Raw genomic sequence first — 144179 nt, 5'->3', positions numbered from 1 at the left:
TTTGAAAAGATAATAAAATTGAAGCTCAGGATTTACTGACAAATACAGAAGCAAAACATGTTTTTTGACCTAAATTGTTAAATCGTACTGCAGAGTGTAAACACTCAGGTTTTGTTCTGAATGAGAAACTAAATAATCTTACTGATTTAATAAAGCAGACATCTTAACCACAGAGACGAGAAGATGGGAGTTTTTGTTTATTTGAATTAGAGATTTTTTTATAGTGTATGTTTTAATCACACATTGAGACTCCTTTCGTGGCCAGTGAATAATTCATGGGCTAAGACTCCAGGCTGATGACTGATTACAGAAAGAAAACAATTTAATAGTCAATGGATAATTCTTCACTGTTCCGTTTTCTTACTTTTGTCATGCTCATAGCCTTTCTCAATTGTATGTGTGCCTTGAGATTTCTCTGACTCTTTAATTGGCATTAAGAGCAAATTGCTTACCAATGAATTAAATCTGATAAAAGAATATTTCTTCTAAAGCTTAGTTATTAATACTTTCCATTATTTGTGGTGCCAACATAAGTGACATCTGTCTTCAGAGCCAAAACATGGTCTCAATATCAGGTTAACTGAGAGGTTGGTGTTGTAGACTCTGAACCATCAGTAACCATGAAGATCCATTGAGAGCATACCTCCAGCCGGGGAGTCAAGGGCAGGTTTTCATAAAAACCAGGGATGTCAAGACATTCAGTGCTTTTATCTCTGCTCATTTTGATAGAGTTGATATCAACAAATGACCCAGGACCCCCTTCCAAGTGCATATCTGCCAAAAACCCAGGTTGCCCGGGGAAGGGAAGTTAGAGGCTCATATTACTATAAACTTTATGTGGCCACAATATTGATGTTTAGCTTATTTTTTTCTACTAGAGTTTCAGACGGATGTGCTATATTTTAAATTTTACTTAGTAAAATATTCCTTTTACAATCTACTGTTGCTTGTGAGGAAGGTCCAAATAAGAGTGGCCCTCAAATCTCATCAGCATCCTCGGAAGCTATGAACTAAAAACGAAACCCATGCAGTGACCCAAAGAGGCTGCTTCACAGTAGGGAGGAACTGAGATGTGGTCAGATGGGTTAGGAGAGAATCTGCCTTTGAAAGGTAATTACAACATTCATTTGTGGGATAAAAACTCATGAAAAAGGAATTCTTTGGAGTAGAAGGGACCATGAAAATCTAAATAGCAAAATAAACACACATTTACACCCAAATTCTCGTAAATTATCAACCCATAAGTGGCTGATCTCTGGGTCATAGGCAGTGACCATAAATACTGTCATCAGCGGAAGACAATATATTGTATTGTCTTCGTGAACAGTTGGGCCATAAAACAAATGCATAATAATTTTGGGCCCTTTTTTATGGTGTCAGGAATTTCATAAGGAAGTCTTTATAAAGCTAAGGAAGTGTGGATTCAGTGCCACGTTTACTCCTTCATTTGCTGAGATACTGTAAAACAAAAATTATGGGTAAAAGTAAGTCGCAGATCAGCGAGACGGCGTATTAGGACATATATTTGGAGCCCCAGGACCTAGTTCTTGGTCTGTTGGAGCTCTCTCTTAGTTTCCTCCTGTATGAAATGAGGATTTAAGGCTAGATGATCTCTTGGGTCCTGACAAGTTCTAAAATTCTATGGCTTTTAAAATTAAAAATAATATGCCATTTAATATTTATTTCTATTTAAAAAGTGTTACTTATATTTTTCAGTTGATTGATACTATATTAATTTACTGTTTTAGGTGCCCAGCTTTGTGAAAGGAATTAAAAAATGCATTTTGGCATGCACAAAGGAATCAATTAAAGGTCACATAGAAAATGAAAAGTAAAAGGACTGTTGAGAGCAATGAGATTTCTGGAAAGAAATTTTTAGGTATTACCATAAAAACAGAGGAATGCTGAGAAGCCATCTCTCACTGATAAACAGATGATTTCAAAGTTAGTAAAACATTTCTCTTCTCTCCACTACCAAAAAAAAAAAAAAAAAAAAAGCCAAAGAAATAAGAAGAGAAAGGAGAGAGAGAGGGAGAGAAAGTGAGAGAAAGAAAAGTGGGTTCTCTATCGTTATATGGGAGAGTTACTATAGGTGTTCCATTTACAGTCAAGGGGGTTTTCATCTCGAATGCTATATTTTTGTATCCACTAAAAATATGTATGCACATTAAAAAAATTGCAAGGCAATGAGTTTGAAAATTCTTTTAATTACAAAAATTAAAATGACTCAAAATGAGTTTGAGCAGGTGTGTATAGGTCACAGGTCATTAGGTCAGGGAAATGTCAGAGAGACTGAGTGGCTAAGTTAGAACGTGGGGGTAGGTCTTCCCTGGTGGTCTTGTGGGTAAGACTCCCTGCTCCCAATGCAGGGCACTGGAGTTCTATCCTGGGTTGGGGAACTAAGATCCCATGTGCTGCACAGTGCAGCCTAAAAACAAACAAAACAAAACAACAACAACAAAAGAATGTGAGGAGGAGGTTGAATGGTAAGGAACAGAAAAGGGTAGGTGGAGCAAAGGGCTCCATGATAGAAATAATCATACTTGATGAATAATTCACTGCCTTCACCTTTTTTAGCGTTAACCTTAACACTCTTTGCCTTTAGTCCTTTTTAAAATAAAAAAACAGCCACAGCCACTAAAAAACCTCTTTCAATCTCACAGTTGAGGTCCTGCTGTGAAGACACTAGTTGCTTAGGAAAATCCCAAATGACTGCTGTTCCTGTTACTTTAAACTCAAGTCCTGCAGTGTTACATCATTGTCTAGAGGTGTCTGGCATGCGGCTAGACATCAGTAGATCCACACCATCAGTTTTCATTATTATCTTCATTTACCAGGAAACGACTGGCTGTCAACCGAGTGCTTTGGTGAATTATTTTAGCTGTAGTTATGATGGAATTGGTTTAAACCTTTCTACAGGGGAAGATTTCTTACAACGAGGCTGTCAGCTTGGACTAAATTCTTGATGTCCTGTTTGTACTTCACTGACTCTCCAGTAAGAGATGCTCTAAATAAAGGGCTTACTTCCACTGTCTGATAAAGATGCCATGAAGAGGTAATACCCCCAAAATTAGCAATCAGGAAGAAAGGAACTCTGACCATTAAGACTGATGGCCTTGAACTATGCCCACATCTGGTACTCTAGACTATGTCATGGGCTCCAGCAGTATGGGCTAGTTGCCAGCATCAAGATATATGTCTACAGGATGTTATCAGATCAGGGAAGTGAAGTGAAGTGAAGTCGCTCAGTTGTGTCTGACTCTTTTGCAACCCCATGGACTGTAGCCTACCAGGCTCCTCCATCCCTGGGATTCTCCAGGCAGGAATACTGGAGTGGGTTGCCAAGACTCCTTTAATTTTAGGAACAGTTACTATTGTTATTTTTACTGTTATTTAGGTTAGTATTTTTTTTTTTTTGCTTTAATATTAGACTCAGTTCTTATGAGTGTTAAGAAGCAAAATTTAACTGAATAAATTTTAAAGATCTCTTTAGCTTAATTCAGTAGTCTGAGAATTGGGCAACATCCAATCAAGCAGATAGAAAAGACCTCTGAAGAGCTATAAAGGCAAGATATTTTATAGACAGAAGGGAGTGGAAAAGGGGAGTTGCATAGGCAAACAAGCTAACTGGTTGTTGCAAGGTCACTTCCCTTATAGTGGCTGGCAGGGGTCTACCAGGCAGATCACCTCCACTGTGCTAATGGGGTGATTTCTCTTTAAGAATCCATTTCTAGGAGAGCTGAGACTGTAATTCAGTTAAATCTGATGACGTGGAGCTTAGCATAAGCAAATCCATTTTGGGCCTATTGTCCTGTCTTTAACATCAGAAGATATTAGAATTAGGGGTTAATTTCTGAGCTATGTAGAAATATTTCAAATTGTAACTCTTAGTTTTTTTTTTTTTTTCTTAAACTTTATCATGCTTAGAAAAAATTAGGATCAGTGCCACTAACTCTTTCCATCCTTAGGTCAATTTCTATTCTCAGTCCCAAAGTCACTTGCTCATTACTGCCACATATGATGGATCTGTCAATTGGTCAAATGTGTCTGGGGGCTTTTCCTCATCTTTCCAAGATATTCTCCTCAGCTGCCTGTACTTTCATTAGTTTGAAATTCAAAATATATTTTATTCTAATGAATAAAACCTTTTAAAAGCAGGAACATCAGTTGGATTAACTTTATGAAAGGAAAGAAAATAATATTTCTTGGTGGTGATAATTTTTTTGTAAATTAGGTCTCATTTTCCCATTTGTTGGAATTACATGTCAAAAAAATCTTTAGATTCATTTCAAATATTTTTCTATATTGAAAGATCTCTAAACATGAAGCCTTTACATTTTTCTCTCTGCTCTGCCATCCCCCCTCCTCAATTATTGACTTATAAATGAAACCAACACTGAAATCTAAAGCACAGCAACTTTGTCTCATACAGTTGTTTCTTAGACAATTTAATTTTTATCATATGAAATTTCATCATCATGATATAGTGGTTTTATTCAGATTCTCACACATTCTATATTAGTTTAATTTTTTTGTCAAGGAATACTATAAGAACAATTTTGTTCTTTCACATTACCCCAATACTTGTAGAATCATAGCTAGCTTTTTTCTTTGAAACTTTCCAACAATTCATAGCAGATTCCCAAAATAACCTGTTCTCTTACCAGTGGGGAGAGAGAAGGGAAAGGAACATGATAAAGGTAGGGAATTAAGGAGTACAAACTACTATGTATAAAATAAATAAACAACATGGATATATTGTACAGCACAGGAAATATAGCTGATATATTATAATAAACTATAAATGGAGTATAAGCTATATAAATATTGAATCACTGTATTATTCACCTGAAATTAATATGATACTATAAATCAACTATAGCTCAAAAAACCCCCCAAATCTTACCTCTTTCTGTATTGTATGTCAAATTAGCCACAGAAGTGTGGGTTTTGGGGACTGGACACAATGAATTCTTCCCAGATATTAACAGTGTCATTAGAAGAAGAGTGAAATGGTTTTAATAGCATGAACTATTTCCGGTTTTCTTCACTTGGCAAATCTTCTGCTTTAGATTCAGGTTGCTTTGTTTAAGATTGGGATCATCTTTAATGTCACTGAGACGAACTTTTAACAAATCTATAAAAACTTGTTAAAAATAGCAACAACATTTGTGAAATTTAGTTGGGCAGCCTGTGGTATTCATACATACAATCTATGTTTTTATAAATATAGAAGTAAGACACAATCAATATTTCTGATTTTATTCATGATTTGTCATATAATTTCCTCTCATGGATAGAAAAACATGGGGAAGACTTAGTTTAGGAATTTGGGGAGGAGGCATAGAGTGAATAGATCTGGGATCTTGGACACAGGATTATATGAAGATTGTTATTTTTATTTCACTATTTCCTCATGGGTTTATTAAATTTAACATATTCCATTATTTTCTGTGGCATTAAACACTTAGATAAGAAAAACAATGGTTCTTGAAATAAATTGCTAAGTGCAGTTGCCTTGTACTTAAGTGATAGAGCTAATCTCGAAGGAGAAAAGTGGCCCAGAGACCTCTTTGTGTGAAGTATCTCAACATATTGCTGTCTGTTATATTGTACCGAACACATGCACTTCTGTTTAGTAATATTTTGGGGAGCTGAGATTTAAGGCAGAAAAGATTGGAGCATCTTTGCAACTAATTCTAAAATTTTATAGGGTTATTTATTTATTGGTACTGTGATGAACATGCATTATTTGTAATAACATTTTCAGTTTAACATTCCTTTTTTATTTAACTCTGGTTTTTAAGACCTTCGAGTTTTTCTTTGCTTTAGCTTGGGAAAACCAAATAAGTGCAAGTTTCCTCCAAGACACCTCATGAAAACATTTTTTTTAATAAAATCAAGAGTGAAACGAGTCTATATTTATTTGGAAGATCATCTGACTACTGCTAAATGGAGTATCTCAATCTGAAAGTGAAATCTGTTTCACTGCTAAAAATTGCCAAGAGTTTTTTGACTGAGATTTGGGAATCTGCAGAAAATGTAAAAGTTTTTTTTTTTTCTACAATAATCTGTTCAGTGAACAAGCTGTGAAAAATAGTTCTGTATTTTGTCCATGTGATGCAGCAGACGGTAAATTTCCATTTTAAAGAACGATATGAGTAGCTTCTGGCATCCGTCTCTATTGCCTTACTCGAATCTACTTACACTGAGTTACAACAATGCAGTTTATTATTTCTTTAAAGCAAAAAATAAGAAGAGATCTTATATTCTTTCTTTCTTTTTTTCCCCATAGCTCAGCTCTATCCCTTTATCTGGGATCAGTAATATGAGGACATTTAGAGGCCTTATCAAAATGAGACTACAAATGCCACAATTGTATTAAGAAGATATTATTTTCATGCATTTAAAACTTTTGATTTGAAGAGCTTTAGAATTAATTTACTATTTCTTTCTAAATATATTCTTTTGAGGTAGGTGGTTTGATAACAAACATTTATTATAAACTCTTAAAGGATATATGTTTAAAAGAAGTATAATTATGATTCTTATACAAACACAAAATGAACATGTGCTTAAAGATTTTTATCTATTCATTAATTAATGAAAGAAGCAGTAAGATGTTATAACCTGCTCAAAGGAAAATTCAAATTTGCCTTCATATACACATAGGTAAATAAAGAATGCTGGAATGAATTGGCAAGTAGATGCAAAACTGGTGAATATTTACAGGCTAATAATCAATTGTATTCTATAGGTCATAACATTTATATTTCTATGGACCGGAATTATTCATATTATTTTAAATTTTCTGTAGCTCAAAGATTCAAAATATCTCAAAGACAGTGAAAAGCAGAGATAGCCTGTAAGGGTATGCTAGACACGTAATGATCTTTTTGGCTTGTTTCAAACTCTTTCCCAATTTTCAACCTACAGATCCAGTTAAAAAGTACTTTTAATTTTCCACTGAAATTAATCGACTTTGTTTCCTGATTTGCATTTTACCTATTCAACCAAACACCACATGGAACAGTGTCTGACACATAATAAGTGGTCTATTCATATTTGTTGAATGGATAAAATTTTTCTTGTATTATCTACTGAATATTTTATAAGTAACACAGAAGTACAAGTTAGTCTGTTCTTTTGTTCCAAAATCTCCAGCACGTCAGAAATATTCTGAAAGAAACTCGGGATCACCTTCAAGGCTTTGGTACCTACCTTTCTTTTGCTTTTGATCTTTTCACAGTCAATAACACATCATCTGAGAGAGCAGGAGGTACATGAATGGAAACCATGAGTCAAATTGCCCAGTCTTCCCAGTGCCCATGGCTGGCACGAACTCTGGTGGGTGAAGTCAGGATCACACTGGCTCTGGGGTAAGCTGCCTCTGAGAGCAAAGTCTTACCTTTCTGAAGCCCTTAGTGTACCTTTCTGAGGACTTTACCGCAAGTCAGATGCTTGTCACTAGGATTTTGACAATATTAGGTTGTTCCGAGAATTGTTTGTGCAGCCTCCACCAACTTCAGCTAGATGACAGTTTCAGGTTTCTGAGGAGGTCTCTGATGTTCATACAATCTTTTTCTCCCTCACTTGTCTGATGACTGAAATTCTGTGACTTCATTCCTTAGACTTATCAATTGTGATACACCTCTGATGTGTAGATATATCCTCTTGAGAGAGGTAGAGTTATTATTAACATTTTATGTATTGCACACTTCCCTGTGGGAGAAAAGTAGTGACCAGACTGTGATTTATTATCCTATTAAGATTTTGATGTGGGAAATGAGTGTCAGACAATATGTTAGGGACATACTAGTGTCAGGCTCCAAATGTTAGGGACAGGTCAGAGTGAGGCAAAGTCAGGAGTGAGAAAGAGATGCAAAGCAGAGCTCAGCGTCTTCAAAAACTTCATACCCTAACCCTCTTTTGGTTAATGTCTCCAATGTATTTTTGTAAAACTATTCTGATGTTACCAGCAGCATTACAAAATGGAGGGCATTCATTTTACCGTGGAAGACTATTAGCAAAACCAAAAGCTTTTCATAATGGTGGCTATTTTGGATCTTTATTTAATCACTGGATTTCTTTGTTACCTATTTAAAAGTTTGAGAAGTTGTCTTTCAGATATTTTATCATGCTTATGCTCTGCTGCAAATCTGAATATTCTCTTATGGTTGACAAGCATTTTCATATATATTATCTCATTAAATCTTTACCATAATGCCATAGTTCTTATTGTGAGAGACAATCTTTGACTCAAAAGGTGTATTTTCCCCATTCATGGCAAGCTTTTCTGTGCGAAATAAATGACTATCCTATAAGTAGTTTGTCCTCATCAGCTATATGGGTGCTGTATGTTTATGAGACTAATTACTTTTGTTGTGGTAGTCCATATCCTGCATGAAGATAACAAAAAAAGACAACACTCTGGAGCCACAGCCTGATTCATCTGCCATTTATAGGTGTGGTTTAGTTTTTCCTTCCTCTCTGGCTTTGCTGTTACCACTGAAGAAATTAGTTCTATAAACACTTCCAGTCTTGACTCACTGACACTTTGTACTTTGTCATCCAATATTTTCAGATACTGTAAAATTTGAATGAAGAAATCCTGGAACATAGGTTATCCGTTGTTCTCATCTATAACTCTCTATTAAAGCAGTAAATGGATTGGAATGAAAGTTAGACTTTGAAAAATAATGTGACTTTTAAAGATAAGAAAAAATGAACTGGTAATTTCCACTCCAAATAGCTAGTGTGACTTTAGATGAGTGACTTAATTTTCTAAAGTGGAAAGAATAATACTTTTGGTTTAGGGCATAGAGGTATTGTGAGGATTAGGGACAGTGAAATATTCTTAGTTAAAAGATATTATTTAAATGCAAGGCATTATTACTATGAAAAGAAATAGAGGACCTAAGTTACGTTCTGATTAAATTTGCTTTTAAACTCTTGAACCTGAAAGGCCAAAGAAGTCTATTCTTGTATATATCATTTTGTGCACGAGAGCTGTCTACCTATGTGACTTTGGATGAATTTTCATTAAATGAATGAATACGTTTCATTCAAGGATTCCTAACTAGCTTTATTCTTTCTAGGTCAGTAGACAGTTTTTAAAAGTTTGGGTTATTTAGGCTGTAGGGAGAAATAATTTAGGTGTATCCTTAAGAAGCAGTTAAATTCAAATTTTTGTACACTGAATGAAATTCTAGTTTGAAAAATCCTTAATCTTAATGTACTCCAAAGCATTTTTATATTTTTATTATTTCCTTAAACTAAATCTAGACCTTTTCTTATCTACGTATCTTTCAATTTTTGGCTGATCAGAAGCTCCACTATGTTTTTAAGGATTTTCTCTGTGATTTTCTAGAGAATTGCATCTCCACTACCGTAAGTAGTCCTGGGATGATATTGGATTTTCATTCAAGGGACTGGATACTTTCCTTTCTCTTCTCTAGTTCTACCAGGGGGTTATTGAGTATCAACACTGGCCAATTAGATGCCCTCTTCAGGAACATCTAGTTTTGAGGAGATGACAAGGTTTGGGGTGTGCCTAGAGGATTTCCTAGGAGCAGCAGAGGCAGACATGGCAGCTGGAATGATGGTGACATTTTTTTCTATACATAAGCTGGGTGCTGTGCTTTATGTTTCCTTTTTTTTGGTCCTTTGGAGCATCCTTGGATTTTTGCCCAAACCCATAGCTGACCTTTCAGTTTCCTGTTCATTTTGTGAGCTCCACAAAATCTTCCAATAGGTGCTTTTTGCCTAAAGTAGTTACAGTGGGTTTCTGTTGCTAACACCCAAGAATTCAGACTGAAAGAGTGCACCTGTGCTTCTGAGGAATAGCAAGGTGATACAGGGAAAGTACTTGGACATTGCTTGGTTTTAAGTAACACTGACAGGTTGGCCACTATGATTATTATGACTCTTCCTTTAGCACTAACATATGATATTGTCTGGCCTTCCCAGGTGGCACTAGTGATGAAGAATCTGCCTCCCAATGAAGGAGATGTAAGAGATGCAGATTCAATCCCTGGGTCAGGAATACTTGGAGGAGGGCATAGCAAACCACTCCAGTATTCTTGCCTGGAGCATTCCATGGACAGAGGAACTTGGTGGGCTACAGTGCATGGGGTCACAAAGAGTCTGACAGGACTGAAGCAATGCATTCATGATATTGTTTAAACTCCTTTAGATTGTCATTCTTGTAGACGAAAACAGAAATACTTTGTAAAAATCTTGTTCTAGTTCTTTTTGCATGTGGCCCAGTATTTGGAATATAGTTTTAATTCAGCAAATATCTATTGGTTGGACTAAAAAATAAGCTAAATTTGGCATTCTTAAGCACACAAGAGAAGACTCTACACATGGACATCACCAGATGGTCAACACCGAAATCAGATTGACTATATTCTTTGCAGCCAAAGATGGAGAAGCTCTAAACAGTCAGCAAAAACAAACCAGGATCTGACTGTGGCTCAGATTATGAATTCCTTATTGCCAAATTCGACTTAAATTGAAGAAAGTAGGGAAAACCACTAGACCATTCAGGTATGATCTAAATCAAATCCCTTATGATTATACAATGGAAGTGAGAAACAGATTTAAGGGACTAGATCTGATAGACAGAGTGCCTGATGAACTACAGACGGAGGTTCATGACATTGTACAGGAGACAGGAATAAAGACCATCCCCATGGAAAAGAAATGCAAAAAAGCAAAAATGGCTGCCTGGGGAGGCCTTACAAATAGCTGTGAAAAGAAGAGAAGTGAAAAGCAAAGAAGAACAGGAATAATATAAGCATTTGAATGCAGAGTTCCAAAGAATAGCAAGGAGAGATAAGAAAGCCTTCCTCAGTGATCAGTGCAAAGAAATAGAGGAAAACAACAGAATGGGAAAGACTAGAGATCTCTTCAAGAAAATTAGAGATACCAAGGGAATATTTCATGCAAAGATGGGCTCGATAAAGGACAGAAATGGTATGGACCTAACAGAAGCAGAAGATATTAAGAAGACGTGGCAAGAATACACAGAAGAACTGTACAAAAAAGATCTTCACAACCCAGATAATCACGATGGTAGGATCACTCACCTAGAACCAGACATCCTGGAATGTGAAGTCAAGTGGGCCTTAGAAAGCATCACTACGAACAAAGCTAGTGAAGGTGATGGAATTCCAGTTGAGCTATTTCAAATCTTGAAAGATGATGTTGTGAAAGTGCTGCCCTCAATATGTCAGCAAAGTTGGAAAACTCAGCAGCAGCCACAGGACTGGAAAATGTCAGTTTTCATTCCAATCCCAAAGAAAGGCAATGCCAAAGAATGCTCAAACTACCGCACAATTGAACTCATCTCACACTAAAGTAATGCTCAAAATTCTCCAAGCCAGACTTCAGCAATACATCAACCGTGAACTTCCAGATGTTCAAATTGGATTTAGAAAAGGCAGAGGAACTAGAGAGAGATCAAATTGCCAACATCTGCTGGATCATCAAAAAAGCAAGAGAGTTCCAGAAAAACATCTATTTCTGCTTTATTGACTATGCCAAAGCTTTTGACTGTGTGGATCACAAGAAACTGTGGAAAATTCTGACAGAGATGGGCATACCAGACCACCTGACCTGCCTCTTGAGAAACCTATATGCAGGTCAGGAAGCAACAGTTAGAACTGGACAAGGAAGAACAGACTGGTTCCAAATAGGAAAAGGAGTACGTCAAGGCTGTATATTGTCACCCTGCTTATTTAACTTATACGTAGAGTACATCATGAGAAACACTAGGCTGGAAGAACAAGCTGGAATTAAGATTGCCAGGAGAAATCTCAATAACCTCAGATATGCAGATGACACCACCCTTATGGCAGAAAGTGAAGAGGAACTAAAAAGCCTCTTGATGAAAGTGAAAGAGGAGAATGAAAAAGTTGGCTTAAAGCTCAGCATTCAGAAAACTAAGATCATGGCATCTGGTTCCATCACTTCATGGGAAATCGATGGGCAAACAGTGGAAACTGTCAGACTTTAATTTCTGGGCTCCAAAATCACTGCAGATGGTAACTATAGCCATGAAATTAAAAGACACTTACTCCTTGGAAGGAAAGTTGTGACCAACCTAGATAGCATATTGAAAAGCAGAGACATTACTTTGCCAACAAACGTCCGTCTAGTCAAGGCTATGATTTTTCCAGTGGTCATGCATGGATGTGAGAGTCGGACTGTGAAGAAAGCTGAGTGCCAAAGAATTGATGCTTTTGAACTGTGGTGTTGGAGAAGACTGTTGAGAGTCCCTTGGACTGCAAGGAGGTCCAACCAGTCCATCCTAAAGGAGATCAGTCCTGTGTGCTCATTGGAAGGACTGATGGTGAAGCTGAAACTTCAATACTTTTGCCACCTCATGAGAAGAGTTGACTCACTGGAAAAGACCCGGATACCGGGAAGGATTGGGGGCAGGAGGAAAAGGGGACGACAGAGGATGAGATGGCTGGATGGCATCACCGACTTGATAGACATGAGTTTGAGTAGACTCCGGGAGTTGGTGATGGACAGGGAGGCCTGGCATGCTGTGATTCATGGGGTCACAAAGAGTTGGACATGACTGAGCGACTGTACTGAACTGAACTGAACTGAACTGAAGCACGCAATAGGCAACCAATTATTATGTTTGATTAAATTCAACTTAATTCATTGAATCCTACTATGTCCAAATTACTTTGAAGAATATAAGCCATGTCCTTTGTCTCTTTTTTTTTTTTTTTTTTTTTTGGATATTTTAACTATTTTATTTTACTTTTTTTTGGCTGCACAACACAGCATGTGGGATCTTAACTCCCCGACCAGGAGCTGACCCATGCCTCCTGCATCTTAACCACTGGACTGCCAGTGAATATTCCCACTATGAATATTTTCAGTCTCTCTTTCAAATCTTCAATTTGTGAAACCTGTAAATATTTGTGTACATATCATCTTGCTTTTCTGCCTTAATAACATAAACATTTCTCCATAGAATTACAGATTATTCGAAAAGTAAATTAAAAATAAATTGTTTGAAATTTTGAAAATACTCAATATGCAGAAAAGTACAAATAATTTAACAGAAAGACATGTTCCCCAATCAGATTTAGAACATAAGTTAACATTTTACCATATTTGTTTCAACCTTTAAAAAAATAAATTATAAAGATACCATTTAAGACCCACCTCTCTTAACTTTAGCAAGTTTGCAATTTCATAATGAAAAAAGGATGAAATAAGAAACTTTAGAATTTATTCCTCTACATGCACTTTGTGTGTGTGTGGCTTTGAAGCTCTCGTATTGCATAGTAAATTTGAACAGTCTTTAAGATTGACTTCTCTCAACCATGAGTAGTCTAGTGCTAAGTATAGAAAAATTGAATATAAACTCCAAACCTACATATTGTGTGATGCTGACTGGTGATTTGGATTAGAGTTGACCTGTTACCTCTATAACCTAGGATGATTGAAATTTTACTATATTTAATTGACATTCTGATTTTAATTGATTCCACTGAAAGTAGAAATAGTATTTTGTATTTTACACTAGAAGCTTGTTTTATTCAATTAATGACCATGCAGAGTATATTCATTTATAAAGTAATGATAAAATTGAATGAGCCTGAAAATTGGATTGAGTGCCAAGAAAAAAACATTTAAGCCAATGAGTACATGGCCCTTATCAGAATACCCAGAAAGAGTTATAGCTGTATTTCTACACTGTAATATAGGAAACATCAATTAGGACAAGAGTGAACACCATCCTCAGGGTCTCTATTCTCAAGGTTCTGACTATATAGTGACTTATGAGAGGGAGAAAGAGGACTTTATATTACAGGAACTGATAACCCCCCATCTAAGTATCTTTAAGCCAAAGTTTTGCAAGTATGACTCTTCAGTGGAGGACAGGGAAGCCTGGTGTCTGCAGTCCATTGGGTTGCAAAGAGTCAGGCACAATTTAGTGACTGAACAACAAATGGCTCCTCAGACTATAGAATATGTGTGACTGTTCTGGTCTCAGCTTCTGTCTGCTCACGACAAGAAGCTTGCTTTAGAATATAAATCATCTTTATCTCCAAAGACACTGTTATGTTTGACTAAGTTTTTTAATAGCAAGACTGTACTGATGAAGGAAGCTGGCCATTGATTTACAGTCTGACATGAGTTCCTCCTTTGATTGCAGACTGAAAACAAGTACTTTGTAGGCAAATCACCTTGAGCAGGGCTGGTTGGTACAGTGTCACCTGGGCTGCTTGTTCAACTGTGGCTTTATGGCCACAGAGAATGCCTATTGAAAATAGTACTTTGCGGAGGAGACTCCTAGCAATCCTTAAAACATTCTCAAGACGGGGGCAAAATTCATTTTTCCAATTTTCCCAAAATGAGATGATATTTTTTGCACATCTCCATGAAAATAAGAGAGATGGTCAATCTCTTCAAGGTGAACATGAATATCTCTATGGTTTAAGCTACATTTCCCCCCCATGTTTGTGATGTTACACATTCTGAATACTGATAAGCAAGACTATGTGGACAGGTACATTAACTTAGAGAGCTTCCTATATTTTAGGAATCTTTTCCTTGGTTTCCCTTTCACCATCATTAATTCAAAACAAGGCTCTTACTAATTATCCCAGGGGAAGAAATATGATCTTATTGAGATTCATGTAAAATCCTTATTTGAGCAGGATGAGGAACTTTCTATAGTTTTGAGATAATAATTGGGGATGAGATTTTAATAGAAAAACAAAATTGAATCTGTTTGTCTTCTGTGGTAGTTGAGATTTCTTGGCTCCTAAGATTTTGAACTGTGGGTTGGAGAAGTCTTTTGAGAGTCCTTTGGATTGTAAGGAGATCAAACCAGTTAATCATAAAGGTAATCAATCCCAAATATTCTTTGGCAGCACTGATGCTGAAGCTGAAGCTCCAATACTTTGTCCACATGATGCGAAGAGCCAATTCATCAGAAAAGACCCTGATGCTGGGAAAGATTGAAGGTAGGAGGAGAAGGGGGCCACAGAGAATGCGGTGGTTGGATGGCATCACTGACTTAATGGACATGAGTTTGAGCAAGCTCCAGGAGTTGCTGAAGGACAGTGAAGTCTGGAGAGCTGCAGTCCATGGGATCGTGAAGAGTCGGACATGAATGAGCGACTGAACAACAACAGGATGAATAAATATTTGATTAGCATCAGTTGATCATGATTTGTGAAGGTCCTTTAGTTGGGGGACAGCATGGAGACATCTGTGATCTGAGAGCTACAGGTTCAGCTCCTCAGAGTTTCAGGGTGCAGGAAGACTACCTAAGCTGGTATCCCACTGTTGGCCACGTGCAATCTGAAAAAGCCTTGCCACCTGAAAACTGGGAACTTCTCTTTTGTTGTGAAGGATTTGAATTGCAGATTGGAAGGCAAGATGTGAAATAGATGAGGCTGAAATTGGGGTTCTTGAGACACTTGATATAGGAAGTCAGAGCTATAATTTTTAATAACTCATTCTATTTCTTTTGTATGGAGTGGGATTGAGTGATTTTGATTGATATTGTTGTTGCTGAGTTGTGTCCGACTCTTTGTGAACCTATGGAGGCCACGAGGCTCCTCTGTCCCTGGGACTTTCCAGGCAAGAATACTGGAGTGGTTTGTCAGTTCCTTCTCCAAGGGATCTCCCTGACCCAGGGATAGAACCTGTGTGTCCTATATTGCAAGTGGATTTTAGTGACTGTAATTATAGCATTAGGATTCCAAAGAAAACAAAATTTTGTTTTGTTTAGTTGCTAAGTTGTGTTTGTCTGTCTGTAACCCTGTGAACTGTAGCTCATTAGGGTCCAATATCCATGAAATTTCCAGGCTACAATATAGGAGTGGGTTGCCATTTCCTTCTCCATTGATTGATATCAATAGTTCCCATCAGAATCTGAGTCTTTGCTCCTCTCTGGCACATGGAAGACTACAAGTTTTAGGCTTGCAGTTGGAGGAGACACAAGAATAGTTCTGGCCAAAAGGTGTGAATATAGGTGACGTCATCTCTAGGTTGAAGCCTGGAAGAGGGGGATAGGATATCTCCAGGTGTTCTTCTGCTTCAGCAACTACAGGACCTCATATTGAGAAGATGGAGCCACAAAATCAAAGTAGATTCTCCAAGTTACTGCATGGAAGACAGTCACCCTGGGATGTTGCCTTAACTCATAACAGGCTTTATACAAATGAGAAATAAGCCTTGGTAGTGCTGCCCTGCTGAGATTATGGGTTTATTTGTTACCACAGCATAGCCTAGCTTAACAGACCGGTAAAATGATTTAATAACAATTGCCTTGGATAGCTCAATCTTTAGGTTCTAAGATTATGAAAAAGTCTGGTTAAGCAAGAACTATTAACTATTTAGAACCGTAAACTACTTCTTTGTATTCATTTAGTAATTTGTTCAACTCTTCAGCAAGAGACCTAGTGTAGGTGGTATGCCAACCCCTGCGCTGTGCCAAGGGAAGCACAGTATCAGTGAGCAGCATGTGCTCTGAATCAACTGCTTGAATTTGAATCCTGGTTCCACTATATGCAAGCTGTGTGATTACTGCTGAGTCTTTAACCTTCATCTCTTTTACTTTCTTTATCTTTTCACTTGTTAGACAGCAATTGTAACAGTGTATACCTAATGAGTTTGTGAAGATAAAAGGAGATAATATATGTAAAGCACGTGGCATTATGCCCTGTGATGTAAATGATCAGAAATATTAGCTATTATTATTTGATGGCATCCCTGTCTTCTAGCAACTCTTATTCCAAATAACAGTATCATAGTCTAGTAGTGAAAACCATTTATAGTAATAATTCCTATATTATAATTTTATTACTGTCATAACAAATTACCATAAACCTCATACATAAAGTGACACAGATTTACTGTCTCAGTCCTACAGGTAGAAAGTCTGGGTTGACCTGATTGGGTTCTCTGCCCCCACTTTCATGAGGATGGAATCAAGAAGTCCACCAGTTGATTCTTATCTGAGGCTCTGGGGAGAATCTGCTTCCAAGCTCATTCAGGTGTTGGCTAATTTCAGTTTGCAGTTTTAAGACTCAAGTTCTCATAGTCTTGCTGGCTCTCAGCAGGGCACTGCCCTCACTCAGCTCCTAGAAGCCTTACTCTCCAGAGCCCACAAGGGTTGGAATCTCTTTGACTTCCCTTTCACCTCATCACTCTTCTGCCTCCAGCTGGAGAAAGTTCTCTGCTTTTAAGGGCTGATGTGATTAGATTGGTTTATCTAGATAATCCAGGATGTGTGTGTGTGTGTGTGTGTGTGTGAGTGCTCAGCCACTCAGTCATCTTCCATTTGTGGTGACCCCATGGACTGCAGGCCACCAGGCTCCTCCATCCATGGGATTTCCCAGGCAAGAATACTGGAGTGGGTTGCCATTTCCTCCTCCAGGGGATTTTCCCAACTTAAGGATCAAACCTGTGTCTCCTGTATCTCCTGCATTGGCAGGCAGATTCTTTACCACTGAGCCAACTTTACTCCTATTTCAGATAATCCAGGATAATTTCCCATTAAAAAGCATTTTAACCCTAATTACATCTGCAAAGTCTCTTTTTGCTATGCAATGCTAACAACATCTTCACAGGTTCCAGGGACTAAAGCATGTGCATCTTTGGGGAACCATTATTCAAGATCTACCACAATTACCCTGGGTCCACAATTTACTTTTTCCTGTTCTTTATAATGATACTACTACATATTGAGTGCTTTCTGTGTGCCAGGTAATAAACCATACCTCTGTCTCTATATCGCTATCTGCATGTGTGCTAATTCACTTAAGTTGTGTCCAACTCTTTGCGACCCTATGGACTGTAGCCCTCCAGGCTCCTCTGTCCATGAGATTCTCCAGGCAGGAATACTGGAGTGGGTAGCCATGCCCTCCTCCAGGAGACCCTCCCAGCTCAGAGACTGAAATTATGTCTCTTATGTCTCCTGCATTGTCAAGCAGTTTCTTTACACTAGTGCCAACTGGGAAGCTGTTTCTCTGTCTATAACTTTCTAATTTCATACAACTCTGCAAGCAAGTTAATATCATTAATCCATTTTAAAGATAGGGAACTGGTGCTTACAAAGATTCTTGAATTGACCCAAGATAGATTTTCATAGCTGATAAGTATGAGAGAAGGAGTCCCATATCAGATATGACTGCCTCCCTTGGGACTTTAGTGCACTAACAATCCATGATGCTCCTGGGTCTCCTTTCAGCATCATGATTAGCCCATTTACAAGACCAGTGGGCTCCCAAACTGGCAGTGGCTCAATAGTTAAGGTTCTACTCGACTCCCTAGAGCCATCTACATGTTTGTCTGCATCCAGAGTCACAAACTTATTTTGGCCATCTCTTGTTGTTTTGGGTCAACATCAGGAAGAGAGGTGAGATGGTGCTGATGGTCAGGGGGTAGACATTGCTCATATTACAATAATGATAATAATAGCTGATGCTTAGAAAGAACCAATTATGTGCTGGGCCTTGTGCCAAGCACTTCAGATGGAGCCTCAACACTCATTTCATTCTCAAAACAAGTTTACCAAGGAGGTGCTATCACCAGCTGCACTAGAGGGCATGGAATTGAAGTCCAGAAAGCTTATGTAACTTTCTGAATCAAGCCTCAGAGCTCCCTTGTGCTTCCCAGGTGGCACTAGTGGTAAAGAATTTGCCTGCCAATGCAGGAAACGTAAGAGACATGGGTTTGATTCCTGGGTTGGGAAAATCCCTTAGAGAAGGGCATACAACCCATTTCAGTATTCTTGCCTGGAGAATCTGATGGACAGAGGAGCCTGGTGGGCTATGGTCCATAGGATCACACAGGGCTGGACATGACCAAAACGACTTAGCATGCAGAGAGCTATTTGTCATTCCTTCTTCTCCTCTCTGCACTCCAGTAAAGTTGAGGACAAGAGAGTCTGTAGTCAAGACTGGGGTTGGGGCTATTGGCTGGGGTCAGTAAGAAGACAATCTAGAACAGATGTGGTAGCCCAGCCTCTGGATTAGGGTATGGCATCTAGTCTGCCAGCTCCTCTCTCTAAGCACGGGAGTGAGACCCTGTGAGTCGGACATCCCAGGCTGCTATTAATATGTCATAGAACCAGAAAGAGGGACCCTTGTCTGATTCTATGCTGACAATGCATTCAGCAAACACTTCACATAGTTACCCTTCTCCAACCCCAGAACGCATCTGTGTTGATGGGTTTTATATCATTATAAGCAACACTCCTCTTCCTTCCCACATTGCTGTGCTGAGCAGCTAGTTTTCCTGACCTTTATTCCTTTTCCTTTCAAAAGGGATGACATGGTAAAAGAATGCACTAGGAGTCTGCATGCACTTTTATTTATATATTTTTTGTCCTGATTTAGGCTCCTTTCACAAATATCTTGAAAACTCAGTTTTACATATGTGACTGTTCTAAATTACTTTTGAGGAAAGTTGTTAAAAAGTGATAAAGAGGGGTGTGTATGTGCTTGCAACATGAAAAGTTCTTGGCCATAAATGAAAAGAACCGAAAAGGAAATTAAATACGTTTTTGAAATTACTATACTCTAAAGAAAAGGACATGCAGATATTGTAGAAACGCTTTTGTAGCTTCTATACCTTTTGCAAATGTTATTGGATTTGACATTCCACAATTTAGAATGATATAAATTATAAGGACAATGACAAGTTTGGTTATAATGACAGAATTTTTTGGTACCACAGACTAAATCTATAATGATGATATTTAAGCTGAATGAGAATTTCTTGAGATTTTATATGTTAATAGAAGAAGAATTCAGATGACTCGCATTCTTATGTGGACTAATATTCCCTTGAAAACATGTTCTATGTTAACAATTAAAAACAATGACAATTAAAAGCATAGTCTTAATTATTGGGATAGGAATATAAATGTGTTATAATTGTCTTTATTTTCTTTTCTTTAAGTGCCACAGATATCTTGCAAGATACATTTTTTAGGACTGGATTTTACAGCCTTTAATCTGAACTATAGTACTTTACTCTGAAAGTTTTTCATAGCTAGATCCAATATTATTTAACGTTGTGCAGAAAAACAGAAACTTCAAATTGATAGAAGGTTTGTTCACATTCATTAATGTAAAAGGGAACTCTTTGTGATATAAAAATGTTTCTTGAGCTCCTGCCAATTAAAAAACAAACTAGAAAAGTCATCTGAAATATAATCGAAACATAACACTCAACAGCTGAAGGCTGCTATTTGGAAAACTTTGATGAGCCTGTAGAGAGGTGGGATCAATTTCACCTTTTGACAGCAATGGAAATGTGTCTTAGAGGTTTTCAAGTTATAAGGTATGTTCTGGTTCCATTCTAAAATTAAAAACTGTCAACTTATTCTAGAATTTGACTCATATTCAATTTTAAGTTCTCCTTTGTCTAATAACTTTAAACTGTAGCACAGATGGGACTTTTTCTTTTCTAACTTTTATGATAGGTTATTAGATCAACAAGGGCTAGCCTAATAATTGCACAAAACCATAAAGCATGCCTTGAAAGAAGAAAATTTGGGATTTTAATAGGTGTTTGGGTTTTGATGAGCATGTGTTCAATCTTGCTGCATTCTTATAAAATGGAAAGTTTCAGTTTTCTGTTTGTAAAACAACTGCAGGCTGAGAATGCTGTTGCAGTTATCAGCAAAGCTCAATACTGTTTTTGGACTTAGCAACCTTACAAAATGGACTTTGAAGAGTCCCTAAACTGTGTGGGAAACTATTTTGAGACAAAATTCTTCCATCTCACCTTCTTTGTATTATAACTCCATTAATTTAATACAGCACTTAATGATTAACCCTTACTGACTTAATCTTTCATTAACGACCAATGGTTGATAGAAATACCATCAACAGAGAATGAAATCAATCATTCATACATCCCTAAATAATTATTGTATAAAACACTGCCTGAGTCCTGAAGATGCAGCAATGGACAAAACAGAGTTTTGCTGTTCTGGAATTTACAAGCAAAGAAGCTAAACCTCTTCTCTTTGTGGGAAACACTTTCCATTAAGTCTAATGGTACATTATGTCTAAATCTGCAAATAAAATCGCATTGTAACATAACCTCTAGCCAATTTCAGTTTGTCGTATACTTTTAAAATGCCAAATATTGACTGGTAATAGCCACATACTGCTATTTATTTCATTTATTTAAGTGAATGAATAGACAATTACAGCTCTGGTGGCTCAGCTGGTAAAGAACTTCAATGCGGGAGACCTGGGTTCAATCCCTGGTTGGGAAGACACCCTGGAGGAGGGAAAGTCTACCCACTCCAGTATTCTGGCCTGGAGAATTCCATGGACTACAGTCCATGGGGTCGCAGAGTTGGACACAACTGAGCAACTTTCACACACACACACACACACACACACACACATACATTTACTTACTGTTATGTTGCATCTGAGATTAGCTATCTTTGGCAGGAATCTTTTTAGCCTAAGGCTTATCTGTACAACAAACAAAATCAAAGTCATAGGTATTACCCTTAGGAGGAAATGGTGAAATATTTGTAAATTCTTCCTCTCTGGATTCTTCCAGTGTCTTTTACTTGGATCTTGCTCTGATCTTAATGGCCCCATAGTGGTTAGCATAACCACTAATACACGACTAAAATGGTAGGACAATAAGTTACAACTTGTATTACTATGTGCTTGGCATTGTGCTAAGCATTTTACATGCTTTATTATATTTAATTATTACAACAATCCTATGAGGCAATTAGTCTCATACTTTACAGATGAGAAAAAGTGAGAAAACTTAGTACAGAGAAGTAACTTAACCAAGGCCACAGAGCGAGGCAGAAAGACTTGCGTCCCCGAGATGATGCTTGCAGTCACTGAGATTAAATATTTGTTGGGGAAAACCCCATTTTTACAGCTCTAGAACGTCTGAGATGCAGGCAAATAGAGCACATAAAAGAAGAAAAAAAAAATAAATGTCTTTCAGATGCAGAAATGGTGTAGCTGTGGTCGTCCTAGTTGTGGGAGCAAGACTTCAGGAAGGCTCCTCATATCACCTGTTGAACCTATTGCACCATCTCCCCAAAGGCAGTTTACGGTTGTTTTCTTTCTCTTCTTCACTACAGCTCCAATAGGTCATGCGAGGTTAAAATCCCACTCAATAAATTTTGAAATCAGCAATTTCTTTACTAGGAAACCAATACAGTTAAAATAGATAATTTAATAACTATTACAATAAAAGTCTATTAAAATAACAATGGGAGTTACATTATTAGGCTGCCCAGCATAGGCACCCTGAATAGTCCAAGATAAGAATAATAAAAGAACTTTCCATCTTTTTCTCTTCGCTCTTCTCTCCCTCTCCAAGCTTTTTTTAAAATCTCTTTCTTTGGTGAGACTGGGTAGTTCTCTGCACAAATCATGAGCATTTAGTTCCTTGTGCTGTGAAAGTGGAAAGTTAGCTAGGATTTTTTTTATAAGAATTTTACAGTAGTATAAGAATATAACAAACCTTGAAAAGAATGTCTCCTTCTGATTTCAATAAGCCGTATTTGTGAGAAGCATAATAATGTCTTCATTTGCTGGAAAGATCTGTTCAAATATAAATGCCATAACGAGTTGTGAATTTGGTTATAAAGACAGAAAAGTCTGTTACGGTGGTATCATGCCCTGATAATGTGGCTCTGCCTGTAGACACATTCATTACCTGCATCTGTGAGCAAATGATTGGACAGAAGGAAATTATTGGGGGTTTTAACTTGATGCATGGGATAGTGGGTGTCTCCTTGTGAATCTGTGTGTGTGTAAGGCAGTTAATTAATCCAGGGTAAAGCGGGTCCTTAGAGATGGGTACTTTACACCTCTACTGTCGTATACAAGTCTCTTGAGAATTTACAGAGCACGGAGGATGCTTATCTGATCTAAAGACTGTTTTGCTGCAAAGAGAGACCTACTAACCCATGTTGGAAGTGCTGAAGACAATGATTTTAAAGTGCAGGGTGGCATGGGAGTTTCAGAAGCTCTACGGCCAAAGAGGTTTACAAATGCCAAGAATGGGTACTGGTCAATACTGGTACTTTTAAAATGCCAGTCTGTGCTTTCCCTCACAGAGAACAGTTACATTTGATTAGGGATCATCTGGGAGTGGGAGCGGGGACTCAGCTTTAAGACTAGGAGAACTTTACAGATAGAAGCAGAGAGAACTGGGATGAAGTAATTATTAGTATTGCTGAAGACTCAAGGGGAGAGAGTCTTTCTGAACACAGGGAGGTCTCCTGTGGCCTGAGGCTGACATTCTCAGGCTGGTGATGACATTTACTCTCCGGGGTGAGTCTTAAGCTTTAAGAGCAAAACAGAACTGTAGCTTTTTGCCTTGATTTAGACCAAACTTCAGTACATATTAATATCAGCGACTGTTTAAACAAGGTAATAGACAACAGCACACCACTTTAACTAAACCCAGCATGCAGGCTAATTTTAAGGCAGCCCAGTTGGTGGAAGCCCATGCATTAATTTATTCTAATGGCAAGTGGGGGAGGTGGGGAGGGAAAAAAGGTTGAAAGGCATTTTTTTTTAAAGAACCAAAAACCCCAAAGAACTAGTGCTCAATGTCTGTTTTGTGGGGGGTGGTATTTAACACGTACAATTTGGTCAAATTATGGGCAGGATAGCAAGAGAAGCTAGTCAGTTTTAAAAGACCGAGAGTGTGTGAGACAGGACATGATTACTTTCCTGAATCCCCACTTTTTTGTTTTTTTTTTTCTTCCAAAAGAGACAAAGGGAAATACTTAAGAACCAATAGTGACGGCAACAAAGCAATCACTGAGTTGCGGGATACCTTTGTCTCTAGGGGGCACACAGTAATTTTTACATGTCTACCACTGAGTGTCAAACCTTTTCTTTTCTTCTTCTTTCCATTCTGGATGGCCAAACTGATTATCTAAAATAGAAAATTAGCACACAATGGGTTTACTCTGCGATACCCCTTATGCAACTAATGGCAAAGCTTGTTAATTGGTTGTAAATGCCAGCAGGTTGCCAGGATAATACTTCAGAAATAAGCGGGTATTCTGATAATTACAGCAATCTTCATCTATAAAAGCTTAAGTAGATGAAGTAGTGGCTGGCTTAAAACCAAGATTTATCCCGCTGCACTCACATTAAAAGAAAAAATAAGATGAAAACAATAATGTAACAAAACAATTATATAGCAGGAAGCTTTGTAGGTTTTAGAGATTGTGAAAACTCAGAAAGTAAAACAGTGCTGTAATAACCAGTTATGGAAAAATAGGCCATTTACATTTGTGTATAATTAAATAGTAGGCTATGCAATTTCACTTTTTAAAGTAAACTGCCTTTTCCTTTTTTTATAGGGCAACGTAGCCATAATTGCTGCATTAAAGCTTTAATGAAAGAAAAAAGCAGCAGATCAAGATGACATGTAACATCTACATTTGTACCGTGGCGCTGTGCTTGTTTAGTAATGGGAAGCTACTGAGGAGATTAAAATTGCAGAATTCTTCATAGTTTGTTCTAAAATTGCTATAGGAAGATCATTCGGGGTCTAAAATACACACAATTTATTTTTCCACCTTCAATCTTCAAGAATTTAATGGCTTTCGTAACTAGTAGGTGGTTGGAAATATGTTTTATATTAGAGAGAGAACTACTTTGGATCATAAAAATGATCAGAAGTAAGTGGATCAGAATTTAAGCCTTAGGGGCCTTCCTAGTGTATTAGAATATTGGCCAAATGTTATATTATAGTGTTTAACTTAGTGTAGTATGAGCTTTCTTGTTCAAAATATCAACAGGTTGGCTTGTAATATTGTTACTTTATATTTTGCAGTTTTTTTGTCACCCCCACTAACATCAGGAACTGGTGCAAAAGGTAGCCAGCTTATATTATGAGGTAACATTCTGGTAAACAGTTAACAGGCATGTGGGCTTTTGTTTTTAAAAAAAACAGTCTCTCCTGTGAGCTACTCTCTCCTAAGAAATACTCCTCAGATGTTACATTCCACATAGGTTGGCCATGTTTTCTGTAAACCATCTCTGGCAAATAATGTAGGCAGAGATTGGAAACCTTCATTATGTGTTACAGCACTGAGAAGAGGGTATGAAAACATGCTAAAAACACATCACGCAAGAGAGTTACAAGAAAAATACCAAGGACATTAGTGCCAATGGCTAGAGCAATAAAAAGTAGCCTTAAGAAAGTAAAAACAGGAAAACCCAAACATTTGTATAAATTCTACGTGATTGTACTCTTCTATTGTAAAAAGAAAAACGCAAAAGCCATTTCTGGTAAAAGAAAAACCCGAGGAATGAACCCTAGGAAGGCCCAGAATTTTGACTTTTTCGGTTCTCACTTCAAGAAAGTGGTGCAGTTGCTCCGGGGTTTTGTTTTGGTGTTTGTTTCTTGCAGGGTTGATGAAATGCATCTTCATCTATGTGCAGTTCTTCTGGTATGGAAAACTTGAAATACATAGCCTTCTGGAGTGGCTGGCTTCCGCACAGAAGTCAGAATATGGTATTGGCATTGGGGCCGGAAGCGCGGGGGTGCAGAGCTCTCCAAGCATGGAGGCGCACCAGGCAGCCCCGTGTGGGAAACGGAGAAGCCTGAGGCGGGACACGCGCACCACCACCTCATGGAGATGGGGCATCAGCAACAACTTTTTTTTTTTGGTTCAAGTACTACCTGAAGCAGGAGGAAGGGAAGAGGGGGAAAGGAACAAAAAAAATTATATTGAATACTTGTGGAACTAGGAAGGGATCCTGGTCTACCACTAAGTCTGGTAGTTAAAAGAAGTTCGTACCTTCGCGTTCTCTGCTGTTGGCTCCTCATTGCTCACATAAGACGCGGCAGCAATGGCCTCGCGCCCTCCCAACAGTATTTCATGTCTTTTGGAGGCTGGCAGTTGTTGAAGGCATTTAGGATGGCGCCAAGAAGGCACTTGTTTTAGGCGGACTGATTTAAGATGTTCTTTCATCCACCTCTTTAGTGTGTTTTGAAGGAGCAGAGAAAATAGCAGGGGGAGGCTTTCTTTCCCAGGAGGTTGAAACCAGCAGAGTTTTGGGATCTGGGTAGGTAGAGGTTGAGAGGTAAGCGTTTAGGGGAAGAGAAATGAAACAGAACAGACTTCAGAATAGGAAATGTGTGTGTGTGTGTAGGGGGAGCGGGGGACGGGCATCATCCAGTATTGTGTTTTATCAGAAAGCTTAGACACGACCGACTTTCCTTAATATATACTGAAGAAAGCATCTCAAAATAAATCATCTACATTTAGGGGGAGAAAAACTTCCTCAAAAGTAGAAAAATATCGTAAAATATAAAAAAAAAATTTATGGCCAAGGGCACATGAAGTTTTTGCCAACGTAAGAACTTTTGGAAATTATTCATTTAGCCTAGTTTTACCTTTTCTTAGAAAAGAAAATTGTTTAAGTCTGTCTCATGCTTGAGTTAAATAATTTCTTATTCTTAATGATATAACATAGTTTTCCATATGGTAGTGAAGTATTTGTGGTAACTTTTCTAAGGACAAATAAAATGTAAATTGAAGAATTCAGTGCTTGGTGGATTTGTCTTTCACGTATAGAAAGAATATTATCTTTTTCTCTGACTCATGCACTCTATTTTGTTCTTAGTCACTCATCCTTGCAGAACTGTACCTGTCCTTTGGTATCTTTCAGAACTGTTCATTATTTGAGTAATGTATATACTCAGATCGGTTTACATTTTAGCCTCTTTATGCTACTAGCATTTTTGCCCCATCACCTATGCTTTACAGAAGAACACACTCCACAGAGTAAGCCTTTGAGAAATTTGTGAATTAATTATTTTTAACTGAAGAGTAGAACATTTTTGATATTTTTAAGGTATTATTGATGAAATTGATATTAAACTGATAAGAATTTTTAAATAAATATTTCCAAGTCAGTTTGAAGACTAAGTACTTAAAAAGCAAAGTTCTTTGACTAGAATTTTCTCTTAGCAGAGGAACATACTTGCTGTATGTACAGAAAGTATAGTATGCCATCCTGATGGCACTCTTGCATGAATCGTTGTGCTCGTCCTAACAGTGAACATTTTCTCTGTTTCTGTGTCAGTTGTCACTAATCAGTTATACATCTGATGTGCAGATCCATCAGGGCAGAGAATTTAAGTCATTTTGGCTTTAACACATATGATATGCTTGTACAGGAGTTTACCAAAGCCCCTTTTGATACATTTTCAGAAGGGGACGTGCATATGTTATGGTACCTCTACAGCAGCAGTGACTGAACTAGCTGACAAGTGACAGGAGGGTTTTTTTCCCTCTTTGGTATTTCATGGAAGTGTGCACAAATCATAACAAGTTGCTTCACTTTCATAAGACAGGGAACATTTCCCTTAAAGCGCACATGGCTATATGGTGTGTTTGTGTACATGAAAATTCATGCTTCTATCAAGTTTAATTTTGCCATTTTTGTTGTTTTTAAATTACAGGTTTGGGGTTTTTGAAGAGGCATAAATAATGGCTTTCATTTCATCTTGAATGATTAAAAAAAAAAAAACTGTGTCAAAGTCTTAGTGGAAAAGTAAAGTTCCTTACTATTGAGAGAAACTATTGAAATACAGGTGACCCATATCTGCTGGGCTGGTTGTTGTTTTATGTATTTGTCAAGAAGCCTCAAAAAAATAGTAAACACCTACTGTATGCCAAGAAGTCCTATGTCAGATGATATGCAGCAGACCAGGGATCATAATCATCTGTCTGAATTTGGACCCCTGTTTTAAATCAGTATTAACATCAACAATAACAGTAAATATGGGAGCCCTTATGCTGTTATTTCTTCCTTAGGCTCTGTAATGTACAGGTTTATCCCCAACCAAATGCAATTAAGGAAGGATAGTGAAGTGGAGAGGAAGTCACTTCAGTGTCAGCAAGAACTGGGTTCAACCCAGCCTTCAGCGCTTAATGAGCTCTGGTTTTGCCTGGGCCTCAGAATCCCTTTCTTTAAAACAGGGAAACTATTGGGAGAGACCAATGCACAAATCACTTACTATATCACTTGAAGATGGATGCTTAATACATTTTGTTCCTTTGATCTCCTTTCTCCTGTGACCTCAGAACAAGAAGAGAGTCTATATAGTTCTTTCTAGGTAAACTCAGATCTAGCTGCAATTTTTTAGGTCAACTAAGATTTTTAGTGGTGAGTTCCTGAACCTACAAATGCTGACTGCCTGGCTGTGACATCTAAAATAAGTGCCAATAAAATGATCTGCTCCAAATAGCTAATAAATATATACATATATATGTGATTTTCCTTTTTTTCTAGTCAGCAGATGTATTCTTTTTAAATTCTTCAACTTCTTTATAATTAGCTAAGTCATGAGATGTACCCAAAGCACTGAATGGGGCCTTTCAGCTGCCATGGACTTCACCTTGAATCAGGGACAGGAGGAAGGACACGGAGGGGAGAATTTGCCATGACCTCATTTGGAGCCCAATCACATCATGGCCCTGAGGTTAGAAGTTGCACCATTCTTTCTGAAGAAAACCCTGCTTTTAAACCTGCTTCAGGACCACATAGTGTGATTTTTCTATCATATGTAAAATGAGAGCAGTGTTAGCAGGCTTGTTTCAACTTTAGAGTAAAGCCTCTTCTGTGAAATTGTTTGCAGAGTCTGTCCTCATTGTTAATATTTCCTCTCTCCCTCCATAATTTCTCTGTTGCTCACTGCGCTCTCCCCTCAGGCGAGTGTGAATCAGAGCTTCTGAGATCTTGAGGAAGCGCCGTCTCCCTTTTTCTTTACATACGAAGTGGCTTCTCTTTCTGTTTATATCCTCATGTGAACATTCTGGATGGTAAGAATGACAGATTATTGGCTCAGTCACAATTTGCCTTACACATAACCTCACTGCCAATTTTATTAAAAAAAGATGTCTTCCTTTATGGAAGAAATAAGCATATCTTGGTCGTGGTAAAAAAAAAATATATATATATTACACAAAAAACTATTCCGTGAACCAAAATCTTCCATAAAGGCAAATACACCTGATTTCTATTGTGAGCCCCAGACAATGGGGCCTTATTTAACCTGCTTCTTGCCCTGTCTTCTCATGTTGTAATCATTATTTTAGGATGGGCTCTACCCTAATGAAAGAGAACTCTTTTGTGGCAAAATAATGAAAATGATGATGATGAAAATAATAATAGTATCATCTTACAAGGATGCTTTCTATTCCATTTTCTAGGCTGAGCAGTGAACCCATAACAATGTAAAACAAGTAGATAATACTGCATACTTAATGTGTTTGTACATTACTTCAAACTTGTCCAGGCTTCTCTTTTCAGTGACTCTGAATGAGGACAGTGAAGAATCTGCTATAATCCCAGGGGAGAAGGGAATGGAAAAATGTAGAATTTTAATTCAGGTGATTTTGTCTCATGCTTGTGCTTATTTAACGAAACTTGATTGGGAAGCTTGTTTTTTTAAAAACCATGATATACAATTGTAGAAAGAAGACACATTAATTAAATTTCTGTATTATTTAAACAATTTTGTGGAGAACACCAAATAACTAGCTTCTCCATGATTAGGAGTAATGTGAGATGAAGTGAATAATAATTAGTTATTTTGTAGTGTATCTATCTTACTCAGAAGGTTAATTTGATTTAGAAAGAAAGATGATGTTAACATTCTTTAAAAGATTTCAGATTCCCTGGGGTAGCTTTTACTTTATAACCCTATTGTACACTTAATATGACTTTTATCATTGTGTCAATGTGTTATCCTTTAGCAGACTGTGATATTTAAGTAAACTTCTGTGATTCAGTTTCACAGGATGATTTAGGGTCTTATGCTAGTTCTCTTGGATCTATGATGCAAGTTGAACTAAAAATTTTATTCTCCAAGCTTTAAAAACAGCTTTGCCTGCTAAAGAGACAATCCTTTAAAAATGATAATAAAAATTAAAAAAAATATTTAAAAATATTATTCTGGTTTATATTGCATTAAAGAAAACACATTTGCTGTTATAGATCTTGTAGCATTTGTGTTTTCATAGTTTTAGGTCCCACTTTGTTAGATACTTTAGGAATAGTGTCAGAGGATGTGCAGGATAAAAGAGGTGTTTTAGCTTTAGATGGCAGTCATTGTACATACATTGCAAATGATAGTACTTTTCATGTTGGCTATGCTCTGAGAAGTTAATTTGCTGCTGCCACACATATGAATGCTGTTAAAACTATTGTGTCATTAGAGATTTATATGACTTACTTATCAAATGAGTTGGGATATTTTGGAAGACACACCATACAGTATGGACTTGACGGATGCATTAGAATGACAGATAGAGGGTCTATGAGAATATATACTTTCTGCTTGAGGCTATAGAGCATGTCAGGTGTCAAGTACTTGGCTCTGGTGGGTGGTGTGTTTCTTTAAGGCACTAAAACCTTTAAGAGGTTTGAGAGTGATGATGTCATCAATTAATAACGGACCACATGCTAATCAATACATGATAGGTACACACTGTAATGGCTTATAAGCATGATGGCTTTTTAATGGCTCATGTATAATTGTTAATTGATTTAAAACAAAGGGAAATTTCTGTCTATTGGGTCAATAGTTTATGGATTATGACTACCTTTTAGTTTGAGATTGCTAATGAATGCTCCTTCCTTGCCTTCACCTCCTGTCTTGTTCTTCTATCTTTTTTAATCAGGAATGTCTGTAAACAAGATACATTAGACGGATTATTGGGACTGGAATCCAATAACACTTGTAAAGCCCCAAAGGCTTTTACAAGATTTCATATTGGAGCCTCGCAATACATATCCTACAACATGGAATAGATATGAGTCTGTTTAAAGTTCTGTGCTTACTTCTTTTATAATATATTTTACACAAAAGATGTGTGTCATATAAATATGAAGCCCTTGTTACATTATTAAAAATGTTTATATTTGGAATTTCTTAAAGTGTGTAGAGTTAAGAGATTTATACTGGATGTGGTATCTGCCAGAATAAGTGACCTAATAGACAAGGCTGTGATATTACTTCACCATCTAAATTGAGAATCTAATAGATTTACCAAATGTGTATAACTGAGTCGTTTTTCTGTTCGGCACAAACTGACACAACATTGTAAATCAACTATACTTCCATTAAAAAAAAAAACACTAAAAAAAGAATCTAACAGACTTAGAATAGACAATGTCAGAAACAAAATTTGTCAGATGGAATTTTACCTGGGAGATTCCTGTTGGCAAGCACAAGAGCTGCTTAGAGGTGTTAGTAAGACTTAGGAACTGGTTACTATAGTACAGTTTTGTGTTTAATAGAAAAGAGGTGTGTGGTTCTTTATTTTTTCCAGACGGCAGTTATCGCTTCGTCTCCTCCTTCAACTGCCATTCGAGCATTTTTTTTTTTCCTTTTTTATTGCTCCATTCTTGGAGGTCTGCTTTGGAATGGTTCCAGTTATCTTTTTTCATTTAGGCAAATTTTATATCAAAATACTGATTTTATATATACGGAAACTAGTGGTTTGGAATGTTATCCCTATCACCTTTTATATGAATGTGCACGAAGTTTAAAGAGCCAAATGGTATCATAGGAGGTATTGTGAAAAACAGCAGTCCTTTGCCCAAAACACTTCTGACTTCCTGCAGTTCTCACTCTGCAGAGAAACATTTTCAACTCTTCTGGCTGACATTTTCCCCCTGGTGTTTACCTCCATATTTAAAATAACTTAACTGATACTACAGACTCCTCATTTTTCAGTTTGAAATGTTATTTACTGATTTCTTTGTATGGAAGATAGGAATTTAACACCTTTACACCTTCTCCTGTCTAACAATACTTTTGCTGAAACCTTCTTAAAAAGTTTCAGTGTTTACACTTCTCTCATTATTATTATTAATCCACATGCACACTTTAGAGGAGGTGTAAATCGCCCCTTAGTTAAAAAAACAAAAACAAACAAACAAAAACTTCAGATAATCTGCCCAAGAATAGTAGGAAAGGTGAGACAAGAAGTCTTTTTTCACAGGTGGTTCTGTGTGTGTGTATGTGGTTGGAGTAGGGGACTGATCTTAAGGGACAAACAGAGGAAGAAAACTCTAAAAGGAGACTGAGAAGGAAAGGGCAACGATGTAGGAGGAAAACAAGGAGAAAATGGAAATCAAAGAGAGCATGTCGAGAAGTAGGAGGCCGTAAACACATGGCATAGCACAGAGGAGTAAAGAAGAGGAGGACTGAAAGGCATCCTCTGATGGCTGCTAGAATATTGAGATCCAGAGCATCAATACAGTGGGAAATAAGAAGTAACTTTGTAATATTCACTTGAGGAACTTAGTTCTGAAGCAAAGGAGAGAGAAGGTAGTTAAAGTAGCTAGATGCTAGTGAAAGATAGAGGTAAAAAATTATTGTTGCTGTTTTTCTGAATGAAATCCTTTAGCGTGTTTCTAGGGAGATAGTGAAGGACAAGGAAGCCTGGTGAGCTGCAGTCCATGGGGTCGCAAAGAGTCAGACACGACTTAGCAACTGAACCACAACAAGGTGAAAGTGTAAATTGAAACATCTGTGGGTGATCAGCAATCTTTTCCAATCATACTTCTTTGACAACAATAGTTTGATGGTAATATTTTCTTATATTATACCTTAAAATGTTTAGGGGCTTCTCTGGTGACTCAGACAGTAAAGTGTCTGCCTGCAATGTTGGAGACACGGGTTCAATCCCTAGGTTGGGAAGATCCCCTGGAGAAGGAAATGGCAGCCCACTCCAGTACTCTTGTCTGGAAAATCCCATGAACGGAGGAGCCTGGTAGGCTACAATCCATGGGGTCACAGTCAGACACGACTGAGTGACTTGACTTTACGATGTTTAAATGGCTATTAAAAGAATTATCTTCATCTTCACACATTCACACATACACAGACACACGTTGGATGCTGGCGGTTTGGAGGAGATGTGTTCACCTTGCTGATTAGAGCCAAGATAGACAAACTCCTAGTGCAGAGCCGTCACTTCCATTCTGCAGTGGCTCCTTACAGCATCTTTTATCTTCCTCTGCCTCTTGAATGATCTTTGCTGTTAAGAGTTTACTCTACTCTTTTTTTTTTTTGGCCAGACTCATCTGTCCATCTGCTTGTGGATATCATTCCCTTCAAATCCACAGCTACATGGTGTGTTGACTAACTTCATCACACCAGAAAGCTGCTGTTACTATTCAGATGTACATAAATCCAGACATTCTACAAGGAAAAGAGATTCCCTCCAGCCTAGTAACATACATTGAGGACATATTTTTATTATGTCCTCAAAATAGAACACCATTATCATTAATACATGTGGTCCTAGAGCTGTACATCAGGGTAGATAACAAAACCACTTAATGTAATTGAAGTTTAACCTGGATACTAATGGTGTTTCAGTGTCAAACTCTACCAGCAAGTCTCACTAGGAATATATTTGCTTCTCATTTCACTTTTAAAACTGACTTTGGTCAACCAGAGTACACGGGAGGTTGGTTTATTTAATGGGTGGTGAAAGTCAGTATTGATTTTCATTTTTACATTATCAGTGAAAATATTGATGTTTGGCTATGTATCGGTTTCCTGGATGCAGGGTAATGCATTTCTCAATCATTCACTCATTAATTTTGTCAGTCTGCAAGAACTTCTTGGGAGTTTAGTATGTTTCAAGAACTATGCCAGGTGTATTCCTGTCTCAGGCTTAGAAGAGAAACAGAAGAGTGAACATATTATTAGAATATCATATGATAAGGAGGAGATAGCTTCATCCTGAATAATGGGCTGTAGGATTCCTCTAGAATTCCTACACTTAGCCTGAATCTTGGTGGAGAAGCAGTTCAAAGAAAGCTTTCTGGAGAAAGTGACACCTGAGCTTGGAGGATGAGTAAGTAAGCTGAGTGAGACAGGCAGAGAAGGAAGAGAAGGCTTCCAGGCAGAAGGAAGAGTATGTGAAAAGGCATGGGTGCATCCTAAGAAGAGCAATCATGTGATAACGTCTGGAGTTAAGTGTGTGTGTGGAAGGTCTAGCAAGTGGTAAGGCTGGGGAGGTGAACAGAGTTCACACACTCAAAGGCCTTGATTTCAAGGATTTGGATTTTAGGAGAGCAATGGGAATTCACAGAAGAGTTTTGAGTAAGAAAGTCGTGTAATCCAATCAGTCTTTTAGAAATAACAATCAGGAGAATGGACTAGAAGGACCTAATGCTAGGGCCATGAGGCCAGAAAGCCAGGTGAGACTTTCTGGTTTGAGCTAAGATTAAAGGTGTGGCTGAGTATGAAGAAAGATGAGAGACATTAAGAAGACAGTGTTATTTGTGCTTGATGGTGTGCTTCCATTTGGTGTCATAAGGAGGAGAGAGGGGTCCTGTGAGTGGTCACACGGCCTTCTCAGTAATTTCTGGTGTGAATTCCTGGAATTAATGGTGCTGGGGTGTGCTCTGTGGTAATCTGAACAGCTGGTTTATGAACACTGAAGCATTCAAGAATTTCTGTATGACAGTATCTAGTAGGTTGAAGTTTCTTAAATTCAATATGTACAACATTCCCAAATGACTGTAAGTTATTCAGTGGTATCTTTAGCCCTCCTGGGTATCCAAATTAAAAAAATCCCAGGCCTCCATCTATATTCTATGACTAATGATGAACCATATGCAAAGCTAATGTGATTCTAAAATGAACTTTCTTGCTGTACTGTCTGAAGAAACATTACTTTGAATTCTCAAGGAGACTTTTCCCTGTGTTACAGAAAAGTATAAGATGTGTTAATATAAATGTTAGGCATTTTCTTTCTTCTCCAGGTATGACATTTAGTCCTAGAAATATGAATGTTTTCAAAGGTTTTGACAATGACAATACTTCAGACTCACCAAAAAAGCCAAAGAATGTCGCTTTTTGGAATTTAATCAGTTGACCTTGGCATCCTGAAAATGGAACCAGACAGTTACATTTTGCCTTCCCAGGTGGCAAAGAATCCACCTGCCAATATAGGAGACATGAGTTCGATCCCTGGGTCAGGAAGATCTGGAGGAGGAAATGGCAACCTGCTCCAGTGTTCTTGCCTGGAGAATCCCATGGATAGAAGAGCCCAGTGGGCTACAGTCCGTGGGGTCTCAAAAGAGTCAGACATGACTGAGCACGCATGCATACACAGTTAATATTTCAATTTTTGCATTTTTGAGAGTACAAGGACTTTTACATTTTTAAGGGGGATAATATTTTTTTGTGTTTAGAAACAATAAATACTCATTGCAAACAATAATGAAAATAGACATGTATAAAATGTAAAATCAAAAGTGCCATAATTCCATCACTGGAAACAATGGTTAAAGCTTAGGTGGCATCTTCTAGATAGACCCACACAGATTTTTTAATGGTGTCAAATTATACATAGTTTCCCATAAGCTGCCTTTTCAATTATCAATGTTATGGATGTCTTTCCCTTGAAGATATAGACAGTCAGCCTTTAATGATGTTTTAATTTTGTATATGTATAACTTATTCACCCAGTTCCTTATTAATTTTTTCCGCTAAAGTTTCAGCTAACAATGTTGCTTTGGGTATCCTTGTATACATTTATTTATGTATTTTTCCATTCATTCATTTTGATAAATTTCTAAGTGGAACTTTTGGGTCAGAGGTTACATGTGTTTTTAATTTTGATAAGTATTTTCAAATTAACACCTCAAATCATATTGCCAACTAAGTATGAAAATACTTTTCTCCAGGTACTACTACCTATGTTGATGTAATCAACTTTTAATTTTTCTTTCTCTGTGAGATATGGGAAAAAAAGCTTATCCTTCTCTAATTTGAGTATCTTTTATTTTTAATAATGCCATTTATGTTACATTTTTGTTCCTTTCCATATTCTCTCTTACAAATTACTTATTAAAGTTTTTTTTTTTTGCTCAATTTGTGTTATGTTATCATTCATTTATTGATTATGAGAGGTTCCTCATACACTGAAGTCAAACTTTTCCTTACAGTTTATGATTTGCAAGTTTGTTACGAGACACCTCCTCCTCCTCAAGAATGCAAGTAGAATAGTTTTAATAAAGAAAACTAGGGATAAAAGGTCTAGTGAAAAATTCATAAACAGAGAGTTTATTAACAAAAAGTGTAAGAATGACAATTGGAAAGATTGTGAGATGGTCTCTGAAAAAAGGAGAAACTTGTCTAACTTCACCATAAAATGGCAGTAAGGACTAAAGTATAGATGTCATGAGAGTAGTGATCTCTGTCTTGTTTACTACTTTCTCCCCTGTGGCCACATTTAGAACACAGAAATTGCTTGGTTTTATTTTTGGTATTAACGAAGGATTGCATACATCCAAGCATGCGTGAATGAATACATGAAGACTCAAATTAGGAGAGATTAAAAATCAATATTATTTCTACAAATACTGAGAACATAGAGGCCACAGCCATCACAAAAGCAACTTTCACTGTCATGGTGAAAAGGGTAATTTAAGTTTTAAAGTCCTTTTGTTTATTGAGATTTTTTTCTTGACTGAAGTTTCCTTAATTTTCCTAATGTTTGTGAGGACATTAAATTTGTGTCCCTTATAAACTGTAGTGTTTGCCTTGGTGTAATATAAATGCTAAAGAGGATTAGAGAATTTAAAAAGAATAAACACTACATTACAGAGTCAAGGAAAGACTGGGCTGACCATTAGAATTTCCATAACTTAGTGATTTACACCTTGAGCAAGTTGCAAGTTCTGACAAAACGTTAGATATACTGGAAAAAATGTAGGAGATAATCTAAAGAATTAACCTAAATTGAAAGAATTAAAAGGGAAAAGAATGTAGTGTTTTCATTTTAACTGATTATTTGATCATTTTTAAGGTTATTATACTTATGCCTAAATTCTGAGTTCTGTCTTATGGAAAAATATAATAACCTCCCCTTTTTTGTAATTTAGATACTTTCTTAGATGATTAAAACCAGTTTTTTATAAGCTATGTTCTCTAGTGGTTTTTTTTTTTTCCAGAAAGAATGATCTTTTTTTATTAGTATAATAGCTAATTTTAATTCTATGTGACACAAACCCCTTTATATGGTATTTTATATAGTGATGTTTATTTCCTACACAAACTCTCTAGGATGTTTTATCTGTTTTATATCCCATTGAATTCTCCCTGAAACTGCACTAGTTTACAATAATTTTATTACTTTATTAATTAAACGTTTTCCAACAAGCTAGCTATGGCATTTCTTATCATCAAGGGTTCCATTAGTTTTTAATGGTGTGAGACAAAATTACCATTTACCCACATGCAATTTAAGAAGCATCATTAACACAGGAAAAGCACCAGGTGGGATTTCTAATAGTTAACTGTTTCTCATTTTTGTTTTTATTTAAAAGGAATAACTGGTTTTGAGATTTTTTGCAGCTATATTGCCAAATCTTCACTTGGATTTTACGATCGAGATAATTTAAAATAATGTCTTCTATTTCCTTAGGCACTATTCAACAATATTTTACTTATGTGTTCATAGCTCCAGTCTAGCACTTTTTCTCTACAGTCGGGTGACTGTTGTCTGCACAGACAACAGAACAAAGAGAAACCTGCATGGACTTAAGCAGGGATGTGCAGCCAAGAGTGTGGGCAGTGTCAGTGGAGAGGGCACAGAACTGCCTCTGCCAACAGAGAATCAGGGGTATTAAGACTAAAAAGATCCAGAGGTCCCAAAACCCGAACCAAAGGGGGACACTCATTTTTTTTTCCCTGCCGATCATATGAACCCTTGAGACAAAATCATACATCATACCTTAGATGATGATTGCCCTCTTGGAGAGTGGGAAGTGCCCATTTCTGTAACATGAATGTAAAAGACCTAATCAGGAATACCCAGGCATTGAAGTTTGTAACAACATAGATACTCTCAGAAGACTGGGAAAAAATAGCTATCTTGCAATTCAGTATATTGTAAAACATATTGAATATAATTCACACCCCTATTGCCTGCAAACCCTAACTAGAATTGGAGGTTCATTCAAATCTTCAGCAAAATACTCATTAGCTATTATATTAACAAAAGGCAAAATAGAACAAAAACCAGATATATAAAAAGAGGTGTTATAAAGCCAGTTTAGGCCATCACTTGAGATTTTGCAGTTACTGGGCAATTTCTGTTCTGGGATATAAAAGAAGCGGAATAGTAAAGGAAAATCACAGTTTCAAAAGTTAGGGTTTGGGCAAAATCTAAACTCTTTGACACAAAACAGACAAAATTTAGTGAAATTTACCTGTATTTCAAAATTATTTTTTATTAAAGTGTAGGATATACTTAAGAATAGTATATTTACTTGTCTCAGGATAGATAGATGAAAACATCTTTAATCATCCCCTAGAAAATGTATACATTTTATTACCTGGATAATCTGTTAAGAAAATAAAGAAAATTGTTGAGTCATATCTAGCTGGCACGTCCTTTCTTTTCAGTGATTTGTCAATGAATGGATGCATGCTTTGAAGTTTAGCACGTTAAAGGGGGATGCTTTTTATCCATCTTCATATAGAATGGTCTACTCTGGGGTATTTTGGTTTAAAAGTATTAAGTGTAACCCAATCCAATAAATATGTATTGACTGCTTTATTATAGGTTTATCATACTAAAATTATATCTTGGTTAGCACACCACACTCCATGACGAATAGTTGTTGCATTTCAGAAAGAACTGCTGCAATAAAAAAACTTTCAACAACAAAAGGAGAAGAGAAAAAAAAATTGGATAAAGTCTTCTCAATGTGTAAGTTTTGACACATTAGGAGAATTAGTTTACTTCCTCAGATGAAGATACTTTATATTAAGCTCAATCTACACTTCCTTCTTATACCAATCTCCATTTTCAGTTATCTGCCCGATAAATACATGTCTGGATACAGGAAAAAATGTCAGCTTATTCACAGCACTGTTGTATATGTGTCTGTTTTTCTCTTTGTCTGCATGGTGATAATGTGCTACATGGTTCTCCTGTTAGTGCATCAACTCTGTATTTGTGTTACCTACGAAGAAAAATTCATCAAAGTTATTGATGAGCCTATATGTTGCATGTGCTCTGTAATAGTCCTCAATTTTGAATCTGACCTAAATCATTTATTAAATTTTAAACAAGTCACTCTATCACTCTGAATGAGAAAATGTTATTTGGATAGATTGCTTTCAGCATTTATATATACGAAGACTCATTCTATAACTTCTTCTCTGGAACAATTACATTATTACATAGTTTATTGGGTAAGTTGTATTTTATTTGGGCTGACACTTATTAACACTAGATTTCCAGGGATCCGGTAAAATAGTTTTGGTGCTGTTGGATTCCTCACATTTGTTCCATTTCCATTCAATGTGCTTTTATTGTGCTTGAAGCTGACAGAAAATTGCCAGAGCCAATCACCAAAAAGTGCTTATTTTTTTATGATGTTTTATTTTCATTGCTCAACATTAACATAATGAAACTTTAGATTTTTCTATTAAAACAATGCAGTACATGTGAAGTGTCATGATGAATGACAATTTCTTGTGATATACATTTTGGAGATTGTAAAATAAAGATTGACATTAGAGTTTCCCGGATTGGGTAATCTCCAGCTTTATTTAGAGGCTTTATGAAAAGCAGACATATACCATACACTTACATGTACACATGTGTATGGGTGTGTAAGTGATATTCTTAACCAGAAGAAAAGGTAATAAAAATTTATTAGAGCATTGTTATATCTATCAATATTATTATTCAACATCTATTAAGCTTCCCATGCTTTGAAAAAGCCCAGGCCTTATTCCTTTGAATGGACATTTTCCATAGAATGAGATGCCGGGATATGTGATCGTATGTCAATGTAGATTCTCAAAAGCAATACATATGATATGAGAGAGAGTTTATTTGGAAGCAGTCAGACACCAAGAAAATGCTTTCATTTTCTATTATGAGGACAGCATAAAGTTGGTGAACTTAATAAAAGTTCACCATATGACTTTATCCATAATGAGTTTTGTTTTGAATCATTTTGAGTAGAATGATATCGACATTAAGATATTAAGATGGCAAAAGGAGACCTGTAACAAAAGTCTGAAGTTTAACAACCAAAGTTTGTGGAATACAGATGCTACAGCAAATTAGTGCCATGTTTCAGTGGTCCAATTCTCAGTCTATTGGGGGATTGCTATTCTGCATTCCATTCCTTGTTCTCTGTGTGCATGGGCTGGCAACCTGATTGCACACCATCCAGAGCTGGGCACATTCTAGAGAAGGAAAAAAAGCAAAATGGTTTAGATCCAAAGGGTCTAAACCACGGTCAGATACCTTTCATTTCTGGCTTGCCTCCAGGTAATCTCAGAAAAGTCACTTCACTTCTTTCAGACTTGGTTAAGTTTTCTCCTCTGAAAGCAAGAAAACAGGGTTGGATTGTTTTAATGTGAAAATGGTACGAAACAGTAAAGTTCTTAGTGCAATGATTCTCACCGAGTGGTAGTCAATGAGTGGTTTGTGTTGCTCCTATGCCCAGTAAAGATGTAGTGGCTCCTGCTCTACTCATTCTATGGCTTGATTTGTGGCTTAGATTTATATGTTGAATTTAATTAAATAGCCAGGTTAGTGAAAATTAAATATTATCCTTGAAAATAATAGTTGATATTTACTGAGCATTTACTACGTGCTCAGCATAGTTCTGAACATGTATACTTTGATGCAGGTGTTATGCATGTGCACACACTCACACACACACACACACAATCTCATTTTATTCTCTCCAAACATCTATGAAGTAGGTACAACCATTATCACTAAGATGAGGAAACTGAGGCCAGGAAGCTTAAGTCTCTGGTCTAACTTATGTGAAGGCAGTGAGGTTCAAATCCAAGTAGTTCCAGAGCCCACATATTCAACACTAGGAAGAAAGCTGCAGATGAACTGTTCAGTGAGCACAAATTATCCATTGCACTGTTGTATCACAAGCAGCCTTAAGTACTGAGAAAGAAGACAAAAAAGAAAAAGAAAACAGAGAAAATGATAGTTGGTGCTTTAGAATGAATGATCATCTGCAGAAGATACCAGACAGGAGAGATATTCACCATCTAAAAATACATTTTCAAGAGCCATGATTTATGTTTGTCAAAGTTCCTCTTCTCTGGAGCTCAGTTTTCTCAACTGAAATGAGCTTGTTGGACCAAATGAGCTCTTTCCTTCTCTGGCTCTAATCTACATTTGCTTCATGAGTTCTAATCAGCTACACATGATGCGTCCTACTGCTCCATGGATCACTCAAAGGGGTTCCCAACTAACATCTGGTTACCTCTTTCAATACCTCAGAACTGTAAGTTGATGAAAGACTTCACTCCTGTCCATTTGCCAACCTGTCAAGAGAGGTTTGGTGGTGGTACAGAGGGAAAGAAACTGGGAAACGCATGATCCTTACTAATAGTGGAAGCAAATATTGGCATAATGTTAGCAGAATTCTCTGTCACATTCTAACTCTTCCGCGAATATCCAACAAAGGAATTCATGAAAACAGAATCTGGTCGTATTTAATGTTTTGATCCAGCAACTTCTTTTTTCCTTAAAATCTTGTTTTTTTTTTTTTTTTTTTGCAACTGAGAAATGAAAGATGGGCTAAAACAAGGTCTTTTAGCTCCATCTGAACAGTTAGATTAAGGTTCTGTCCAGAAGAAGTACGGTCATCAAAATTTTGTCCCTTGAAACAGTCTGTTAATTTAGCCTTAATAACATTCTCAGAAAAGAGGCATATTGTTTTGTCTGCACTAGTGATGCAGTGTAAGATGGAGATATAGCAATGAACTGTGTGGACTTGGAGGAAGGAGAGCAAAAGGCACCAGCTATGTTCAGTAAGTCATTCTGACTAATAGGTGATGTGGTTGAGTGGACCAAGAATCAGACAACTGGAGTCCTACGTCTGGCCCCAGTTCTCTGTAACATTGCTAAGCTTTAGTTTCCTTCCTCCAACAGGTTAATAATTCCTGACATGTGCTATGAGGTACATCAGGGTATCATGAGGCTGTCCTGAAGAGTGCGATGATGTCATAGATGTGTTTTGTAAGCTGTAAATCACAGATATGAAGTCATTCTGTGATTGGCTTCATTGTGAGAGGGCTGAGTTGAAGGAAGTCTTATACAATGTTAGCAGCATTACCAGAAGAAATCTACATAAAAGCAGGATAGCTTTTCACAGAGATTCATGGGCATAAATAATGAAACAAGTAGTCAGTGTGCTTCAGAAGTTAAGTGCCGGAGAGGTTATATGATATTAAAGAGGAAAGTTAGCAATGAAGTCAGCCAAGGTAAATGTCTGTAGCTGCTGTTATCTTAACATTTTAATAGCTTGGAACTGTGAAGAATGAACTGGTTAATGGAATTTTGGAAAATAGAAACTTAGAAAATGCAATTATGACAGAAAATGTTGGACATTTTAAATACCTGAAATTTTATATGCATGCTTAAAACTATATACTTATCCAAATTGCTATGGATATTATTTTATGATAGAAATAGAAAATTCTAGTGTCCTCTTTGTATCTTGAATGACTGTCTTAACACGCAAATAAAAGTCAGATAAATATACTAACTCTTCTCATCTGTGCACTGTCCTGGTCAAGTATCTTAGATACTATTAAGGAAAGTGCTGATGTAACTTTTTAACAAGGGTTCTTAACCTGGCCAACATTAAACATTTGGGGTCACACAATTCTTTGTTGTGTGTGTGTGTGGAGGGGGTGGGTACTGTCCTGAGCATTGTAGAATGTTTTCTTAGGCATCCCTGGCCTCTGCTCACTAGATGCCAGTATCATCTCTCAGATGTGACAACCGAAAGTGTCCCTAGGTGTTGCCTGATCTTCCCTGGGGAACAAAACTATTGCTGTTTAAGAGTCAGTGCTCCATAGTGATACCTGAGAGGCTTCCGCTTTCCTGGGTCAGAATTCCAAAATTCTGGGATAGAAAAATTAGTTAGAGATATTACATTGTGGAGAATAAATGGATATGTATTTAAATGCTTTTGTGTTACTAATATATTCCTCATGTTAACTCTCTACTTTCTCTTTGTTTTGGTTTTGTCGTGAAGACGCATGGTTGGATAACGTGCTTCCGAGGGCAGGAGCTGGGTTGTGTTTCTAAGGACCTCTGTTTTTATCTCTTCTAGCTCTGCAATTTCACGTTTTCATTTACCTCCTGTACTTCACTATTATGTCTTTCATTATTTTGTTTCATTATTACATCATCTTCATGATTATGACTCTCAAAGCAGGTAGAAACATAACCTGCTTGCCTGTCTCTCCAGCACTTTGATATGACTATTATTCCCGCTGAGTTCATGTTCCCCTTGTCTTCCACACCTCTGTTGGTGTTTTTTTTTTTTTTTTTTTGGCTTGGGTAGGTTTTTTTTTTCCTTCCTAGCTTACCATCTTGCAGGCATTCAGGCTCATCTTGTTGTTTAGTAGTTAAATCCTGTCTGTCTTATGGACTACTGCCTGGCAGCCTCCTCTGTCCTTCACTATCTCCCTGAGTTTGCTTATATTCATGTCCAAAGCACATCGTAGGGTCAATTTTATCCTCTTTCCTCTTTTACCTTCTCTGCCAAACAAGTCATATTATTTCTAAATCTGCAGTCTCTATCCTAATTCTCCTTTTCCACCAACAGCCTCTCTCAAATACTTCTAGCTTCGTCACTTCTTCTAACTGCCCTTCCTGCCTCCAGTCTTTCTCCATGGTGAATATTTTATACTGTCAGATTGTTATTCCTAAAACATCGCCACCACAACAAATCTTTAGTTGAGCCTAACTTACTCCTTCAATCCTATTTCTTATTGCTGAAGCTAAAATAATTTCTCTTTAGCCTGTACTACTTTAAGACTTTATCTCTTGATTTCTTTGAATACTGTTATTTGCTCCAAACCACGTTTTTTTTTTTTATTTTTTGATAAATTGGATTAACATTTGAGAAAGAAATACAAACCGCCCTTAAATTGTGAAATATATATGGGAATCAAAGAATCTACTTCTACTTAAGTACTCTAAAGTTACTTTAAAGATTATTTTAGAAAACTACAATATGCAGATGGTTATAAAATACTTTACATGGAATTCATGCATCCCTGATGTTGATACTGTTTATTTTTCCTCTTGGAATTTAACATACAGCAGGCCTTCTTTACCTCCTCATCTTATGGTGGGACATGAATATGGAAATTTAATTTCCATATTTAAAAAAATTGAATCTTAATCTGCATTCCACTTCAATAGGTATTAAAAATACTTTCTTAAGAGACGCCGACTTTACCAAGTTTAAATATGGAGGTAACATAGAAAATGAGAGAGCCCTGGCTGTTTAGTGCCACTTATTGTTACAGCCACTGGTTCATTTATTGGGAGGGAGTGAACACACGTTGAACTGGATAGTTGTCATCAAGAATGCAAAAGCAGTTCCTTGGAGAAGGTCTTGGCTTGAGCCCAGGTTGGTAGTAAATATAGGCCATTACTTGTTGATGTCTGTTTGATGGCCTGTTTGAAATGAGTTGGTGGTCTCAATCCAGTTATTAGAAGACAGGTGTCTACATCTCAAACATCATGACAATGGGCACTAATTTGCACCCTTGTTGAGAGTCTCAGCAGAGAAGCAGAGGAATCAGTTGGGGAGGGGAGAAATTATTGTTGCCCTGCCCTTCAAGGGTTTCCTTTCCAATAACAGATGATGAAAAATTCCCCTACTTAAATTAAAGAAGCCTTTGGGGATAGAAGCAGAAAAATAACACCTACGGCTGAAAGATCTAGAAGTTTTCAATACTGAAAGGGATTTTAGTTATGTGTCTGTTATCACTCTTATTTCACTTCCTACTCCCACATGTCCTTGCAGTTTAGAACTGGACTGTTGGTCCCATTTTCTCTGTCCTGATCTCAGGGAACATGTTCTGAGACGAAAGAACATCTGCTTGGGTGTCCACTACTTTCTTTTATCAGTTCAACCTTATACTTCACGTTCCCGGTTTTCTCCCTGGATTTATGATTTATTTTTATGTACGTAAAAGCACTGAGCATATTGGTTCTATGGCTACCCATCACTGAATTTTTCTTCCAAAGCATATTTTATTTGATTGTAGTAGGACACATGTCTCTTACACTCTGCTACCTTCCCCGCTCTTCTGAGCTTCTAGAGAAAAGGACCTTTACTTGATTCATTTTATCATCCCCAACACTGGGTACCCTGTGAGGTACATATTAGGTACTCAGTAAATACATAAAATAAAGAAACAGTGAATGAAGACACATACTGATATCCAGGAGTGAGGTGAGGAGTAAATATGAAAGAGACAGATATTTTTAAGAGGCAAAGTAGCAGGAATCTATAATTCTGTTCTACTTGGTGCCTTTGAAATTCTCCCACTTGTATTTTGAATGGTTGCTTAGTGTTCCAATCCATGCAAACCATTTTACACAATTGCTTTGTAATCGGCATAATTTGGTTTCCTAACCGAGCAGCCTGCTCCAATGTGTGTTTATAAGAGGAATTTGTGTTCTCCGTTAGAATTCATAGTTTCACCACTGTAAAATCCAGTGTTCTTTATTTCATGTGAATTAATAATTTAATGAATGTGGTTTTGATTATCCTAACCAATAAAATTATTTAAGGCAAAGGGGAGAATTTCATAAATATGAAAACTGACTGTATTTTGGTATTGCAAATAAATATAGCATTATAATTGTTTTACTAATATGTACTAGAACTGAATAAATGTTTCCAAGTGTTTTGCTTTTGTTAAAATATAACTTATTGTGAAAATTTTTTAAAAAGTATTATTTTAAAATTATAAACCCCAAAATAGCTGTCCAAACTTGTCTGTAAAAGAGCTTAATTTATTATTATTTTGATTATTTACTTAAACAAATGTTTAAAATAGGACTATTAAATGTAGCAAATGGTGAATAAGTTAGTATATGTTAAAAAAATACATAACTAATGTACCTAGTCAATACAGTTCTAAAATCTAAAAATTATTTAAGATTTCTGAGTTCTAAAATGCTTTCCCTTTCTCTGTATATCAATTTGACTTTACTAGTTCCCTAGAGATTTTTGTCACATGAATAATGACTAGAAACAACTTCACCAATATGAGAAATTTCATGTTTCAATTAGAGATATATTTCCTTAGTTCAACATCACGCTTTTTCTTTTGAACATTAGACTATCAGTGAAAGAGATAGTAAAGCTTTACAAATCCTTTTAGTATTAGAAACAAATAACACTTGTATTAGTTGCAGGAGTGTGCTGTATCTTACTAGGAATCCCCATTTTAGCATACTTAACAAGGTGAGGGCAAGTCCAGATGCTAAGGTTTGTGATAGAGGACCATATACATTTGAAACCAAGGGAAATCAGTTCAGATATTGTAATCTTTAACAGCAGAATAAGAAACTTAGAAGTTCCATTGCTCTCACTCGTGCTTTAATTTTACAGGTAATTTAAAATATCTTGAAGTATGAGCTAAATGGTACATGGAAGGCAAACTTCCTATCAAGATTACAGCTTAGTGCGAGTCCACATGTGTATTAATGTTGTGTTAGATAATTCAAACCACTTTCAAGCAGCAGAAGTTTCTGCTAAGCACTTACCAAAAATTATTTTCAGTAAAGCATATGATATTGCAGACCCACCATAGAATTTCTATTAGTAATAATCGATTTGTAAGCTGATCAATATGGGATCCACTATCTTCGACATCTCAATATGTTATGCTTTCATGCTTCTTGATGTCATTACTAAAAAACTCATTGGATTTATTTCCTTGATGCTTATTGCAACAGTCTCTAGAAAGCAAAGCTCAGAGAACGGTTTTAAATTTCATCCCTTAATTCTGTATATGAGACTCACCTCCAAAGTTTTCATGTTCCCTTAAGACATATTTGTGCTCGCTTTTCTTTTAGACAGAGTTGTAACTAGTCCTGGGGAGCAGTTGTTTCCAATTAACCAGGAAGAGAAAATCACAACTGAAGTTTTATAACAAAGAATTAGGCAGTCTGATATCAGACCAATAGACTTCTGTTGAATTTCTGTGATAGAAATCTGTTACATATTTTAAACCAATTTTATCCATTCTTATTTATTTGTGATCATAACATTTTTGTTCTTGTTGACAATTATTGAGAAGACAAATAACCTTTTTTTTTGAAAGCTGCCTAGAGGGGTAGAATTTTTACCATGCACATACACAGCATTTTGCTATAACTCATTTATTTCACACAAACAATTAAATGCACAATACCTATTCTCACACTTGGCTTGCATTTAACAGTTGTGGCATTAATCTATTTTAAGTTAACATATTTTTAAATGAAGGACATCAAACTGCTCTTTTAAAAAGATAAAGAAGGTGACTATGTTAATGAGACAGATATCTGATTTCATCTCACAGTTGATGATTTCATGCTGCACTATATTTTAAAATAGTGGTGTTCTCCACCCCATTTCTTAACTTTTTCAAAATAAATACAATTACAGAAGTTTTGAATCTCAATATTTAGAGTTAAGATATTTAATATTTTTTGCAGGTAGTTTTCTTTCTGTACAACAAATAGTTCATCATAGATACCATTAAATATACTCAAGTAATAAAACCGTGTTGCAATTTATATTTGGTAATCAAAGCTCTTTAAAGAAGAAAACTGTCATATAGTATGAAGTAGCTTTTGGTAAACTTCTGCAGAATATGTAAAGATTGTAGGCTGCTGTTCTTGTACAGTAAAAAATACACCTACACGCACACAGCTACAAACAATATATTTGACGTAAAGCTCATATCAATACTAATAGAATATATAGGGGCATGTTCAGGGCTAAAAGATGGCTTCTGTGGGTGTGATTTTATAAGAATTTTTTTAACATTCTATTAAAGCTGGGGAGGAAAGCTAATGTCTTCCTGACCTTGGAAGTTGGTTTTGAACTTTTACATGCAAAAGGCTAGCATTACATAATAAAATTGTATCTGTACATTTTATCAGTAGACATGTATTTTTCATGTTCAGGCTTCAAGTAACAAATAAACAGCCTTTGATGGAAGAGAATGGATGAATTCTGTACCATTTATAGAATACAGCATGTTAGGTTAAACATCTCCTTTGCTCTTTGGGGAAGCAGATAAAAAAATTGTTGTAGTGTGTGTGTGTGTGTGTGTGTGTGTGTGTGTGTGTGTGTGTGTGGAAGGGGAAGAATTCGAATAGTGGGAGTTGTCAATCAACTGTTTCTATGGCAAGCCTATATGACAAAAACATTTGTGTAGAATGTTACCCTGTTGTTTGTCAGATATATTTTCCCTTCAAATGCAGCAAAAAGTTTGCTTGCTGTCTAATCAAGCAATGCTCTTTCTTCAGATTTGAAGGAGAACTCAGAAAGTTAAGGTTTTTTTTTTATTCTTCTTCATTTAAGTATTATTTTTTAATTGCAGCATATTAAACATAAAATCTGGTACAATCTTTAAAAATAAATAGGACCTAACTATAAATGGGCCCTGTTGTGTTTTTATCTTTGACAAGCAAGTAATTGCTTCTCAAATTTATCAGTTTGTTTATGCAAAAACCATTTACCAAGCCTAGCTCAAAAGCATCAATTTCATCATTATCATCTTATTAATTTAGCCAAGCTATAACACAGCTGATTATTCCTGAGTAATATCCTCTGCAGCACATCATGTGTGGCAAAACCATCTGTACAGTACCTATTTAATAAATAAACCCTCGGCTAAATGTCTCTGTTTATTGAGAACTAATGTTTATAGAAAATATAATGGAACTCAATAAATAACTCAGCTTCATCAACCTGCATATGAATCAGTGTGAAGAACGCTGACATCATCACCTTTCAAGTACCAGAGAAAGCAAAATTACCCAAAAGAGCTATAGAGTCAATATTAAGGCATTAAAACTGCAATGAAGGCATATTAATGCTTAAAACTTCATTGTTGGCAGTGGAATTGGCACAATGGACATATTTTATAACTCTAGGAATACTTAGGCTTTATGGCTGCTTCTTTGTTGACTGCTTTGCACTTAATGTAGTTTTCCACTTTAAATAAAAAAAACCCTCAAGATCTTTAAAAAAAAAAAAAAACAAGAAAATTGCTGATTCTAAGCATTCATTTTTAAAATAATGCAAACTGCTGATTCCAATTGTTCAGATTAAAAAAAAAAAGCCAACTCCTTTAACTCCATGCTTCCTGAATTCATATTAGTAGCAACTAGATATTTTGAGGCAAAGGATTTTTTGAAAAGTCATGAATTTTTAAAAACTGAGATTAATGAGTGATAGCACTGGTACTGAGAGTGTGAGAATGATTAAATCACTCTGCAAAGAAAGGCCAAATTAGCATGTCTGGGGCCATTATTATTAAGAATGCATATTAATAATAATATGCATAATCCAAATTTAAATAAGCACAATTATTTAGTGTATTCCTATTGACATTCATCACTAGAACATTAAAAATTTGATTAATGACTTGAATTTTCATGTTAGGACAAATCCAGTGAAACAAAATGAATTGTTTTGAAATAGATCAAGAAAATGGGTTCATTTCTTACAACTTGTTTTAAAAGTCTGTCCACACTTTGTTTTCTAAAAGTAAAGCTTCATTGACAAGAGAAAACACAGAAACAAGATTGTCTTTACTCCTGTGCAAGTAATAGCCCTCATGGATCTTTGAATGCAGCTCTTTTGAGCATCAGTACACTCTACTTCTATCTTGAAGTTTTTTGTCATGTGGCTTGAAAGCATCCCTTTTCAGTGCCCACAGGCCTTCAGGTTTTCACTAAGGCCCAACCCCAATTGAAAAGCAAGGGAAATAGCAGGTACTGACCTGTTGCTAGGGACATGTTAGCTTATTCTTCAGGTCTTACTTCTGCTTCTACTCATGTAGTCTGAGGTCCTCCTAGCTTAGTCTTTCCAGGTGAAGACTTGTTTGCTCACCCTGAATACTTTTTCCCTGGGCCATAAGATCTTTGGAGAGTTTTGAATGGTAAGGACACAGAGCTGCTTATACACCTTTCACATGTGAATCTAAAAACAGAGTGTTTTTTGTTTTGTTGTTGTTGTTGTTATTCAAAACTTTTATTTTTAAGTCTCCCCAGAGAAGGGGGAAATGTGTAATAACTTAAGAAGGGGTAAGATCCTGTAATCTGCAGACATCAGCTTTTCTTCTTAGATGCTGGTTCCATTATTCTAGATAGACAGTTTTGTTTTCTAGTATTTCAATTTATGCAGTGGGCTCTGTGGTTTGCACAGAGACTACCCATTCCCCAAACCTGGGAGGGCTTGGGGGTAATCCTAACAGAATCCTTGTACCTCCTAAATTAGGCGAATGCCTCAAACAAAATGCACACCACATCAAAAGAGCAGAAAGATAGTGAAATGGTGCCAGTAATTGCCTTGTGAAGCAACTCAGCTTAAACAACTTAAAGCTTGCAAACACTGCACCCACACGACCCAGAAGAATACTTTTGTTCCAGGGTTTAAATTGCAAGCTAGGGAGCCAAAACTCTGAAACCCCTCTGTTTGGAGCCAGAGCACGCAGTGTGCCTCTGACATATGCCTATAAGTAAACCTGGGTCTGCACGTCAGCAGTTTTGAATAGTTTGGGTTTGGTGACCAAAGTCAACTTCCCACATATTCTGTCACAACAGGGCCCAGATCAGCAAAAAGGCTGCTGGAATGACCAACTGATTACACTTACTTTCAGATGACCTGTAGTTTAAAACAGCAAAAGTGGAGAAGTGCTGGCAAATGAACCTCATATGGTCAAGTGGCCCACACCCAGAGGGCTCCTGAGATTAAGCAAAGTAGATGTTTATCTATTTGTTCTGAGTCTCCTTCACTGTCTAGCCTCCCATTGTGTAATCCATAAAGTCACTTTCATTCCATTTTAAGAAATCAATTTTAGATGTTTCTGATGAGAGGTGATGTCAGGCCTCACTGTTTTGAGGCAAGAAGTCAAAATATCAATTCCAATCATCCATTCTGCTATGAGCAACAGTGAAACTGCTGGAGATGGGATAGAGAGAGAGTGGGCTTCCCATAAAATGTGATATATTTTTGAATGCACTGACCCAACATAACTGTTAAACAAATCCACCTTGCGCTAGCCCTGACTACCCATTCTTAAAGGAGTAATCATTTAGCTTATATCTGTTAAGAACCAATAGCAAAGTCCACTGAGCATGGCAGACCATGATTCAAGGTTATAATGCCAAAGCCATGAAGGCAAACACAGAGCTTTCCCCTAGGCAAGGCATACTCTTGGAGAAATCCAGAAGTTGGTAAACCTGGTGTGTGTCTGTGGAAAATTCTGACTTGATAAAGGGTAGGTTTATGAAATAGGTGGCATATCTTTGGCTTTCTTTCATCTCTAGAAGAAATATAAGAATTTACATTTCTCAGTTCTAAAAGCTAAAGTGCAATAAGTACTAATAAGAAGATAGTAGTTTCAGTTGGATGATTTTAGCCATAGTAGAATATAGACAGCTGTTCAATCAATCTTGCAACAGTATTTACCAGGTACCTACTTTGTGCTAGTCTTCCCTGGTGGTTCAGATGGTAAAGCCTCTTCTTGCAATGCAGGAGACCCAGGTTTGATCCCTGGGTTGGGAAGGTCCCCTAGAGAAGGGAATGGCAAGCCACTCCAGTGTTCTTGCCTGGAGAATCCCATGGACAGAGGAGCCTGGGGGGCTACAGTCCACAGGGTTACAAAGCGTCGAACACGACTGAACAACTAACACTTCAGATACACCAGACAGTGCAAGGACGTTCTGTCTCAGTTTCATGGAGCATACAATCTGATGAAAAATTGAAAGGTTGGGGAAGTAAATGCAAAATACAACCTACAGAAGAACTGTGAAAGATAGGCACAAGATGAGGGTTGGGACTGCATTTTGAACAAAGGAAATAGCCCCTTAAACACCCACAGTGATAAAGGAATGCACATTGCATGACAAGAACAAAGAGTGGTGCCATTAGATAGTAGATAGCAAGAGGAATCTGGTGAGAGATGAACATGGGGAAGCTGGTAGGGCTTGATGTTAAGAACTTTGGTCTTTAGAATAATGTTACAGTTAATCCATGTTGTCTGTGGCACTTGTTGTTTGGAGAAATTATTTCAGGGTCCCATGGCAGAAAATATTTGTCATTAGCAAGTACTAAAATTCACTCCTCCAACTTATACTTTGGTAAACACCTATTCCATGCAAGGAATAGGCATTGGAAATATAATAATGATCCACATGGATGTGGTCTTGCTTTCATGAACTTGCAGTCTATCAGAAAAGATAAACTTTGAATAAATAGAGGTGTACCAGGTATTATTAAAGATCAAGTGCAAGGTTTATGTCAGGGGAGCCATTTCAGCAGGGTGAGTTGGCAATACTTCCCTGAGGAAATGATTTAAACTGATGGATGAAGGAAACCAGTTAACTGTAAGATGTCCATTTCTGACAATGAAGAAAGTGGCAGGAGGTGAACTTAAAGACAGAGAGGATGCAGGGCTTGAAGCCTCAGTGACTATTTCTGGCTGATGGTGAAAACCATTATTTTGGTCAAACATGGACAAGTTGGCTGCCCTTTTATATGTTTTCCTCTGAATCTTCAGAAATAAACATATTTCAAGGACTGAAAACCCCTTTGCAAAGTAGCTCACCCTAACACACACAGTTTAACCTGGGTCAGGGCCCCGTGCTCATTCTTGCCCTTCCCAGGGGTCTATGGTTGGTATGGATAAAAAGACTCCTGAACCAGGTCTTTCTCCCTGGGTCATCTTTTGCTCTTGGATCCTAATTAAAGCAGTGGGATCACACTTCTCCTGTCAAGGCCACCTTAAGCTGAGAGTAGAATAGGGCTAGAGATTATGACTATCTCTCCTTTTTTTCCCTTTGTTCTTATTTTTTCTCTCTTTGGGAAACACATAAACTCTCTTTCTCCCATTATCCTTCCCAGGGAAGGAAGGAAAGGAAGAAATTGGAAATCCAAGGCTGAAGCAGAAAGAATGGTGAACTGAGCTGAAATGGGACTCATTGTAGTTTTTAAACTTCCCAAATTTTCTGGTTCTCTGCACCATTCTGACAAGGAATGAATTACTCTTAAGTATTCCACAGTCTCCATCCTCTTTTGGTTGCAGCTCTGTTGTATACATAGGCTCAGGCCAAAACCAATAGCCACAGGTGGAGGTATTAAAATAATTGAAAATCAATCCAATGCTGCATCCTGAGCACCTATGTAAGGCATACAGGACGTAGCTTAGAAACCACTGTCCATAATATAGGAGTTTGCCTTGGGTTTCACATCACTTTTAGAGGGAATGACATTGAATTTCGCACATGGACATGTCTGTGGCCTAAAATACCACACTGTTCTAGGCCTGTGGCTTTTTAAAAAAACTGTAATTTAGGTATAGGGAAACACACTTTATTTTTATTAATTATTTATTTAGTCTTATCTTTTGGTCATGCTATGCAGCATGTGGGATCTTAGTTCCCTGACCAGGGATTGAACCTGCAGCCCTGCACTGGCAGTGCAAAGTCCTGACCATTGGACTGGTCAGGGAAGTCTGTAGGCCTATGTCTTACTACATTGTATTCACTGTTTCAGTTATTTTACTGATTACGTACAAAGGGATGATTCTGTTAAAGCCTATATTAAATAAGCTGTGGCCTAGAAAAATCAAAACTCTTGAGGAATAATTTGTAAAAATCCTATATTTTATACAATTTAGTTTACACTCAAGATCTCTTAGTTTAGTAAATGTTATTTACTATTTTTTAAAAGTGTTCAGTGCTGTACAACTGTTCATAATGCTGAAGTAAGCAATACGGGGGTCACTTTTCTTGCAGAAAGGGAAAAAAAAATAAGATTTACAAATGTTTCTGATAATTTTGGTAAAGTTTATAAGTTAGTTTAAGTCCAAGGGGGTAGTTCCTACTTAATGCATTTTAAATTATTTGTGTTTATTTTAACTTCTTTCCTATAAATCTGTAGTCATTCTGGCAAGCCAAATTATAGGCATCCTGATGGTTACTGCTCATTAAAACTTTGATTGGAGGGGGGATGACTTAGGTGAGAAGGGCCATTCCTTCTATAGTGGTAGTCTTCACACAGCACTAAAAAGCTTGTGATAAAAAGCTTGTTGGAACCATACTGGGCTATCACTTCATTATTATTTGGTGTCATTTTTGTCTCTTCATTTGCTGATAGGGTGTCTCCTGATGTGAAAGACTGATTTCTTCTGCTGTACCTGAATTTGCAAACACAAGAGTTACATTAGGAACATTTCATTACCAATGTAAGTAAAAACAGGACAATTGTTTAAAGATTTTGTCGAGTCATAGTTCTTTTAAAATTTTTTTATTTTACTTTTTTTCACTATTTAATCTAAATTTTATTAAAATTTTTTTAATTTAAATTTATTTATTTCAATTGGAGGCTAATTACTTTACAATATTGTATTGGTCTTGACATACATCAGCGTGAATCTTTTGATAGCACTGGGTCTTTGATGCTGCATGTGGGCTTCCTCTAGTTGTAGGAACGGGGGCTACTCTGTGTTGCAGTGCATGGGCATCTCATTGTGGCGGCTTCTCTTGTTGTGAAGTGTGGGCTCTCAGGGTACATGGTCTTCAGTAGTTGCAGCAAATGAAGCTAAGTAGTTGGAGCATGTGGGCATGTGTGTGAGGGCTCAGTAGTTGTGATACACGGGCTTAGTTGCTCCATGGTATCTTCTCGGCCAGGGATCGAACCCATGTCCCCTGTATTGGCAGGCAGATTCTTATCCTCTGTATCACCAGTTGTTATTCTCTGTACCATTCTTATCTGGTGTACCACCAGAGCTATAATTCTTGCAAACAGGTAAACTTAGTGTACTTGTGATTTAGTATTCCAGTGAATGCTAAATCAGGGTAACAGAGTACGTTCTAATCAGCTATGTTAATATAGATGATATACCTTTAAATTTTTTGGTTACTTACTATCATGTAGACATAGTACTTAACTACAGATCACTAATGTGTGTATCTGAAAGCTACATGAAAATTTTTATCAGCTAAAGGGATGTTTACAGTAGAATCAGGAAGTTGTTGGTGAAACTGTTGTTGTTCAGTCACTCAGTTGTGTCTGACTCTTTGCAACCCCATGGACTACAACACTCCAGGCTCCCCTGTCCTCCACTGTCTCCTGGAGTTTGCTCAAATCCATGTCCATTGAGTTGGTGATGCTATCTAACCATCTCATCCTTTGCTATTCCCTTATCCTTTGATCCTCAATCTTTCCCAGCATCAGGGTCTTTTCCAATGAGGAGGCTCTTCGCATTGGGTGGCCAAAGTATTGGAGATTCAGCTTCAGTCCTTCCAATGAATGTTCAGGTGAAATTATATTCAGGTGAAATCATATTATTTATTTTATTGTTATTTGATTATTAGTCAAATGCCGGGGTCCAGCCCTGGTGGATCCAGGGAATTCGAAGGTGGGGACGGCGTCGGCGTCCTTGGAAAAATACATATTTAATTACAGATATACAGAGAGATTAGAAACGGATAGTGTAGTAGGAAGATTAGTGGAGAAAAAGAGGCTGAATAACTTGGTCTACATGGAATAGCTTCCATGCTCCAGATGGGAACTCAGCCAGAAAAACGGGGAGCAAGAAAGAAACGACATGGGGGAATCAGTCTTTCTGGAAACTGATCCCCTTTCTTTATTTTTGGGTTTTCTTATGTACCTTTTGTTACATATTGGGATGAATACAGAGTCATGCGGGGGTCAGCAGTCCTGACCTTTATCAAAATCAGGTGCTTCACATAAAAAGGTCTTAGGGATTTTATGATCCTTTCTTTCTGATAACCAAAAACTTATTTTTTCCAAGTGTGTTTTTTCTTAAACCAGGCACCACCCTCCAAATAAAGTTACATTCCTATAGGGTGAGGGTGTAGTGAGTTACAATCAAGAAAGGAATTTATTTAACCCAAGGTTAACATGATTAATCTTAAAGGTTAATACTTATTTCTCCTATATACTTAAAGGTTAATGCTTATTTCTCCTATATGCTAGTTATATTCATTATAAGGTCAGGGAATATGGAGATTTAGCAGCAAACATCAGCCCAACAAATGAAAATCCTTTCACTAATGCTCCCCTTAAGATCTATTTAATCTTAAGATAGTGATAAAGTTACATTTTTACATAGCAAGGACACAGTGATTTATAACAAAGTGCAGTGATCTAATACAAAAGAGAAAATTCATTAACTCAAAAGTCTAGTATTGCTAACCTTAAAAACTACTATATTTCCTTTTCTATAGTCCAAATACATTGATTAATATATTCCCAGGTGCCTAAGGATATGGAGGCCTGGTGGCAATCATTGACTCAACAAGAAGAAAAAGCCCTATGCTAATTAAGACTCTCAAAATACTCCAAAACTCTCTGTGCTGTTTAAGGTTGAGAGGTAGTAAACAATCATGTGCTAGTGGCAGGAGTATGGATAATCCTGTCACACAAGCTAGTCTGTCAGCAGAGAGGTTTGACCTAAAGACACACTTGTCCCATCCAGGGCAGGGAATTAGCAGCAATTATTGACACAACAAATGAAAAAACCCTTCACCAATATAATTCCTAACCAACACACTATACTAATAATTTCCAACTCCCCGAGAGAATTTGCCTTTAGTAAGTCTAAAACATCTTGTGCCTCTCAGGTTGGGAGGCTGTAAACAATCACATGTGGCCGGACGAACCTATACAGGCAGGCTAGATAACCTTCAGAGGAGTCTGTAAGCTGAAACACTCTTGTCACGCCCAGGAATTTTTATTGCCTTGGAGCTGCACGTTTACTCCTTCTCCAAGAGAAATGGTTATGGGGGAGAGCCCCCTGTAAAGTCAGAGGTGTAGGTGAGAGCATAAAACAGACTCTGGTTTTGGGGTAGATGCTCGGGAACAGGGGGTTTCCTGAGGCTTGATCACGCCTTTGCGTATGCCAAGCCTCCTTCCTCATGACCTTTGCCATGGGCGGAGTACCTCACGCTGGCCCCCCGCAGTCAAATACTTTGTAAATAGCACTTTGTTTATTCTAAGAGACTCTTCAAGTTATTAATGCTAAAATATTCACTAGGGCAGTGATTTTCAACCATGTTTGACCCAAAGCTCCCTTTTGATAATATATATTTTATGATGCCTAATTTAGTACTCTGAAATTCATAGATAATACCTTCCTACGAACACACATTTGAGAAAATCTGTAATGCTGTAATTATAATACCTAGAAAATACAAAAAGAAAATATATTATAATATGTATGTAATTTGTAAATTCTCTGACACAACCATCCTAAAATAGACAAAAATACCCACCAAAATGTTGAAACTGTTCCCTGTGTAGTGGAGTCATCCTGCTTGAGCATTCTTTCAGGATCACCCCATTCCCAGAGACTTGAGAACACACCTATTTTATTCTTCTCTGTATGTCCAGTTCTAGACATGGTATTTGGCATTGACTAAGTGCTCAATAAATATTTATAGAGTGAATGTTGAATGGATAAAACTTAACCAAATGTTGAATGTTGAACAGGCAAAACTAAACCAAAACTGTGGAACATTATTAAGGAGATGGGAATAGCAGATCACCTTACCTGCCTCCTGAGAAACCTATATTCAGGTCAAAAGCCACCAGTTAGAACCAGACATGGAACACTGGACTGGTTCCAAGTTAGGAAAGGCGTATGTCAAGGGTGTACATTGTCACCCTGCTTATTTAACTAATGTACAGAGTACATCATGAGAAATGCTGGCCTGGATGAAGCACAAGCTGGAATCAAGATTTCAGGGAGAAATATGAATAATTTCAGTTATGCAGATGACACCATCCTTATGGCAGAAAGAGAAGAGGAACTAAAGAGCCTCTTGACGAAGGTGAAAGAGGAGAGTGAAAAAGCTGGCTTAAAACTCAACGTTCAAAAAACTAAGATCATGGCATCCAGTACTATCACTTCATGGCAAATAAATGGGCAGTAATAGACTTTATTTTCTTGGGTTCCAAAATCACTGCAGATGGTGACTGCAGCCATGAAATTAAAAGATGCTTGTTCCTTGGAAGGAAAGCTATTACAAAACTAGACAGCATATTAAAAAGCAGAGGCATTACTTTGCCAACAAAGGGCCAGGTAGTCAAACCATTGGTTTCTCCAGTGGTCATGTATGGATGTAAGAGTTAGACCATAAAGAAGGCTGAGAGCCAAAGAAGTGATGCTTTTGAACTATGAGGTTGGAGAATACTCTTGGGAGTCCCTTGGACTGCAAGGAGATCAAACCAGTTAATCCTGAAGAAAATCATTACTGAATATTCATTGGAAGGACTGATGCTGAAGCTGAAGCTCTAATACTTAGGAGCTGTGACGCATATGATGCAAAGAGCTGACTCATTAGAAAAGACCCTGATGCTGAGCAAGATTGAAGGCAGGGGGAGAAGGGGACGACAAAGGAGAAGATGATTGGATGGCATCACCAACTCAATAGACATGAGTTTGAGAAAGCTCCAAGAGATAGTGAAGGACAGGGATGCCTGGCGTGTTGCAAAGAGTCAGGGGTTACAAAGAGTCAGACATGACTGGGCAACTGAAAGACAACAACAAACCAAGATAAACTCTAAATTCAAACTTTATCCTTCATGAGTTTATCATATAGTTGGGATGGCAGTTCTGTTTAGTAACATACAAAGCAAGGTGTTGGCTTCCCACAAGTTCAAAGGTCAGGATTTGTGGTGTGGGCTGCTGGAGTTTAAGGAAGGGGGATGTGCCCCACCCCTCTGTTATGCATTTCCTCTGCACTCTGCTTCATGTGTTCTGTGCCAGCTGCTGGGCTACATGCAGAGGGCAGACAGTTTGATAAGGCCTTGGGGGCCTGGAGCTGCCATTCTACACAGAATTTATGGTTTCTATGCCACGTCAGAAGCCTTAAATGCATATTCCAAGGCCCAGCCTCAGACCTTGTGATCTGTGTTTTCTGCAAGTTTTAGAGATAAACTCTGATATAGTTCATGAGTCTTGCTTTAAGAAACAATCAGTGGGATGGACAAAGCACGTAAAGTGTTCCTCCTGAGAATTTTCGGTATTTGGAAAATGAATAGTAACTTTCGGGTGAATTTTAAGCATCAACTTGAAAGGAAGCTGATTAAAGATGAGAGTAGCTTTGGGCACAGTTCTGGAAAAGGTCAGCATGCTGATGATACCACTGTAATGGCAGAAGGCAAAAAGGAAGTGAAGTCTCTTGGTGAAGGTGAAAGAGGAGAGGGAAAAAGCTGGCTTCAAACTCAACACGCAAAAAACTAAGATCATGACATCTGGTCCCATCTCTTCATGGCAAATAGAAGAGAAAAACATGGAAACAGTAACAGATATTATTTTCTTGGGCTTCAAAATCACTGTAGATAGTGACTGCAGCCATGAAATTAAAAGATGCTTGCCCCTTGGAAGGAAAGCTGCTGCTGCTGTTAAGTCGCTTCAGTCGTGTCCAACTCTGTGCAACCCCATAGACGGCAGCCTACCAGGCTCCCCCGTCCCTGGGATTCTCCAGGCAAGAACACTGGAGTGGGTTGCCATTTCCTTCTCCAATGCATGAAAGTGAAAAGGGAAAGTGAAGTCGCTCAGTCATGTCTGACTCTTCGCGACCCTATGGACTGCAGCCCACCAGGCTCCTCTGTCCATGGGATTTTCCAGGCAAGAGTACTGGAGTGGGGTGCCATTGCCTATGACTGTAATAAAAAGCAGAGACATCACTTGGCTGACAAAGTCCGTATAGTCAAAGCTATGGTTTTTCCAGTAGTCATGTATGGATGTGAGAGTTGGACCATGAAAAAGGCTGAGCGCCAAAGAATTGATTTTCAATTGCTTTCAACTGCTTCAAAAGCTTTTCAATTGTGGTGCTGGAGAAGACACTTGAGAGTCTCTTGGACAGCAAGGGGATGAAACCAGTCAATTTTAAAGGAAATCAACCCTGAATATTCATTGGAAGAACTCTTGCTGAAGCTGCAGCTCCAATAGTTTGTGAAGTGCTACTATGAAGTGCTTACTCACTGGAAAAGACCTTGATGCTAGGAAAGACTGGAGGCTAAAAGAGAAGGGGGCAGCAGAGGATGAGATGGTAGGATAGCATCATCCACTCAATGGGCATAAATTTGGGCACACCCCAGGAGACAGTAGAAGACAGAGGAGCCTGGCATGCTGCAGTCCATGAGGTCACAAAGAGTTGGATATGACTTAGCGACTGAACAACAGCAACAACAAAATGAGAGAGTATTTTGAAGGCCTCACTTCTAAGACTGATGCTGTTTGTTAAATACTATTGTTTTAACATTCTTGTGACAGTAAAAAGTTTTGATTATAGGTGGTGCAATTGTTTTGCTTTCTTTTGCTAGTATTGCAAATGAAAATGTATGCAGGATGGAAAAATGTTGAACAGAAAAAAAAATGTTCTGTTTTGCAAGATGAATTTTTTTGGGGGAAGATATTCAAATATTTAAAATCAAGTTTTGTTTTGTTTTCTTTGTTTCCTGCCATCTTTATAAAGGCTTCATGTTGTTGTTGTTCAGTCTCCCAGCTGTGTCTGACTCTTTGCAACCCCATGGACTGCAACACTCCAGACTTCTCTGTCTCTCACCATCGCCCAAAGTTTGCCCAAGTTCATGTCCATTGTATTGGTGATTCAGGTGTCCTAAGTCTCTATATTTTAACTTAAATGGTGATGTAAGGCATAATGTAATAAAACAAATTAGTTATATCTCTCATTAGAAACTTAAAAAGTTGTTATATTAACACGATCTTATATTAAAATTACTCCTAGGACTGTTTTTGTATCGCTTTATAATTTCTTTTGAAAAAATACTTCAGGATTAATCAAAAAGTGTTTACAGTTTTCTCACTAGGTTAATATTTTGTTTTCATGTGCCTTGTCTGAAGTTTGTAACCACAATTAAATTCAAGTCTCTCATCACACACACCCTTTTAATAATATGCATTTAACAAAATTTTAAATAGAGTAGTAGCTCCTCTGGTTATAAACAGAGCAACCTAGTTCTCAATATATCCAAGATTAATACAGGTTTCTTTATTTTCTATTTTGACTTTATATTTTTGAGTGTACATTTTAAAAGGATAATTGGGTATAAGCAAAATAAAAGACTTTCTGAGTTTTGTTGTAGTATATTACATAGCTCAAATAAAGGGGAGATAGATATTTTAATAAATAAAAGCCTGCAGTTTTAGAAAATTCCATTATCCCTTCCTTTGGGGGTGAGGCCCCCACTAGGGCAATAACTTACTGCTACACCCTTTCTAAAACTTATCCTCATGAAAATGAATCAACTAACCAAAGAATTCTAATTTTGAATCACCAATTAATAAACATATTCAAATTAATCACAAGTTCACAAAGTATAAAAACAATATAATGATAGCTCAATCAATAGCTTTGTCTGCATGACGGCAAACAATTTTCTGAACAGGATTTCTTCTTCTTAAACTGGTCTCAGTGCCATGAATATACTACTTTTTTTTAAATAAGAGAATTTATAGGGCCTGAAAATTATGATTTTCTTTCTTTTGAAACCAGAAATTTTCTCAACACATTTAAAATAAACAGAATGTTTGAAAAAATTCCAAATGTTCAGTTTATTGTTTTAAGCTTGTAATTGATAAGAATTGCCTTTTTATTCTTTAGAATAGTCCTATAAGTTATTAAGATAAACTTTATGTAATAAAGGAGCAAATGCATCTTCATAATGGTACACATTTTTATAAAAACATTTTCCAAAGATAATTTATATGGGAAAAATCTTTTACTCTGATGGTTGTTTTGTGGGTATAAATTCAATCAAGCATTCTGAGCAATGCCTGACTTTCAGTTAGATTTCCTTATTATAATTTATTTATGGCCAGTGAAAATCTACAGAAGAAGATTTGTGTTAATTTCCATTTAGGCTCTTTGCAAGGAGACTCAGCTATGGAAGTGAGCATAAGGTCACGTTCTTAGAAGGCCTTCCTCTTTCCCTTGTATTCTCAGAGTGTGGACAGTGTATTAAAAGATTATCTAGCATGTGTATTATTCAAATAGAGAAATGATTCTTAACATAAACATATGTAGATTTCCATAGACTTTGATGTTCACATAATGAATAAATACTCAAGAAATTAGGTACAACTACACACAGACAGGCACACACAGAGAACTGACCCAGAGCAGTCAACAGTTATGTAGGGGACAGACCCAGATTGAATCGATGGAGTGGAAAAGTGTGAAGTCGGTGAACTCCTGAGCTCAGCCTATGGTTACACAAGAGACACTAATGTGACACAGGCAGAGGTCCCTCCTGCCTTGTGCTTCCCAGAGTCCAAGAAAGTTTGGCAAGTAGACCCTAGAGTCCTGTCCAGAGAATCCAAAATCATCACCCATGGAGCTTAATTCCGAATTTCCGGCCCAGACAAAACTACGATTAAATTCAATGAGTGTTTCTCATTTTAGAAAGCTGTGCATGCGCATGCCATGTTCTTTTCTTAGATAAAAACATACCCACAGCTCCTTCCATACAAAATGAAACCAAACACATTTAGAACACATGCAAGCCATTTTTCTATGGGAAAGGCCATTTGTGGTTAACACAGAAAGTATTTATGGTTTCACTGTTAATTGTGGTTTCTTTGTATTAGCCAAAAAAGGTAGCATTTTTCATGGTAGGAACAGTATGAAAGCAATCGCCTTCCTAAAAAATGGGCTGAATTTTCCGGGGCATGAGGAAGTGACTGAATTTATGATATCTTCTAAACACCAAAGGAGTATATACAACCTACAATTGTGTTTTCAATTTGAATAAAAGTTTATTTTAAATTGTCTTAATTGCTCTTTGGTGCATTTCCACAAGTCAAGTCTATATAATCAACATTAAATAATATTTAAGGCTTGGATGAGTTTTAGTTTTTTATTTCTAATTGTTACCTAGGGATATTAAAATACTTTATGGACCAAAACTGTTTTTGGAAATTGTTAATTATATATTTTTGGGAAGTTGTTAATTTTAGAAATGTTAATTCATTTAATTAAATCAATGGATTACTTTTCCTCCCTCCCTCCCTTCCTTCCTTTCTCCCTTCTTTCCCTCCTTTTATTTTTTTTGATTTAAAAATTAAAGAATCATGACAGTGTTGAAATATTTCAATTATTTCATACTACTAAAAATATCATTTAATTTTAAATTGCATTTTGGCAAAGATTCTATAATGTGGGTGAATGAATTCAAAAGGTTAATTAAATATGAAAACAGAAAGATTCATTAATTTGAAAGTACATTTGTGGGTCTACATACTAACAATTTTTAGCACGATTTCCACAAGGACTATGTTTTAACATCCGAGTGCATCACATATACCTTATTAGGAGGCAGGAAGGAAGAGACAATCTGTTTATTAGATTAATAGCCAGAATACTTAGAATGATTAACATATCAAGCAGTTTTTCTTTAGGATTCTAGTTTTTCTACAGGAAACAAAAATATTTTATTATTTCCTCATTATACAACTTTATTAATAATTTTATAGAAAGCAGTGATATATAAATGTGATATTATCACTTAGTAGATTTCATAAGAAAAAAACAAGTATTTAATCCATATGATCCTTATTGCCTCTTTATGAATGTGAAAACATTCTTTATTAGAATGCTTAAAGTAAAATTTATCAATTTAATCATACACATTTATGTATATCTCATGAATGTATGTGAAATTGAGTCTAAAAGAACATTTTATGATGTTAAAATCAGTTTTCCAAAGATCTGCATTTATTCAAAGATCATGTTAACTTCAATAAATATTGCTCTGTCCATTGCTAAGCTTTTATATAATTCTGGGTTTAATTTAATAGTTACAAACACCAAATATGCTGGTGTATTTAAATTACACCAATATTAGTATTTGAAATATTTCCAGTAAAAAATTTCAAGGGTTTTCAGTATATATTTTGTTTCTCCTTTTCTTTATAAATGGAAAATTAAACTGAATATATTATTTTATATATGAAATTTATTCCCTTCAATTTGTTGATATACCATAAACTTTATGCCTCTTGGATAATGCTGCAATATACATTATACAGGATATAATTTTGAATATTAATGCAACATATTTGACACAGTATTTATGTATGCATTTATGAGTATTTTAAAATATGCTGTTAAGTCTTTCATGTCTTCTTGTGATTTTCATTTTGAAAATCATTAGCATTTTAAGAGATGATGTTCACAGAAAGTAAAATACTTCTTTGTGAAGTTTTTACAAAAATGAATAAAACCTCAAACCGAAACTTCATTTTAATAAATATGTTACATTTTCTTTTCATGTTACTAACATCAGATGCAAATGATTTCTGATCCCAGATACCGTTTTCTTTTGCATAGTAGAGTATAATGTTCTTCTTTTCACTATTATTTTCATGTATATTCAAATCTTAATGTAAAATAACCAATGAACAAAAACAGACTTTACTTATACATTGTATTTTTTATTTTTTAGTTGTTAGCAATAGGTGCTGATAGCCAACTAGAAGAAAAATCCATGCAAAAGTTTGTCATTTCTTGCTGTTCAGAAACATGTACAGATAGGAATTTATAGTGTCCACATATTTCTTAGACTTTAAAGTCACATTTTCTCAGCCGAGGTAGCTTACCTTCCTCTCACTGCATCCTTTTGAGACTCCTCCTGCACCACAGCTCTGTTCTTTCCTTGTCATCGGCGTGTGTAGCGCACGTCAGACTGTAGGGGGCACTCCTCAGCTACCACAAAGACTTTCCTGTGCTAAGTCCTTTTTGCGGCTCTGAAGCGTATTTAATATTCATTACTTTATCAAGACATTTAGTCGAAAGACACTTCATAGTTCATCTTTAAAGCACATACAGCCATAATTGAGTTAGAAAAAAATCCTCACATAGGTATCAAGGTGTGCATTTGGATTCCTGAGAACATTAATAAAATGTGTAATACTGCACCGTGCCTGGTTTAATAAGTACTTTTCAGAGCTCTCTTCAAGTTTCTCTTTTCTTCTTGGAACTCAGGGTGGATTTTATAATACTCAGATTTTTATTACTGTACCTCAAGTCTTGTCTCTTTGCCTCGAGGACTCCCAGAATGCAGAGTGGAGGGTGAGCATGATTTATGTTTGGGAAGAGGAACCACAGAGTTTCTACTTAGAATTATGTGCCCTACACTGAAGCTTATAAACAGCTTATCTTTAATGGGAGTGAAATATTGAATTTAAGATTGTGTGTGGCCTTTTCTTTACTCTCTTCCCTCTATTTTTCCCTGCTCTTCACTCACCCTATTCCAAACAGACTCTACTTGTGTGGCAGTTCTAAGACCCCTTCCCGAACATAATCACATAGGCCTCTCACACGTCTACACCTTCTAGGTTCAGGTCAGCTGCTGGGGCAACTGTCTTGGCTTTCTATAGCTTTTCATACTTACAGCTTAGACTGGTAGCATTAACTAGTCTGACGGGTCGGAACTTACTTTCTTTCCGCTTTCACCCTCTGACTTGCCTCTGGGCCGGGGGTCCTGGTTTCCTGCTGAGGGATGCCGTGTTGACCGCATGCTCCTCATGCCTATTGGGGACCATCTCCTCCACTTGGGTCAGAGATTATCTTGTGCCCCCTGACCCTGAATGCCACTTCAGCCATCTCATCCTTTCTCTCCTCAGCATCAAAATGTCTCCTTCTGTGCTGTAATTTCTCCCCCTTCAAAAACAAAAACAAAAAATTCCTGTCTTCTACAACCTGCAGTCTCCCCAGTTCTCAGTTCCCTTTTAGAGCAAAGTCCACCCAAAAGTTGTCTTAACCTGACATTACCAGCTCCTGCCTCTCCTTTTCTCCTCTCTGGCTGCACCATGGATACTCTCTTCTTAAAGTCAGCAGTGCTTTATAAAATGTAATGGTCAGTCTTCAGGTCTTAAGCCACATCAGTTCAGTTCAGTGGCTGTAATTTTTCCCCCACAGTAGAGGACTCCTTTCTTTTTAAAAGATTTCTTTCATGGAGCATCTGCAACATAGGCTCTCCGATTGTCCTTCCAACTCACCGACAGGTCCCTGCATTAGCTGTCTCTCCTCTCCTTGAGGGGCTCAGGCCTCAGGCCTCTCTCTCTGTAGGCTCTCTCTAGGCTTATCTCATCTTCTCTGAGTCTTTACGTGCCATCTGTGTGTGGAAAAATCCTAAATTTGTATTTCTAGCCAGGACCACTCCCCTGAACTCTGACATGAATAGTCACTTGCTTTCTTTGCTGGATATTGTTGGATGTCTAACAGGCTTCTCAAATTGATCTCCAATTCCATCCCTCCTAAAAACAAACAAAAAATTAACACACATATATACGACTTGTTTGCAGTCTTTCTATCTTAAAAAAAAAAAAAGGAATTTTCTCAAAATAAAATATTGGTTTATAGCCATTGTCATCATCCATCTTGATTATTATCTCCCTTCTTCTGTCCATTTCAGTGTAGCCAATATGAATACCATAGCAGCTCAGTATCATCTCATTTCAGTCCTTTTCTCAAAGCCTGTGAGTAGTCCCCATCTCACAGTAAAAGGTGCAGTCTTGGTAATGGCTCACCAGTGCCACTGGATCTGGTCCCTGAGATAACCTCCTGGCTTCATCCCTTACTCTTGTCCTTGGTTCACTTCTCATCAGCTGCACATTCTCTTTGCACTTGCTTTTGTTGTTCAGTCACCAAGTGGCATCTGACTCTGCGGCCCCATGAACTGTAGCATGCCGTGCTATCTCCCTGAGTCTGCTCAAACTCAAGTCCATTGAGTCAATGATGCCATCTCATCCTCTTTTCCTCTTGCCCTCAATCTTTCCCAGCATCAGGGTCTTTTTGAGCAAGTCAGCTCTTCTCATCAGGTGGCAAAAGTATTAGAGCTTCAGCTTCAGTCCTTCCAATGAATATTCAGGGTTGATTTCCTTTAGGATTGCACTTGCTTAATAATCCAAGTAAGTTCCTGCCTCAAAAGCCCTTCACTTGTCCTTTTTCTTTTTTATTTTGGTCTGGCATGCTCATATCCCAGGGATCTTAATGATTCCCCCCATCACACCTGTAAGATCTTTTCCAGAAAGTCACCTTCATAATGAGGAGAATGTTCCTGACTACCCTATTTAAAATAGCAGTCCTCCCCACTGGACCCTGCATTTCATATAGTTAGCTTCTGTCTTTATTATTCTTTTCCATAGCATTTAATACCATCTGCCTACCAGATATTTCACTTGTTTATCAGTTGTCATCCTCCCTTGATGATATGCATACCAAAGGCAGGGGTTTTCAAAAAAAAGTGCTGTGTCCACATGGTGTTCCCCACTGCCTAGAAAGAGATCTGATGTACGACGGGCTCTCAGTCATATTTGCTGAATGAATGAACATGTTTTCCTACATCATCTGTGAAAGAACCTATGTCCAAATTTGAAACTCAGCCAGGATTTGATTGTATTATCCCCGCCTTTTTTGTTTTGTTTTAAAGCTGGTTTTCTGATTTAAGTAAGCTCCTCAAAGTGATACCACTTCTTCTTGTGTTGGTGTGTGCTTTGCTGCTCAGTTGTGTCTGATTCTTCTGACCCCATGGAGCCCACCAGGCTCCTCTGTCCACGGAATTTCCCAGGCAAAAATACTGGAGTGGGTTTCCATTTCTTCCTCCAGGAGATCTTCCCAACCCAGGGATCAAACCTGCATCTCGTGTGCCTCTTGCATTGGCAGGAAGATTCCCTAGTATCTCAGCTGGTAAAGAATTGCTCCTGCGAACAATGCAGGAGACCCCAGTTCAATTCCTGGGTTGGAAAGATCTGCTGGAGAAGGGAATGGCTACCCACTCCAGTATTCTGGCCTGGAGAATTCAATGGACTGTCTAGTCCTTGGGGTCGCAAAGAGTCGGACACGACTGAGTGACTTTCACAGCACCACCTGGTATCTTAGGTTATTCTCTTTAATTGACTCTGGACACCTTGGTATTTTTACTGTTAAAAAATATCTGATGCAATAGTGATTGTTAGTGGCTTTAGGATCTTGTCTTTGGTGAGGACATTTTTTTGATGCTGTTTGAAATTGCTGGGTCTTCCTCCTTTTGAGGAAGGAGTTCTTCACTTTTGATAAAGCAATAAAGCACTCTTGAGTTGGACACACTCTGTTAAGCAGAAAAATTCTGCAAGACCTCTCATTCTACAGAATTTTAGGGAATTTGGTAGAAGTAGTTGGTTGCGGGCCCTTATCATTCTTGCTCCTTCTTGCCTTCCCCTCATGCTTCAATAACCTCAAGCTTATTGTGACCACATGGGATCACATTTTAAATGTCACCTACAAAATGTGACATGTGTAATTCAGTGCATGAAATTACATGACCAAATGGCGTTACCTTAAGTCAGGAGAAGCTATGGAGAAAGAAACCAGCATTCGTGTGGGTCAAGGATTATGCTTTTTCATATATCAATTTATTTAATTCTTAATGCAATCCATTATACAGAGTAAGAAAGTAAGATTTGGAGAACTTTACCAAGATCTCTTTACTTGTATATAAGGGTTCAGAGATTTGTCTGTCTTTTAAACTCATCTTCTCTTCAATGTTTTACGCTGCCTTCTGCATTATCAGCTTGACATAATTTGCTGTAAACTCTGAAATGCTTTTCAGGCAGTTTTCAGAAAGTAATATGTGCTTATACTCAATTTTTACAGTCACAAAGTTACATAGTTATGTGAGAGAATAATAACTATCATTTATTGCACCAGGTCTTTTTCTAATCTTGTGTTAAGATTGTGGGCATTATCTCTAATCTTTACATCAATTCTAAAATGATGATATTGTCATCATTGTCATTTTACAGAGAAGAAAACTGAAGCTTATAGAAGTAGATTTCCTGATTTTAAAGATGCTCATGCCTGCGCTGCTACCTAGAACAATAAATCAGATTTTCATATCTTTTACTCCTTTACCTTAGCCAGGTGTCTGCTCAAATGCCATCTCATCAGAGAAACCCTCTCTAATCAAGTTATGTAGACAATTCTATCTAGAGATAGTATCCTCTTAGTCTGCTTGATTTTCTTTTAAAACTTATTACCACCAATATATTGTATATTTACACATTTGTTGTCTATTTTTCCCAACTAAAATTCAAGCTGTGTGAGTTTAGAAAAAATGTTTTTTCTCTGCATTATCTGTTGGGATTAAATCTGCAACATAGTAGATACTTACTAAATATTAGTCAAAATAATGAGAAAAAGTATAGAGCTGAAAATATACATGATATTGGATTAATCTGGGAGAGCTGGATACAGAGGATAAGGGAATCTTTGAATAAAGGACATTAGAAGAGAGAGGACCGGAACATAATAGTCAGACAAGAAGGACTGAAGAAATGTGAGAATTTAGATTCTTCTGAAAACAGATATTGTGGAAGATTTTCTCTTATGCGAGGTCAAAGAAGACTAATACAATTCTCAGAATCTATTGTTGAAGAAAAGCAAGATTTAAAAGTAAAGAGAATCTCAGATTATTCAGAATTTGAGATAAAACTGACTCTGGAATTAAAAAAAATGACATATTTAGAGTCAGGCTTCCTTGGTAGCTCAGCTAGTAAAGAATCCACCTGCAATGCAGGAGATCCTGGTTTGATTCTGGGATCGGGAAGATCCAGCTGGAGAAGCGATAGGTTACTTACTCCAGTATTCTTGGGCTTCCCTGGTGGTTCACATGGTAAAGAATCCACCTGCAATGTGGGAGACCTGGGTTTGATCTCTGGGTTGGGAAGTTCCCCTGGAGGAGGGCATGGCAACCCACTCCAGTATTATTGCTTGGAGAATCCCCAAGGACAGAGGAACCTGGTGGGCTACATACTGTGGGGTCACAGTCAGACAATACTGAGAAACTAAGCACAGCACATACTTAGAGGTAGAAATTTTTGGTTGTGGAGTTAATCTGAAGATATGCAAACTACTAAAGGGTTGAAGATGTCTGTGCTATTTCATACTCAAAATAAAAATTAAAAAAAGGAAATTAGGGCACAGAGACAGTAAGTAGTTTGGCTAAAGTCACATGGTTCATGAGTGTCAGGGTTGGGATGAAAAACCCTGGCAGATGGTTGCCAGGGCCTGCACTCTTAACCACCAGGCTATCTAGGGCCTTTTTGGACAGCATTCTATTGCCATTGAGCTTTTAATTTTTTTTTTGGAAATACTGTTTTATACATCAATTTTCTATTTTCTTACCTCGTTGTGGCTTGCCCCTGATGGCTCCTGTTAAGTAACTGGGTGACATTCAGCTCAGAGGAGCTTCCGTGCCTTGGCTTCTAAGAATGAGAGTCATCAAGAATTCTTTGAATGATGAAGTGATTATTACTGCTTGATCATTTGACAGTGGAAAATCAATGAGACCTTAGCAGGGGCAGCTTCTGGGAGAAGAGGCATTTTACTTCTCATTAATAAAATTTAGAAAGAGCTGATAGAACAGAGGTGCATGTAGCATGGGAATTACTAAGACACTAGAGGCTCCATGTGCCATTCTCTAGGAGTTGAGGAGTCCTGAATGTACTGGAAGAACTTGGAAGGAGTAGAAGAAATAAGAAAACAGAAGAAAGAAAGAAAATAATTAAGAAATCAAAGTTCTTAAAAGGTGTCAGAGAATATGTTTCAGAAAACAGTGGCCAATTTGGTGTTTTAGAGGAATAAAAGTTAAGGGGAAAAATATGTAAGTAGTCACAGTTAATCATCCATCCATCCATCCATCCTTTCTTTCAATCACATTCTACATATTTGGGAACTAAATAATGATAGAAATGGAAACAATGAGTTGATTGGAAATGTCATTGCAGGGATTCTGTGAATCATTTAGTTCAATAAAATAAAAAAGACACTTCATTGGAATTAAATTTTTAAAATAGTGTTACAATTAAATATAAATGAATGCTATCCCACATACATCTTAGACTAGTCTTGTAGTCTAGTGTCAAATGTGCTACCGTCTATTTTTCATGTTCAGTACTAACAGCATGCACTGGCTTGGAGAACTGTTGCTCAGATATGTATTCCTTTTAGAGGGGGGTAATGGTCTAACCAGTACAGATACATAGTTATGATTAACGATAACATGATCTCAGCTCTCTGCATTTACAAGTTGTATGTATGATATGGAGTATGTTGAGAACTTGTCCATAAACAGGTAGATTTCTCTTTGCATGAGCCCTGTCTAGTTGTGAAGAATCATTTAGGAACAGGTCAGAGACATTACTTTGCCGACTAAGGTCCGTCTAGTCAAGGCTATGGTTTTTCCAGCGGTCATGTATGGATGTGAGAGTTGGACTGTGAAGAAGGCTGAGTGCCGAAGAATTGATGCTTTTGAACTGTGTTGGAGAAGACTCTTGAGAGTCCCTTAGAGTGCAAGGAGATCCAGCCAGTCCATTCTGAAGGAGATCAGCCCTGGGATTTCTTTGGAGGGAATGATGCTAAAGCTGAAACTCCAGTACTTTGGCCACCTCAGGCGAAGAGTTGACTCATTGGAAAAGACTTTGATGCTGGGAGGGATTGGGGGCAGGAGGAGAAGGGGACGACAGAGGATGAGATGGCTGGATGGCATCACTGACTTGATGGACGTGAGTCTGAGTGAACTCCGGGAGTTGGTGATGGACAGGGAGGCCTGGCGTGCTGCGATTCATGGGGTCACAAAGAGTTAGACATGACTGAGCGACTGAACTGAACTGAACTGAAAGAAAACCGTGGAATTAACAGTCTATATAAGGCATGTAATCGTGACGCTGAAAATAAAAATTACTTCTGCTTGGCGCTAAGAGCTTTGTCTGTCTTACAGAGCCAACATGTGGTATTAAGTGAATGTTTATTGAAAGTTTGATGAAGAAAGGGAAGAAATCTTTTCCCACGTAAGAACAGCATTCATGTATTTTGTGCCTTTCAGATTCATTGATATCTGGAGCCTTTATATTGCTATTCTCAGCTCTGCTTCTCTGCCTTATTATACCACTTCCTTTTGCTGAGATAGTCCATTCTTTACCTTGTATGACAGATGTTTCTTGGCCCCTCCTTCTTCCTGATACTGTAGAATTGTTCTACATTTCATAGGTTGAGCTTGAGTTTACCCATGAAGAATGATTTCTTCTTGCCCTCATTGCAGTTTTTCCAACAGAGCACATGACTTGGTGGGTATTTGGGGGTGCCCAAGAAGTCTGTGGCTTTCTGTACCGTAGTAAGCATCCACGGTGAAAGGGGCACACCTAGAGTCCAGGGCTTCTGTGTTGTTGATCTTCACTTCATTTCCATTCATTTCCTTTCTGAGGACTGCTTTTTGTTTTCTAGGTACTAGACAACAATTATTGAGGCATGCTATCTATGACTCATGGTATATATTCTGATTCCAACATGACTTTTTTTTTTTTGCCATTTAGGAAGAATATCAACTTTCTTCTGCTCTTCCTATGAAGCTCATCATGTGAAAGAACAGTAACTGTAACTGGAGCTAATCTGGGTTTGGTTGGAAGCCAGCCCCATAAGGGATGAGAAGAAAAGCTCAGGAAGTTCATAGCCTTATCTAATATTATAGAAACATTGGGATTTACATAGGAGAGGAAAGCAGATGAGAACAGGGCCTAGAGTAACACAGATCAAGAAAGAGATATAGAAAAAAAACTGTCCTTGTTAGACAATTATGTGTTTGCTGAATACCATGTGGCCAACCTCGACTTTCAGCAGTCTTCTGAAGGGGAAGGCAGTAGGCTGAATAGCAATGGTTATCAAAGCTGGTGTCTGGCTTTGGAATGGCCATGTCATCTGGTCTCCATTTATGAACACTGACGTGAATGAGATCCAAAGGCTCGTATCTATGAACATTTTTAGGGAAGAGGTGGTTGGAGAAGTGTAACATAGAAGTGCAGAATATTCTGGAAATAAAACCACCATTCATCCCAGACATGGAAAGGTACTAGTCTGACAGAGCTTGTATCTTCCAGTGATATCCAGACTGTGGGCTGAGGATGGATTTACCATGGTTAAAATCAGTATTCTAAGACTTGAGTGTTTAAAATGGAAAAAAGACTGGTGGTTGGAAACCTCATTTTTCTTTGTTACTGTTTTTGAAACATCAGGACATCAGCTTGTCTCTTGGGACTGTGCCCAGGAGGTCTAATTTTGCTGAAGGATCCAGTCAAGGCTTTGGAGTTAGTTTAGTATTCTAAATTAGTTATATTTTGATTTTACTTGGATTTGTGGAAAAACTAAAAAAGTCAACATCTAAGAGAGGCAATTCCAGGTTCTTCCTACCTCCCATGAAATTGTATTTTGGTTGTTATGTTGAACACACAAAAGTAAAAAATATCCCTCTGAAAATGTTCATGCAGCATGAGCAGTTCCACTTTCAGAGCTCATATTCTCTTGGATGAATGGCATAATTTCATTCCTAGAAGCATAATAGGGATTCCCTTCTCCCGTTCAGTGATTATAATGTTGGAATAAATCCTTGCCTCCCTAAAGTGTGTGTACCTGGAGTGAATATACTATAGATGATTTTTGCATCACTAGAGAAATGAAATGGGAGTAGGGGTGGCAAAACAGAATTAGAGATTTAAGCTAAAACCCAAATCAGTGAAGCCTGAAAATAGTGAATCAGAGAGTCAAGGGATTGTTTGGATTCAGAAAAGCTTTGGAAACTGGAGGTTAAAGTAGGGAGATGAGTCAGAACCACAATTACTTTGTACATTTTTTGTATTGAGTTGTATTGAATTCAAATTGAATTGAACTAAAAGTAGAGAGAGTATTTATCAGAGCAAGTGAACATAAATACAAATACGGATGCTTGACCAGATAGATGACCATGGGATCATGGAACTCAGCGTCACCATATCATGCTTGGACAGAATAAGGACTGATGACTTTTGGTTTCCGTGTGAGGAGACTGAGGGCTCAAGGCCACGTACCTGATAGCTACGCGCTCTGCTATCCTAGGGGTAGGGGTAGGAGTAGGGAGTTCTGGAATGCCCTAGAGGTTTGCTTTTTGGAAAGGATGCCTGTGCTGTGAATCCTTGGGCTTTCTGTAAATTACATCAGCATTCCTTCATCCATGCTATTCGGAAACATGTATTGCAAATTTAATTTGCTTAATTCACAAGTCTATTTTTTACCTGTTCAATTTAATACCGTTCAAATTTGCCAACAAGTGATATGCCAGTTTCCTGCCAGACTACTCAAGGCAAAATGTGAATCATCAGTGGCTAAATGGCTTTTCTTGACATTGAATAAATTTCCAACTTCCTATTTAGCAATGATGCATGTACATAACTGATCTTAATAGGAAAATAAGGTCTTTCTACACTTTATCTAACTCAAGTCTTCGCATAACTCTGCTTTGTTGTGGACTTTAGTGTATGGTAGCATATCTGGCTTTATTCATAGGTGTGTATGCATAGCGTGATATGAACACATGTAGATTTACTCATAAAATATCCATCACTACATAGAATAAAATGACATAAAGTTATTAACTGGCTGTTTTATTTTATTTTAATTGATTCTATGTATTAAAAATGTAAGAACCTTTAAGCATGTTTTATCTAAGTCTTTTCACAGCTTTTTGTGATAGGTAATATTATTCTTATTTTCTAATAGAAGAAACAGATGCTGAGAGGTTAACATATTTTCTATAAAACTCCAAAGCTCATGTTCATTTCCATGGTCTCCTGTGATTTTTTGTTTGTTTTGTATTGTTCTTTTTTTAACTGTGTTTTTAGTCTCACTGACAACATGGAACACTTTATTTTGCTATTATAGTCCATAGATCTTGAATTTCAGTGTGAAATTTATTGCTATAAAACATTCATTTAGTTGCTGTCCTCCATTTCTCATATGAGACTGAATCCAGTGATTGAAATTTTGAAGGTAAAATTTACATGTCATGTCTATCTTCCAAATAAATTTTCAGTGTGTATGTTAGTCGCTCAGTCGTGTCCAGGTCTTTGCAACTCTATGGACTGTAGCCCTCCAGGTTTCTCTGTCCATGGGATTCTCCAGGTGAGAATAATGGGGTGAATTGTCATTCCTTTCTCCGGAGGATATTTCTGACCCAGGGATCGAACCCTGGTTTCCTGCATTGCAGGCAGATTCTTTACCATTTTAGCTACAGGGAAATCCTTTTCAATATGTATGGATAGTACATATTAAGAATATATGCCTAAGAATACCCAAACTTCTGAATTCTTTTTTGATAACCACATCAAAGGTAATTCTTGAGGTTTAGAAAGACAAAAATATCCCTTGGAAAAAGAAAAGAAAATTAGCAAAAATTAGTCCAAACACAAACACCACAAGAAAAACTGTATAACTATATTCCCATAAGTATATGTTAATAAATTTAGCAACAAAAATATACAGTGCTTCATTATGTGACTCATTAAAAATGAATTTAACTAGATGGTAGCAGAATATGATGCATGCACAATGGTTACAGTAAATGTGCAAGGACAGCCTTTCTTTTAGACCAAGTATTAGGGAAGAAAATTGTATACTTGATGTCTGGCGGTTTCTAGAATGCTGTTTTTGTTTACGGCTTGGGAAAATGCCAGTGGTTTCAACAAAATAAGAATAGAAATCATACATTATTGTGAAGTTATTTTAGAACAACAGATGCAAGGCAGGTCATGGAATGTTTTTGTGACTCTTAGGCAAAGAAATAGAGCAAGACTCTGTGTGATTCTTGAAGGATCAAGGGTATAAATTTTATTTTGATATCAGTAGAATTAATATTATGAAGTTCTCCCCTGGTGCATATATTATACAGAAATGTCAGATTATTGGAATATTTGATCTGAATGGGTAATTGAAAACTGAATAAGTTTTTCCCAGATGGAAATGGAAGTTGTTTCAAAGAAGTTGGAATGATGCTAAAATCTATAAATCTTATTTTTCCCTTTTGACCTTTTTCTTTTCTCTCAGTGCTATTCTCACAGAATTTGTGGTGGCATTTTAAATTCACAGGAGTAGCTCTTTAATTCATTTTAACTCTGTGTTGGTAAGACCTTCTGTGTATTTGGTAATGTGTACATATTTCATCATCATAAGCACCAAGGTAAAGTAGTGTGTGGAAAGGATGAGTCACAAAACTTATTTCCAAAAGCATGTTCCATTGATTTCCAACCCATGGTATACATTTGAAAGGACTACTTTCTGGCTTACCTGGTAGCTCAGCTGATAAAGAATCTGCCTACAATGCAGGAGATCCCAGTTCGATTCTTGGGTCAGGAAGATCCACTGGAGAAGGGAAAGGCTACCCACTCCAATATTCTGGCCTGGAGAATTCCATGGACAGAGGAGTCTGGCGGGCTATAGTCCAAGGGGTTGGAAAGAGTCAGGCATGACTGAGTGACTTTTGCTTCACTGTACTTTATGGGAAAATTTAAAGCACTTAAGTGGATGTGTTCACAAGGCCTTGGGGCTCCAGAAGTTCTCTCAAGGAACACTGAGATAACTCATGGATATCTTGTGGTCTAAACAATAGGTTACTGACCTGTCTTTTTTTTTTTTTTTTTTGAGAAGCTATTGTCTATGGGGGTTTATTCATTTCATGGCTAATCCATTTACTATCATTGCCTTCCAGTGGAGATACATGGATGTTAAATATAACATGAAAACATGAAATTTTTATCCTACAAAGGAATCTCCAAATATATATGGTTATTACAATCTCTCTTGTTTGTAAAACAATATCTGAATCATTATATTATCTTCCTTAACTCTATTCCAAAATACTTCATTAATGATTTTTATATGTGATATTTTGATTGCTCATTGTGACCTCTAACAATGAGTTAGAGGAATACACATGTTCCATGTATTTTCCATTTAGGTTACCCTTGGTGAATGGACATGTTTTTTTTCCTCCTCTGGTATCTGCTTGTGTCTTTTTGGCTTAACTGTGGTCAAAGCAGTAAAGGACAGTGTTGTGCTACCCAGTTGGTTTAGGTCAGGCCAGGGTGTTCATGCCTTAATTCATTCCAGCCCATTTCCCAAACCACCAGAGTGATTGTCCTAAAACATAAATATGATTGAACTGTTGCTCTTGTTATGGTTTTTCAAAAATATTTAGGCTATAATTTCCACAGGGTATAAAACTTGAGGGTCTGGTTTACTGATCTAGGCTTATCTCTGATGTCCTGAATAACTGGGCTTGACCATACGGAGATGCTACTGCCATTAAATGTACCTTCTCTGTGCCACGTGGACCTGAGATGGCTTAGCAATCTCCATCAATCTCTTTTCCTTCTGAGGTTACTCCCAGTGAGAGGTGCCCACAAGAGGTTTGATTGGATCCTGATGTGCTACCAAGCTTGAGGAGTCCTTCACTTGATGACAGGATTCTCCCCTTCCCAAGGTCACATGTACCATCAAATTTGCTGAGCCTGGATGGGTTCTAGTACCACTAGAACTGCGGCTGGACCTGTAACCATCCCTTCTCTCTGACACTCACAGTCACCAGTGGAATCTGGTCAACCTTCCAGGCAGTTGTCCGTATGATATATTTTCTCGCAAAGGTGCTGTTGTCCCTGTTTAGGATTTTCAATTTCCCTTAGGAAATCAGATAAGTATAAACCCTCAACTATAAATACGGTTCAGTTTGTATTCAGAAGGTCATCGGCCACCATGTAAATTAGTGGGAACGAAACAGTATGCTTGGAGAAAGGGGTGCTCCTAGCACTACACAACTCTGCATAACTCCCTTGTATCATACAACATATTACACTAAAATTACTTGTATGTGTGCAAAGTCACTTCAGTCGTGTCCAGCTCTTTGTGAACCTATGAAACATAGCCCACTAGGCTCCTCTATCCATGGGATTCTCCAGGCAAGAGTCCTGGAGTGGGTTGCTGTTTCCTTCTCCAGGGGGTCTTCCTGGACCAGGGATCAAACCTGCATTTCTTATGTCTTCTGCATTGGCAAAATCACTGCCAAGACCAATATTATGATACTTTTCCTGTTTACCTCTAAGAATTTTCCAGTTTCAGGCCTTATGTTTAACTCTAATCCACATAGTGATTTTCCTGAGTATGGTAAAAGATAAGTATGCAATTTCATTCTTTTGTATGTGAATATCCAATTTTCTCAACTCCATTTCTTGTAGAGACTATCCTCTCTTCATATTCTTGGCATCCTTGTTGAAGATCAGTTGACTGAATATGTGTGGATTTATTTCTGTTCTATTTTGTCCCATTGATGTACAGTATGTTTGTTCTAATTACTGTAAATTTATAATATATTTTTAAATCGGGAAGTGTTATGTCTGTAGCAACACCAAAAGCACAGGCATCAGAAGCAAAAATAGATAAATGGAACTACATTAAGCTAAAATGCTTTTGCATAGCAAAGAAAACTCTCAAACGAATAAAAAGGCAACCTATAGAATGGGAGAAAATATTTGCAAACCATATATCTGATAAATGGTTACTTTCCAACATATGTAAGGAACACTTACAACTCAATATCATAAAACAAATAACATGGTGAAAAAAAATGTGCTAAAGACTTGAACAGACATTTTTCCAAAAGAGATATACAAGTGGCCAAGAGGTATATGAAAAGATGCTCAATGTCAGTAATCACCAGAGAAATGCAAATAAAAAACTACAATGAGATATCACTTCATGCCTTTTAGAATAGCTATTATATATAAAGACTTACTGTCTTTATATATACATAGACAGCAAGTGTTGGCGAGGATATGGAGAAATTGGAACTCTTATACATTGTTTGAAATGCAATGATGTAGCTCCTAAGGAAAACAGTATGGAGGTTCCTCAAAAATTAAAAATAGAACTACTATACGATTCAGCAGTCCAACTTCTGGGTATTTATCCAAGTGAATTGAAAATCGGAATCTTAAAGAGATATTAGTACTTCCATGTTCATTGCAGTGCTATTGACAATAGCCAAATGTGGAAACAACCCAAAGGTCATCAATAGTTGAATGGATAAAGGAAGTGTGGCGTGGCATGTACATGCAATGGAATATAGAATATTATTTTAAAAAGAAGGAAATCCTGTAATACGTGACAGCATGGATGAAGCTTGAGAACATTATACTAAATTGAATAAGTGAGTCACAAAAAGATGAATACTGCATGATTCCACGTATATGAGGTGTCTAAAACAGTCAAAATCAAGCAGAGAGTAGAATGGTGGTTGTCAGGGGCTAGTGGATTGGGAAATAAAGAGATAGTAATCAAAGGGTACAAATTTCAGTCGTGTAAGATGAAAAAAATTCTAGATATCCGCTGTACTGCATTGTGTCTATAGCTAACAATACTGTATTGTATAGCTAACAATACTGTATTTTACACCTAAAAGTTTGTGAAGAGGGTAGATTTCATGTGAAGTGTTCTTACCTCAATGAAGAAACCCCCAAAACCAAAAAAAAAAAATGTCTATTTTCCTTCTCCTCCTCACATCTGTACTCTTTGAGAGCAGGAATTGTGTGAAATTCATTTTTACCTTCTTGGGTTTTAGCACAGCCCATGGCATGACAATAATTGTCTTTGGAGGCTAACAAACAAAGATGAGTTGCATCAGTGGATGAAGATTGAAGCTCTCAAAGGGGAGAAGTCACGTGGAGGGTGCGTTCTTTGTGCCTCTGAGAATGATATATCAAGGCATTTATTTGCTAGTTTATTTTTCAGAAGGAAGTGAAAAATAATTTCTGCTGTATAGACCCATTATTAGTGGTCAGACTGTGCATAAAAGTTCAATGTTTTTATTCCTGGTCTTTCTATGGACTTGCTTAGTGGCAATAAGCAAGGACATTCTTAGAAATGGTATTTGCCTGTGAATCTTCTATTAGTTTCTGCTGCTTATAGCCATATTATAAGAAAATGGCTGTGACTGAATTGATCAAATTTCCATGAGCTGACAGATTTATGTATGATGTGTGTTTGACCATGAGAGATTCATGTGTTATGGAAGTGAATGTAGAGTAAGGATATTTTAAAAATTACTAGTTATATTAATGTCAGAGAAGAAGAAACTGGAAACAATAAATATAGGCACTCTGTGCCTTTGTCTTCATTTAAGAACTGCTTTGTCAATAATCTTAATGAAAATAAAAGTATAGTACATTGAAGTCAGTTGGCAGAAACATACATAATGCCATAATCACAAAAAATGCTAAAAAGTTTACATTTTAAACAGGTTAGATCAGGTTACATGTGGAAAAGCCTAAACAAATAGACTTTATTGCTTCATTGGCTATAATTATTTCCAGTCAATTAGCTGATAAATTCCAGGTTCTTTTTTATATCATAGCATTATATCATATGAATAAATACTCTTTTTTTTTTTGCAGAAGGAAAAGAGTACACTATGTGTATTGGCCTAAGATATAAGCATCTCTCTATAATTTGTCTGTGTGCTGGGTATTTTTTGCTAGCCATATAATTTAACTTTGATAAATTACATATGAGAAAGTTGGCCCTGCTGGCTGACCACCTCCATTGAAGATGCCTAAAAGACTCTATAATATTTGCATAGGACATGGGTCAGTGACCACAAGACAATGGCTACTCCCAAGTAAATAAACAAGTAAAAGGCCAGTGGTGGTCAGAGTCAGTAGAGAAAGGCAAGTCAGGCTACAGATGAGAGAAAGTAGAGTAGAGTGGTGAGTAGGGAGGCCCAGTCAGCCTTAAGAAAAGGGAGGGGATAAATATATACCTATGGCTGATTCATGTTGAGGTTTGACAGAAAACAAAAAATTCTGAAAAGCAATTATCCATCAATAAAAAAATAAATAAATTATTTTAAAAATGGAGAGTGGCCTACTTTCTGAGTTTGCCTTATATACCAGCAGAAGCCATTTTCTTTTGTTTCCAATTTAAAACAATGTTAAAGTTATACTATAAAAAGAACAAGGAATTAGATAGTCCTGCATTCAAATCCAGTTTTCCAAATTTTTCTTGACTTTGGGACTATCCTTTCTATGCCTTAATTTCCTTGTCAGCAAAATAGAATAATAACTCTAATTTAGATAATAACTCAAAATTTTAAAGTTAAAAGATAAAATGAGGTCAGGCAGTTGAAAGTACCCAGCACAGTATCTGGCATGTCCACCACTGTTTTCTTGCCTCCATTCATTCACGCATGTGTCTTTCCATCTAAAATCTCTTCATTGCATGACAATTTGTGCCAGGGCTTCTTAATTCTGAGATTCCAAACTACACAAATCTAAGGGATATAGTTTCCACTCAGATCTTCTGATTCTCATTGTTTTGAATACCAAGCCTCTAAAAGACAATTTATATTTTTTAGCCAAACAGATATGTGCAGCATCCCAAACATGATCACAAACTCCTGCCTCCTAAATCTTTGCGTATGACACTTGAACCATCCTCTTCACTCTTACTTTTATTTCTTCAACTTGTTCTTAATATCCCTTGTTTTATGAGATCTTTTCAGACGAATTGTAGCTAATTTAGCTACTATTGTCATTTTTACAAATACCAATAAATTTACACTTCATTGTGTGCAGCTTTAATTAGTGATCATGTCTTTGGCCATTTAAAATGCTTTCCATAGTACATTTTATGCAATGATGCAAAATATTTTTACTTTGGATGCCTAAGTCTTAATAGCTGCTCTCAAATGAAAGGTTAATTTAAAATAATGACTGGTCATTCATTGATCTTCCTCCATCCATTTTTATCACAATAGAGAATTAGCTGCTTCTTCATATTCTTAATTTGGAGTCGTTTCAGTGTTTTCACCTTACTGTCAGAACACCCTACTCTATTGGCTCAGTGGTGAAGAATCCACCTGCCAATGCAGGAGACACAGGTTCGATCCCTAGGTCAGGAAGATCCCCCGGAGAAGGAAATGGCAACCCACTCCAGTATTCTTGCCTGGGAAATTCCATGGACAGAGGAGCCTGGTGGGCTACAGCCCATGGGGTTCCAAAGAGTCAGACATGACTTAGTGACTGAGCAGGAATTCATCAACATACTTTGTCTCAATGCTATCCCCAGTCTTTACTTGAAGCCTATGTAGATTGTTGTGACACAATAGATGGCCTACAGTTCAGTTCAGTTCAGTTCAGTCCCTCAGTCATGTCCGACTCTTTGCGACCCCATGAATTGCAGCACTCCAGGCCTCCCTGTCCATCACCAACTCCCAGAGTTCACTCAGATTCACGTCCATCAACTCAGTGATGCCATCCAGCCATCTCATCCTCTGTTGACCCCTTCTCCTCCTGCCCCATATCCCTCGCAGCATCAGAGTCTTTTCCAATGAGTCAACTCTTTGCATGAGGTGGCCAAAGTACTGGAGTTGCAGCTTTGGCATCATTCCTTCCAAAGAACACCCAGGGCTGATCTCCTTTAGAATGGACTGTTCGGATCTCCTTGCAGTCCAAGGGACTCTCAAGAGTATTCTCCAATAGCACAGTTCAAAAGCATCAATTCTTCGGTGCTCAGCCTTCTTCATAGTCCAACTCTCACATCCATACATGACTACTGGAAAAACCATAGCCTTGACTAGACAGGCCTTTGTTGGCAAAGTAATGTCTCTGCTTTTCAATATGCTATCTAGGTTGGTCATAACTTTTCTTCCAAGAAGTAAGCGTCTTTTAATTTCATGGCTACAATCACCATCTGCAGTGATTTTGGAGCCCCCCCAAAATAAAGTCTGACACTGTTTCCACTGTTTCCCCATCTATTTCCCATGAAGTGATGGGACCAGATGCCATGATCTTCATTTTCTGAATGTTGAGCTTTAAGCCAACTTTTTCACTCTCCTCTTTCACTTTCATCAAGAGGCTTTTTAGTTCCTCTTCACTCTCTGCCATAAGGGTGGTGTCATCTGCATAGCTGAGGTTATTGATATTTCTCCCGGCAATCTTGATTCCAGCTTGTGTTTCTTCCAGTCCAGACTACCTTTAGTTAATATTTTTTCCATCTGAAATATTTAATGATAACTTTTAATTCAAAATCACGGTTTGATAATGATCTACTTACTGAAAAAAATGTCGGTTCTTAAGCCTCTAGCTTCACATGCCATGTATATATATATATCATAAGATATAACTTGTGGTGCCCAACTATAGGGTTTAAAATAAAAGTCATAATTTAAGAAAATAAAAACCACAAAACTATGTATTGTGACATGTCAGGATTTACTACTTATTAGTAATAAACATGAATTCCCATTATCTAGGTCGAACAACAAACTTAGGATAGTTTTTAAATCAGAAAATGTCCTTATATAAATTCCATTGATGTATTCATTAATCTTCTAGAGAACCTATTTATAAGCCATTATTTCTGATATGATCTCCAAAAGAATTAAAGGAAGATTCAAAATCGACCATGAACACTGAAGTTTGTTCTGTTTGAAACATCTGATGTGATGGAAACTACTGAAAAGCTAATAGGCAACAGAAGAAATGTGGGTTTCCTAATACTTAAAAGCTCATAAAAGAGAGATAAGGAAAGAAAAATAAGAGCTTATGTAAATCCATGGAGTTGGTCAACAGAAGCACAGACACAGTGGATGTGAATACAGTAATGAAGCAGACACATGGCCAGTCTGTCCCAGAAAAACATGCAAAACCATTAAAAGGCAGAGTTTGCCTTTTAAGCAAATGTGACAACAGGCAAAACAATCAAGAAATAGCTAATTAAGAAACTTACTCAGTAAGGCTTTTTGGAATGTTGAAATACCTGAACTATTCTCTAAGCAAACCCATGAGAGTTAGGGGACAAAAAATTAGGGAGGAAAAGGAAAGTCAACTTATTTTTAGTAATAAAAGCATAGTTAAAATGTTTCCTAAATTACACTTTTCATATTTACTTTATACACATCTAGGTGATTCATCTAAGGAAAACAGATTTAATCTAATATTATTGCAATGGAACATCATATTATCTGGCAATGTCATTAAAAAAAACATATATAGTGAATTACATTAGGCTACCATCAATATCATCTGAAACTCAGTTCCATGAAATTAATTTGATTTTTTTCAAGCTGGTCAGAATACATAGCAACAATATGTGTTTCTTTTTATTATCATGAACTCTGCAATAGCAGGCTTCTTATTCGCTTGGCTTTGAAAGGATGTGTAAGCAAGATGCAAAACACCTAGGGCCTTGTTTTGTCCCCTTAAGATGCTTTGGAAGTTGTTGGTTGATTTAAGACCTGAAGTTGGCCCATGAGAGCCAATTTTTGCTCATTAATAGCCTGGGACATGAATTACCTTCTGACCTTTTGTCTCCCCTATAGCCTAATATGCCTTGACTTGCTAGACTTTTCTGATTCAAACCAGACAACTTGGGTATGAACATTTTACTCAGAACATTGCTTAATTAACACAAACGTGCTGGTAAAATTGACCAATGTTGCTTTTGAGTATTGTCAACATATTGAATCCATCTTATATGTGTTTTTTAGGAGTTTTAGTTTGGGGCAAATACAATCCTCCATTCTTCTCTTCCATACTTTTGCTTAGGCAAAACCGCTTTGTCACTGTTTTTCATTCTTCCCAAGGAAGGTTGAGGTCATGTAAGTTCTCTTTGGTTAGGGCTTCTGAATGTTTTCTACATAGCTCCGCTATTAGTCCTACTTTCTTTCTTATTTCTTGTTCTGTGACTTCGTTCCTTCTTGTTCTCCCATTGCTACTTTATTGGCAAGTTCACTCCTTTTGACTTAATCGTATTGTATGTCTTCCTGTACTAAGATTAGCTGATACAAAGGTGAACAAGACATACACCTGTTACTCTCAAGGAACTTACAATCTTATAAGGGAGAGATAAAGGTAGATAGGAAATTACATGGTAATGCCAAAGTTGTCAATACATGGTAGGAACACATATGTGTGGCTGACAGGAATACAAAATTAATCAATTAGCAGTAGGAATTTAATCAAAAAGATCATGATGAGAGAAGAATTTAGGATTAGCATGAGATAGCAGAGATGTAAGAAACAAGGGAAACCAGTGAGTGGGAAAAATTATAACAGGTGCCACAAAAAGAGAATCAGAGCACTATGAGAGATAATGAAGTTCTCCCTAAGAGATGTAATTGCTGGAAGGACTGTGGAGATGATGGGCGAGTGGAAAGGGGAGAGCCTTAGCAGTCGTGCATCTTGGAATTGTCAACTTTGAAGATATATTGATTCTGTGTTTCAGAGGATGAAGTAGGGAATATAAGAACATAACAGTTATAAGCATTGCATCTAGAGTGATATGGCTATGTCCTGTGTCTTTTAGCAAACTGACTGACTGTTCTAATACTTATGCTCTTCTCTGCAAACTGGAGAAAATAATAGTGCCGAACTCAGTGTTATTTATAGGATTAGATGAGATACTTTATGTAAAGTGCTAAAGTATAGTTCCTTGTGCATTATATATTCTAAAAAAATTACCTGTTTATTATCGTATTCTGCCTCAGTATACTAAAAGGTATGTAAACTGGCATTTTCAAATTGTGGGTTGTAATTATGAGGGCATAAAATAATAAATTTAGCAATTTAAAGAAAGAAGTAAAATAAAGTATATGAGAAGCATTTTCTACAGTAAAGGTATTATTTAAAAATTTTTTTTAGCCACGAACATGTGTGTGTATTGCTGTGTGTGTGTGTGTGTGTGTGTGTGTGCACGTGCTTATACAGGATCATACTCATAAATATTTAGAGACCGCTGCACTATATGAATGCCAGATGGATAATAGATTGGATCATGATTTATACAATTAATTGGTTTGCCAACTCTCACTCTGAGAAGGGGGTACCAGTCTATCCATTAGTGAAACCAAGGTCATGTGCAATTTCTCCAGGGTTCAGTGTCTGCATGAGTGAAAATAACAGTGGTCAATAACTTTGCAGTTCCTGGTGCAAAGGTTTTGGGATCTCAAAAACTGTCCTTCCTTCCATCTTAGAGAATTTTAATATCCCTGCTGGGATCCCTACTATGTGGACCCTCTTCTGTATCCTTTGGATAAAGAATGATAGATTTATTGAAAACTGTCTATTTCTACTCTTTTTATAGGCAGTATTTAATATTATAGAAGATATCAGTATTGAAATCCAAAAGTTCTATATTGGGCACATCATTGATTTATCAGAATGAAATATAGAGATACACTGATATGAATTACTCAGATAACAGATTATCCAAGTATTCATCTCAGAATGCTAGTTGAGAAAGCACCCTAATCAGACAACCTATAAGTAAAAAGAGATCGTGAGTTGAAGATAAGAGGAAATATGCAAATTGTGCAGAACATATACATTAATCTGAAGGGTATCTAAGAATGCATAAAATTTTGTAGAATAAAATTTAAAGGACAGATAAAATTTCATGGAATAAAAGTGATAATACTGCAAAAAGAAACTTAATTATAGCCTGGCGTTATCAGCACTAAATAACATTAGAAAAACCTGAGTGAATGGGCTTAGAAAGGGGGGTAAATAAATGTATTATAAAGGTCTCATCATTTGGGAGATGTGGAAAAGCATCTTGATCATTGGAAGAAAGATACCTTTGCTGAAGATACAAGGTTGGTGGTGTTTAGCATATGGATATAATTGAGCCAATATACACACTTTCTTCTCCCAGGTAGAATGCCTGACTCTTATTTTTCCTTCTACCTTACCAGCAGCCCTTTGGATATCTTTTGTTCTCTGCCTACATTCACAGCCTTCTTGATTTCACCTAATCTCATCATATTGAAAAACATTTATACATTGAAAACCCTGACATTTATATATCCTACTCTGCCCACCGCCTTGAATTCAAGTTCTCAGCACTGCCACCACCTCTCATCTGCTCCACCTACAGACTTCTCTAACTCAATTGTCAATAACTCTAACATTCTAGTTACTCAGGCTAAAAATCTTACAGTCATCTGGGACTGTTTTCTATTACAGCCCACCTCCAATCTAATAGTAAACCTAGACAGTCCATCTTCAAAACACACACAAAATTCATCCAATCTCTTGTCATACATTCATTCACTTTCATTTTGTTACTTTAATAGCCTCCTATTGTCCCTTATTCTCAACATGGCAGTCAAAGTAATCCTTTTAAAACCTAGGGCAGATCATGTCAGTTCAGTTCAGTCGCTCAGTTGTGTCCGACTCTTTGCAACCCCATGGACTGCAGCATGCCAGGCCTCCCTACCCATCACCAACTCTCGGAGCTTACACTAACTCATGTCCATTGAGTTGGTGGTTCCATCCAACCTTCTCATGTCCTGTTGTCCCCTTCTCATGCCTTCAATCTCTCCCAGCATTAGGGTCTTTTCCAATGAATCAGTTCTTTACATCAGATGGTCAAAGTATTAGAGTTTCAGCTTCAGCATCAGTCCTTCCAATGAATATTCAGGACTAATTTCCTTTAGGATGGACTGGCTGGATCTCTTTGCAGTCCAAGGAACTCTCAAGAGTCTTCTCTAACACCACAGTTCAAAAGCATCAATTCTTCAGTTCTCAGCTTTCTTTATGGACCAATTCTCACATCCATACATGACTACTGGAAAAACCATAGCTTTGACTAGATGAACTTTTATTGGCAAAGTAATCTCTGCTTTTTAATATGCTGTCTAGGTTGTTCATAACTTTTCTTCCAAAGAGCAACCATCTTTTAATTTCACGGCTGCAGTCTTCATCTGCAGTGATTTTGGATCCCTTCAAAATAAAGTCTGTCACTATTTCCATTGTTTCCCCATCTATTTGCCATGAAGTGATGGGACCAGATGCCATGATCTTAGTAACTTCATATAAAACCCTCCAGCAGTCAGCTATGTCAACAAGAGTGAAAGCCAGATTATTTTTTTCGTGGCTATACCACCCTATGTACTATGCATTTTTAAACCTATTAGAATGCATTGCCTGTAACTCTGTCCTTTGGCCTCCAACACCCACTTCCTGAAAGTTTCTTCCTATAGATGTTTTGATGGCTTGAAAATCCCCTCATCTCCTTCAGCTTTTTTTTTTTTTCCACAAATGTCACCCTCCCAGTGACTGACTTTGACCACACTACTTAAAATTGCATCTCTGTGATTCCAATCTTCCTTTCTTTTACTTTACTGGAGTTATTACTACTTACAATGCCATACATTTTGCCTTTTGTATGGGAGAGAGTCCTGTATACTCTACTAGAATGTAAGCTCCAGGGATTGCTTTTGGTTGGTTTTGCTCCCCACTTTATCCTTAGTTTTTAGAATAGAGCAGTGCCTGGCACATAGAAGGGACTCACTAAATAATTCTTGAACGAATGATAGCAAGTTAAAGATTAATATCTATATAGAAAAAGAGTCCTTAGAAATTTGTAATTAAGAAGACAGCTCAATGGAAAAAGAAGTAAAGAATATTATTCTAATGGCCAGTTGGTCTACTCAATGTCCATTCCTCCCTCTTCCTTCCTACTAAAGCTCTAATTGTATTCAGGGTGTCCTGGATCCTGTTGAAGAGCTTTACTTTCCCCTGAACCTGGAGTGTCCTCATGATGCGGTCTTGGCCAAGGAGGCATAAGCGTAGGTTGTTGTGTGGGCTTCTTGAGAAAAGTGCTTTTGCTTATTGCATTTCACCCTCTTCTCTGAGTACCTGGAACTCTACAGTCACCTGTGAGCCTGAGGATGCATTCACTTCCCAAGGAGGGGTGAGGGGAACTGAGCAGCTCAGGTCCTAGTGGTCTAGAGCCCCACTGCACCAGGGCTGGATTGCTCACCTTTGCACTTATTTTCATTTATAGGAAAAATAAATCCTTGCTAAAATACTCTTATTTGGGCTTTCTGTTAAAGGCAGTCCAATTTAATCCCTAACTAATACAAACATGAATAAATAATTCATAATAATTCATTAAAGAACAAACCTAAATAAGGAATAAATATTTGACAAGAAGTTTTACCTCTTTAGTATTCATTAAACAGTGAAATTAAAGGAACAGAACACATCAACTTTTACTGATCACACTGGCAAAAATTTAAAGCAAAAAGAGCACAAGAGTAAGGGCTATGAAACCAGATAGCCTGGGTTTAAATCTCTGGTTTTTTTTTTTTTTTTCCAGTGACAAACTGTATATCCTTGAGAAATTTCCTTAACCCCACTGAGGCTCTGTTTAAGAATGTGTGAGTATTGCCATTCAAATTCCTACTCAGAAGTTTCAAAATAAAGGGCATTATTATACATTTTTCTTCTTTTAAGTATTTTTTTATGTTGACCATTTAAAAAGTCTTTATTGAATTTGTTACTGCTTCTGTTTTATGGTTTGCTTTTATTGCCAAGAGGCATGTGGGATCTTAGCTCCCCAATCAGGGACTGAACCTACAACCCTGCATTGGAAGGTGAAGTCTTAATCACTGGACCATTCAGCTCTGATAAATTTGAGCCAACTGAGAAATCACCTGGTGATATCTTTTAAAAATAAAAACCTGAGTATAGAACCTCCAAACCAGCATCACCACTCATAGAAATCTATTCCACAGGAATAAAAGACACAATGTGTAAGGATATGTGTACAAGGATAATTAGTTTGTAGTAGTGTTTGAGGAAGCAAGAAACAAGTAGCCTGTTCCCATCCCAATACCCAAACTGGAAATAAACTGAATGCCTATCACTAGAGAGGTATGGAAAAATTTCTGCTACATTTTTATGATGAAGTATTATGCAGCTATTAAAAATCAATTTGATGTACATCAGTTAACTTGAAGAAATTTCTGCTAGGTACTATTATGTGGGGATAAGAAAATTTCAGAATCCCTGTGTAATATGCATGAGCATCTTTGTAAGTAATTACATGAATAGAAAGACTTGTAAGAAGTGTTCAGACCAGGTAGCATCAGCTACCACAGTGGTGACACTGTCGTTTTGGAGGGGTGGGAGAGGAAAGAAGAAAAGAACCACATTAAAACAAGATGGCCAAAAAGGAATGTGGTGCCATATGGGTAAAATTGCAAATCTGAGCAGGCTCAGCCATTTAAACAAGCAAGGAAGGGTGTTTCCAAAATGTTATTGGTGGCCACGTCAGAGGTGTGGGTTTTCAGGTCACTTTTGCCTCATTTTTTTTTTCTTTTATTTGTTGTCTGTTTTATACAATAAAAAAGTTTTATCAACGAAAAAATTAAAACCAAAAGAGAATGAGACATCAGGTAGGAGAGACAGAGAGAGAAAAAAAGCTTATGTAGACTTTTAAAGAGAGATTTGGCTATAAAAGTGACAGAAGTGATGTGCAAGCTAAAGTCAAACACAGGTGTCAGTGGAAGTTTGGTTAACATGGAGTTGTCAGCATGAATTTGATGCTCAGGGTAATGACTTTGCAGAGGGGGAGAATTTGAAGATTCAGATGAAGAGGAAATAACTGAAAGAGAGACGTACTAGAAAGGGTAAGAAGGTATGACAGTGTGGAATCCCTGACCTTTGGCAAGAGGAAGGACACATCCTTACTCATGAGGATCTGGAAGCAGTAGTGGAGTGGGGAGAGAAAAGGACAGGGATAAAGAAGAGACAGGAAAAATTGGACTTGGAAAGATGGGGGCATTCCCAGCTGATGGCTTCTATCCTCTCATGACATTTGAGGAGTCTATAACTTGTTGGAAGTGGCCCAGAAGGAAATATGATGAAAGTTTCAGTGATCAGAGGGATGAGAGAGGGAAACGTAGAATTATCCGACAGAGAGTAATGTGCGTGTCCTCTGTTTTCTGGACTCTGCCTCCATGTTCTGGCCATGCTGGACCAAAAAACATTATCATGATCTACTCCAAGCAGTGGGAAGAGTGACTCCATTTTGGATGTAAGCTAAAGCAAGAATGCTTCCATTGTGCAGAAATGTGGACACCATGGATAGATATATAGGAAGTGCCTATATAATACTATTTAGCACCAACATGGGCTTCCCTAGTACTCAGCTGGTAAAGAATTTACCTGCAATGCAGGAGACTGCGGTTTGATTCATAGGTGGGGATGATCCCCTGGAGTGTATAGGCTACCCACTCCAGTATTCTTGAGTTTCCCTGGTGGCTCAGATAGTAAAGAATCTGCCTGCAGTACAGGAGACTTGAGTTTGATCCTTGGATTGGGAAGATCCCCTGGCAACTCACTCCAGTATTCTTGCCTGGACAGAGGAGCCTGGTGGGCTACAGTCTATGGGGTCACAAAGAGTCATACATTACTGAGCGACTAAGCACAGCACAGCACCAACATACTATGGTATGTGCTACAATAGAAGCTGTCAAGAAACAGAAGCAAGCATGGCTGCTGTTACTGGGGAAGACACCAACCCACAACTGAAAAATATTTATTGAATACCTTTTTTATATGTAGAGTTGTGGGAAATGAAAACATTTAAGATACAGAACTGCTCATCAAAAATCCCATGAGGGGGACTGCCTGGCACTCCAGCGGTTAGGGCTTCATGCTTACACTGCAGGGGGCACAGGTTATCCTAGTTCTGGGAACTAAAATCTGGCATGTTGTGTGACATGGCACCCCCAAAATCACTTGAGAACACACTACTATACATAAAATAGATAAACCCAAAGACTTCATGTATAGCACAGGGAAATACATTCAAAACCTTATAATAACCTATACTATAACTTATAATAACATATAACATAATAACCTATAATGTAAAAGAAAGAATATGTATATATGTATGTCTATAATAACGGAATCACTTTGCTATATACCCTAATCATTGTAAATAACTATACTTTACTAAAAAAACAATAATAACAAAAAGTCACAAGACAATTAGAAAATAATCAAGTGGGAAAAGAACTTGACTCATATGTGATCACTTTTTTCATCATGATTCTGATTTCATGGGGGAAGAAGTAATAGTACAAGTCTAGGGGAAGAGTGCTATGCTAAGTCACTTCAGTCGTGTCCGACTCTGTGCGACCTCATAGACGGCAGCCCACCAGGCTCCCAGTAGTTAAAAGAAATCTGTGATCCAGCCTTATCCTGGAATATAAGACAGTGGGAGAAAGGACATGTCCTTTGATGATTCTCATTCCCCTAAGTTATAAAGACTTAGATCTGAATCTATGAAGGGACATAACTGGTTTCAGAACCTACTAGAAAGGGCTATTCACCCTGGCTTATCCTATACCTCTAATGTGTACTCCGCCAAAGAAAGCCAGATATTTTTCTTTCTAGCAATTGTCTACCACATTCTGCTAATTCCAATTTTTCTTTTGTCTCTTCACACTGTACCATACCCAAAGTGCCTTCTATTTTATTACACAACTTTTATTCTCTCTCTGTTAAGTCTGTGTGTTTTTGCTCTAGCTGCCCAAACCAGGAATATGCTAGTATCATCTCTCTTAGTAGATGGTTCTCTAAACATAGAAAACTCTTCAATTTCAGCTTCCCAGAGACTCTAACAAGGGTCTATTCTGTTTTCTGAACCTTTCTGGGTTGTAACAATGTGCACCATATGGCCTCAACAAACACTTCTTAGCGATGCCTAATTTTTTTTGCAGCCAGTTTTCCCTCTTGAATGTATGTACTTGATGTGATTTTGCATATGCTTCTTTTCTATAACGATCCAGATTCTTTGCTCTTCTGTTATATTCTTTCACCATTGCTTCAAGGTCTTTAGTGTAAGCAAAAGATGACAGTGTCATCTACATATTTGAGGTGTCTCTGGTCCTTGAGTCCTTTTTCTTTATCTGTAGAAACCTTGAAAGTTTTCTCAAGGCAGGAGGTGAAGAGTCTTAGTGAGATACCACCTATTAATTCTACACTACAAACTGACCTTTACCACCCAGTTTTCGAGTTAAATGTGACTGTATCATTTGTGAAAATATGTTTGGGGCACTTACCATGTGGGTCTTCTATTTCTTCATTTGCAGGGCTTCCAACAAAGCACCAGTTTCCATTAAGTCAAATTTTTTTCTGAGTCCCACGAAAGCCATGCAAAGCGACTAGTTTGCTGTCTGTTGTTCAGCCTGCTCTGCAGTTTGAAAGGAAATTAAAAAAAAATGCCCACTTTAACCACCTATATATTCTGTGTTACATCAGTTGTTACATGCTGTTTATTGTCTATAAAAGAGGTATATCTCAAATTGAAATTCTGGGCCACAGATAGTATTAATCACATGATTATTTAAGAAGCAACAGTCATAGATGAATAAATGTCGACTAATGGAATTGCCATACTTTCACATTGATTCAGCCAATATTGTCACCCAATTCAAAGTACAAGCATGACAAAAGAGGAAATAATAAATAAAAGCTACGTAAATATCAGAAACTCTATACAGACATGAAATACAGACACTACTATATTGAGGAAGACTCTGCACACACCGTCTCAGACATATGAGCTCAGAATTTCCCTCTGGGTCAGAGGATCTGCTCTGAGCTGCCTTTACCATATCTTCTGTTCCCTCCCTCGCTTCTTTCTCTCCTTCCTCCCTTCCTCTCCTCCTTCCTACCCATCTCCCACTTTGCCTTTTTTTCTTCCTTCCTTATTGCCTTCCTCTCATTTTGGTAAGGATTTTATGACAAAAATCAGTGTATGGATGGTTCAAAATGGAATATTATAGGCAGAGGCTGTAGAAAGAATCATTGTTATCTATGGCTGTGTAACACATTACTCCAAAACAGCAGGTTAAAACAACAAATGTTTGTCACCTCCCTGTTTCTATGGATTAATAATCTGAGTGCAGTTTAACTGGAAGCTTTTGACTCAGTTCTCTCCGGAGATTGTCGTCAACCGGGGTTGGGGCTCAGCCAGCCAAGGACAAGGGCAGAATCCGCTTTCAGGTTCACTTAGCTGGTGATTGGCAGATTTTAGTTCCTCACTACATGAACCACTCTACAGGGCGACCTCATGATGTGACAACTGGTTTCCCTACTGTGAGTGCTCCAGGAAGGAGTGAGAAAACCCCAAATGGAAGACACAATTTTTATCTAACCTAATATCACTTTTATAAGAAGTGACAACCTTTCAGTTCCACCATATTCTACTCATTACAAGTGAGTCAGACAGTCCTGATCACACTCAAGGACAGGTTGCATAATGTCAGGTGTTGGGGGCTATTTAGGTCTATTTAGAGGCTTTGACAATGGCAACCCACTCTAGTACTCTTACCTGGAGAATCTCATGGATGGAGGAGCTTGGTGGGTTGCAGTCCATGGGGTCGCTAAGAGTTGGATACCACTAAGGGTCTTCACTTTCATTTTTCACTTTCATGCATTGGAGAAGGAAATGGCAACCCACTTCAGTGTTCTTGCCTGGAGAATCCCAGGGACGGGGGTGCCTCATGGGCTGCCAGCTATGGGGTCACACAGAGTCGGACACGACTGAAGCGACTTAGCAGCAGCAGCAGCAGCAGCAGCAGAGGCTTTGACCCGGGGAAGGCAATGGCAACCCACTCCAGTACTCTTGCCTGGAGAATCCCATGGACAGAGGAGCCTGGTAGGCTACAGTCCATGGGATCGCTAAGAGTCGGACATGACTGAGCGACTTCACTTTCACTTTTCACTTTCATGCACTGGAGAAGGAAATGGCAACCCACTCCAGTGTTCTTGCCTGGAGAATCCCAGGGATGGGGGAGCCTGGTGGGCTGCTGTCTATGGGGTCGCACAGAGTTGGACATGACTGAAGCACCTTCTATAAAGATGCTCAAAAAGTTTTTTAATTAGATTAAGTGCATATTCTGTCCCTTTAATTCTGCCAATATTTTTTTCCTGCAGTCATTGTGGTTTAACACAGTGAAACCAGACCTTCTACCACATAATATTCTAAGTTTCCATGAACATTTTTTAGATCAAGGTAGGACATACCTTGAAGTAAATAAATAAAACAGATTCATTGTGTGTATCTTTGGTTTTGATTCCTTGGACAATACTTATTTCCCTATAATCTCAGGGACATAGCATAATGATTCTTTTTAGAACAGTTTTTGTTAACCCAAAATACATAATTGCTATTTTTTCTGATAGATGATAGTGGTTGAATATTAGTGAACAGGAAATAATCTATAAAGATGTTGCTCCAAACAGATACGAATAAGGGCGAGAATTAATGGTATATTAAGTCCCTTGAACAGAGGAGCCTGGCAGGCTACAGGCCATGGGGTCACAAGGAGTTGTACATGACTGAGTGACTAAACAATAACAACAATATTTTCCATAACAGGTTTCTCTGAATCCATTTTTTTTCAATGCAAGAATTATTCCAAATCTATACTTTGGAGAATGAAAGCCTTGAGGGGCTGGTACATGATGTTGAGCTTGATTATGTATATAATAGGATAAAAATTAATGGAATTCAAAGATGTGACCAGAAGAGAAACAGCATCCAATTATTTACTTTCAATGTTTTAAAATAAAAAGGGAAAGTAGCAGCTAAACAAAAACTAAGCTATTCATTGTATTGTAAGTATGCATGCTAAAGAGCCTCGTTAGATGTTGCATTTAGAAATTGCTTACAGGTTGAATCCATTAAAATTTTTCATAGTTCAATTAGTAGCTTCCCTGGTGGCTCAGATGGTCAAGCGTCTGCCTGCAATGCCAGAGACCCGGCTTTGATCCCTGGGTTGGGAAGATCCCCTGGAGAAGGAAATGGCAACCCACTCCAGTACTCTTGCATGGAAAATTCCATGGACGTAAGAGCCTGGTAGGCTACAGTCCATGGGGTCGCAAAGAGTTGGACAGGACTGAGAGACTTCACTTTCACTTTCAATTAGTGTTTTTTGAGAAGGGAGTTCCGGTGAAAAATCAAACAAGAGATTTGCCTAGGTATTCAAGAAAACATGGGATCAACTTTTAAAATAACTCATTTTACTAAAATGTAAAGTATAAATTTCCCATTTGGAGTCAGTTTCTACCAGCTGTCTTTTAAGTATTTATGATTATAGCATCAAGAAAGCTAAAAATGAATAAAGTAGCATGATTCACTTTCTATAAGTTATTTCGAAGATTATAGACTTTCATCTGAGATTTGTGCTAGGAACACATTTTACTTTTGATCATTATGAATATGTTCAGACTTACAATTAAAATTTTGAAAAATGCTGATGATATTTGAAAGAAGAAAATAATGGTATAATGCTCTGTATTTTTTTAGCAATAGGAAAATCACATCATTAACTATTCTCATTTATACAAAATGCACTCTAAAGTTCTACCCTTAGAATCATTCCAATACTATTTCAGATCAGTGTACTCAGTATCATTCGAGTGTTCAGATAGCCTCTATTGATGACCTGGAAATCTAAAGAAGTTGAAGAAAGAAGGATGCTTAAAACATTTCAAAGAGACATGTGTAGCAGATTAATGCTAAATAAAACTTACAGAAAGTAATTGTCAATATAGAAAGTTAAGAGAAAGAAAAGGAGAAAAATATTTAAATGAGGCGCCTGCTGTCAGTCCTAAGCCATAATGTCAAATGATGAAGTGTGTTTACAATCTTTCACTCATCAATTGAAAAGAAAGGCTGCTCCTTCATCCTTCCTGTATGAGACTTCGCTGTGGAGCCACGAAGTGCTTTTCCTCTCAGAATGCACTCACCTTGTGTCCCGTTCCTTCAGGAATCATTGCAGAATTTGGTTGGACATTGTGGACATTGATCAATTTATTCCCCTCTATTAGCAACGCAGAGAAGTTAAAATACTTATCCTTTAAAGAGATGTTTTAGAAAGGATGCTTAGGCTGGAACCTTCTAATCCTGTGACAGTAAGCATCGAGGAAGCCTTTCTTCACCTTTCTGGAAAATGAGCCTGAGCTACTTGAGACCTCATTGTCTCATATGAAGTGAAGTGAAAAGTCGTTCAGTTATGTCCAATTTCTTTGAGATGGCATAGACTGTCACCCGCCAGTCTCCTCTGTCCATGGAATTCTCCAGGCAAGAATGCTGGAGAGAGTTGCCATTTCCTTCTCCACACAGCACTATTGAGAGACAGTAAAGTATCAGGTTTTACAAAAATGAAATATTTTGAGTTCTTACATGAGAATCCTAAGGAGAGTTCTATTGTTTTAGAAAAGTAGAATGTAAGATGTATAGGTAAAACATTGTTCCTTTTCATCAGCAGTCACTGATTCTATAAATGTTAGTAGAATCAGTATCAGATACTCCAGTGTTTTTGATCAGACTACTCTAAGTGAAAAAATAACATAAATACAATCAAAATTGTGTTTAAAAATAGAATATGAACTCTTTCTGCATTTTGCATTGTTTTTAGCTTGCATTTAATTTTTGAGTACAATAAACATTTGGTGGACTAAGTATGTACAAGGGGCTTCCCTGGTGGCACTAGTGGTCAAGAACCTGCCTGCCAATGCAGGAGATGTAAGAGACTCAGATTGGATCCCTGGGTCGGGAAGATCGCCTGGAGGAAGGCCGGGAAACCACTCGAGTATTCTTGCCTGGAGAATCCCATGGACAGAGGAGCCTGGCGGGCTATGGTCTATAGGGTCACAAAGAGTCTTACACGACTGAAGTGACTTAGCACACATGGACGCACACGAGTATGCACAACCAGGACTAATCATATTTTTGAAGAGAGACTGTTGTCATCTAAATTTTCAGGCCTGTATCAGAAATGTTAACATAGGTGAAAGATGTTATGAGCTGCAAATTGAGTCTGATTAATAAGGTCTTCCCCGCCAGCTAATGTTAAATTTTAAGCACCGGTATTTTTCTTTGTTTATATGTTTGGCTTTTGGTTAAAATCTGGAAATAAGATAGTGTAGAAACATCAGCCTTATTTCAGTTAATATTGTAGAAATAGCAAGTTTTTCTTTAATGTCCTTTGGGTTTGGAAATTTTCATGTATTAGACATTTTAAGTATCAGATATAGATTGAATGATTTGACAAGGAATGATCTATACTCATCTAAGGCTTTGTTCCAGTGAGCCCAGATGGTTTGATAACGTGCTACTTTCCCGACACTTGGAGGCTATGAGGTTTGCCCTTGCAGCCTCTCTGCTGGAAGTTTGTGGCTGCACACAGCTGTTCCCTACAATCTTTACAGTCTCCCAGGTGCTACTGGAAAGTGATGATGTTTTGATACAAATCTTGATTTGGCCTCCAAAATGTAAAGAAATGTCAAATTATTAGTTGCTGTTAGGTGTTCGAGTCTTCTATTGCTGCAGGGAGGGTAGTGAAATGTTGGATATGAGCACAGATTTTGGAGTCAGAGATGTGGCTCACTAGCTGTAAATTGATTAACTGCTCTGAGCCACAGTATTTTCATCTGTATAGTGGAAATTTGGAATAATTGTATGCATATTATAGGGTTGCAGAGGGGAGTATATTTGGTGATGGATGAAAAATGCTGAATCCACAGCTTAGTTTATTGTAGACACTCAATATTCCTTTTCCTCTCCTGTAGTGTGAGAGCCAGATTAACTCACTGTGAGCCTTTAGTTGGGTATCTTGTTCTCATGAGTCTTCTAGGCTTTGCTCTCTACTGAGCAATATAGATAGTATTGTAAATGCTTAGTAAATAGGGATAAACTAACACTGATCTCAAGAAAAAATATGGGATAGATATATGTGTATACCATATATATATGAGAGACTTCATAACGTATGGCTTATGCAGTTATCGAGGCTGAGAAGTCTCATGATCTGCCATCTGCAATTTGGAGACCCAGAAAAGCTAGTGGTGTAGCTTCAAGGTTGGAAAGTTTAGGCAGTCTGAAGGCCTGTAAACCAGGATCCCCAAGGGCAGGAAAAGATAGATGTTCCAGCTCAAAAAGTCAGGGAGAGAGCGAAAGAAAGAGAATGAAAGAGAGTAAGAATTCAACTTTCCTCTGCCTTTTTGTTCTATTCAGGGCCTTAGTAGATTGAATGATGCCCACCCACAATGGGGAGGATCATCTGCTTAACTCAGTTTGTCAATTCAAATAATGTTCTCATCCAGAAACACTGTCACAGACATATCCAGAAGAATGTTAAATTAGATATCTGGCTGGAGCTTCTCAGGTGGCTCAATGGTAAATTATCCTCCTGTCAAGCAGGAGGTGAAGGTTCAATCCCTGGGTTGGGAAGATACACTGGAGAAGGAAATGGCAACTCACTCCAGTATTCTTGCCTGGGAAATCCCACGGACAGAGAAGACTGGCAGGCTACAGTCCACGGGGTCACAAAAGAGTCAGACATGACTTAGTGACTAAGCAGCAGCAGAAGCAGCAACTATCTGGTATCCCATGACCCAGTCAAGTTGACACATAAAATTAACCATCAGTCTGCAAAGAGCAAATGTTGTATCAATTTACATTATCACCAGCAGAGAATGAGAGTGCTATTTCCTAAAATGCTCACTGACATGGGATATTTTAAATAATTTAAAAATATATATAGTCATGACTGTGGAGAGAGGTGCAAATTTTTTAGGCAAAAAAAATTGTATCTTGTTATTACGGCTAATATATGTGAAATGTTTTGGTTTCTATTTTGTGAATTCACTATTAGTTTGGAAAAAATGTTTAATATCATTATTATATTGAAATATTTAAAACTATATCCCTAGAGGCTTCCCTGGTGGCTCAGACGGTAAAGAATCTATCTGCGATGTGGTGACCTGGCTTTGATCCCTGGGTGGGAAGATCCCCTGAAGGAGGGCATGGCAACCCACTGCAGTATTCTTGCCTGGAGAATCCCCATGGACAGAGAAGCCTAGAGGGTTACAGTCCATGAGGTCACAGAGAGTCGGACACAACTGAATGACTAAGCACAGCACAGATTTTGAGGCGAAAATAGATACTGAGTTTTACTAAATATTTGTTTATTTTCTATTTAGATGTTTTCTCTCTTTTGATCTTATTTTTTAAAATTACCTATAAATATTTGCTTGAGCTTAATTTGTGTCTATTCAAACTGGAGTGCGGCAGCCATAATCTAGTTCCTCAAGGGTCTTGTACAGTTGGGTTTTATGAAATGAAGTTTTTACTTATCAAATTTCAGTTTCATTCTCTGAATATTCAAATACATTTGTCAACTGCTTTTAGAGAAGAGACTGTGAAAGGATGATGATAAATCTGGAAATATAATTCTGATTTTTTGAAACAGAAAATTGTGATACAAAGAGCAGGGGTCCAGGAGTTCCAACTCTAAACCCTGTAAGAATCACCAAGGGGTAGTCACAAATACCTAAGCTTCAGGCCTGCCCCACATTGACTAAGAATTTATAGAAGAGCTAAGATATTATTTTGTCAAATCTTCCCAGGTTATCTCATGGGCAACCAGGATTGAAAAACAGCTAAGCTAAGTGGATGCAGACTCAAAGACTAACTCTTTGAGTCACCGAGCTGTGGCATCTCAGTCAAATTATCCAAAATGCCAGGGCCTTCAGAAAGATAAGATGAGGGTAAAGAGCTATTGAAATCTAAGCTCTCTACCTGTTCTACAAGAAACCAGTACTTCCATGATACATGACTGTCTACAGCCTGATGGCATCCGGAAAGAAATGTTAACATTGCAGGTACACGTCTATGTATTTGATGGAGCATATTTGTGTGGTTTATATACAGAGTATATCATTTGAAATTAAAATAGAGGAAGTTTTAAGTGATTTCACTTCAGGGTCCTTGCTAAAGGCCGGGTAACGCTGCCAGTTCTTCTGTGAGAATTACAGATTAGCAAAGTGAGAATTGTAGCAGTTTGGCTGTAAAGATATTAAAAAGTCTAGTAAGTTTAAGTTATTTTCACTCCAGGAAAACTATAATCACTTGAAAGATCGAAGAACAAGAGTGAAATTTAAAATAGGATTACATGTTCACAAATCACTGGTAAAGAAGGCATTGATGATTGTTTACCTGTTTTTCTTTATACTAATGGGCTAATATCTTTATATTAAAACCAATTTGCAGTAGCTACTATAAATTCTTTAACCTTATAAGATTTAAAAACTTCACTTGACAGACATTTTGGTGTAGGTGGTGTTGATGATTTCCCAATCATCTCATTTCATACCAAGAATAACTTTTCTTTTATTGAGATATCAATGTTATTGGACCTAAGTGTTAAAATGTCACTGAGTAACTTCTCTGTCTAGTTCTCAAGATCTGAGCAAATACAATATTCTCAAGTAATCTTTTGCATAGACATTCCAGAATTGAGAGTTTGCTGACCAAACAACTCAAAAAGAAACACATTATAACATAACATTTCAAAGTAGAGCTTAAAAAAAGCCTAGCAGTTAGAAGTGTCCATATGTCTGAATTTATGTGTTGATGTGAGTTGATGTAAGTTTGCATGGCCTTATTATTTAATCTTTGTAGATGTGCATCATTATTAAGTTTTTATGCAACAACTGTTCCTGTATTGACTCAACCAGTACAAGAGGCGGAGATACTGTAAGTGGCAGGCACAGATTTCCTGATCCAACTCTTAAAGGGATGTTTGTGAGGGAAGAAACATGAAAGATGGAAGAACCCAGGTTTCTCATGAAATTTAAATTGTATAAATTCATATACTAAAATTCCTGCTTTTAGCTCCCCTGTTTTACCGGTATATTTTCTAGAACTAGGGCAAGTCAGCTAAAATTCATAATTTATAAACAGTCTGTGGAAAAATTAGTGAATTATTTACAACACTTTTGAAAAATGTGTTTGTATCTTATACAAAAATTAGCTAGTCTGTTAATCACAGTGGTGCCACAAATATGCTGGAAATTAGGACTTGCAAAAGTGAGTTTTGAGAAAGAAAAAAAAAAAATCCTGTAACTCAATCTGAGATTGGAAAACCAAACTGATTCTGAATGGTCTATTTAAACAAGTGCCAATTATTGAATAATTCTCTGACCTAAACAGAAAGTTATTGTATATGGAAAGATTTTTTTTTCTTGGAGTGCTTTATTCCAGATGCCCTCTCAAATTGTTTTTAATTCTCTGTGGGCAGTAGATAACTAAACCTACAGAATGTAGTAATGGCAAGGAGGAAGCAATCACGTTGGCCACTTCTAGTTAAGAGTCATGGAAAAGGCATCTGTTATATATGAATTGCAGACTATAAGGACTTTGACAGTTCATAGACCAGACCTAATTTATTAAACTAAGTTTCTAATATAAACAGTAATTTGTTTCAGGCACTGACACTGCAGGTCTGGATTATGTGAACCAAATATAAAGAACTGTATTTCCCTTTTGGAAAGTTTGTGCCTTTCGAGCATTGAACGAAAATAATCTAATATGTCATAATAGTAAATATGATGAACATGGCCCACCTTCCTGAGCATGGGGCTGATTCATACTCTCTCCTTTTTAAATTTTCCGGAGGTTATTTTAAAAGTACTGAGGTATGGTTTATAAACTTCAAAGAACACCTGTGTGTTATATTCCAATGGGTAAGAAAACAGTGAGCCTACTTAGAGAGGTTCAAACTTTCCTGCAGTTTAAATTGGAGATGTAGTTTGGTTTGATTGCCAAAAGCATTCTCACTATAAAATCAACTGATCAGAAAAATATAAAGATTTTTTTCAACTATTTTGGGTTATTTTGCAGACAATATTTGATGGAATAAGAATCCTGAAATTTATGTATAAAAAAGTCTGGTTGCTTGAAAAAGATTATGAACTAAATAAAGCTTTATTTCAAGACTTTTGAAGATATGCTTCAAATAGGTCAAATAACATGTGGCTATATTTTGAAGTGCTGTATTCTTTGTTTGTGAAAGCACTAACATATATTCTCATATTCACCCAACACCCCTTATTAAATTGTTTATATGCTGCCAATTCCTATGTAAGGCAGGAAAGAATCTACAAATTCTTATTTTTTTCTTGTTTTAAAGGGCAGCATATTAGCTTGGATGATTTTAGCTGCAAGTAACAAACTCATTTTTAAATATGGTTAAAACATAAAGGGCATTTTATTATCTTATAAGAAATAAATTGGATGGAACTTTCGTGACCGGTTTAATTCAGAGACTTTCTTCTCGTGTTACACTAAACATTGCCCAAAGTAAGAGAGGGTGAGTTTCTGTGATGTTTCCCTACGTAAGGAAGAAGAAAACTCTTCCTGTAATCTCAAGTCAGACTCACAGGTCTGTGGCTGGGTCTGCAGCCACACCTTTGCTGACCACAGACAGACGAATGGAATTACTCTGATGGATTAAACTAATCACCATTCTATTACCAACCATCAACGCTAACAAAATCGGGGTACATTTAATAAGGAAGTGGGGGAAATTGCCATTAGGTAGCTAAGGAGTACAGTCTGCCAAAGGTAGGAATAGGAAATAGAATTAGTTTAGTTCTGATATTTAAACAATAGATGGTCCTCATGAAAGTCTGTACAATATAGACATGAATCTGGAAAGAACTGCTTTTGTATTTTTCTGTGACACATTCTATATAATGTAAATAGAAATCTTTGTAGTGTAATATATATAATCATAAAGTGAAATTCCAGGAGAGGCAGTGTGATGTAATTAGACTGAAATATTTAGAGCGTTTTGGTTGAACTGACTCTGCAGTTGATCCTGAATAAGATTGGTTTTTTCAGGCTGTTTTGGTTTATGCACCCTAGAATTGACACATTTTTGACTGAATACAAGTAACCAATAGGTTGTTTTCATGTTTCAGAAAGCCATCTGATTTTTTCCCCCTACCTAATTACTTCCTTGTCAGGGGTAATATTAACTTTGTGTGGGCAAAATGACAGAGTGATGGGAGAGGGAGATAAACAGGGAGAAAGGGAAGAGAAGAGAGTGCAAGCAATGTTGGAAGATCCAGGTGTTGGGCACAGTGAGTCATTCAAGGTTCCTTTATTTTACTATATTGGGTGGTAGATATTTTTGTGCTTGCTTGTAACACTCAATCTAAATAACTTTCCTTTAAAAAAAATGTTAGGTTCAAGGTACAACTTGAACTCAATATAATACATCTGAGACTTCTCTGGTGGTCCCTTGGTTAAGATTTCACCTTCCAATCAGGGGGTGCAGGTTTGATCCCTGATTGGGGAGCTAAGATCCCACATGCCTCATGGCCAAAACACCAAAAAACTTAAAACAGAAGCAATATTGTAACAAGTTCAATAAAGACTTAAAAAAAATCCACATTAAAAAATCTTAAAAAAATATATAAAACATCTGATGTGTTTTAAAAGTTAATTTATTTTTTTTTTCTTAGGAAGTATCTCTCCTTACAGATAATGACAGTGATCTATTGATTAATCGCTACACCTTAGAGTCTTGAAACAATAGCTTAACAGAATTATCACCTTCAGGCAATAAATGTTGACCTACTAGAACTACAAGGAGCAATACTAATACTAGGTGTTTCTTTCTACAGCACAGAAATTATATGCCTTTCATCTTGGAAATTATTTTAAAAGGGTAAGAGAGATATAGACAGAGAAAAGAAAAAAAAAAACTGCTGTAATCAAAAACACACCCTAATTTAGGGAACAACTTTAAACAGAGAGATGATATCTAGAAAATAAGCTTCAACTGTTTTCCCCAGCTATACTAGAAATAGCACTGGTCCGTCTGTTAGGTTTAGAGTAGTGACTCACCTGGCCATTGATCTGATTCTGCCCACAAATATGCTGTGTCCATGAGGTATGGCGCACAAAGCAAGGAAACTGGAAAACATACAAACAACAACAAAACCAAACCCAGTCTTAACTTTACAGCTGCACAGGTTTTTGGGTTTAGATGTGCATGTTTACATATGCAGGCAATTACTTGGGGAAGGCACATTAGTTATACATAGGTTTGTAGTTCTTAAGACTAAAATTTGCTTTGGTTGAGGTTATTACTGCTTTTTGTTTGTAAGAGCTTGTTTGTTTCTTTAAAGTGTAACTTTAAATATTGTCTTTGGATTGAAAAACTTTGGCATAATAGCATCCATCTAGAGAAAAGTTAATCTCGGGTTTAAATCAGTCAGGAGCTCACACTAAAATAAGCCCATGTAAAATACCAATTTATTCAGATGCCTGTCTGTCTCCTACCCCCCACCCCCCAATATTCTTCTTTCCTTGTAATAGCATTACAAGAGAAATTTGTTTAGAAAAAAGCACTTTACTTGGAGTCAGGGCACTTGAATTCTTGTTCTGCCATCTCCCTGGTTTTTACTTCCATTCATGCTTTATTTATTCATGATCCACACTGATGCCATTTTGGACCTGAGACAGCCTGTTTCCGTTTCCTCATCTGTAACAGTAAGACTGATTCTTAGACGCTCAGATTCCTGTTTATGGACTAATGATCTTTGTTTTGCATGCTATGCTTAGAATCAGGAGAATTTTTAGCATTTCAATGAAAGAATTTCAATTACAGGTTCGTTCTTACTGCTAAGCAGCGACAAGGGTGTTCAGTTGGTGAAATGAGGGGCACCTGTCCTGAGTGTGATTTTTCTAATTAGTAGAACAGCTCATTTCAAATATAGATTTTCTAAAACCTCATTTCTAATATAGGTTTGCTAAAACCAAGTAATTGCTGATGTAGAATTCCACCTGCAAAAAATTCTAAATTTGAAAATTTTCTGTGTGTTTGTTTAGCAGTGAATTTGGTTGAAAAGAAAGTAAATTCTCTAAATCCACTATGGTGTTCTTATTAGAATGCTTTTAATTGAGCTTCTTTTTGCTTCTGTGTTATTTCTGGATTCAGTGTAAAACTGTCAAAGGAATTTAAAAAGTCTGGTGTTTGCATTGCTTGTTTTCTTTGAGAGAGCCAAAAACAAGATGAATTTTTAGGGTTATACAAGTTGTGCATTTAAGTTAAATAAACCTTTAATGTACAAACTTTTGAAGGCATCCATTTAAATCGATATTTTAAAAAATTCTGCTTCTTAGTTTTAAGATATTATTATTTTAAAATAAGGGAATTAAGATAATTCTGATATATCTTTAAGCACATGATTTCTTTATTTTTTCACTGAATCTCAAACAAAATGAATAATCATTATTGCCCATTAGTTGCTGCTTGGAACATGGAATCTAGTCAAACACAATGTGACTTTTATTTGTGATTGTTTTTTAATTTTAATTGATTATTAACTTTTTGATAGAGCATAAGAAACAGATGCAAATGATAAGGAAGACTGATCAATTATGTTTAAAAACTTTGGGGTCAATCACATCAAAAAAGATAATTTACAAATTCTAAACTAGAATAAAGAATCATTCCAAGTATTGAGGAGATTAAATATGATTTCTAAAATTCTGAAAATTTATCTTCAATAAAATTTCTGCTAATTTTTACTTTTGTTTATACTTTATTTGGGATAATTGGTGTGTTTCTAATTTATTCTCACAATAAACTATTTTTCTTTAAATCTGTTGTTCATCTTTAAAAATTACCTTAATAGCTATATATTTTCTTACCAATGATTATATTTTATCAATTAGAAAAGTAGCTAAATATCAGTATGTGGAACCTGATGAAATACCCTAAGTATGGCAGGGTTGCTATTAGACTAATAGCCACCTCTTAGTCTCAAGGAGCAGAAAATGATATTAGTTTGCTACTTACAGCTTGGCTTTTAAATCTTGGTAGTGGAATACCCAGAGAAGGCAATGGCAACACACTCCAGTACTCTTGCCTGGAAAATCCCATAGACGGAGGAGCCTGGAAGGCTGTGGTCCATGGGGTCATGAAGAGTCAGACACTTACTGAGCGACTTTACTTTCACTTTTCACTTTAATGCATTGGAGAAGGAAATGGCAACCCACTCCTGTGTTCTTTCCTGGAGAATCCCAGGGATGGTGGAGCCTGGTGGGCTGCCATCTGTGGGGTCGCACAGAGTCAGACACGACTGAAGCGACTTAGCAGCAGCAGCAGCAGCAACAGCAGTGGAATACCAGATTCTGGTGTGGATTTCAGTACTTCAGTCTCTCTCTACCTAACTTGATCTTTAGGGTTAATAGCCAGAAATGCTCAGTAGTTGCTTTGGGTCCCTGAGAGAGGGCCTGGAAAAAGCAGGCCTTGTTTTTTAGTGCCTTCCCCAACCAACTCCTGCGCTACCTGGGCTTGCCCATCCTGTGCCCCTGGGGCGCTGAGAGGTTGTTTCTAACTCATTCTTACAATGAATCTCTCCCTTAGCCCATGCATTGTGCTTCCTGAACTCTGGGCATGCTACACTGGGAGATGAACTAGGTAAATCATGGTTATAGGAGTGAGAGTGGGTAGGGAACTGATTACACTTACTTCTTTGCAACAAACTGATTATCTTTCTAATTTTGAATATTATTTCCAGAGATAGCTTATAAAACAGGGCTTCCTTTATAGCTCAGCTGGTAAAGAATACTCAAACAATGCAGGAGACTTGGGTTTGATTCCTAGGTTGTGAAGATCCCCTTGAGAAGGGAAAGGCTAGCCATTCCACTATCCTGGCCTGGAGAATTCCATGGACTGTATTGTCCATATTATTTCTGGAGATAGCTTATAAAATGACACTAGTTTCTGTATGTTATAGAGATCAGGATAGTAAAAATAAAGAAAATATGGTACCATTGTATGAATATTTCTATGTATTCAAGATCCATATGCTAAAGTCCTAACCCTGAAGGTGATTGTTTAAGAGGTGTGTGTGTGCTAAGTTGCTTCAGCCATGTTTGACTCTTTTTGACCCTATGGACTGTAGCCAGTCAGGTTCCTCTGTCCATGGGATTCTCCAGGCAAGAATACTGGAGCGGGTTGCCATGCCCTCCTCCAGAGGATCTTCCTGACCCAGGGATCAAATCCATGTCTCTTATGTCTTCTGCATTGGCAGCTGGGTTCTTTACCACTAGCGCCACTTGGAAATCCCCTGTTTTGGGAGGTAAGGCCTTTGAAAGGTGATCTGATCATGAGGCCAGAGCCCTCATGATTAGGGTTAGTGCCTATATAGTAGAAACCCCAGAGAGCTAGCTGTCCCTTCTATTATGTGAGGACACTGGGAAAATGTGAGGTCTATGACCTGGGAAGTAGGTCCATACCTGATATGTGCCTGTACCATGATCTTGAACTTTATATCCACCAGAATTGTGAGAAATAAATGCTTATTGTTTACAAATCACTCAGTTTGTATTTTTGTTATAGCAGCTCAAATGGACTCAGACATATGGTAAACTATTTTGACTCTAATTCTTAAAAAATTTTTTTAAGCATTTATAGTTTGCAAATGGTGCTCTCTTTGAAACTTTTGGCCAACAACCTATGTGGAATTTATCTTCTGGAAAGAAAAGTAGAATAGAAATGTGACCTTTCAAAATTAACAACAATAGCAAAATGATTTCTGGATTGAAATGAATGCTGGGTTTCTAGATACCTGTTTTGATTGTTCCAAAGCAGAGAAGAGAGGCTTAACTTTTCCCACTGCATTAAATATAGGGAAAAGGAGAGGAGTACAAAATAACAGGGCTATAACATAAGATGATATAGACTAATATCTACTTTTTGATAATGGATTTTTCTAGACCTTTTTTCCCAGAACACTGTAAATATGGCCACTCAGATTAACAGGGGTGCAATAGTGTCCTTATGCTTAACCCAGCCTCCCTTATGCTCTCAGCATTTATGTATCCAGTACACCTATAGTTCAGGGTCAGCAAGCTTTAGTTCACTCATAGGCCCAAGAAATTAATCTAAATGAGCCAAATGTGTTGAGTGCAAGCTGTAACCACATGGGGAACATGAGCTCCTTCTCAGCTGGGTACCGGTGACAGCTTTTTGTTGCCAAGTGGGAATGCAATTTTTAATAGAAACCACAAGTTTGGATTTTATGGAAAAATATGGACTTTTCAATATGAAATATAACAATTTTTAAGTGCTGACAATTGAGTACAATCTAGAAAAAAGAAAAAATGAACCCACCTACCAGTTAAATGGAAGTAATGAGTTTGATAATTGAGATGTAGTCTGGCTGCTAAAAATGCTAACAATGATGGTGACCAGTCAGTTGACCAATATTTTTTAGATTTTCAATACCTAGAATTAACAATACTAGTTTTTTAAACAATATTCTAGTACATGTTTTTAATGCATTGAAATATCAATGTTTTGTTAGAACAATACCATTATTTTGGCATTACAAATCTGAAACTTGAGTCATTTGCATTTTAAGGAATATACAACACAAATATTTTAAATAAGTTTACCAAGTGGTTTTCTGTACTTGCATAGCCTTCAGAAGGAGGAAGAAATATAATAATTAACAAAACAAAAATTTCTTTTGCAACAAAAATGTACACAGTCATAGTCTACTTCATAGATTTATAAACCACTGGAATCTGTGACCATATTAAAATTACACAAATAACTACATCAGAATCTCTAATATGACAACTGATGTTTATAAAGTTAAACTGGAAATGCTTTTTAAAAAATATTAAATTATATTTTGCTGCTAATACAATGACTACAGTGGTTGAATAGGTGTTTTAATATTAAATGAAGTAGTGATTTATGGCACTCCAATTTGCTCTGTATTATAACCAACATATATGCCGAACAAATTGTGGCTAATTTGAATGAATGGATACATCATGTACAAGTGAGGTTTAATAAGAAAATGTTACTAGTATGATTTTTTTCCCTTGTCTTTTCTTTCTAGTGATTATAAATAAATAAATAAATCTCTCTCTCTATATATATATACATACATACACAGGGTATTATTCACTTCTTAAATGAACTCACATACTTTCACCTAAGTGGCCTATTCTAGATAAATATTCTAGTTAGCTTTCCTAAACCTTGCATGAAATTTTGCAATTTCTATTTCCCTAGACAGACACATTTCCCCAACATCTACTATCTGAATAATTGAAATACATCTGAAGTGTATTTTTGTATGTATGTGCTTTTAATATCCAGCAACCCATTTTCTCTTTGTAATTTGCATAACATTTTTTCATTTTTCTTGAAGCTTTCACTAGGTATTTCAAGTTGTAAGAATAGTAAAAGTGTTAGTTGCTCAGTCGTGTCCAACTCTTTGCAACCCCATGGATTATGTCCAACCAGGCTACTCTGTCCATGGAATTTTCCAGGCAAGAATGACTGGAGCGAGTCATTCCCTTCTCCAGAGGATGTTGCTGACTCAGGGATCAAACCTGAGTCTCCCGCGTTGCAGGCAATTACTTTACTGTCTGAGCCACCAGGGAAGCCTCTGTGAAATAGTACATGATACCAAACAGTACTGTTTCTTTGTGAAAATGAATTGCATAGGAGAAAACATAATACCAAAATAGAAGTAGTTATTAGGAAGAGAATGCAGTTGCATTTGTGGAGGGAAAGAGGGCTAAATCTTGGATCATGCTCAGATTTTCTGATGCTCAGATTTTCTCAGGTGCTTAGCTGAACTGCTCTGTACTTCATCTTTGAACTACAGAACTCACTCATGGCAGTTTAGACCAACTCTAGAGGTGAGTGTCAGCACATGGAAAAGCATGGAATGTTTGACATTTTTGAATAGACTCTAGTGCTTATGAATAGTCCATTGTGCTTTCACAGAGATTATTATATTTATAATTTATATATCTGCAATACATTAGTTATTTTGCTTTAATACATCAGCATTGTTTACAGCTAAAATAGAAAAAACTAAGGTCAAAATAAACAGCTCGTGTTAAGCAGCATATATAAAGCAAATATCACTGTGATTTTTTTTTAATGTGTAAATCTCAAAGGGTTGCCTCCAGATTTTCAGAGCAAAAGTGATACTGAGCAAAAACTAGCAAACTGCAAAAAATGTAACCTAGCAATGTGTAAAAATTGCATTAAATTTAATAGAAGTCTTTCAATATTGACTAATACATCAGGCTAAACTCTCAATTAGCACTAAATATTTTATATATGCAAATATAACACATCTGAGGCTAATTTGACATCAACATCACCAGTAAGAAAACAGCCAACAGTTATAATTATTATGTTTAACGCTTGCAGTGATATTATAGAAGTAACCTTTTTCATCATAGGTTTTATTAATTCCCTTCTTTGATCCAATCCCCAATGATATTAAAATAATCATTTCTTATTATTGGGCAGTAGGAAAATAGACCACCTATAAGTCACAGAGAGTTTATACCTACTGGTTGTAAGTTCATTTTAGTACTGATATACATGGTCATTGGGTATATATGAAAGACACAGAAATACTACATATTGATGATAATCTTCTCAGGGGAAAGTAGGCCCCTGTCTTATAAAAGGCAGAGGTCAACGGTGGCTATTTTTACAGATAAATGTAAAGATATTTCCATTTCCTCAAATGATTATAAAATTTTCTGTGAGAAAAGAGCCACTTTATGAATATAAAATCATCTACATGTGTATGTCTAAACTATTGCTGAGCTGCTATGGGGAAAAATGTTCTGAGGTTTAGAATTAAAATGAATTAGTTTTTCTTTCTGACTCTGTCAGATGCTTAGTATGTGACCTTGGAAATGAAAAAGGCTGTGAGAATCCCAAGAGAAACACCCAGAGCATTACTGGTTATGCCGCTGCTCTGAAAGGTCATAGGTGGTATCTTCAGACAAGTCAGGCCAGGATGAAGCCACACATCCCACTTGTAGATGAGCGTGGAGTTGAGGAAAAACAGAACTCCTCTCCTTTCTAGTTGGTGTGGAGGTTTCTGCTTAGAGAGTACTGACCTGACATACAAAGTGTGTGCATTTATGAATTGTTGCCTTAATGATTATTTTCTTTTAGAAACTACCAGTGGAAAGTAGAATATTCTTAGATTGTCAATGACAAAGTGTTAAAGAGATCATTTAAGAGTTTCCTCTTTTTTTAATATAAATTTATTTATTTTAATTGGAGGCTAATTACTTTACAATATTGTATTGGTTTTGCCATACATCAACATGAATCCACCACGGGTGTACATGTGTTCCCCATCCTGAACCCCCCTCTCACCTCCCTCCCCGTACCATCCCTCAGGGTCATCCCAGTGCTCCAGCCCCGAGCATCCTGTACCATGAATCGAACCTGGACTGGTGATTCGTTTCATACATGATATTATACCTGTTTCAATGCTATTCTCCCAAATCATCCCACCCTCTCCCTCTCCCACAGAGTCCAAAAGACTGTTCTATACATCTGTGTCTCTTTTGCTGTCTCACATATAGGGTCATCATTACCATCTTTCTAAATTCCATATATATACATTAGTATCCTGTATTGGTGTTTTTCTTTCTGGCTTACTTCACTCTGTATAATAGGCTCCAGTTTCATCCACCTCATTAGAGCGGATTCAAATGTATTCTTTTTAATGGCTGAGTAATACTCCGTTGTGTATATGTACCACAGCTTTCTTGTCCATTCATCTGCTGATGGACATCTTGGTTGCTTCCATGTCCTGGCTCTTATAAACAGTGCTGTGATGAACATTGGGGTACATGTGTCTCTTTCAATTCTGGTTTCCTCGGTGTGTATGCCCAGAAGTGGGATTGCTGGGTCATAAGGCAGTTCTATTTGCAGTTTTTAAAGGAATCTCCACACTGTTCTCCACAGTGGCTCTACTAGTTTGCATTCCTACCAACAGTTTAAGAGGGTTCCCTTTTCTCCACACCCTCTCCAGCATTTATTGCTTGTATACTTTTGGATCGCAGGCATTCTGACTGGCGTGAAATGGTACCTCATTGTGGTTTTGATTTGTGTTTCTCTGATAATGAGTGATGTTGAGTATCTTTTCATGTGTTTGTTAGCCATCTGTATGTCTTCTTTGGAGAAATGTCTGTTTAGTTCTTTGGCCCATTTTTTATTGGGTCATTTATTTTTCTAGAATTGAAATGCAGGAATTGTTTGTGTATTTTTGAGATCCATTCTTTGTCCGTTGCTTCATTTGCTATTATTTTCTCCCATTCTAAAGGCTATACCTCAATATAATAAAAGCTATATATGACAAACCCACAGCAAACATTATCCTCAATGGTGAAAAATTGAAAGCATTTCCCTTAAAGTCAGGAACAAGACAAGGGTGCCCACTCTCACCACTATTCAACATTGTTTTGTAAGTTTGGGCCACAGCAATCAGAGCAGAAAGAGAAATAAAAGGAATCCAAACTGGAAAAGAAGAAGTAAAACTCTCACTGTTTGCAGTTGACATGATCCTTTACATAGAAAACCCTAAAGACTCCACCAGACAATTACTAGAGCTAATCAATGAATATAGTAAATTTGCAGGATATAAAATAAACACAGAGAAATCCCTTGCATTCCTATACACTAATAATGAGAAAACAGAAAGAGAAATTAAGGAAACAATTCCATTCACCATTGCAATGAAAAGAATAAAATACTTAGGAATATATCTGTCTAAAGAAACTAAAGACCTATATATAGAAAACTATAAAACACTGGTGAAATAAATCAAAGAGGACACTAATAGATGGAGAAATATACCATGTTCATGGATCAGAAGAATCAATATAGTGAAAATGAGTATACTACCCAAAGCAATCTATAGATTCAATGCAATCCCTATCAAGCTCCCAACGGTATTTTTCACAGAGCTAGAACAAATAATTTCACAATTTGTATGGAAATACAAAAAACCTCGAATAGCCAAAGCAATCTTGAGAAAGAAGAATGGAACTGGAGGACTCAACCTGCCTGACTTCAGGCTCTACCTCAAAGCCACAGTCATCAAGACAGTATGGTACTGGCACAAAGACAGGAATATAGATCAATGGAACAAAATAGAAAGCCCAGAGATAAATCCACACACCTATGGACAGCTTATCTTTGACAAAGGAGGCAAGAATATACAATGGAGAAAAGACAATCTCTTTAACAAGTGGTGCTGAGAAAACTGGTCAGCCACTTGTAGAAGAATGAAACTAGAACCCTTTCTAACATCATACACAAAAATAAACTCAAAATGGATTAAAGATCTAAACATAAGACCAGAAACTATAAAAGTCCTAGAGGAGAACATAGCCAAAACACTCTCCGACATACATCACAGCAGGATCCTCTATGACCCCCCTCCCAGAATATTGGAAATAAAAGCAAAAATAAACAAATGGGACCTAATTAAAATGAAAAGCTTCTGCACAATAAGAATTTCCTCTTATGCACATGGAATTTGTTGTCCTACAGGGTAGAGGGTGGCAGGGAAGAACTTTCGAATGTAGTGTGAGCAATGGAATACTGAAGGGCACTAAACTATATTTCAGAAGCCCTTGGTTTTAGAGCCACCTCTTCTATTTATTTGCCCTTTGTTCTTCTTTGAGACTTGGTTTATTTTTTGATAAAAATAAGATTATGAATCCCTACTTTGCCTGTGTCATCACATTGCTATCAGGTTAAAGTGAAATATAGTATGTGAAAATTCTCTGAAAGCTTCTGAAATACTACACATATGTAAAGAATTATGATGAACAAATAATAGTTTTCTGCCAACCTTTCCAGGCATTTTTCCTCTCCTTTTAGAAAAAAATAATATCCATTTAATTTATGAATTTTTCTTTTAAAATAGTAAACCAATATATTTTTTGAACCTGATAATCCTTGGTGTCTAGTTGTATTCTGCTACTAGTAGACTAAGAGCTGGCCTGGCCAGTCAAGCATCAGGGTTATTATAAACCAGCTCTAGCTAGACCTAAGGATACAGCATGAGGAAATCCCTACCACAAGGGAAGGAAAAACTTCTGTCTCTTCCATCGTTAGAGGAATGTGGGAAGAACAAAGGAAGGTTGGGTCGGATAAAAAAATCATGTGATGAAGTTTTCATTACTCCTAGTTTTGAGCAAGCAGAGTGCTGAAAATCTACTTAGAAAGATGTGAGAAAATGATAGAACACCAGAACGAATGATCCAGTTTCCTAAGCATTCTTTTCAGTGCCATGTGCAATGTGGCTTTGACAGCTAGAGTAACTCTGGCAGAAGGAGGAGTTGGGGTGAGAGTTGAAGCTTCTCACATGGTGAACCTGCACATGGTCTTTAGGAGACTGAAGTGTAATTGTGTGGTACCCCAGTGAGGGTTGGGCAGGGGCAGTAATCAGGGATCAGGAAGAGGCACGGTCAGCCGTTAGCACCAGTGGTTACTATCCTATGCTAAAAGGCCAACAGGAACTGGCACATCACCAAGGATGCAGGAATGACTGGGGGCTCCTGCATAGACCCAAGAGGGGAAGAAAGTCTGCAGCCTGAGAACGCTGCATAGCATCTTTGGTTTTTCTTTGGTCACTGTCATGAGAACACATGACATCCTTGCTCTCAATATGGCAGCAATGGAAGATAGAAGAGAAAACATACATGTTTACCTATTCATCCAAAAATATCTTCTGAAGAAGGCAATTTAAGAAAAGTTGGAGATAAGATTAATGGGCAAGTTTTTATTGTCTCCACTACCTCCTTGTCTCACCTCCATCTAACAGGGTAGAGGCTTATGAGGAAGATAAATCTGTTACACAAAAAAGAAATTGCATAGTTTAAGAAAATGTGTTTCTCTTCTGTGTGCATATTTGTTTCTCTCCCATGCCATTTCTTGAGGTTTTATCTTGTCAGTTGTTCCTGTTTGTTTTTCCCACAGGTGTTAAGACTATCATTCATGGCTACGTAACTTTTTTTTTTTTTTTTAGTTTTTTATTTTTTAAATTTTAAAATCTTTAATTCTTACATGCGTTCCCAAACATGAACCCCCCTCCCACCTCCCTCCCCATAACATCTCTCTGGGTCATCCCCATGCACCAGCCCCAAGCATGCTCAGACATAGACTGGTGAGATGGATGAAACTGGAGTCGATTATACAGAGTGAAGTAAGCCAGAAAGAAAAACACCAATACAGTATACTAACACATATATATGGAATTTAGGAAGATCGCAATGAAGACCCTGTATGCAAGACAGGAAAAAAGACACAGATGTGTATAACGGACTTTTGGACTCAGAGGGAGAGGGAGAGGGTGGGATGATTTGGGAGAATGGCATTCTAGCATGTATACTATCATGTAAGAATTGAATTGTAACTTTTTTTAAAGAAAAGTTTTTCAAAGAAAGTTCAGATTTGCAATTAAAGTGAGAGGAAAGTATAGAGATTTACCATATACCCACTGCTTCTATACATGCATAGCTTCCACCATTATTAATATCATTCACCACAAAAGTACATTTTTTATCAAGGATGATTGCATTTACACAACATAATCACCTATATTTTATTTACGGTTCACTCTTGGTGCTATATATTCTATGGATGTGGACCAATGTATAATGACATATATTTATCCATATAACATCATATAGAATAGTTCACTGCCTTGAAAATCCTCTGTGCTCTGCCTATTCATCCTTCCTGTCCACTGTGGTAACCACTGACCTTTTTATTGTCTACATAGTTTTGCCTTTTCCAGAGTGCCATATAGTTGGCATCTTATAGTACAGATCTTACTTTTAAATGAATGCTTACCTAGTCTTTATTATGTGCTATGTACTGTTCTAAGTGCTTTCCAAATGGTAATTAATTTAACCCTCATAATAGCCCATTGCATACTGCTATGGTGTCCATTTTTCAGGTGAGAAAACTAAACTGAGGCACAAAGAAGTGAGTTTTATAAAAACAAAAACAGAAAACGTGGTTGTGCCAGCATTCCAACTCAGAAAATTTGGCCTCAGGATGTGGTATACCACATGACCTTTTCTTCATGCCTATTCAATCTCTTCAACTTTCTTAATTCCTTTACATTTAAAGCTCAAGGTAAATCAATATTAGTATTGGATAGTTTTGATTTGTACATACTCAGGAAATATTGAGTTCTTATGTGACCTCAAACATGTAGCCCTATGTTTGAGGGGCTCAAGTAGTGTATAATATTTGCCCCAATAGGCCAAATGTTGGTTAGTAGTTGATTGTCATAAAACTCACCTATTAAAAGCCACTTATTACATTTAATAAAAAATGCATGTAGAGTAAGTATGTGACTTTTAAGCACTTATAAGTTTTTATTTGGTCATTTTACCAAGGTTTTGTTTTGATTTTCATTATTTACTTAGAATCTCTCCTGAGACACACGAAATACACTTTTTACGTTCCATAAAATTAACATGGAATTGCAACAGAAGGATATTTCTTGTAAGAAGAAAACTCCTTTGTGAAGAAATACACATGCTAAAAACAAAAATGTCAAAGAAAGTTTATACATTACCTAAACTCTGTGGCCATATGCATAATAATCTAAAATAATTTCTGTACATAATTATTTTTATCATATAGTATGCAAAATAGTATCCAATTACTAAGAAGTTGAAAATATTTTTAGAAAGTAAACTTGTAAACTTGGTGCCTATTTAATCAACCAGAGTAAAGTAATATTTTGCTTACAAATGGGAAAAATAGAGGGCTATTTTGACAGAATTGGAGAAGGCAATGGCACCCCACTCCAGTACTCTTGCCTGGAAAATCCCATGGACAGAGGAGCCTGGTAGGCTACAGTCCATGGGGTCGCGAAGAGTCGGACACGACTGAGTGACTTCACTTTCACTTTTCACTTTCATGTATTGGAGAAGGAAATGGCAACCCACTCCAGTGTTCTTGCCTGGAGAATCCCAGGGATGGGGGAGCCTGGTGGGCTGCCGTCTATGGGGTTGCACAGAGTCGGACACGACTGAAGTGACTTAGCAGTTGACAGAATAATCTTGGTTCTTTTCCAAGACAAACTATTCAACATCACAGTAACCCAAGTCTATACCTTAACCACTAATGCTGAAGAAAATGAAGTTGAATGGTTCTATGAAGACCTACAAGACCTTCTAAAATGAACACCAAAAAAGATATCCTTTTTATCATACAGGACTGGAAAGCAAAATTAGGAAGTCAAGAGATAACTGGAGTAACAAGCAGGTTTGGCTTTGGAGTACAAAATGAAGCAGGGCAAAGACTAACAGTTTTGCCAAGAGAATGTGCTAGTCATAGCAAACAATGCAGATAACATCATTTTACTGGCAGAAAGTGAAGAGGAACTAAAGAGCCTCTTGATGAAGGTGAAAGAGAATGATAAAGCTGGCTTTAGTTCAGTTCAGTTCAGTCACTCAGTCATGTCTGACTCTTTGTGACCCCATGAACCGCAGCACTCCAAGCCTCCCTGTCCATCACAAACTGCCAGAATCTACTCAAATCCATATCCATTGAGTCGGTGATGCCATCCCACCATCTTATCCTCTGTCGTCCCCTTCTCCTCCTGCCCTTAATCTTTCCCAGCATCAGGGTCTTTTCAAATGAGTCAGCTCTTAGCATCAGGTGGCCAAAGTATTGGAGTTTCAGCTTCAACATCAGTCCTTCCAATGAACACCCAAGACTGATCTCATTTAGGACTGGTTGTATCTCCTTGCAGTCCAAGGCACTCTCAAGAGTCTTCTCTAACACCACAGTTCAAAAGCATCAATTGTTTGGTGCTCAGCTTTCTTAACAGTCCAACTCTCACATCCATACATGACCACTGGAAAAACCATAGCCTTGACTAGACGGACCTTTGTTGACAAAGTAATGTCTCTGCTTTTTAATATGCTGTCTAGGTTGGTCATAACTTTCCTTCCAAGGAGTAAGCATCTTTTAATTTCATGGCCGCAATCACCATCTGCAGTGATTTTGGAGCCCCCAAAATAAACTCAGCCACTATTTCCACTGTTTCCCTATCTATTTCACTTGAAGTGTTGGGATTGGATACCATGATCTTATTTCTCTGAATATTGAGTTTTTTTTTTTTAAGTGGAAGCATGTTTAATATTGCTCTACCGTCATCCTGAAAGGCATAATAATTTGAGTTACACATCTGAACTGATTGGAGTTACAGAATCATATCTCCTTTTTGCATTTAACAATATATACAATATAAAATAAATACATTTACACAAATGGACATTTGCTGGAGCACACAGTATGGTACACATCACAAAAATATACAATTGATTGCTTTACAGATGTGAGGCCCATCTACAGCTATAGACAAGGTTTTATTATTATTATTATTCTTTTTACTACTGGCTATAATGCAACTCCTGGATTATTATAAGCAGTTTAAATTTTTTTTGTCCTTTTACGATCTTTGCACATAAGACTGCCATAAAATGTTTTCCTAGGCAGGTAAACAGAGACGCTTAAATAATTAAAATACAATCACCAACACTCATTTTCTCTTCTATAAGAAAAATAGCAGTTTTAAATTTTTTATATCTTTTATGTGAATATTGAGTTTTAACTCAACTTTTTCACTCTCCTCTTTCACTTTCATCCAGAGGCTCTTTAGTTCTTCTTCACTTCCTGCCATAAGGGTGGTGTCATCTGCATATCTGAGGTTATTGATATTTCTCCCAGCAATCTTGACTCCAGGTTGTACTTCCTCCAGCCCAGCATTTCTCATGATGTACTCTGCATATAAGTTAAATAAGCAGGGTGACAATATACAGCCTTGACGTACTCCTTTTCCTATTTGGAACCAATCTGTTATTCCATGTCCAGTTCTAACTGTTGCTTCCTGACCTGCATACAGATTTATCCAGAGGCAAGTCAGGTGGTCTGGTATACCCATCTCTTTTAAAATTTTCCACAGTTTATTGTGATCCACATAGTCAAAGGCTTTGGCATAGTCAATAAAGCAGAAATAAATGTTTTTCTGGAACTCTCTTGCTTTTTCCATGATCCAGCAGATGTTGGTAATTTGATCTCTGGTTCTTCTGCCTTTTCAAAAACCAGCTTGAACATCTGGAAGTTCACAGTTCACGTATTGTTGAAGCCTGGCCTGAAGAATTTTGAGCATTACTTTATTAGCATGTGAGATGAGTGAAATTGTGTGGGAGTTTGAGCATTCTTTGGCAATTAGACACTAAAGTCAAATAAAGAATAATACAATTGTCTTGATATGTGATACTTATTATTAAATTTAAATAAATGGATAGGGAGCCTGGTCTTTAAATATTATGGTTAAACAGTAGTTTCTTCTGTTTCACTTTATTTTAGCTCCTGTTAATTAGAAGGCATTACTTGGTTGCTAATCCCTAACAACAATAATTATCCTTTATACTAACAATAGGTGGATAAGCCTGAGAATGCAATTTTCCTCTTTAACTAGTGTTCCTGAGTATCAAAATCAAGGTTCAGTAGTCATTTAATAAAGGCTAAGTAATCTACATTAAATGGATTTAAAGTGACAAAATATGGTATATTTCATCTTTTCAGGTGTATGATTGTAATAGAAAGACCTGGTGGTTTTAATAAAATCAGGACTGTTGGTGGTTAAATACCTCATTTTTGCAAAAGGGAGAAATTCCCCTAGATAGGAATAACAGACGGATTGTTCTGGGTTTAAAGTAGTCTAAGACAGATGACAGAATGGACAGACATGCGCTTCATTGAGACCAGGCACCGTAGGATGAGATAATTGCTGGTCTTTGCATCCCTTCTGATGGAGGCTATGACAGAGGCTCTATAAACTCATGAATGAAATCACCATGTCAAATAACCATGCCGCCAACCTCCCAGCAGGGCCTTCCAGATCCAGTGCTTGTGTGCTCGTCAGTTGGAAGGATAAGCTGTTGAATGGAATCTGCTCTTTGAAGCAAAATCCTTTTTTCCTTTGCTTTTTCTAAAGTGTTAAAATGTTATAATATTTGACTCAAGTGAGAATTTAGTGTATGTTTTCATACATAAGTTTCAGGGTAGGATCTACAAGGATTCTGGTAAGGGCAAGACAGGGGTCTTACCTTCAATATGCTTGTATCACAAAGGAAAATAAGGTAAGTAAATTCTAACAATAAGCATTTCATTCATTCATTCAATAGTTATTTCATGAGCCTCAGGATGTACCTGGTAGCACTCTGTTGGCCAGAAATTTAGTGGTTCAAGAAGATCAAGTTCTTGTTTGGAGCTTTAACTTTGTGGACGCTGTGAGCATGGGTTTCAATAAAGACAAAGAGCTGGAATGAATCAAGGGGCAGAGAACTTGGAGCTGTCTGGGAGGGGCAGGACTATTCATTTGAGTTAAACCAAGGGAATGAAAGACCACAATGGTCAAAGTGATGGGGAAATAATGTGCAACAGACATGGAAAAATAGGTTAGGACTATGTTGTTGAACTCCAGATTAAAGAATTTAATAGGCAATAAGCAGCCATTGAAGAATTTTGAGCAAAGTCACAAATAAAAACACTTTAGGAAGGTTATTATGGCAATAGATATAACGTAGATGGAAGTGGAGAAATCAAGGGCGAGGTGACCACATAAATAATTATTGGAATATTGGAAATGAGTGATCATCAGGCCTGATTTTGTGGAAGCAAAGTGAACGGAAATAAAGATAAAAAGTTAGAGTCTATGGGATGTTTTTGATGATCTGAGGCTTTGGTAATTCTTTGAATTAATGTTTGATGCCAATATTATGGGTAGTATTATTGCCCTTTATGTACTCAATCAATATTCTCAATTTCTTTATAATGCATTTCGATTGTTTGCAGGTATCTGTAGCATTTCCAATTCCTGCTCTTTATCTGATTGCTATCAGAGAGTTCTCCCTGTGAATCATTCTTCTTTGCAGTGTTTGTGTTGCAGCTTTACTCTATGTTTTGGAAAAAGAATATACACTAAGATTTCTACCACTTAAAGACCTAATTAACCTTTATTATAAATTGCTCACTATTTTCTACTTTTTTCCTAACTTTTTTCAACGTGAACTTGTGACATTCAGCTCATTCCTGTGGCATGAGGGAAATTTTCCTGTGGATGTGAGAGGTGAGGAAGGTTCATGGAGTGGAGGAGTGGGAAGAGGGTGCAAGACTTCCAGGCTGCTCTGGAGGCATCTCGCAGTTTCACAGAGGGATGGTGCATGCAGAAACATTCAACTGTCTCTTGGAGTGGCGAATTCTTGCTTTTTTTGTTTTTGTCTGTCTGTCTTTCCATCTTGTCCTTCTTTTGTTCTTTCTTCCCCTCCCCTTCCTGCCTTCCCCATTCCTTCCTTCCTTAGTATACAACTAGAGTATAAGCATCTTAGACATGAAAATGATTGCTCTAGTCCAAACAGAGTCACATGCTTGGTTGCTCAGTCATGTCTGACTCTTCATGACCCCATGGATTGTAACCCACCAGGCTCCTCTACCTGAACTTCAAATAGAGTAACAGGCAAATTCAATGAAGTTCAGGTGGCAGCAACAAAAGCAATTGCATTCACCACTGTTCTTCTCTCTTGTATCTTTTGGTTTGCTTTCTTAAGGCTACAGATTCATAGAGTTCTCTACTACGTGTTTCAGTAGATAAACCATGAGCGGTTTTATGTACCCTTCTAGTGGACCCCAAGTATTTTTTGATCACAGATCCACTTCAGGAAAAATGTTTAGAGTACTCGATATCTGACCCCTCAATAAATGCATGTGTTTGTATTACTTAACTTTAAATAATAATATATTTTATATATGTAATATAATAAATATAATAACATAAGAAAATAATATTTAAAATGATGATTAATAAGAAATATATTAGTGTATCCTATGATAAGTGTACTACTTACCTTCGGTAACATCTCAAAGCAAACTATACCTTGATAGTGAAGTTTATCATCAGCAATAGTAAATATAAAACCATATTTCAAGTAGTCTTTTCTAAGGTAGCAAAAAATTGACCCTACATCATCTCAGATCTTGTTCATCCTTGCTTTTATCCCAAAGAGTGGTGGGTAAGCTCAGCAGAGGGAGAAAAGAAATGGTGCCTTTCTCTTTCTTCTGTGGTTTGCTTGTGATTACTTTGTGGTATTTCCTTTGGTCCACAGTTTCTTTCCAATAATCTCTTATGCTGTTGTTATTTTTGAGAAGATTAGTTAATGTAAAATTTAATAATAAATCTCTAAATTCACTTTCTAAATCTGAGCCCACATACATTGCCATCCACTAGATTATGGTGATGGCTAACAAAAGGATTGGGTTTCTCTGTCATCCACTTTGATTTTCCCTTCTGAATATTGTGAACACCATAAGGTCCACACTAGCCACCAAGAGAGACCAAACACAAGCACTAGTATCAACCTGAATGCAAATATTAGTAAAGCTTTACTTCTTTCTCACATTTCTGTGAATAGCAAACATAAGTAAGCATTATAATAATAGTCCGACTAGTCCCAGTGCCATGTTGTTTGTGCTGTCCATCTCCTGAGGGTTAACTCTCTTCAACCCACCTGACTTGCACATAGTTTGACTACACGCATATGTTCTAAACATCTTTTATCTAGAGAAGGAAATGCCAACCCATTCTACTATTCTTTTCTGGAGAATTCCATGGACAGAGGGGCCTTTCATGGACTTCCTTGGTGGTTCAGTGGTAAAGAACTTGCCTGCCAGTAAGGAGAGGTGGGTTTGATCCTTCTGCCAGGAAGATCCCCTGGAGAAGGAAATGGCAACCCACTCCAGTATCCTTGCCTGGGAAATCCCATGAAGAGAAGACTGGCAGGCTGTAGTCCATGGAGCCACAGAAGACTCAGACACGACTTAGCAACTAAACAAACGCAACAACAACAGCAAATGTATTTTATACACTGTAGACACTCCCAAGATGATTTAGTCTTTCCAGGCTTCTATTCCACTTTATAGTATAATCAGATTAGTTTTTCAAACTTAATTTAACACACACACACACCATTTCTATGCTACTGTTGCAATCAGCAGTCTGCAATGAGTAGCACTCAGCTTCTACTTCCCTAAAGCTGCCTTTTTGATGTTGATTGATTTCCTGAATATTTCTATTCCTTTTAGGATAAAGACCACCAATATATTTTAAAATATATTTTTTTAACCTAGGCTATGTTGGTGTGTTATGAGTTAGAATGTTTTCCTTTCTTTCCAAATGACAGAATTTTGGTCTGCATCTACGAAAATAAACTCAATTTGGTAAAATACAGGGAACTAGTAGCAGAGGCTCATAAAAACAAACAAATTAACCAAATAAATATGTACAATTATCTTTGATTCAACTGTGTTTATGTAACATAAGTGGGTATAATGGAAACATGCATAGATTCAGATTTCACATGTTGTTCAGCTTTGTAATCAGAGAAAAGAAAAAAAATGTACAATGGAAATTTTGCATTGACCTAGGTTTTCATAAAGACATGAATCTGGTCTCTAAATAAGGATTCAAAGATTTAATTTCTGTGATAGAGAAACTTTTATACTAATTCATATCCAGAGTGAAGAAGTTCATTTGCTTGAACATATTATCCAGGATTTTTTTTTTATCTTGCTGTCTAAGTGGGTGGATAGAGAGAACATTTACTCCTTGAAAGATTCATTGTGACTTTTGGTGAAAAACTGTTAAATTTTAGATTTCTCTTAACTCTCCATTATTTTCTGTGTAACTGAAATAAATGATTCTGTTAATTAGTGATTTATTGCTCTACTTGCAAGATAGTAATGATAATTATTCTCACAGTTAGAAGAGAAAAAGTTTCCAGATCCTCACACTTGACTGTTTTGTCTTCAGATAAAAAATAAGTTGCATAATGAGGTGTGTAACCATTAGTTTTATCAAGTAAATTCTGTTTCATACAGAATATAGACTTAATATTTTTGAATAAAGAAAAATTTTATGTGAAACTAAGTAAGCAAGCTATGCAAGTACACTAAACTATCTTACATTCAATATTGAACCGATTTTAAAACAGGCTAGTTTTTAGACTAAAGTTTTTAGACTGAAGCATTGCTACATCTTGATTACACTGCCCTAGTTCTAAAGGTATTTTATACCACTTCCCTGTCCATTAGGCAAAGACTATTGAATGCTCCATTACAAAGAATGAACATTTTTAACAGTTTTTCCTTAAATTAACATGACAAGTCCTACAGTGCAATGTTGTTAATCTTTTCCTAAAAGCTTAATGTTGCTATTTAGTTGTTTACTAATAAATCAAAGAAAACATTTCTTGCCATTTTAACTTAGACATAGATGGATGAATCTTCATTGCCTTTGGAGATGTAGAGAAGATCTTACAAGAAAAGTAATGCTCAATTTCTTACAAAAAATAGAAGCATACACATATTCACATTGCCATGTATTGCTGAAAAGCATACACGCTCACTATACCTAAAGAAGATGAAATGAGAAGAAATCATGTGATGGAAACTTTTGTAAACTACAAAAGAGTAGTATAAAATGTTGTTTTCTTTACCTTCCCACCTTTGCATTTATTATTTGATCTTCTTGCTTGTTGCTTTCTGGAAGATCAACTAGAATAAAGCACTTCTGGGTAGTTTTGCAAGTTTTTGTTTAGTGTCTTTTTAATCACATTTCAGGCTTTTGGGTCCATTCCCTCTGGAGCTTTGTTTGTTTGTTTTAAAACTTTCATACAGGCCTATCTTCAGTTTCCTGAAGCTTTCTTTGATCTTAGTTAGAAATTATTCTGGTTGGGACTGATAATTTGGCATTGCAGACTACTAGGAAATAAGATAATATGTACCTTTAGGCTAACAATTTTATTTTGTTTATTTTTGTATTTCTTCTCAGCGCTCTGTGGTAATAAATGCTGAACAAATACTAATGAGTGAGGGAGTGAATGAAACAAAGAAAGAATAGGCAATTTTGGAGGGCTGAATTATGAAACATCATCAAATATCTAAACTTAGGTTATCCTTTTGCAGGAGCATCTGAATTCTTCATAAAATTCTTGCTTTTTTTTAACGGGTGATGACAAAATTGGAAATACAATATCTTTATCATATCAGACTAATATTTAGTCAACTTTTGCTTTCATTTTAGTGCTTCAGCTCTTGTTTTATGCCACAAAAACATATAAATTGGAAAGTCTGATTAAAACAGGAAAACTTGTCCTGAAGACCATCTGTAGCTTGGTTTCTCCTAAAGGAGTTAATCTTTGAAACAGTCTTATAGAGTTAGTATTGGCTGATAAAGTTTTGGCCTGATAATTACATAATAAGCTGATGCCTTCCCAAGTCATTAAGTTTTTAGAATCATTTTCAAAATTATGTTTATTGGGTTTCATAAAATGTTAATGTTAGTTATGAACTATTCAAAACCTCCAGGAATTTCAGCATTTCTCTGGTGTTCAAGAATCAAGAAAATTTAAAAGTAAACATATTGAGCAGAATAAGTAATACCCCAAACTAAGTATTTTTATCACTTTGAGCTATGTTACCATCTCTATTAATAGTAATTTATTGACAGTCTTTTGGCAGGATTAAGTAGTTGACAAAATTTAATTATTAGAGCAATTTTTGTAGAACTATACAAACTAGTTTAAGGAAAAAAACTATTAATAGTGCAGAATAGAGGATCCAGTTTACTGGTAAGAAAGTCACAACAAGTAGAAACATGTGAGAGGTTTTGAAGACTGATGCTTGGAGGGATTGGGGGCAGGAGGAGAAGGGGACGACAGAGGATGAGATGGCTGGATGGCATCACGGACTCGATGGATGTGAGTTTGAGTGAACTCTGGGAGTTGGTGATGGACAGGGAGGCCTGGCGTGCTGCGATTCATGGGGTCGCAAAGAGTCGGACACGACTGAGTGACTGAACTGAACTGACTGAACTGAGAGGTTTTGATGGGCTTCTCAGGTGGCGCTAGTGGTAAAGAACTCACCTGCCAATGCAGAAGACATAAGAGATGTGAGCTCAGTCCCTGGGTCAGGAAGATCCCCTCGAGGAGGGCACCAACCACTCCAGTATTGCCTGGAGAATCCCACGGACAGAGGATCTTGGTGGGCTACAGTCCCTAGGGTTGCAAAGAGTCAGATGTGATGAAAGTAACTTAGCAAGCACACACAAGAGGTTCTGATATATGTTTTAAAGTGTTATGCTTTCAGCTACAAGAAGTCTTGGTTAGTCCAGCTCAGCTCCTAGATATTAATCTTGTCCCTCCTATTTCCTGACTCAGCAGCTCTTGTGATGGTGCGGGGTTGGGCCAAATGGTAAAACTTCTTTTTAGGACCCAAAGAATTCATTCCTTGTGTCAATGAAGGGGATTCACCTTCTCCTTTAGAAATATCTAGTTTTTTTTCCCTTTTAAAAAAAATTATATTTTAATTGAAGGATAGTTGCTTTACATAATTTTATTCTTTACTGTCAAACCTCAACATGAGTGAGCCATAGGTATACATATATCTAGTTTGATTTAAGTATTTGAGAATCAGAGAGGGCAGTTCAAAGGAAGGAGGGATTGGATGTGGCTGTCCTGCAACAAAAATGCTACCGTGAGCAAGAGGGAGGGCCAGTGGGAACAGGGGAGCTGTCCATTGTGAGTGGTAGGAAGAAATAATGTTTAACATTATCTCTGGGGCCACTAGGAATACAATTTAAGCCTAGAAATTCATTTTGCCATAGGAAAGCATTTCAAAGAAAACTTCTCCCCAGAAACTTGACCTTCTTTCTCCTTTTCTCCTGATTGTACCCCCAGTATCCTTTTTACCAAGGCTAGACACTTTACAGTTTTTCTGGTCCTTCACTTTCTACCTTATCAACATCACCAAATATTTGCCAAGATCTGAAGACTGAATATGATACATTCATTACCTCTTTTCCTTTATTTGGCCATCCCTCATCTAGTCTTTCCATCCAGTGCTTCCTTATATTCTGAAAATCTAGCTTCTAGAACACTTCCAGACTCATCCCCAAAATCATAAACCCTACTGATGGCCTTCCTCGATGACAAAATAAAGTGGTCCAAGCTATACCTGAACTGACATACAAGGCTTTTCATGATCACTTGATCAATTGATCACTTGATCAATACTCTCATATCTGTTATTTTCCATTACTCCTTCATGCCACTTTAACCATGAAATTAAAATATAGGAATTCAAGACCAGGGCAGTGTGAATTTCACATTTAAAAACTTAGACCTATAGATGCCTGAGAACCTTGGAAGTTTCATCAGCTGGGAAATGAATGAGCAAAGCCCCTGCTTTCAGGTATATGCAAAATGTGGTTGTGAAGGGTAGACTGGACATACGAAAAGCTGGAGATGAGAAAACAAGAAAAAGGTCTCCTGTGATAGGCAGATGGACTCTTTACCACTAACTAGTGCCAACGGGGAAGCCCTGATAGGCTAGGCAAGAAGCCCTGAATTGGATAATCAGGAGGGCTGCGTTTCTGGAGTTGTGGCAGAGGAAGACTGAAAGGGTGTTTTGTTCTCAAAGTGTTGGCAAATCTTCCTGATATTTCCAGCATGGGTTATAGGAAAGACAGGGCATAGTGGATCTGGGGAACACAGGAGGATGGGAAGGGGGGAAGCTAAGAGGATGAATTTAGTTTCTGGCCCATTGGATCTGAATTCAATTCAGATTATGGACATTGTTACATAGAGTATCAACAATTAAGAAATGGAATTCAAAAGATAAGGGATTATATATTCAGATTAAAAAATAATAGCATAGATCTGATTGTCAAAACTCAGGGAAAAGCTAAAAGCAGCCAGACAAAGGGTTTAATAGAAAGAAGAAAATGATAGAATAATAATCCTCTATAAGCTGGTGAAGAGAGATGGAAGGAATGATGAAGACTGAGAAGAAACTCTCAGAGCTCATGGAAAGGGTGAGGTTACCTATGCTAGGTGGGGGTAGAAACGAGGTTGTAGGGTGAATGGCATTGGTTCAGGAATGCCCTACTCTTGCCTATGAATGACTGATGATTAAGCATTTAACTTGTTTTCACATATTGGAAAATTGTTAGATGTTCTCCTTCAGTTGTGCTGTTTTTAGGCAAAAATGAGTTACTTTTCTGTAGCCTAATAAACCATAATCGTGAAGACATTTAGCAATTTCTTCTTAGGCTCCTTAAATAATTGCCTCCAACTTTTAATATTTCATTTCACATATGATCCCCTTGTATATTAAAGAGGCCTTGATTAACTGAAGATCATGAGGCCTCTTTTCCTTGAACTGCCACTAGTTATAAAATTCCAGTTTGGTGTTTACAACTCACAGCATCACTGGACAAGCACATATTGGTGTTCACCAAGTTTTTCTTGATCTTTGTTCACAGTATAACACTTACCACAGGTTCTCTTTGCAAGTGCACATCAAGCATGAAACACTGCAACGGATCCTGACATGAATTTAGTTTTAACCAACTTAATAGTTGTTTTTAATGTGGCATGGTGTACCTATAAATGTGTACCTGTAAATACAATGAGTTTAGAGATGGATTAGTCATCAAGCTGGTCTCATTAATAAAAACACAATTAAGGTTAAATTGATCACTTCTTCTTATTCAGACCTTCCATAAATGGGCCTAAGAATTATAAAAAAGATAGGCCAAATAAGCTTGAATTACAATTTTTTTTTACACAGCCATTTAGAATAGCTCATTCTTTCCTGGTACATGAATGTGTTTGTGTATTTTGCTATATATAGTCTTGGCTTTTAGGGTACATTTTGTACATTCTCTAATTATTTTTATTCTATATTCAGAATTATATTTATTTCCATGTATACTTTCCACCCTTCTTCATCATAAATTCCTTTAAACCTGGGGCAAATGCCTTGCTTTCTCTGTGATCTCTATAGCACTCACCCCCATGCTTTATTTCAAAAAACATACTTAATAAATATTTGTTAAAAGAATTAATCTAAATAACACCCTCAAAAGTGTTGAGTTGCTCTCTCCATTTTGTATGTTAGATTGAGATTTATTAGATCCTTGAGATAAAAAATCATCTTGTGTGTTCTTTGGAAAGAATGATGCTAAAGCTGAAACTCCAGTACTTTGGCCACCTGATGAGAAGAATTGACTCATTGGAAAAGACTCTGATGCTGGGAGGGATTGGGGGCAGGAGGAGAAGGGGACGACAGAGAACAAGATGGCTGGGATGGCATCACTAACTCGACGGACGTGAGTCTGGGTGAACTCCGGGAGTTGGTGATGGACAGGGAGGCCTGGCGTGCTGCGATTCATGGGGTTGCAAAGAGTCAGACACAACTGAGCGACTGAATTGAACTGAACTGAAGTAAAAAATATTTCTAAATTATCTTTGTGATTGTTTCTCCTGCATCTAAGATATTACCTTGCCCATGGTAGGTGTTCAGTTCAGTCAGTTCAGTCTCTGAACTTTTTGTCATTAACTTTAACATTGCATGTTTGTTAATTCCCATTATAATGCCTTTGCACATAAAGGCTGTAAAGGAGACTGGGATATGTGCTTACTCTAATGCCCATTCTTTCTTTGCTTCTTAGCAATAGGTCCTGCCTTTTAGCTGGATACATTGCCATCTGAAAGTCTCTGTCTCCCAATTACCTGCATTTAGGTCTATCCATGTGATAAGACTCTGACCAATAAAATATACGTGAAAGTAGTTTGCGAGTTTTCTGGGAAGGCTGATTAAAGGAAGCTGTCTCATCTGAGAGGACCCAGTCTTAGACCCTTCATCTTTTCTTTTTATTCTGGCTTGTAACACTAATGTAATGACTGGAGCTCCAGCAGCCATCTTGGGCTATGAGATGATGTTATACTATAAACCATATACTAGAATGATGGAACAGAAAGGAGATTGGGTCCTTGATGGAGTGGCCTTACCAGTCATAGACTGCTAATCTCCAGATTTCCTTACATAAGAGAATAAGTAACTTCTATTTGTATATGCTTCATTTATTTTAGAATTTTCTAATCCTCACTAGAGCAAAGGGCCATTTAAGACATTTTGTATTAATCTCCTTTGAGACATAGAAAAATTTTATAGACATAATAGTTCCTCTTAAGGCTTTGATTTCTTAAACTTTGATTTCTTGGTATGTAAAACTATCTGAGTGAGGATATTACCTGAAGATTGTTTTCACCTGGAGATTGTTTACTCTGGTTACAGAAAAAGACTTAAAGTATAATTTCTTAGTTCCATATCTTGAGTAATATCTTGTGAGGGAGGGCTATGTGTGCAGTAAAAAATGGACCTTAGTTTGAATTCTTTCCAGCAGTGTGACTACAAATAAGTCCTGGTCTCATCTGTAGAAAATTAGTTGCATCTAATGCCTCTCTGGTTATAAATATTAAATGATTAAATGAGTAACATAATAAGGAGCATAATGATTTTATTATCCCTATTTTTCTTTAAGAATAAGAAATTAGAAAATTATAAAATAAGCCAGGTTGATTCAGATGATTAAAAAAGGCATTTTTCTTAAATACTGATATTAATATCTTTTTGGTGCTAGTTTTTGACTGTTTTGTCAACAGTCAGATTTTTGAAGCCTCAAATTATCTTAATTGCCTTTTGCAAATATACAACTTTGCTTTCTAGTTGTACTATATAAAAAGTTGGGTTTGAAAATTCAGTTCAGTCATTCAGTTGTGTCTGACTCTTTGTGACCCCATGCCAGGCCTCTCTATCCATCACCAACTCCCGGAGCTTGCTGAAACTCATGTCCATTGAGTTGGTGATGCCATCCAAACATCTCATCCTCTATCATCCCCTTCTCCTCCTGCCTGCAATCTTTCCCAGCATCAGGGTCTTTTCCAAAGAGTCAGTTCTTCATATCAGGTGGCCAAAGTATTGTAGTTTCAACTTCAGCATCAGTCCTTCCAATGAATATTCAGGTCTGATTTCCTTAAGGATGGACTAGTTGTATCCCCTTGCAGTCCAAGGGACTCTCAAGAATCTTCTCCAACACCACAGTTCAAAAGCATCAATTCTTCAGTGCTCAGCTTTCTTTATGGTCCAACTCTTATATCCATACATGACTACTGGAAAAACTATAGCTTTGACTAGGTGGATCTTTGTTGGCAAAGTAATGTCTCTGCTTTTTAATATGCTGTCTAGGTTTGCCATAGCTTTTCTTCCAAGGAGCAAGAAGCTTTTAATTTCATGGCTGCAGTCACCATCTGCAGTGATTTTGGAGCCCAAGAAAATAAAGTCTGTCACTGTTCCATTATTTCCCCACCTATTTGCCATGAAGTGATGAGACCAGGTGCCATGATCTTAGTTTTTTGAATGTTAAGCTTTAAGTCAGCTTTTTCACTCTCCTCTTTCACTTTTATCAAGAGGCTCTTCAGCTCCTCTTCACTCTCTACCATAAGGGTGGTATCACCTGTGTATCTGAGGTTATTGATATTTCCCCTGGCAATCTTGATTCCAGCTTGTGCTTCGTCAAGCCTGGCATTTCACATGATGTGCTCTGCATATAAGTTAAATAAACAGGGTGATAATATACAGCCTTAATGTATTCCTTTTCCTATCTGGAATCAGTCTGTTGTTCCATGTCTGGTTCTAACTGTTGCTTCTTGATCTGCATACAGATTTCTCAGGAGGCAGGTAAATCTGGTATTCCCATCTCTTGAAGAATTTTCCACAATTTGTTGTGATCTATACAGTAAAGGCTTAGGCATAATCAATAAAGAAGAAGTAGATGTTTTTCTGGAATTCTCTTGCTTTTTCTATGATCCAACTGATGTTGGCAATTTGATCTCTGGTTCCTCTGTCTTTTTTGAAAATTATGACTAAACAAATAGGGATACTTTATAAATAATTATGATGATGTATAGCAGCTAATCATTTGATTTTGCATAAAATTTGGAATGATTCTAAGTCAGCATTATAATGTTTGTCCCAATGTACTGTCATTAATGCTGATTACTAAGCCATTTCTTAACTAGCTTTCTCATCTGATTCCGTATGGAATTGTAAGTACTAAAGCTAGTTTAATGACATTTACTTCTAAGAACTATAGATTATGTCCTTGTAAAATTTTAATTCTCATCTTACAACAAACCCAGTTTTACCATTCTTATTTAAACATAAAAAATATCTTATTAGATTTATTTCCAGAAGTGTTCAGAAGTACTCATTTTTTTCTTATGATTTGAAATTCATATATCTACCAACATATAACAGGTGGCAATAGAGAAAACAGCTATCCTGAATTTATTATTTTTACCATATATTTAATATTTGGAAATTAATTATTTTTATATGAAGGGAAAATAGAACAGAGTCTGGTACAGATTAGAAAAATAGAGGATGATATGAATAATTAACATATGGGTTTTAGAAGAGATCTTCATTAATCATTAGCAACTGTTATAAATATTTTAGATTTTTATTAAAAATCGAATGCCAAACATTTTATAATTTGCATGTTGAGGAGTGAGAGAGCAGTGCTTGGGAAATGTTTAATAAAATAAATTCAGTCAGCTGGAATTTCAGAACTGAACTTTTAAACTCAAGTTTTGTTCACTTGATCAGTAATTGAATGAGCCTGTAAATAACTCCCACAAATAAGCATAAATATTCCTTCTAAAACCTTGGATTGCTTTTTTATTCCAAATGTGATGCAAGCTTTGTATAAAATATGTGATTTTTTTCTTAAAGTATCATAAAAACTTTAAAATTATATAAATTTCATTTGAAGATTTTATTATGAATAGCTTTTGTTAAGAGGTAATTTTAAAGAAAGGCTTTGGAGGATCACTGTCAGAAGAAAGTGAAATCTCAGAATGGCTTGCCCACCTCTTCATGCTTGCTGGCTTCCACTTTCTCTCACTTCCCTCCACACTGTACCAACCATTATGAGCTCTTGTGCTTACCTTGGGCAGCTATGCTTTCTCTTTCCTCTGTTTTGCAGACTTGGTCCCTCTGGCCACAACTGTCCCTCTTCCACTTCCCACTATCCTTGCCTTTGCCTGGTTTGAATCCTCTTCACCTGCAGTGTCAGCAAAGAGGTTATTTCTTCCACAAGACTTCTTGAGCCTCAGCCTAAGCTAGGAGTCCTGCCTCTGTGTTCTCAGAAGTGCCCTCTGCTTCCCTGTAATTGAAACTCCCATGCCTAGGCCACACTCTGCAATTGCCTCTCAAAATCTGGATTGTAAGCCCATGAGCAAAGTCCCCACTACTCCATAACCTTTGCTCCCACAGTAAACCTGCACCTTCTAGAATACTGGCGACATGGTAGGCCATCAATACATACAGCAAATGAATGAATGAAAAGGAAGAAAATGCAACATCTTCAGCTTCAATGTATATATGCATGTAAAATGCTAGCTCTGACCACATTTGTTCCCTGTTACTGAACTGGATTTCAGCATGGCCAATTTGATTATAACCACCTTTAAGACTATTTCTTGATTTATTTAGTCACAGTTTTGGTGCCAATTGTGAGGATGACTGTGATTGTCAGAATGACATTCACATAGCATTATGCTTGAGCTATTCCATTGAGATAGATCAAAATCAATATACGTTAATAAAATATATAATTTATCCAGGTTGAGGAAAACACTAATCTTTATAAACATGAATTCAAATGGTTTCTAATGAATGGCAGGATATTTTAAAGGAAAGATTTAAATAGAAGAAATTGATAGCAGAATAATTTAGATATTTGGGGTAAGAATTTAATTTAAAAAACCTTTGTCTCAGCATTATCTCCATTTTTATATCAGATTTATGGATGATTAATTGCACTTAAAATAAAGTTAGGGTAAATGCAGGAAACTAAACATGCCACAAAATATTGCTAGATTTTCTTTTCAAAATCTACAGTGGTTTTTCTTTCCTTTCCATATTTATCCTTCAGCAGTAATAACAGAATAAGTTGGAAGCATTGAACGATATAATCATTTTTCCCTGGTCCCATTTGAACAACCCCATGGCCTCCCCTGGTGGCTCAGATGGTAGAGAGTCTGCCTTCAGTGAGGGAGACCCGGGTTCGATCCCTGGGTCGGGAAGATGCCCTGGAGAAGGAAATGGCAACCCACTCCAGTATTCTTGCCTGGTAAATCCCATGGATGGAGGAACCTGGCAGGCTACAGTCCATGGGGTCTCAAAGAGTCAGACATGACTGAGTGACTTAACTTTCTTTCTAGCAGACTTCTGGGCTTGTCTCCAGCCCAGAACCAGGTTGGGCACATCTTCAGGCTACCAGGCCACCAGGTTGGACACTGAGGTGGCAAGGTTACCAGGGATGACAAGCAAATCTAACATATAAGATCTGAAGCTTAGAAACTGCACACATCCTGAGAAACTTCTGTGTTGAACATTTAGAAAAAAATCTTCACCTCCTTTCTCACTTTCTTTCTCTTTCTCTCTCTGTGCTCCCATCATCCGGCTCTGCCCTCGTTTATTTTCTTTGCATTTTCTGTCACCCTCTATCTCCCATTATCTGCCCGATCCATACAACACTATTACTCCCATAGTAAGTGATGTATCACTAGTGCCTTAAAGGAGGAACCCACCTGCTGTCAAGGGCTGCAGACTTGACAAAATCCATAGCCACAGTTTCAGAGGAATGTCAGAACAAAGAAAGAAACCTATTCAAAGAGATAAATAATCACATTGATTACTTCTTCACACTAGCTTGCACCTGTGTGCTTTGTGCTGAGAAAATGCCCCTTGAGTGGAGAAAGCCTGGGGCAGACCAGCTGCTGCAGGTGACAGGTGGGGCCCCAGCAGTGGTGGCTGTTATCTGGAACGAGTCTCTGGGACCTGCACACCAGGCTTGTGAGACGGTGTGAGTAAGGAATCTGAGCCCACAGACAGGAGAGGCATTGTAAAGTGGCTCACGTGTCTTTGGGTGGGATAAGGCTTTAGTGAGAATGGTTCCCTATAGCCCTATCCTGGATCAGAAAGAAGTTGGGAGGGAAATTCACACAGTGAATTTTGTTTTTAGTCCTCCTTCTCTCATGCTCAGATTTACCTGCTCCACCCCACCCAGGGCAGCTTCTTCTGCTCCATGGCACCAGGAAATTTCAAGGGAATCTCTTAATGGCCCTGAATATGTTGTCCCTGTCTGTGGCATAACAAAGGTGCCAACCAATTGCCCTGCCCTGAATTCCTCACACCAGTGCTACTGAGTCTTATTTACCATTGCATGCCATGGTATTTTTTTAGCTAGGGAGATTCTGATATTAGGTGAAAGCAGAGGGTGGTGGAGGTGAGGAGAGACAAACAGAGGCAGGTAGGGGGGAGCAGAGGAAAGAGAAGTAGAGCGAGATCTTAATGTTAGGGACATAACAAAGAACACATTTTCTATTTCCTCATTAAAAAAAAATGTGTGTATAAGTATGTATATAATCATCTTGAAAGCAATTCTTAAATTTTAATTCTTCACTTATCCCTTTGATGAAAAGATAGCATATAATTAGAACATACGGCTATGGAAAAGATGACTTTATATTCCTCAGGACAGATACAGTCAGAAAAACTAACGTGGCACAAGTTTTGCTCATAAGCATTCCATTTTCTATTTTATCATTTAGTCTAACTCTAAGCCTGATTCTAGTATTCTTTGTCAGGGAGAAACTACTTATAATACTTTTGTTCAATAGGAAAATTGTTAGTTTATTACTCAAAAATAAGAATATAATGGCTGCTATAATGAAACTGTTGTTCTGCATAAATCTTTAAACCCTCTTTTCCCTCTTCCATCCTTAAGGCTTTATTATACACAGCTTCTCTCTGCTTCTACATTAGATCTTCCTGCTGCTTTGGCTCCTTGAGAGACTGGAAATAAAGGTGACACAGGGAAGCGTTGTTCTGGCTGGGCCCATACAAGTGCTAACGTTTGTTCTTAATTTTCCTGGTTAGGGTCTGAAATGGTTGGGAAATATGTGTCATATGTGGCAAGTGAAACAGATATCTGTTCCCACTGAAAACGTTACACTATGGGATGAGGTTGAAACCTTCTGAGGTTCTCCTCCTGCATCTCCATCACCAGCCCCTGGAAATGCAGCTGTTTTAGAAACATAGACTGTCCACCAGGACCTTTCCAAAGTGGACAGTCAGTATGGTGTATTTTAGTACGGAAAATGGTACATTTACCAAGTCCATCTGTGACTATTATTGCGAACTTGTAAGAAGCTTGGCCACAAGCAGAAAATTCAGATGAACTATATGAAATTTATAGCGAGGATTCTATTGGTTTTTTTTTAGTTTATTTAAATTTTTATTTTTACTTTATTTTACTTTACAATACTGTATTGGTTTTGCCATACATTGACATGAATCCACCACAGGTGTACATGCTTTCCCAAACATGAACCCCCCTCCCACCTCCCTCCCCATAACATCCCTCTGGGTCATCCCCGTGCACCAGCCCCAAGCATCCTGTATCCTGCATCAGACATAGACTGGCGATTCATTTCTTACATGATGGTATACATGTTTCTATTTTATAAAGTCTCTCTCAGACGGAGCCAGGTAAATGAAAAAGGAAAATACACTCTAGAGTAAGATGCTGCCACACACTGGCATTCAGGGATGCCACTCATCACAGTCATTATTCCACCAGTGGCCAGAAGGAGCAGCTGCTCTAGCAACTGACATATGACAAAGCATGTTCTAGAATTTCTCTTGGTTCTTGTTAAAGAAATAGAATCGAGAACATCTTCTCTAAAAGACTAGTGATTTCAACATGCCCCACTTCCCACCTGATCTCAGCCACTGCTTTCTAGTCCCAACTCTATAGTACTGTGTCCATTCCCCCTCTCTTGGACTTCATCCACATCCCACCTCCCCAAACTCTTCCAGTCTGTCTGTCGAACATCCCTTTCTGTATCCAGCAACTTTCCGTAATTCCTCAATCTTTACTTGGAACAGAACTCTGTCTCCTTGCCTTGAACAGAAAACTGACTATCCCACTTTCTCTGTGGCCTCTCTCAGGTACGTCCTCAGGCTCCCTGGGTGAAGTAGGCACCCTCCTGTCTCTTGATAGCCTTTATTCACCTTGAACGCATCTCACTTCTGCACAACCCATTGCTACTCTAGCATGTCCATCCTCCAGCTTTCCTCATTTGAGACCAGGGGCTCGCACTTGATTTTTGCTTTCTTCACCTCCACCTGTAAGCCATCAGAAAGCCCTGTTGATTTTACTTTCAAACTATATTCTTGAGTGTCCCTGCCTCTGTCTCTATGCCCACCACTACCTGCCTAGTCCAAGCAAGATCATCTCTTCCCTGAATACCTGCACAATAAAAGCAGGCAAATTTTCCTCTTCGGCTGCTTCTACTATCGATCTTTTAAAAATGTCAATCAGATGATGAGGCTTTACTGTCTACAACCCTTTAAGATTTTCTTACTCCTGTGAAATAAAATCCAGCCTCCTATGGACAATAGGCCCCACCACTATCTGAAGTCTGCCTACAGCCAGAGTTTCACTTTAGTTCGGTCTTTTCCTTGGTAACTATACTTTACTGACTTTGCCTTTCTTTTTAAATTACTTGAACGCACTATTTTCTTTCTTAGCACAAGGCCTATCTATGCTTATTCTTCTACCAAGACTGCCTGACCTCTCCTGCTGTTTCAAAAACAATCCCTGATCCCTCAGAACTGACCCCTTATGGTCAAGGTCTCAGTTTAAAAGTCAGACCCTCAGGGAAATTTTCCCTGACTGCACTATGTAACACAAATTCACCCTTGATAATCTTTAATATATTATCTTGGTTGGTTGTTTTTTTAATGAAAACTATGCCAATTTATACGTATTTACTTGAAAAAATATGTAACTAAGTTACCATATCCCTCACTAAATCGTAAATATCATGAGGTCAAACATGTCTCTCTTGCTCACTGCTGAGCCTCTAGTTGTAGCACAGTTTCTGGCATATAGTAGCTGCTAAATATACTTGAAACAAGTAGAATTTTTTTCTTATATTTCTTTTCTTCATTATACTAAATCATATTCCATAAAATATTTTCCCTGTTTTATATATATATATATATATATGCCACGATGGAAGTCCCATATATATATATACATATGTATACATACATACATAAGTGGCCACAGGACTGAAAAAGGTCAGTTTTCATTCCAATCCCAAAGAAAGGCAATTCCAAAGAATGCTCAAACTACCGTACAATTGCACTCATCTCACATGCTAGTAAAGTAATGCTCAAAATTCTCCAAGCCAGGCTTCAGCAATACATGAACCATGAACTACCAGATGTTTAAGCTGGTTTTAGAAAAGGCAGAGGAACCAGAGATCAAATTGCCAACATCTGCTGGATCATGGAAAAAGCAAGATAGTTCCAGAAAAACATCTATTTCTGCTTTATTGACTATGCCACAGCCTTTGACTGTGTGCATCACAATAAACTGCGGAAAATTCTGAAAGAGATGGGAATAACAGACCACCTGACCTGCCTCTTGAGAAACCTATATGCAGATCAGGAAGCAACAGTAAGAACTAGACATGGAACAACAGACTGGTTCCAAATAGGAAAAGGAGTACGTCAAGGCTGTATATTGTCACCCTGCTTATTTAACTGATATGCCAACCGCATCATGAGAAATGCTGGGCTGGAAGAAGCACAAGCTGGAATCAAGATTGCTGGGAGGAATATCAATAACCTCAGATATGCAGATGACACCACCCTTATGGCAGAAAATGAAGAGGAACTAAAAAGCCTCTTGATGAAAGTGAAAGAGAAGAGTGAAAAAGTTGGTTTAAAGCTCAACATTCAGAAAATGAAGATCATGGCATCTGGTCTCATCACTTCAAGGGAAATAGATGGGAAAACAGTGGAAACAGTGTCACACTTTATTTTTTTTTGCTCCAAAATCACTGCAGATGGTGACTGCAGCCATGAGATTAAAAGATGCTTACTCCTTGGAAGAAAAGTTATGACCAACCTAGATAGCATATTCAAAAGCAGAGATATTACTTTGCCAACAAAGGTCTGTCTAGTCAAGGCTATGGTTTTTCCTGTGGTCACGTATGGATGAGAGAGTTGGACTGTGAAGAAAGCTGAGTGCTGAAGAATTGATGCTTTTGAACTGTGATGTTGGAGAAGACTCTTGCGAGTCCCTTGGACTACAAGGAGATCCAACCAGTCCATCCTAAAGGAGATCAGTCCTGGGTGTTCATTGGAAGGACTGATGATGAAGCTGAAACTCCAATACTTTGGCCACTTCATGGGAAGAATTGACTCATTGGAAAAGACCCTGATGCTGGGAGGGATTGGGGGCAGGAGGAGAAGGGGACAACAGAGGTTGAGATGGCTGGATGGCATCACCGACTCAATGAACATGAGTTTGCGTAGACTCCGGGAGTTGGTGATGGACGAGGGAGGCCTGGAGTGCTGAGATTCATGGGTTCGCAAAGAGTTGGACACGACTGAGCGACTGAACTGAACTGAACTGAACATATATGTATATAAAACCTACCTAAATTAGATAGTTGCTGCCTAAAAGCTGCTGGAAAAGCACTTTGGTTGCTTGTATTCTATTTATCACAATAAAGTCTCCATTCAAACAAGTGAATTTTCTGAAAGACACACACTGCTTGAAACTACTTGCTAGGAACTTCATCTCAGAAAGCCTAGGCTTAACCATTGTAATCGGCTTCCCTAGTGGCTCAGACGGTAAAAGTATCTGCCTACAATGCGGGAGACCCAGGTTCGATCCCTAGGTGGGGAAGATCCCTGGAGAAGGAAATGACAACCCACTCCAGTATTCTTGCCTGGAAAATCCCATGGACAGAGGAGCCTGATAGGCTACAGTCCATGGGGTCGCAAAGAGTAGGACACGACTGAGCGACTTCATTCATTTCAACTGTGGTAATCACAAGTATGCCACACACTCCACAGAGAACACCATGCACACACAAGCTTTTTTTTATAGAGGGTCTAGTGTGGCCTATGCATGTGTTTTCACTGCTCAAAAGGTGCAGGGAGACATTCTGTGTGTTAACTTGTAAATTGGGGCCTGCTGGAAAATGCAATATTTTACCCTTTGAATGCTAGGTAGTTGCAGTCTCAAAATTGTGTGGAATATATATATATATATATATATTCAAATATTTATATCATATATATTCAAAATAGATTCTATGTAGATTTTCTTTGGATAATTTTGGCTTTGCAGGTGGTGCTAGCGGTAAAGAATCTGCCTACCAATGCAGGAGGTGCAAAAGATATAGATTTGATCCCTGGGTCAGGAAGAAACCTGGAGTAGGAAATTGGAACCTGGGCTGCCGTCTATGGGGTCGCACAGAGCAGCAGCAGTAGTATTCTCGCCTGGAAAATTCCATGGACAAAGGAGCCTGGCAGGCTACAGTCCATGGGGGTCCCAAAGAGTTAGACCTGACAGCTACTGAGCACACAGCACAATCTCTATACATACTTATATGTTCTCTGATTATATAACACCTATTTTAGGGGTCTACAAACATTTTAGAAATAATAGTTAATAAACAAGAAGTTTTAGTGATACTAGGTAATTAAAATAATGAACACATAGACTCGATATGGTCATTTTACATAGAAATCCTACTTGCTTTCTTAAGAACCCTCCTCTATCCAACATACATGAAGTTTCTGATTCAGAACTTAGAGTTGACTACTTTGACTTAGTGATCCTCATTTAGTGAATTATGTGACAAGCTGAAAATCAATCAAGAAAAGTTTTACAATTAAAGATCCATGGGGTACTTTCATTGATACCTGTGGAGTGAAAGATTCCTAGTTATTGGGGAAATGCTTAGAATAATAAGAATAATAATCAGATAATTATACTCTTCTTGTCTGACATTTATGCAGTACCCATTGTATGACAGAAAGCTTCCTGGACTCTGGGACTGTAACACTGAATGTTGCATGGTCTTTGAATTATTGTGGTCGGGAGACCTGTCTATCAACAAGAAATTATAGTACAGAGTGGTAGGTGCCTTAGAAGAGCATTGTATAAACTCCTTTGCTACATAAAGAAGTCAGGAAAGGTTCCACACATGAGATTTTTGGACTGCTATTTGAGAATGAGTAGGAGTTGGTCGGGGAGAGAAGGAGAAAAAGAAAGAGGAGGGCATTCTCAGGAGAGAGCCATGCAGGTGGGAAAGTGTGTGATGTGTTGATGAGAATGATCATTGTGGTTGGAACAGAGGATACAGACAGGGAAATGTCAAGGAATGGTACCCATATCCTAGCTGCACCGATGTTTTTGCAAAAAATGATGAGGATTTAGCATGCTCCATCAGTAAGTGAAAAGGCTGTAAAACATGAAAACTTCATTCTGTATAAGTTATTTTCATTTACATTTTAGGTTAGTCCTGATTTAAGAGTTCATAGTCTTGATAATGTTATTACAAAACTGTTTAAATAACCAGCCTGAGCATTTCCTGCCATTTTTCTTTAAGAACAGGGGTTATTAAGTCCACTCACACACGGTGGTCTTTTATCTATATATTTCTGCATCTTTAGATGATTTAGGTCCTAAATTTTAGGCTATCAGTTTCAGGATCATTTAAAGATTAAATTGAAAAAGTTTGGCTTATCAAAGCTCCTGCCCATGACTTGTTTTTTACATATGTGGAGTGGGTGGTCATCTGTGTTACATGATGGGGAGATTCCAGCAATGCCTTCTCACTCATATTTTTGCAAACCATGAGTCACAGTGATAAACCTGCCATATTAGAAATTCCTTAGGGTAAAAATATTATCCCCCAAACCGAGTTTCTTTATGTTTCTTTTCTTGTTCTTTTTAAGACACAAATGGCTTTCTAACTGTCACATTCCAAGGACATTCTTAAATTGTCATCTTACTTGACTTCTTCTGCCAAATTTAAGATTCTGAGTACATCATTTTTCTTGAGATTTTTTTCGGTTTTTATGTTCTCTAAATAGTCTTGGAATCTTTCAAACTCATGCTTAGAAGATATGAGCCAAGGTTCAGAAAATAGATTTGTATTTAATCCCACTCATTTTAATATGTTGCCTCACTGCAGCCTTCTGTTTGTTTGGTGTCCCCAAGACAGAGCAATTTAACTTTTCCAGAGAGTCCACCTTTTCTCTTCTGTCTGGAAACCAGAGGGCTTTGGTTCTGGCTGTATGGGATGGTGAATGTGAATCTGAGATTTAAGTTCTTCTTCTTCCAAGTTTCAACCAATCTTCCTGTTTTTGTTTGCAGCCTCCTTTCCTATTTCCAGAGGTATTTGGTTGTTCTGATTCATGGCCTTTCCAGGTTTTGATAGTGCAGGTCCATTTTTTTCCTTATTGGCTTCCTCTCCTTTGGCATTTAAATCCCTTTCAGCTTTTTAAAATCAATAGTCACTTGCTGAACTTCTTTTTGTTGTTCATAATATAGTTGCTATCATCTGCTGTCGATGCCTCTTCCATTCTTTTTATCTTCTGGGATACTAGTGGTTTTATTCCTTTTAGGAGGGTTTTGAGAAGGATCTAAGATAGTTGTCTGGCTTTAAGCTACCATGTTTAATTGGAGATCTTTAGGACTATATTTCTGACATTAAAGATGATCCTATTAATCCAATGTTTAATTCTTTAAATGAATTAAAGAATTAATTTACCTACCTACAAAAGTTAAGTCTGAACTACTGGATGCTTTCCAAAGTGTTTCAAGCTCTTGGCCCTTATTTATCTATGTTCTAGGAACGTCCTATTGCGTCTTTCAATTTTGGTCCTGTTAAAAAATCATTTCCGGTATGTGTTCTAATGTTTCCGGGTTGAAAGGTACAGAAAAGAAGGAGGAAGACAGTGAATAAGCCTTTCACACAATTTGTGAAATAAAGATTTTGGAAACTTCTCGGTATACTAGTGAAAACATGAACAATGCAGAATATGTAGAAGAAAATTTTCAGCAGAGGAGAGAGGCGTAGGATACTTACCAGAACACTGAAGAGGATCCAGAATCAGGTACAACAGGTATAATGGAGGACATGAGAAGAAGCTGGCATAAAAATGACTATATTTGTGACATTGTCTATTTACACCATTTTAAGTTCTATCAGTTTTTGCTTCTGGTGTTTTTGAAGCACTGATGTTAGGTGCATAAATGCTTAGCATTGCTAAGTTATTTGATTAAATGAAATCTTTATGAAAAGACCTTCTTTATCCTTGGTTCTGTCTCTAATCAAAAATAGATTTGTCTGATTAAGTTAGGCTAACCTTTTGATTAGCATTCACATGGCATATCTTTACCTATTTTTTCCTTTTATTGTGTATATGTCTTTATCTTTATTTATTTAATTTTTATAATTGAAATGTAGTTGACATGCAATATTGTGTTTTAGGCTTATTACACAATGACTTGATATTCATGTACATCCCTTCTCCAGGGCATCTTCCTGACCTAGGAATAGAACTGGGGTCTTCTGCATTGCAGGTGGATTCTTTACCAGCTGAGCTACCAGGGAAGCCCACATTGTGAAATTATCACCATGATAAGTCTAGTAACCATCTGTCCCTATACAAAGTTATTACAGTATTATTGACTGTGTTCTTGTGCTGTATATTACAATCTATGTCTTATTCATTTTATAACTGGAGGTTTAT

Source organism: Capra hircus, chromosome 2 (genome assembly GCF_001704415.2).
Source record: "Capra hircus breed San Clemente chromosome 2, ASM170441v1, whole genome shotgun sequence".
Taxonomy (NCBI): domain Eukaryota; kingdom Metazoa; phylum Chordata; class Mammalia; order Artiodactyla; family Bovidae; genus Capra; species Capra hircus.
The sequence above is the reverse complement of the archived record's forward strand: the minus strand, read 5'-3'. Positions refer to the sequence as shown.